The sequence below is a fragment of the Odocoileus virginianus genome, chromosome 9, assembly GCF_023699985.2.
Source record: "Odocoileus virginianus isolate 20LAN1187 ecotype Illinois chromosome 9, Ovbor_1.2, whole genome shotgun sequence".
NCBI lineage: Eukaryota > Metazoa > Chordata > Mammalia > Artiodactyla > Cervidae > Odocoileus > Odocoileus virginianus.
The window spans coordinates 68,323,638-68,467,090 of record NC_069682.1 but is presented as its reverse complement, the minus strand read 5'-3'; the positions used below and the strand labels follow the sequence as shown (position 1 = coordinate 68,467,090).

General features: G+C 47.7%; 2 protein-coding genes across 2 annotated transcripts; one reads left to right on the top strand and one right to left on the bottom strand.

Moving 5' to 3' along the window:
• The first annotated feature begins 52,145 nt into the window (after nt 1-52,145).
• Nucleotides 52,146-122,277, top strand: RIMS4 (regulating synaptic membrane exocytosis 4). Its single transcript, XM_020911476.2, has 6 exons — nt 52,146-52,473; nt 98,157-98,295; nt 111,425-111,537; nt 111,819-111,920; nt 112,532-112,671; nt 117,763-122,277. The coding sequence occupies exons 1-6, from the start codon at nt 52,377-52,379 to the stop codon at nt 117,979-117,981; spliced, it is 810 nt and encodes a 269-aa protein (XP_020767135.1). The 5' UTR covers nt 52,146-52,376; the 3' UTR covers nt 117,982-122,277.
• Nucleotides 122,278-123,370: 1,093 nt separating this feature from the next.
• KCNK15 (potassium two pore domain channel subfamily K member 15) lies at nt 123,371-128,774 on the bottom strand. Its single transcript, XM_020911407.2, has 2 exons — nt 128,492-128,774; nt 123,371-124,057 (listed from the first exon to the last, which is right to left on the bottom strand). The coding sequence occupies exons 1-2, from the start codon at nt 128,772-128,774 to the stop codon at nt 123,375-123,377; spliced, it is 966 nt and encodes a 321-aa protein (XP_020767066.2). The 3' UTR covers nt 123,371-123,374.
• Between the last annotated feature and the right edge of the window lie 14,679 nt (nt 128,775-143,453).

Genomic DNA, 143,453 nt, shown 5'->3' with positions numbered 1-143,453 from the left:
AGTTGTAACATGTAAAATCTTACCTGTGGCATGTAGGATCTAGTTCCCTGACCAGGGATTGAACCCAGGCTCCCTGCATTGGGTGCTCAGAGTCTTAGCCACTGGACCACCAGGGAAGTCCCTAATTTTATTGCCTTTTTTTCTCCCTCTCTTATTTTATTTATTTTTTTACCTTTGTGTGTTTGGGTCTGTTTTTCTGAGTAGTATCTTCCAACCTGTATTTAGTCAGAGCTCTGTGAAAGACTCAGGATCAGAAACCACTCTAGGTATTTTAAGCAGAAAGGAATTTAATATAGGGTTGAGGTTGATGAAATCAGGGAGATTTTTGTTTCAGAGTCTCCATAGCTGTGACTGAGAGGTTACCTTTGCTACTCCTGCTGTTGAGATTGTAACTTCCTGACCACAGGAAGCTGGGAACTGGGTACTGAATCAGGGAGTCTGATTACTGGCATTTGGTTCAAAAGTAAAGTTTAAAGACAAGAGGGTTTTTGTTTGGCTTGAATAAGAAGTTGAAATTGTGGGGTAGTCTATGACATGTCAACTCGCATGAAGACTTTGATGTCCATCCAGCCAGTTTTGGGCTTTCGTTTTAATGGAACAGAAGCTGAACTCCTGACTCAGAGAGTTGTAAGGTGTAATCAGAAACAGCTCTGATAGCTCTCACTCACTTTGCCAGACCAGAGTAGGCTGTGTCAAGGAGACCAGAGTTCTCCAAACTCACTGAATTGAATTTTGGTCACATAATCACTTTGGCTCTTTACTTACTTCATTCCAGTAAATGAAGTCACTGGAAAGGTAGGCATCATTATGGAAACAAATATGAATCTATATTTTGATTTCATGATAACTAGAAATAAGTTTCAAAATGTGTCTAGGTTTTGCAAATTTGTACCTGCTGAAGAAGTGGTGAGGCATTATCGCACTCTAGTACTTGCTTTAACCTTGGAAAGTTCATAGAACTACCCCCCTCCAGTCTTTCTTCAGAGTGCCAGCTGGGCAAAAAGAACCATTAATTTCTTGGGTGTTTGTCTGTGTATTTTAAGAATGATATTTTGTAGCGTTTAATTTTAAGTAAGCAAACACCTGCTGTATTCATTTTAACTCATGTATTTTTATTACCTGGTTATGCATGAATATATTTTCACTTATTTTAGTAAGAAAGCTAAAATATTAGAGATAAAAACTAAAGTCTGCTGTGATCCCCACCCCCAATGCCATTTCTCTTCCCCAGGAAGTAGTGAAAAGTCAGAGTGTTCATCGCTCAATTGTGTCTGACTCTTTGCGACCCCATGGACTGTAGCCCACAAGGCTCCTCTGTCCATGGAATTCTCTAGTAAGAATACTCAAGTGGGTAGCCATTCCCTTTTCCAGGGGATCTTCTCAAGCCGGGGACTGCAGGCGGATTCTTTATAGTCTGAGCCACAAGGGAAGCCCCAGAAACTAACCAAACATCAGTTATGTAGCAGCATGCATTTGTCAAGGGAGGTGAGGTTTTGCTGCAATAAAAAACATCCTCAAAATCTCAGTGCCTTACCACAACAAAGGTTTCTTTCTTGATCCTTACATGTTCATCATGTGTTGGCTTCAACTGTATCTCTGGACACAGATTGAGAAAGCAAGAAGGTTATAGTAATCTCAAAGCAGAGGGAAAAGAAACAGTGAGGAACTTCTGCCTGAAAGGCACATGTCATTTTCACCCACATTTCCTTGGTCAAAGCAAATTATATAGCCAAGTCTACTTCAGTGGGGATGTATAATCTTCCATAGAGAAGGGCAGTAAAAATTTTTCTGCAGTTATTTATAGAGTACATAAAACTATAGAAATGGGCATCATTTTATTTTTATTAAAAAAATTTTTTTTGGCCACAGCTTGCAGGATCTTACTTCCTTGGCAGTGAAAGCTCAGAGACCTATCCACTGGATTGCCAGGGAATGCCCAGGTGTCATTTTAATACAATTTATTACAATACTGAACTTTACTTTTTTCATGCAAAAATGTCTTAGAAGTTTTTCCATGTTATAGAAATAGACCCACTTTAAAATATATCTATATATTTATTTATTTACTTTATGTCTTAGTTGCAGCATGTAGAATCTAGTTCCCTGACCAGGGGTCAAACCTGGTCCCCTGCATTGCAAGTACGGTGTCTCAGACACTGGATCATGAGGATAGCAGATCCATTTCCTTTTTATTTGTTTATTTATTTTTTAAGCTTACTTTTTCTTTATTGTTGTATGGGTGCTGAGTCGTGTCCGACTCTTTGCGACCCCATGGACTGCAACACACCAAGCTTCTCTGTCCTTGAAATTTTTTTAAACAGTTGTATTAACATGCCATAATATGGATGCAGTATTGTTTAGTTAGCTATTTCCTTATCTGAAGACATTCAAATTGTTCCTAATGTGTTATTACTGCAAACACAATGTAGTAAATATCCTTAGACTTGCCCCGTGTGCACACATGCAAGTGTTTCTCTGGGATGGGTGCAGAGAAGTGGAATTGTTCGTGAATAGCTCATGAATAGTTCCAAAGGAACTGCCAATCCTCTCTCTGTATCCTAGTATGGCACACTCATCAGGAGAATTTCAGAGTTTGACACAAAGACTATTTCTGAAGAATAGTGTAGTATCCCAGGACTGAGAACGGTGAGGCTAGACCTGAAGGAACCAGAGAGCACTGAGGAGTCACGTGGAAAGGGAAGGGTGAAACCAGACCAATACGGCCCCGTGGGGAAGGGGAAAAGGCAGTGAATGTCTCAGATCACTCTTTTCCCTCTGGTCCCCTATGGGACTGACCTCAGCCAGATAACAGACAGCCAGGGAGTCTGTTTATCTAGCCCATCCTGGACTGCCTTCTGGAACATAGAAGAGGTAGAAAGGATAGAATGCCAATCTAAAGGAGCAAATAGAAGATACTCATCCATTCTCTTATCCATGGAACAGGAAATGACCTAATTGCTTGCCAATATTATAAGAAAAAATAAGGTACTTAAAAGTGCACTTTGAACTTGCATTGCCCTAATTGTGGTACTGGAGAGGATTCTTGAGAGTCCCTTGAACTGCAAGGAGATTAAACCAGTCAATCCAAAAGGAAATCAACCCAGAATATTCATTGGAAGGACTGATGCTGAAGCCAAAGCTCCAGTACTTTGGCCACCTGATGTGGAAAGCCAACTCATTGCGAAAGACCCTGATGCTGTAAAGATTGAGGGCAGGAGGAGAATGGAAAACACAGGATGAGATGGTTGGATGGCATCACTGACTCAATGAACATGAACTTGAGCAAATTCCAGGAGATAGTGAAGGATACTATTGGTGTGTTGCAGTCTATGGGGTCGCAAAGAGTCAGACACAACTTAGCAACTGAACAACAATTATTAGTGAGGACTTCTGTCTGTCTGCAGAGACCCAGACAAGCTAGGTTTAAATAATCTAACCCTAACTGCTACAGCAAGGTTCGCCAACCTCCAGGATCTAATGCTTGGTGAACTGAGGTGGAGCTGATGTAATGATAATAGAAATAAAGTGCACAATAAATGTAATGTGTTTGAATCGTCTGGAAACCACCCCCCCTGCCCCGCCCAACAGCCTGTGGAAAAATTATCTTCCCTGATGCCAAAAAGATTACAGACTCATGTGATACAGCATCCAACTATTGACAATTCATAGTGTTTACATTTAATTAGAAGCAAAGGGAGCTTGTTGTTACTGTTTGCAGAAACAATGGGGTTGATTTGGTGGTTTGTACCACCATGTCTTCTGGGACCTGGGCAACTTTAGTCTTTTTGCTTCATTTTATATTAATTGCTCATTTGGACCAAGATCACCTTATGGGTACAAAATGTCTGTTCCAACTCCTGCCATTGCATCTGCATCCAAACCAGAAGGAAAAAAGAGGAGGCCAGAAGGGGAAAGGTGGAGGTATTGGGTGCAACCCCACTGCCTCTTAATGGTTCTAGAATCTGCTATGTGATTACCTGATTTATATCTTATTGGACAGGACTCAGTTACATGGCCATACTTGGCTATAAGGAAAGTTGAGAAAATTAACATTTATTTGGGGAGATTATGTGCCTAGGCACGAGGAAGATGACCTGTAAATACTATTTTTAAAAGCCCAGGAACTGGACAGACATCCTTCTCTGGAAGGTGAGTGGGTCTCGCTTTCTAGGAGGAGTGTACCTGTCCTCTGACCTCCATAACCCCTGACTCTTTCCTTGGGGACACTCCTCCCTGTTCAGTATTCTTTTTTTTTTTTTTTTTTGTTCAGTATTCTTATGGCTAAATTTTAATAGATATGAGTGTTACTCTTTTGGGAACTGCACAGATACTATGCCCCTGTTTCCTGATAGTTTGGAGACCCTAGAGTTTCTCATTTCTTTGGGGAAGAAATAAAGGTAGAGATGTTTATTAGGGGACATTTAGTGGTCTCTTCCTCAGATGCTCAGAATAATGCCCAGCCTACTTTTTTCTGTGTTTTTAGCACGGGAGTCATCCTATATGGAGGCTAAGTTCTAAAGACAGTTCTTTTTTTTCTTTCTTTTAAAATATTATTTATTCATTTGTCTGCACTGGGTCTTAGTTGTGGCCCATGGGATCTTTGGCCTTCATTGTGGCATCTTTAGTTGTGTCATGTGGAATCTAGTTCTCTGACTAAGGATCAAACCCAGACCCCCTGATTTGAGCTAGTGTAATCTTAGCCATTGGACCATCAGGGAAGTCCCTAAAGACATTTCTTAAAGAAAAATCATACACAGTCAAACTTATTATTGATACATTGTTATCCTGCATGACTTTGTAAATGCGTATCAGTTAGCCAGGACTGCCTAACAAACCACTTTATTATTTTTTTTCAAACCAGTTTAAAAGTCAGTGATATAAAACAACAATGATTTACTTTCAGGTATGCTGTTGCACTCTGACTGATCCAGCAGCTAGGCACTCTCTGGTGTGGCAGAAGCACAGAGGGCAAGGCCAACCCTGCAAGCACATTTTAAGCCTTTGCTTGAGCCAATAACTGCTAACATCCCATTGGGAAAAACAAGTCAAACTTAAGGTCAGCGAGCAGGTGGAGAAGTATACAGGTACCTTATCCAGGTCAACATCCCCAACATCAAAATTTTGCTCTTCCTCTAGAAGTGGTGTGGGAGAGGAAGTAAAATGTTTTTAAACAATTTAAACTTGCCAGAAAATTGATTTTTAAATAAATCACTCAAATGCCTTAGTCAAGTTGTGGCCCTTGATTGTTCCATTGCTTATTTAAAGAGGACAAGGAATCTATCACCAACCACTTGCCCAGTTAGTTGAACATTGTGTAACATGAATGATGAAACAGTCAGCACTTGGGAATAGTCATCATTGTTAATGGCATGAAACCCATAAAATAATATATGTAGTATTTCTGTATGAATTGGTCAAAATACATCAGTTATTACAATTGGCAAGGCTTGGGTCACAGGTTCACTGAGTGGATGGCAAGCACAACAGTTTTCATTGTCTAAATCCCCCTTCCCCCTACCCATGACATTGACGTTTGTTACCTACCAGTCGTTCCCCCTCTTTGAACAGCAGTGCAGATGGAACAAGTTACGTGGGTTCTGTAGTGGATACAGTGACATGCTGCCCAGACCCCTCACTCTAGGACCGAAGTACTTATATTCCCCCAGGTGCTGGAAGCATAGTCTTCTGACAGCTCTCAATTGAATCCTTCTTGAGGATTTGCCCTTGGCTGAGGAAAGCAACCTAGTCCAAGTTCTATCCATCCAAAGACTGGATGAAGTAGGAGTTCCAAAGGCCAGCCTCCATGCCATCCTAGCTCCATACTTACCCCTTTGCATCAGCTGAGGCCTCTGGCGACTCTAACCCACAACAGGCTCTGAAGTCAGATGGAACTGGGTTCTGAGTTTTATCCCAAATATTCACAAGCTGTGTGGCCTTAGACATTATACAACCACCTTAGCCTCAAATTTTTAATCTCTGAAGGCAAAATATTAATAGCATATGCCTGTTATAGTTACGGTGAGGATGAAGAGAAATAATACATGTAAGTCACATGGTACCTGGCACATGTTAGATTGTGCTGAAATGTATTCCGTTTTTACTCAGATCTTTGCCGGATCTTCCAAAAGCCAGTGTCCGCATACTTCACCAAGGCAGAAATGGATCTGTTGTGCTAAGTTCTTTCCAGCAGATGACGCCAGTGGGTAAGGCTGCAGTCCTGTCCAGCTCAGTTACAATTCTCACTATTCACAGATTGACATGAGTTTCGTAGGGATTATCTCGTTCGAGTCTCTGTCATCAAGCATTTCTCAAGGGCTATTTCATCATTTATTCTTTCATCCCTTTCTCAATGCATGCTTACTGAGTCCTTATTCCAGCCAAAGAGCAACTTTAAATCCCTTCTAAAGCACCCCTTCTTTTTTTTTAAAGCATCCCTTCTTAAGCATTTGATTAAGACATAAAACAAAAGAGGGACTTCCCTGGTTTTCCACTGGTTAAGAATCCACTTTGTAATGCAGGGGATTTGGGTTTGCTCCCTGGAATCTGCATGACACAGCTAGAGAGAAGTCTGTGCGTGGCAACTAAGACCCAGCACAGCCATAAATAAATACATAAATAGTTTTTTTTCAAGAGAAGAAATAAAATTCCAAGACCCTGCTGGCAAGCTGGACTTTTACAGATAAAAAAGACAAGTTTTAGCCACTGATTTTGTCTGGTCCTGACTTGCTGCCAACTCGTGTTCTTGAAGGAGGCTGCTTTCAATAAAGCACTAAAGCCCAAGAAGCTTGATCTGAGTGAAACTGAGGCAGGAAGATGGTTCCTCTGCAGGGGCAGCTAAGGTGGCTCCCCAGAGACCATCCTCCGTCCTTCCCAAGGGCCATCGATTTGAGGGCACAGTACATGGTTCCTGGACTGGTTAAAATGGCCCAGTTGGAGAAAAAAAGAAAAAAAAATCTGTGAAGGAGATGATGCTGAAGGCTTGGGGGGAAGAGGAGTCAGCCAGCCTGAATGCAGGAGCTCCTGGGAGAAGCGACTTTGCAGAAGTTCTTCAGCTGTGCCTGCGGTTAGCCATCATCCCTGGGAGCCAGGAGACCAGGCCGGCTGAGGTCCTGGTGGGACAGCGGCACCCCCCCCCCTCAGCCTTCTCTCACCCACTCCACAGCTGTGGGGGAATGAACTCACCGGAAGGCCACCCCAGCAGTGCAGTTTAGGGTGCCAAGAAGGGCTTCTTCCACAGATGAAATCCCTCTCTCATCAACCAGGCTCTGGGCCCCAAATGCCACCATTAGTGCTTTATTGTCCCTTAAAATGAAAATTGTGAGAGTTAAGAACAGAAGAACAGAACTCCTCTGTATAGGTAGGGGTGTGTGTATGTGAGAAAGAGAGAGAGAAAGAGATTGTACTGATTTGGAGAAAAGTCTGTAAACGTGCATATCAGCTGTTAACATGGCTTGTCTTGAGCCAGAAGGTGTGGAGTAAATTAGAAAGATTAATGGAGGGATAGCAAAAGAAGATGAATAAGTGAGAAAAAAAATCACATTAAAAAGGATGTTCATGACTGAAAGAATTATTATTATTTTGCATAACAACCAATATGACTTTATTCCAGGAATATAAAGTTGATTTAACATTAGAAAATAAGGGACTTCCATGGTGATCCAGTGGCTAAGACTCCAAACTCCCAGTGCAAGGCGCCCAGGTTTGATCCCTGGTCAGAGAACTAGATCCTGCATGCCGCTACTAAAAGGTCCTGAGTGATGCAACTAATATCCAGGGCAGCCAAATAAGTAAAGTAAATTTAAAAAATATTAAAAAGAAAACAGACATTAGAAAATAAACTCATATAATTTACCACTTTAATAGAGTAAGGAGAAGTGTCATACAACCATCTCAGTAGATGCAAAGAAAGCATTTGATAATATAGAACACAAGTTTATGATTAAAAAAAAAAAAAGACCTTCAGAAATTAGCAATAGAAGGGAACTCCCTTAATGTGATAAAGGTTTTCTGCAAAGAACACATGGCATATTTAATGGAAAAATATTGAAAACTTTTCCACTGAGATCAAAAAAGAAACAAATTCCCAGTATGTCCATTTCTATTTATTATTGTATTTGAGATCCTAGTCAGTGGAAAAATAAAAGATATGAAAGGAAGAAAGTTGCAAACATGGTTACATATAAGGGAAAAATCCCAAATCTACCAGTAAGCTATTAGAATTAAAAGTAAATTTAGCAACATCACCATATACAAAGTCAGTATACAAAAGTCAATTGTATTTTTATTTATCACAAAAATGAAATTAAAATTTGTTTAATAACATTAGAAAGAAAAAATTACCATTTACTTGGTATCACAAAACCCCCAGATAGCTAGGAGTAAGTCTAAAGAAATATGTGCAAGACCTGTAAATTGAAAAGCTTAAAACATCACCAGGAGAAATGAAAGTTCTAAATAAATAGGTATTACTTGTTCATGGGTCAGAAGACTCAATATTGCCAAGGGGTCAGTTCCTTCCAAATGATTCTAAAGATTCAGTGCAATTTTTGTCTTTGAAAAAATAAGGAATATTTATTATTTGTTTCAATTTCTATAAAAGGTTACATCTGTTGCTCATGAGTATAAAGATATGCATGAAAGATACCCACTAAAATATTAACAGTAGCCCTATACCATGATGAGAATTTAAGGGATTTTATATTCTTCCTTGTAATTTTATATATTTAAATTTTTTTATAGAGAGCATTTAATTAGGAAAGTAGATTAAAAATAAAACAAGCCAAGAAAACTATTGCAAGCCACAGGGGAAAAGCAATGACAAAAGCTGAGACTTTAATATCAGAAAGGATTCAAATTCCAGCTCCTCCATCCCCAGGCTCTGTAACTCAAAGCAAACTGCTTAACCTCTCTGTGCCTCAGTTTCTTTCTCTTTAGAAGCAGGGGTTGAGTAGATAGCTCTTCTTTTTGCCTGCCCAGCCACTTGCCCCTTGATCTCCCTTTGGCAATCATCCCACCTAACTCCCACCACAATTCGCTTGATTTGTGCAAGACTGGTGAGCCCAGGCACCCACAGGGTCTAGTCTGCTGATGTAAGTGAGGGAAGTAGGCCAGATGTGAAGAAGGAACATGGGTGAAAGAAATATTTTACTTTCTTCTTTAATCCACTGTTTGAAAAAGATAAAAACCAGTATTGCAAGGTTGATGACAAATGGTTCTGATCTGAGGCTTCAGGGCTGAAACAAGGGCGCAGTGGGAACTGTGGAGAAATGGAGAGAACATACTCTGTCCAGAGGGGACCCTTGTCACAGAGTGAAGACGTGCACCCATGTTGTTGGATTTCCAAATTGTCAAGAGAAGCAGAAATCTGGATTTTTGTGTGAAATCTCTTGATGCTTCATTTTTGGCAATGAATGCAAAGAAAATTTTTAATTGCAATATGGGCCCAAATGTTGGAAGCCAAGCAAAGCAAGATTCTGAGTGCCACATCTGAGCCTGAGGGTCCACTGAGAGAGACAGATGGGTGGGGCATATGGGCAGTTTTGACACAGCTTGATGAGTGGAAAGGTGGAAAGACATGATGTCAGGGGGCAGAGAGAAAAGCCAGGGTGGGGAAGAGGTGGGTCTTTGAGAAGGAGATTGCACCTGAACTGTGTCCTAGAGGAGAACTCAGCAGGCCAAAAACTGGGGTGGAGCAGTCCAGGCACAGATAACAGTCCAGGGCAGTTCTGTGCTCAGGAACCCAGCAGATGGGCAGCTCAAGTTCAGATGGGGGTGGGGAACAAGGGGAGATGAGCCTGGGGAGACGGGCAGGGCCCTATGGAGGGTGGCCTTGACCACATCACGTGCATATGCAACCATTTCTTAATTTTCCCACATCGTAATTCTGCTCTTTTTGATAGAAAACTAGAGGTTGTTTCTATCCCCTGCCACGCAACCATTTCCTGTGATAATTAGCAGTCCTTTCGGCTCTCAAACTTGGCAAAGCTCCTCTCTCTCCTCCCCACACCCAACCGCTCTTAGGCTCACCCTCATGTGTATTTCTTTTTTTTTTTATTTATTGTTTGAATTGAAGAATAAGTGCTTTATAGAATTGTGTTGTTTTCTGTCAAGCCTCAACATGAATCAGCCATAGGTATACATCTCATGTGTATTTCACTTTCACCCCTGGGGTACCCAAGAAAATAAATACTCTTGACCTTTGTCAGAACACCTTGGACTTGCCAGCATAAAAGAAGCAAAATTTGCACAGGAGGAAATGTTTCAATTCCTCCCAAATGGATCTCTTTTCTCTTATGTCCAGAGGCAAATGCAGTTTTTTTTTTAATTAACTTATTTATTTATGGCTGTGCTGGGTCTTTGTTGCTGCACGTGGTCTTTCTCTAGTTGCAGCAAGTGGGGACTACTCTCTCGTTGCAATTCGTGGGCTTCACATAGCAGTGGCTTTATTTGTTTCAGAGCGTGGACTCCAGGGCATGAGGGCTTCAGTAACTATGGCACATGGATTTAGTTGCCCCGAGGCATGTGGAATCTTCCTGCACCAAGAATCGAACCCCTATCTCCTGCACTGGCCGGAGGATTCTTAACCACCAGGCCACCAGTTCAGTTCAGTTCAGTTGCTCAGTCGTGTCTGACTCTTTGCGACCCCATGGACCACCAGAGGAGTCCCCAAATGCAGTTTTGATTTTGAGGCCACAGGGAGGTTCCAAGCCTGTTCTCATACTGGTCTCATGGCCTGACTCCTCCAATAAGACCAAGCCACACATACCCCACTGGAGTATAAGCATGTATGTTGGATGTTCTCCTTGAGCCTGCTCCATCATGACTCAGGGCCCAAATCTCTTGCACACAGAGCCAGCGTGGACCTGATGTCAGTGATGGTGTGAAAAGTCCATTTAGCCAGCATATGATACGTGCCAGAAAGTGAAAGAAAGTGAGAGTCGCTCAGTCATGTCCGACTCTTTGCGACCCCATGAACTATACAGTCCATGGAATTCTCCAGGCCAGAATACTGGAGTGGGTCGCCGTTCCTTTCTCCAGGGGATCTTCCCAACCTAGGGATCAAACCCAGGTCTCCCACATTGCAGGAGGATTCTTTACCAGCTGAACCACAAGGAAAGCCCAAGAATACTGGAGTGGGTAGCCTATCTCTTCTCCAGCGGATCTTCCCGACCCAGAAATCGAACTGGGGTCTCCTGCATTGCAGGTGGATTCTTTACCAACTGAGCTATCAGGGAAGCCCAATATGTGCCAGGAGCTGTGCCAAACGCTCACCATACATGAGCTCATATAAGCCCATACGAGTCTCCCCCCATGTTATAGAAAAGGAAGCTGAAGTCCAGGGAAGCGTAATGATAGCGACTTGTCCAATGTGATGAAGCTTATACATCTGACCTCCAAGGCTATGCTGTTTGAAATGGAATGAGGTTGATTGCGATGATTCAGGTTTTTGTTTTTTGTTTTCTTACTGCAACACATGGGGTCTTAGTTCCCTGACCAGGAACTGAATCCACATCCCCTGCCTTGGAAGCACAGAGTCTTAGCCACTGGACTGCCAGGGAAGTCCTGTTGATTTCTATGTGTCAACTTGACTAAGCTAAGGGATGCCCAGATAGCTGGCAAAACATGATTTCTGGCTGTGTTTGTAAGGGTGTCTCTGGAAGAAATTAACATTTGAAGCAATAGACTGAGTAAAGACGGTCGTCCACTGCGTGGGTGGGCATCCTCCAATCCATTGAGAGCCTGATTAGTACAAAAATGTGGAGGAAGGGTGAATTCACTCTGTCTCCAGAGCTGGGTGGCGCTAGTGATAAAGAACCTGCCTGCCAATGCTGGAGACATAAGAGATGTGAGTTCAACCCCTGGGTCAGCAAGATCCCCTGGAGGAGAGCACGGCAACCCACTCCAGTATTCTTGCCTGGAGAATCCCATGGACAGAGGAGCCTGGTGGGCTACAGTCCATAGGGTTGCAAAGAGTTGGACACAACTAAAGCCACTTAGCACACACACACAGGAGTTCCTCTTCACCAGCCAGACACATATATGCTCCCACCTGCCGCCACTCCTGGCAGCATTCCATGTAGAAGAATTTCTGTCAGCCTGGGCCCCAGGAGAGCAGAGCAACCCCCACCCCTGCAATATTCAGTCGACATGTAATATGAGGAAGACCTAAGTCATCTTGTTCTAAGACTTTGAGAATTTGGGGGTTATTTGTTACTGCAGCATAACCAAACATATTCTGACTAATGCAGTTAATGTTATATTCTGTCCTGCAACTACAACCAACACTTTGTCCATACTTTAAAATGAACAGATTGCAATAAACATAAACTATTTCTATCCTGGCACATGTGAAAACATCTTTATTTGCCCTCACACTTGGTTATGTTTGCCTGGGAGTAGAATTGCATGTTAAAAATCTCTTCAGAACTTTCAACATACTGGGGTATTGGCCTCTGGCTTTTGGATTCTGGTGAGAAATCTGATACTGGACTGAGTATTTTCCCTTCATAAATGAATACTTTTAAAATCCAGGAGAAACTCAGAATCTTTAAAATATATTGCATCTGACACAATCTTTTAACCTTTTTCTCATGTTCTCTTTCTTGGTCTTTTCCACTTCTATTTCTTTGTTCTATGTTGGAGGAACTTTCTTCAACTTCAAGTTTCAGCCATCTATTAAAGTTTACATTTAGCAATAATGTACGTTTCAGAAATTTTAACAATATTTTTATCAGTATAACAAACAGAAAAACCCATGAATCGTAAGTGTACAAATAGATGAATTATCACAAAGTGAACACACTCAGATAAGGATACTCAAGTCAAGATATTGATTATTACCAGAGAGTAGCTGTCCTCTTGTGTTACCCCCAATCACTGCCCACCCCTTCTCCCCAAAGATCACCCATTTTCCTGTTCTAACTGTCAATGAGTTCCTCTTGCTTTTTGAAACTTAGTGGAATCACACAACAAATCATATATCCTCTTGAAGATTTAGTTTCCTCAGCTGTAAATTGGGAGTAAAAATATAACTAAAAGAATATGGCTAATGATAGTGCTTAGGACATGTTTGTTAAATTTGAGAATCTAGGGACTTCCCTGGTGGTCCAGTGGCTAAGACTCCATGCTCCCAATTGAGGGGACCGAGGTTCATTTCCTGGTTGGGGAGCTAGATTTCACATGCCACAACTTAAGATCCTGCATGCTGCAATGAAGATCAAAGATCCCGCAGGTTGCAACAAAGACCCAGTACAGCCAAATAAATAAATATTTTAAAAACACTGTGGTTCATTGTACCTTAAATCACTTGCACAAGTGGTGAACTCATGTCATTAAAAAGAGGTCATATAATCAGTGAACCAGAAAAACTGTACTCCTTGGATCTGGTGTGGGCAAACTAGGAGATGAAAAGCAGAGTAAGAAAGCAGCATTTTCTGTTGACAATGAACAAGAATTCCTCTTGCTTCACATCCTCACTAGCATTTGGTGTGGTCCATGTTCTGGAGTTTGGCCATTCTAAAGGGTGTATAGTTTTCTTTCTTTCTTTTTTTTTTTTTTTGTTGGTATATAGTTTTAATTTGCTTTTCCCTGATGACGTGTGATGTGGGACATGTTTTCTTATGCTTGCTTGCCGTGTATTTGTCTTCTTTGGTAAGGTGTCTGTTTAGATCTTTGACTCAATTTTTAATCAGTTTGCTTGTTTTCTTATTGTTGGGGTTTTAAAGAGTTTTTGTATATTTTGGATAAGTCCTTTATCAGATGTGTCATCTGCAAATATTTTCTCCCAGTCTGTAGCTTTCTCATTATCCTCACATTGTCTTTTGCAGGGTAGAATTTAATTTTAATGAAGTCCGGTTTAGCAAATTTTTTTCTTTTGTGGATCATGCCTTTGGTGTTATATCTAAAAAATTATTATTATACTCAAGGTTTTCTCCTGTAGAAGGTTTTCTTCTATAGCTTCTCTCCTGTACAAGGTTCTCCGGTAGAAGTTTGGTTTTCGTCTAACCTGTGGCTTTTGCCTCACATCCAACTGGTTTCTAACTGATGCCCTTGGCTCATTGTCTTCTGACAGTCATGGCAGTGTTAACATTCTATAACCCTCTCTTCCTTATCTTGCTAAGAAAGCAATTTCAGCCCAGCATTCAAAATCTCCAAGTACTTGTGTTCGTCAGATTACTTCCCCTCTCTTTACAAGTCTTCTTATCAGATCCAATTGCTACTTACACTATGGTAACCAAGATTCATTTGATTCTACACAGGCTTAGGAGCCGATGTCTTCTCTCAGAGGGGGAATTACATTTACCAAGCTCAGGAGACTGATGTGGAAAATCGGAATGTCAATGTATTCACCGATAACAAGAAATAGAATTGTTAAACAGACTGCAAACTTCTCATCAGTCTGACCAGCACAGTCTTTCTCGAAGACAGATTTAAGTGAAAAGCAAAATTATCTAAAATAAAGGAAAGAAGATGGCTTGGTGAGCGTTCTGCCCCTCAGCTCTATTGACTAAGAGCCTGTTACATGTCAAGCATTGTGCTGGACTCAAGGCGGGAGAGCAGCCAGTAGGAGAGATAGGACTCTAGGAGCTGTTCACAGCTCCTAGGCTACACAGAGAAGACAGGCCCAGAGCAGATAGTAAGGCTTCTAGATTAGAAAAAAAGACCATACACCTTAGCCTCTACTTCCTCTCTGAAACTACCAAAATAGAAGTACAGGGATTAAAAAAAAATTACAATGCCCCGAGAAGGGAGGATGGATAAATTGGGAGGCTGGGATTGACATATACACACAGCTGTATCTAAAACAGATAACTAGTAACAACTTACTGTCTAGAACAGGGCTCCCTATTCAATACTCAATGAGCTACATGGGAATAGACTCTAAAATAAAGTAGATGTATGTATATGTATAACTGACTCACTAGGCTATACAGCAGAAAATGACACAACATTGTAAGTCAACTATGCTTCAATAAAAATGAATTAAAAAAAAAATACAATGTCCTAAGACAGAGGGCAGCCAGCTATGGTCACACACCAAATCTAGCCTGCTCCCTGCTTATGTACAGCTTGTAATTGAAGACTAGTTTCACAGTCTCAAATGGTTGGGGAAAAAAATCAAAAGCAGATTAATATTTTATGACACATGAAAATGTTAGGAAATTTGGATTTTAGTGTTCCAAAATAAAGTTTTGTTGCAATTTAGCTGTGTGTTCCAATGCATGTTCCATGTATTGTTAATGGCTGTTTTGTGCTACATTGACATAGTTGAGTATTTGCAAAGGAGACCATGTGGTGTACAAAGCCAAAAATACTTACTGTCTGGCCCTTTACAGAAAAGATTTGCCAACTCTTGCTCTACAGTAGCTATATTCCTTAGAACTTTCTGCAGTGACAAGAAATGTCATGTGCTGTCTAATACAGTCACTAGCCACTAGCTCCATGTGGCTACTGAGTGTTTGAAATGTGAGTAGTGTGATTAAGGAATTGAAAGTTCATTTTATCTTGTGATAGTACTAAGTCACTTCAGCCGTGTCCAATTCTTTGCAATCCTATGGAGCATAGCCTGCCAGGCTCCTCTGTCCATGGGATTCTCCAGGCAAGAGTACTGGAGTGGGTTGTCGTTTCCTTCTCCAGGGGATCTTCCTGACCCAGGGATGGAATCTGTATCTCTTACATCTCCTGCATTGGTAGGCAGGTTCTTTACTACTAGTGCCACCTGGAAAGCCCATCAATTCAAGTTTAAATAGTTGTGGGAGACCAGAGGCTTCTGTGTTGGATAGTGCAGCTGTAGAGAGTAGCAGAAGGGGGTCTGAATTGGAAACACCATGTGCAGTGGTTGATGGGATGGCATCCTGAAAGCAGAGGGATGAAGTGAAAGTTTACACGTGGAAGACTAAGATGTTCTGCCCAAACTTCTTCCCTCCAGCTTCTTTCCCAATGCAGATTCCAGAATACTGACACGGAGGATATGTGCTTAGTCGCTCAGTTGTGTCTGACTCTTTGCAACCCCATGGACTGCAGCCCACCAGGGTCCTCTGTCCATGGGGATTCTCCAGACAAGAATACTGGAATGGGTTTCCATGCCCTCCTCCAGGGGATCTTCCCAACCCAGGGATCAAACCCAAGTCTCCCGCATTGCGGGCAGAGTCTTTACCATCTGAGCCACCAGGGAAACCCAAGGACTCGGAGGATAATAGTCTCCTAAAGAGAAGATATAAGAGTCTTCTCTGGAGAATTTGATCAGATCAGGAGGAAAACTCTAAAGAGACACACTGGGACATTGGGTGCTTCCTAACGAATGGGTAGTCTTTCCTTCTCCAAGGGATCTTCCCAACCCAGGGATCAAACCCAGGTCTCCCACATTATAGGCAGATTCTTTACCAGCTGAGCCGCAAGGGAAACCCAAGAATACTGGAGTGGGTAGCCTATCCCTTCTCCAGGGGATCTTCCCAACCCAGGACTCGAACTGGGGTCTCCTGCATTGCAGGTGGATTCTTTACCAACTGAGCTATCAAAGAAGCCCCCCTAAAGGACACTCACATCAAAGCTCATGGTTAACAATTAGGCCTCTTCATGTGCATTCAGTGTCCAATCAATACAGCCTAGGTCCTGTCCTATGTGAGCAGACAGCCAAAGCTCATCATACATTTAAGGAAAGATGCAAATGTGAAAGAGATCAAACATTCAGACTTAAGCAAAGGCCTGTGAGAGAATATAATCTATGAAAGTTGGAGGCCCATGAAGTTAGGTGAGAAAAATGGTCTTCATTTTCACTAAGTTCCACTGAAACTCAGCATTTCTTTCATTTACAAACATAAGCAACAAACCAGAGTAATATTAACAGTTCCTGTGACTTCACCCTCAGTGGAAAGCAGATATTTTCCTATCATAATGGTCTTGCTGAAGGTATCTCGAAATATTATTTCTGCTCATCATGACTTTGCAATTATCTTAGTTATTAGACACATGGCTAAATCTTCTAATACAGAAGCACATATGTTACTATATGTTTTTAAAATATTTTGATAACTGTATTTCAAAATAAAAGATTTCATCTGTAATCTTATGTATGGAAGTTTATTCATTTAAAAATATTATATTGAGAGAAATTTCCTGGTGGTTCAGTGGCTAGTACTCCATGCTTCCAATGCAAGGGGGTCCAGGTTTGATCCCTGGTCAGGGAACTAGATCCCACATGCTACAACTAAGACCTCGAGCAGCCAAATAAATAAATATTAAAATTTAAAAAATAATGTATAGAGAAGAGGTCCAGGGGCTTCATCAGACTTCAAAGGGATCTATGGCACAGAAGGAGTTAAGAATCCCTGTGTCTGTGTTCTCTTTAGAGGTATAAGTGGACAGGGAATGGAGGTAATAGCCATTAAGTACTATGTGCCAGATTTGAATCCTCATCACTCTAAGAGTAGTTGTTATTGGTAGTAGTAGTACTTGGAAACGCTCACTTTGTCATTTCAATGAGATGTTTGGAGGGAGAAAAGATGAATAGATGTGCTTAATCAGTGCTCTAGACCCAAATTTTAGTTTTATTTTATAAAAATAGTACACGCACAACATAAGTGAATTAGAGAAGTAAAAAAGAGACAGCAAAAATCACCTCCAACCTCACTTCCTTTTTGGTGAACATTGTTCTAGACAATGTGCGTATATACCAGGTGCGTATATACAAAAATACGCATACACATCCACACAAACTTACATAAAGATAAATATCGGTATAAAGATATATGTGTGCATGTGTCCATGCTATGTCGTGTCTGGCTCTTTGCAACCCCATGGACTGTAGCCCACCAGGCTCCTCAGTCGGTGAGATTACCCAGGCAAGAATACTGGAGTGGGTTGCCATTTCCTATTCCATGGGATCTTCCCAACCCAGGAATCAAATTCCCATTTCGTGTGTCTCCTGCTTTGGCAGGTGGATTCTTACTACTGCACCAGCTGGGAAGTCTTATAAAGATATATACATAGTTTTAAACAAAAATGGGATCTAACCACACATTTATTATTATTATTTTAATAATACATGTGTTTATCTTCCATAGCAATAATAAGAATTGAGGCAAGTTAATTATGTTCACCATACAGCTCAGGAAAAGGAGACGGATGAATCAAAGCCTTGTCAATGACCACACCTGATGAGAGAGGGAGAAATCTCCTGGTCATCCTGGAACTACTTACTCTTCAAGAAGCACATGTCTGTGAGAGAGTAAATCCTGTAGTTCAACTGAACTGAGAAAATTTCATCCTCTCAGCTGCAAACTTGTAACTTATGCTACTGGAAATCTTAGCAACTTCAGAGGATGCTAGCTCGGGTGCAGGTGACCCATATGCTGAATCCCAGCAGAGATCTATTGCTGAAAAACTTCATCTCTACGGTCAGAGTGCGCAGGCAGGAAGCTGGCGAATCCTGGGCTGCCTTCTTTATTTGGGCTCTGAGTCTTCACTGAAACAAACCGGAGGAAGTCTCTTGTCTCCTTACCCCCGCCATCCAGTGCTGTAACTCACCACTAGGTGTCTCCCTGGCGGCGCGCGCGGTAGTCCGTGGATGGAGTGCCACGCCCACAAAGATTGATCTCTTCATCCACCGTGGCTCCCAGGAAAACGTGAGGAAGATGAGAGAAAGTGGACTTCCTGAGCCTGGTCCCAGGGTTAATCTGAGGGATCCCAAAGCTTAGAATGGCTAAGGATCACCTAAGGAGCTTGTTGAAAGCAGGGATGCCAAGCTTTTGCTTCCAGATAAGTGGATATCAACCTTGGCTACACATTGGAATCACCAGGGAAGCCTTTAGGAAACAAAGTGTCGGCAAGTGTTACGGACTAAATGTTTGTGTCTTTTCCCAATTCACATGTTGAAACCTTCCCTTCCCCCAGTATGTGATGGTCTTAGGAGGTGGGGCCTTTGGGGGGTAATTAGGAGTAGATGTGATCGTGAGGGTGGAGCCCTCGTCAGTGGGATTAGTGCCCTTTAGAGTCACAAGAGAGCTTGCTTCCTCTTTCTGCTCTCTGCCATGAGAGGATACAACAGGAAGTAATAACTAGTCTGCAACCTGGAAGAGGACTTTCACCAGAACCTGATTATGCTGGCACCCTGATCTTGGACTTCTAGCCTCCAGAACTGTGAGGAATACATTTCTGTTGTCTATAAGCCACCCAGTTTATAGTTTTTATATTTCTGTTATTAGTAGCCCAATGGCTGCTAAGACAAGACACTCCAAGCTCCTCCATAGAAACATTGAAAAAAGAAGCAGAAATTGTCAGAAACAACTTTGTAAAAATTCTGGAAAACCATCAGCGCTTACATCAACCAAGTGAATGCTAAATCAAGAAAAAAAGGCAACTCAAAGATGGCTCAGTGCAAGCGGGTTGTAGGGTCTAAGGCTGAGTTGCAGACACCCTGGCTGAGAGTTGGGATGCCACACTGCAGAACCCAGCTGCAAAGACTGAGAGGTGTATTTTGTTGTGTTTGTTTTATGTTCAGTTCCTGATATTCAAAGAGATCTCTGTCAGGGTACTAGTTGAACATAAGCTGAAGAACAGACTTCAGTGACTACATATGACATGAAATACAGCCTTTGTAAAATAGTTTGGGATAATCACTATCTAAACGAATGACTGCAGTCTTCATCAATCACAATTAGCAACTCCTGGAGAAGGGGGAGAATCTGATTTCCAGTTACCACATTATGATAGTCAGATGTCCAATCTCGGGAAAAAAATTCACGAAGCATACAAAGAAACAGGAACGTATGGTCCAGTCAAAGGAACAAAGTTAATTGACAGAAATTGACTCTGAGGAAGCCCTGACATTGGACTGATTAGTCAAAGACTATTTTTTGTTTGTTTGTTTCATGTTTTGGCTTTTTCGGCCGCAAGGCACATGGGATCTGAGCTTCCAGTGCATGTGTACGTGCTCAGTCACTTCAGTCCTGTCTGACTCTTTGCGACCCTATCAGCTGTAGCCTGCCAAGCTCCTCTGGGTACCTTCCCCACCTAAGGATCGAACCCATGTCTCCTGTGTCTTCTGCAATGCAGGCAGATTCTTTGCCGCTGAGTCACTGGGGAAGCCCCTTAGCTCCCAGATCTGGGATCAAATCCGAATCCTCTCCATCGGAAGGGGAAGTCTTAACCACTGGACCACCGGGGAAGACCCCAGTCAAAGACTTTAAACCAACTGTCTTAAAAATGCTCGGAGGACTGAAGAAAACCATGGACAATAAAACTTTAAAGAACTAAAAAAAAAGTATGAACAAAATATGAATATCAATATTCTATCAAAAGAGATAGATATGATTAAAAGAAACTAAATAGAAATTCTGGAGCTGAAAAGTATAATAAGTGAAAGAAAGAATCTGATGCCCATGGTTCACCCTAGTCTGCATGCAAGCTCAGTTGCTTCAGTCATGTCCGACCCTTTGCGAAGCTATGGCTGCAGCCTTCCAGGCTCTTCTGTCCATGGGATTCACCAGTTAAGAATACTGGAGGGACTTCCCTGGTGGGCCAGTGGCTAAGACTCTGCGTTTGCCATCCATGGGGCCCAGGTTTGATCCCTGGTCAGGGAACGAGATCCCACATGCTGCAACTAAGACCAAGTGCAGCCAAATAAAATAAATAAAATATATTAAAAAAAAAAAAAAGAATACTGGAGTGGGTTGTCATGTCCTCCTCCAGGGGATTGTCCCACCCAGGGACTGAACCTGGGTCTCCTTCATTGCAGGCAGATTCTTTACCGCTGAGCCACCAGGGAACCCCAGTCTAACTGCATCCAGATCTCTGGGGTTGGGACTCCAGTGTACTTTCCAAACCTGCTAAGACTGTGAACCACTATCACAGAGATTCTGTTTTAGGAGGACCAGGGTTGGGAATCTCAGTCTCGGAGGTACATTAGCATCACCTGAAGAGCTTTAAAAATACTGATGGCCAGCCCACTCCCCCAAATCTCTGAGGGTAGGCACCAAGGACTGGCATTGTGAACAAACATTTCTTACAATTCTGATTACTGCTAACGTGTAGAAACCGTGAAAAATTCCATGTTGTCTAATCTTCATCTCTATGAAAGCTTTGTGTTCAACTGAAATATCAAAAGCCCCAATATCTAAAATGTAAGTTAATAACATTTGTTTATTCCTTTTTTTCCTGGCTGCACTGCAAAGATTTCAGTTTTCTGATCAGGGATTGAACTCAGGCTATAGCAAAGATAGTGCCAAATCCTAACCCCTGGACTACCAGGGAGCTCCCAACGCTTGTTTATTCTAAAGTCCTTTGATAAGGCAATGAGATTAGCATCATTCATTTACCCATGTATTTATTTATATAAATGCATTGAGGGGACATCCTTGGTGGTCCAGTGGCTAAGACTCTGAGCTCCCAATGCAGGGGGTCTATGTTCAATCCCTGGTAGGGGAACCAGATCTCGAATGCCACAAGTAAGACCAGGAGCAGCCAAATAAGTAAATTTTTTTTTTTAAATGTATTGAGGGCCCCTCTGTGTGCCGAGGAAGGCAGCAGTGCACAAAATAGCCAGCCCCTGCTGTCACCAAGCATTCATCCTAGCACAGAAGCCATAAATGAACAAAAAAATGATATGTGTGTCAAGCAATAAGAGAATTAAAGTGAGACAAAGAGGATAGAGGGGGATGAGAGCAGCTATTTTGGATAGAGTGGTCACAGTGTCCTTGAGTAGCTGACATCTGAGAAGTCTCCTGGAAGAAATGAGGGAGTGAGTTTGGTGCTGGAGAATGTCTGGGGAAGAGCTATCTGTTGAACAGAAATCTTTGAAATCTTGGTTTAAGGATGATACTCACAACTTCCCATCAGCCAGTTTCTTTCTTTCTTTTGTCTTGGGTGCCCTTGATTTAAGGGCTTCTTCCCTCCAGGCCCGTATCTGTGCTGTTTCAAGTGCTAAGTTTGTATTAATTTGTTACAGCAATGATAGGAAACTGACACAGTTCTCAATAAATGTTAGCTCTTGTCGTTAGGTATGACCATCAGGACGAGTAGTTAGTGTCCTCAACAAACCCCAACCACAATGATAATAACAAAGACTGGGGACTTCTCTGGTGGCTCAGTGGTAAAGAATCTGCCTGCCAATGTAACAGACACAGGTTCGATCCCCGGTCCAGGAGGATTCCACAGGCAACTAAGCCCGTGGGCCACAACTACCGAGCCTATGCTCTGGAGCCTGGGCTCTAGAGCCGGGAGCAGCTCCTGAAGCCCTTGCCCCCTAGAGCCCATGCTCTGCAACAAGAGATGCCGACTCAGTGAGAAGCCTGCACACCGCAACTAGAGAGGAGCCCTCTCTTGCTGCAAATGGAGAAAAGCCTGTGCAGCAACGAAGGTTGAGCACAGCCAAAATGAATAAACAAAAAACAGAACGACAACAACAAACAACAGCAACATGGACGAATTCACCAGAAGGGGCACACTGGAATGTTTCTTCCACTTCTAACTTTTGGCGTCCTAGGCGTCTGAAAGCACTTTGTCTACAGTTTAAAAAGAAGTAAACTTCTGTTTGTTTTATTTTGGGGACTTTGTGTGTTGTTGTTGTTGTCTCTGGCTGCACAGTGCAGGATGTGGGATCTTAATTCCTGGACCAGGGGTCAAACATGTGCCCCCTGCATTGGAACCACAGAATCTTAACCACTGGATTGCCAGGAAAATCCCCAGAAGTAAAATTCCAAACTAGCTTCCACTACTTACACCTAATTTCACACTTTGGGGAAAGTTAGTAATTGTACAACAGGAAGAAGTAGTGGTGAAGTAGAACACACTCCAGGTTGGACATCAGAAAGGCTGGGTCCCAGTCCTCATCCTGTCTCTTTCTGGCTGTGTGATTTAGGTTATCTTGCTTCCCATCTCTGGGCTTCATATTCACTGTTTAGAAAATGAAAAAATTAAATCAGAACTAACTGCCATTTTGTTGAATATCTACAACGGACAGTTTATACATATAGTCTTGTTCGAGTGCAAGATATCATTCCCATTTTTTATAGTTGAGAAAATTGAGAGGCCCAGAGAGGTTAAGTGATTTGCCTGAAGTCACAGAGTAAATACCTGGCAGAGCTGAGATTTTAAAAATTTTTTGCACATTTCAGAGTCCAAGACCATCTTTATTATTTTTATTTTATTTCTTTTATCTTTTGGCCAGGCCACGTGACATGTGAGATCTTAGTTCCCAACCAGGGGTCAAACACACGCCCCCTGAATTGGCAGTGTGGAGTTTTTTTTTTTTTTTTTTCACATCACAGATTTTTATTGGCCCCACTTATTACCAGCGTTTGAAGCATATGGTGGATGATAAGATTCATTCTCGTGCTCGGGAACCTATTCAGATTCTTAATAGACAACCGATAGAGGGTAGATCTCGGTAAGAGAGCTGCATCATCGATCTTTTTTTTTTTTTTCTTCAAATATTTTATTTTATTTTATTTTATTTTTATTAGTTGGAGGCTAATTACTTTACATCATTACAGTAGTTTTTGTTATACATTGAAATGAATTAGCCATTGATTTACATGTATTCCCCATCCCAGTCCCCTCTCCCACCTCCCTCTCCACCCGATCCCTCTGGGTCTTCCCAGTGGGCAGTGTGGAGTTTTAACCACTGGCCCACCAGGGAAGATCCCAAGGTTTCCTTGAAAGGATATATTGATGCTGCTTCCAGTTTTCTCTGTAGGTCATAATGTGGATGATTGGAGGGGCTGTGACCAGCCCTCAGGCCATTCTCCATCCTCTCTAACTTTCCACATCAGGGCTCTGGAAACTGATTCATCGCTTGCATTTCTCAGAAACTCTGACTCAACCCCTCAGAGGCTTCTCTCACAGTGATCCATTCCCCATCTCATTTTCTTCGACAGACACTACTAACTGCTTAACCAATATCTAATCTCTTTTTACTTAATAACAGAACCCCAACTTGGCTTGAATAAAAGGTGCCCAGTGAAAAATACCTCCCCATACACCCTTGCAGCTAGGGGTGATCTTCTCACCCAGGTCTGACTGACAAGATGTGAGCAGAGATTTGGGTAGAACTTCCTGGGAATCTCTTGTCTTCCTCATAAGAAAGGGTGGAGGAATTCAGCAGGCACATATTTTTTCCTCCTTGCTTTGACTTTCATTTCTGCCAGGAATATAGGTGAGGTTTTTGGAAGTGAAGCTGTCACCTTGTGACTGTGGGGGTGAGAGCCGCCTCATGAGGGTAACAGAGCAGGTAGATAGAAGGAGCTTCGGTCCCTAATGGCTTCTTTGAGCTTCTGTACCAGCCTGAACTGCCTGCCTTTTTGTTTGAAAAAGAAAGTTATTTGGGCAGATTTCTGTTGCATGCAACTCCGTGCAATTCTAACTGACAAGTTCTCCAAGAAAAGTCTCTCTTCTACCCTGGAGCCCTGATATGTGGCCTTAATAAGCATCTGTGGTGACCCAAAAATAGACCTGGGGGGAGGAGGAATTGGCCATGGATGTGATTCTGAATTTGCTGAGTCATCACCTGTTCCATCCATGCTCTGGAGAAGAGTGCTGTTAATTACACTCTCCCTGGCCAGTTGAGCACAGGAGACGCCTGTGTGTTCTCAGGGAAGCTCAAATATAGCCCAGGCTCCTCCACTGCTTTCGCTGAGTGTGCAACATCTTCATGTCTGGCAGCCTCACTGAAAAATGGGGAAGCTTCTCCTGGGAGGTTAGGGTCTGAAAAGATGCTAAATCCAGGGGATGCTGGCAAAGTCTGGCTCAAGAAAACAAGATCTCTATTTGTTCTGCCTCCTGCAAGTTGGGTGTTATTTCTCCTAGTTAAAAGGCGATGAAACTAGCTTGAGGTCCAGAGGGTAGAGGGACCATGTGTTATGTTATTTGACTGCATGAAACTACCTGGACTCTATAACTGGGAAAAAAAATAACTTGGGGGATGAATATAAGATGGCTCACAGAACTGCACATGAGACTGAAATTCCAACTTGGACACAAAGGCAAACAGAATTCGGGGGGTCTGGGTGGCACAGAATTCGGGGGGTTTGGGTGGCAGAAACAAGCATTGGGGTGACAGCTTGGGTCATGAGCTCATTCCATGGCTAAAGGAGGGCTGGACACCTTGACTGACAGTCTTTCTAAAGCTTATTGGGAAGAATATATTTTAAAGAAATTTATTTTATTGAAGTATAGTTGATTTACAATGCTATGTTAATTTCTACTGTATAGCAAAGTCATTCAGTTATATGTGTGTGTGTGTGTGTGTGTGTGTGTACATATATACATTCTTTTTCATGTTCTTTTCCACTATGGTTTATCACAGGATAATATATAGTGATATAGCTCCCTATGCTATACAGCGGGGCCTTGTTGTTTATTCATTCTATATGTAATAGTTTGCGTCTGCTAGTCCCAAACTCCCAATCCATCCCTCTCCCATCTTCCTCCTCCTTGGCAACCACAAATTTGTTGTCTATGCATATGAGTCTGTTTCTGTTTCACAGATGAGTTCATTTGTGTCATATTTTAGATTCCACATAAAACTGAGAGCAAATGGTACTTGTCTTTCTCTTTCTGACTTTATTTAGTATGATAATCTCTGTGTTCACCCATGTCACTGCAAATGGCATGATTTCATTCTTTTTCATGGCTCCATTGTATATATGTAGGAAAGAATGATTTTCCTGAAGCATCCCGAGGGTTCAAGTACCAGAAGATTGGCAAGAGGAAGTTGGGTGGTAAAAACAAAAAAAAGTCCCCTGCAGATAGTATAGGATTAGTCAATATCAAGGGTTTGGGGAGCTGGCTGACCTAAGTTAAAATCTTAGCTTTGCCCTTTACTATCTATCTTTGGTTAAGTCAGTTAACCTCTTTAAGCATCAGTTTTCTCATCCGTGCCTGATGGGAGTAAGACATGTTTGAACCCAGCAGGATGTAAACTCTTGATGGCCGAGATTTTTGTTTTGCCCCCACTGTTATTTCCCCAGCATCCATACTAGTGCATGAGTATTTGGGGGTGGGGGGGGCACAAGTCATGCCCCACTGTGATCTTAGTTCACAGATCAGGGATCGAACCTGTTCGCCTTGCAGTGGAAGCTCAGAGTCCTAACCACTGGACCACCAGGAAATTCCCTAGTGCACAGTTTGTAGCTGATGCTCCATGCATATCTATAGGATGAGTGAATGAACTTTACATTTGTCCCAAAGTACTTGTTAGATAGTGAGATATTTTACTGGAAATATAATGCAATAGAGGTACTTGGAGTGGAAAATGAGCAGCCCCTCCTGCCTCATCACCCCACTCTGGGGAGGGAGAAAGAAGAGCTGCAGGCAGCCACTGAGATGGATATAAAGATGTCCACTCTGTAGGCTCTTCCCTTGAGATGCTCCGCACCAGCATGCTGACCTGCGTCCTCCCATCACAGTCATCAGCCTTCATCCTCACAAGCAAGGCTCTTCTGCTGCAAACAACAGGGTGTGTCAAGGGCAGGATGGATCTGGCCCAGCAATCTCCAGGGCTCCGGTATAATGTTGGCGTGTACTACTTGGCTTCTAGGTCTGACGGGTTAAGACGTCTGAAGTCACCACGACCCCACACTTCACAGTGAACCGTGGCATACAATGGCAAATAGAATAAATTACAGCCCTGCAGAACATGTGCCTTGTTTTAAAGAGCATACACAGTGGGACTTCCCTGGTGAACTGACGTCAACTCTCTCAATCCTGTTTTCATCCAGAGCTTGACGAGCTACTAAGCTGGTTCCTAACTCAGGAGCATGGCAGAAATACAAAGCATAAAGAGAGGCAAACCTGGAAGAAATTGGGATTTTTGGTATCCTTGTGTGCGTGCATGCTAAGTCATGTCTGACTCTTTGTGACCCTCTGGACCATAGCCTGCCAGGCTCCTCTTTGTCCATGGGATTTTCCAGGCAAGAATACTGAAGGGTTGCCATGCCCTCCTCCAGGGGATCTTCCCAATCCAGGGATCAAACCCTTGTCTCCTGTGGCTCCTGCATTGCAGGCAGATTCTTTACTGCTGGGCCACGGGGGAAGCCCTTAGATATCTTTAGCCCCTGCAATAACCAGGACCTTTGCCATGTTCCTCACTACTCTCAGAAGCATGACCATCAGCATACCCCTGATGACCACTACCGCCACCATTTTCCACGACTGGTACTCCACCAATATTATCACCATCACCACCGTGTCACAATTACCATCAATACTACTACCACCAACCCAACCAAGCCCAACACTCAGCAAAACCATATTCTCCATTTCCAGCATCTCCATCTCCCTCATCTTCACTATAAAAATTGTCATCAGCATTGTTATCATACATAATACATGATACTGGGGTCCCACACGGGGGGTTTGACCAGGTTGGTACACTCATCCCCCAGCTGCTGGGACAGTTGCTTGCTCACAGGTTACAGCTACTCCCTTCTCCTGAGAATTCCCCCTCAGTCAATGGAACTTCTGTGCCAGGAAATGCCCAGAAAGTTACACCCCTGAAGGCAGCGTGCACCCAATGACTGACTGGCATGTACAAGTGCCCTGCCCTCTTGCCTCAAGCTGGGACAAATCTGTGGTGGTACAGAGCTTCCTCAACTTATGGTGGGGATATGACCCAAGAAACTCATCATAAGCTGAAAACATTGTAAGCTGAAAATGCATTTAGTACACCTAAACTGCTGGACATTCTAGCTTAGTCTAACCCACTTTAAGTGTGCTCAGAACACTTATATTAACCTACAGTTGGGTAAAATAATCTAACATGAATACTCCATTATAGTAAAGTACTGAATGTCTTTATGGAACACTGTACTGAAAGAGCAGAGAATGCTTGTCTGAGTACAGAGTGGTTGTACATGTATTGGTTTTTCACCTTTGTGATCACATGGGTGACTGGGAGCTGCGGTTTGCCACCACTGTCCAGCGTCACAAGTGTCTTGTACCACGTATTGCTAGCCTGGGAAAAGATCAAAATTCAAAGTACAGTTTCTACTGAATGAATATCACTTTCGCACCGTCAAGTTGAAACATCCTAAGTCCTACCATCGTAAGTCATGTCTGACTGTATATGTGCCCTCAAAGCTCTCTATGGGATCAGCCTAGAGAGGCTAGACTTCAGATGAGCCCACATTTTTAGCCTAGCTTTCTCCATCCTCCCATCTGCTTCCTTCATCTCCTGGTAGAATTCACCTAAGTCCCTTGATTAATTGTACAAGAATCACAGAGACTTCCCTGGTGGTCCAGTGGTTAAAAGTCCACCTTCCAATGTGGAGGACACAGGTTCAAGCCCTGGTCAGGGAACTAAAGATCCCCCATGCTGTGGGGTGACTGAGCCCACACGCCATAACTGCTGAGCCCTCTGGAGCCCATGCTCTGCAACAAGAGAAGCCCCTGCCTACCACAACTAGAGAAAGCATGCACGCTGCCACAAAGACCCAGCACAGCCAAAAATAAAATTAACTAATTAAAAAAAGAGAGAATGCCATTTCAGACTTTACTTTGAGAAACCCAATGCAAGACACACTATTACCACTTTCATGACGGTCCTAGTGGACACATTTTGGACTGCCTTCCCTGCCCACACCCCTCTTGGAGGGAATTCTGCCTGCACAGAGGGCTTTGCTGGAGCTGACCAGCTCGAGCTCATGAAAGTCAGTCACCCACATTCTTCCCAACTCTGTGTTCAGAGACATCACACGGATATCTTGAAATCAGCCATGGTGGGAGAACTTGCACTGTGGAAACTGGCAGAAACATTTTCCTGCTTTCATTTTGTGCTCTGGAATGCTGGTTGTTAAATATTTACCAGAATACCACCTAGCATAGGTTGCCCATACAATTCCGAACAATTCCAAACCTTGGTTGGAAAAGATCAAGATTCAAAGTACAGTTTCTATTGAATGAATGTCACTTTCGCACCACCGTCAAGTTGAAAATCCTAAGTTGTAATTTAAGGAGCTGAGAGAGACTCCTGCCCCTGGAGAGACTTATCCGTAAGCTACCAGTGACATATGAATTATGTGGCCTGGGGAGAAAAAATGGCTTAGACCAGCAGATGTCTCATGGAACTGGCAAATCAATAAATTACGGTCAGTTGGCAAGTAGAGTTGAATAAAAATAATCATCATAGCTACTTGCAAGCTAAGCAAAAGTTGTGATGCACTGAGCACTTTGCATGCATTATCTTGTGTAATTCTCATAACATCCAATGCAGGATACGATCATCCCCTTTCTTCAGGTGGCGCAAGTTCAAGGAAGTGAAGTCCTTGCCCAAGACCACACAATTTGGTGGAGGAAGTAAGATTCAGTTCAGTCCACTGTCTCTCTGCCTCCAGAATCTGCATTCATAATCACCTATGAATCAATGCTAGGGGCTTAGATAGGCAAAAAGCACAGACATGGTAATGTTACGAGGGAGTAAAAACTAGAGTAAGTAGAATGGATTCAGCAGGATGCTTTATTTTCAAGTTATAGAAATCAATCTTGAACTAAATTCAATGAAAGAGTTCTTCACTGGTTCAAATCCATCCCTAAGATGAGTGTTATTGGGGCCCTTAAGGCTGACTCAAAGAAGAGTCTGAAATCCAAAATGAAGCAATTTCTCTCTTCCCCTCTCTCTCCCTCTCTCTGTCCCTCTGTCTACCATTTCCCCCTGTATCTTTCTTTGTTTCTGTCTGCATTTCTAGCATCCTACAAGGAGGGGCTAAGCGAACAATGTCCCAGCCATCCTGGGCCCCCAGCCTCATCTGATTGCAGATGGTAGTTGTTCAAGGCATCCAGAAGGTCACGGGATCAGGAACCAGGGGATACACGCCCAAGAGATTCTCTGATCAATGAGGACACAGCTCATTAAGACTATGAGGAATCTTATGGATAGGGGACAGTTGCCAAAGTTCATCATCTTTCCCCACAATTGAAATTTTCACCCACAGTTCTTCCTGGGCAGCATGTGCTGTGAGGTCTGATGTCACAGAGTCCTAGGTTCAGAGTGGCAATCCCATGCACACCCAGAGCACTATCTGAGTGATATGTGATGGTTAACTGACTTTGGGTAAGTCACCTCCCTTTTCTGAGTCTCAGTCTCCCCATCTCTAAAATGAAGGTGACCACTGTATTTAGCTAGAAGACTTGTGAAGATTCAATGAATGAGGTGAAGCACCAGGAACACAGATGGGGCTTAGTCAATGTTCATTTCCATCCTCAGTTGCTTTTCCAGTGGAATCAGCTTTCTTCTGTTCTGTCATTTCCAGTTGGGCTAGTGGAGTGGCCTCTATCCTTACCCAGGACTGTAGGGTAAAGGGAAATATATTAAAAATATCTAGATGAGGCCCTAATTCTTTGCTAGCAGTTACATAAATTCTAAAGTCGTTCCATCTTTCTCTGCCCTGGCTAGCCTCCAGAGCAATTAAACATTGATGTTGTAGCTATACTTATCTCCTTTTCCCTCTTCCAGCCTAGGACATCAATTCCTTATCAAATGAAAAATTTAACCCTCACATTTGTGGACATCTTCGGTTTATGAAGCACTTTCAGATTCATGGTTTTCACATACTTATTATAGGAATTAAAGCAAACGGAAAAGTACAAGGAAGAAAGTTGAAAGAAATCAAGAGATCAAGGTCAACATCACCAATGATGCGTCATATTGTGATCATGTATCGCTGATAGGATGTCATGAGAAAAACACATAACTTCCGTGGTCTTCTTCCCTCAAACCTACAGTTTCAGTCTAATCATGAGAAAACATCAGATAAGCCAAAATTAAGGGATGTTCTACCAAATGTCTGATCACCCTAATGGCAGAAAGCAAAGAGGAACTAAAGAACCTCTTGTTGAGAGTGAAAGAGGAGAGTGAAAAAGCTGGCTTGAAACTCAGCATTCCAAAAACTAAGATCATGGCATTCAATCCCACCACTTCATGGCAAACAGAAAAGGAAAAAGTGGAAGCAGTGACAGATTTTATTTTCTTAGACTCCAAAATCACTGCAGACGGTGACTGCAGCCATGAAAATAAAAGATACTTGCTCCTTGAAGGGAAAGCTCTGACAAAGCTAGACAATGTATTAAAAAACAGAGACATCACTTTGCCAACAAAGATCCATATAGTCAAAGCGATGGTTTTTCCAGTAGTCATGTACAAATGTAAGAGTTGGACCATGAAGAAGGCTAAGTGCCAAAGAATTGATGTTTTTGAATTGTGGTACTGGAGTAGACTCAAGAGTCCCTTGGACTGCCAGTCAATCCTAAAAGAAATCAACCTTGAATATTCATTAGAAGGACTGATGCTGAAGCTGAAGCTCCAATACTTCGGCCACCTGACGCAAAGAGCCAACTCACTGGAAAAGACCCTGATGCTGGGAAAGATCGAAGGCGAAAGGAGAAGGGGGCAGCAGAGGATGAGATGGTTAGTTAGCATCACCGACTCAATGGACATGAATTTGAGCAAATTCTGGGAGATAGTGGAGGACAGAGGAAGCTGGTATGCTGCAGTCCATGGGGTTGCAAAGAATTGAACATGACTTAGCAATTAAGCGACAACAACAAAATGCTTAGAAAGTGTCATGGCTGTGAGAGACAAGGAAAGACTGAGAAACTTTCAAAGGCTACTGGAGATAAAGAAGACAAGGCATCTAAATGCAACATGGTTTGAAAACTGGGACCAAAAAAGGACATCAGTGGAAAAATCTAAATAAAGTCTTCAGTGTAGCTAGTAGTATCATAGGGCTTCCCTGGTAGCTCTGTGGTAAAGAACCTGCCTGCCAGTGCAGGACAGGCCAGTTAGAACCCTGGGTTGAGAATATCCCCTGGAGAAGGAAATGGCAACCCATTCCAGTATTCTTGCCTGGGGAATCTCATGGATAGAGGAGTCTGGCAGGCTACAGTCCACGGGGTGACAAAGGAGTCAGACATGACTTAGCTATTAAACACCAACAATAGTATCATACCGATTACCAAGTTAATTTCTTCTTGTGAAAATATTTACTTATTTAGCAGCACCAGGTCTTTAGCTGTGGCATGAAGGATCTTCCCTGTGAGTCACGGCTCTCCAGCTGTGGGCCTCAGGCTCAGAAGTTGCGGTGTGAGGGCTCCTCAGGACATGTGTGTGCTCCTCAGGACATGGGATACCAGTTCCCAAACCAGGGATCACACCCACATCCCCTGCATTGCAAGGTGATTCCCAACCACTGGACCACTAGGGAAGTCCCCCAAGTTAATGTCTTAATTTTGGTAAATGTACCATGCTTATGTAAGATGTGAACATTAAAAGAAGTTGGGTGAAGAGCAAATGGAAAAATACTTTCTGTACTCTGCAACTCTGCCCTGCATCTACAATCATTTCCAAATTAAAGGTTAAAAAAAGTCTGAAACTTGCATAATTCAAATGAGATGAACATCATGTCAAATATTGTTCAATGCATGTATGGAGACAGATCATCAGAAATAATTGTTTAAAAATTGTTTCACATAATACTCTTCTTAAATTTTGAAAGATGTCTTATTTTACTTGGATGTAACAGTAAAGATGAAATAATTTCTGAACTTTAGATAGCTATTTTTCTACATCAGAAGAGATATTAGTTCCCCAAAGAAGCCTCTGGAAAACATCAAGACATTGCAATCATCATCATTTTCAGCCATATATTTCAATTTTAGATGGTGACCACCTGCAGTGAAACATTGGCACTGTTACACTTTTCCTCAAATGTCCTGTTTTGTATTAGTTATTATTTTTATATTGTTGGGCAAATCAGTTATAGATTGCCTTTAGTAATGAAACCTGAGCAGAAAATCTGAGCAGACAGAGCTTAAATAAACAAACAATGAAGAGTCAGGCAGTTGCTGTTACTGGTTCAATGCCTCAAGGATGTCAGGACTGAGTTCTCTGCAGTTCTTCTGGGATTTTCCTCATGATTGCAAAGCAGCTGTTGTAGCTCCAGCCATCACAATTTTCTTCCACTAAGGAGGGAGAGAAGACTCCTTCAAGAAAGGAGAACTTTCTACAATTTCCTAATCTATACCTCATCAGCCATCACTGTGTTACATGCCACCCCTACCTACAACAAAGGCTAGGAAATATTGAGTTTTATTTACTAGGAATATGTGATGGCCCCAGTAAAATTAGTATTTCTTAGTAAGGAAGAAAGGAAGAGATGCTAATTCTCAATTATTTTTTCTTATTCTATATTTAAGCATATTACTTACAATATTAAATAATTATGATTTTATAAGCCAAAGCTTCTTTATATCCGAATTCTTTATTTCGATTCATCTCTTGGTTGGCAGGATTTCATTGCCACAGGTGATCTCATGAAGTCCCCACAGAAACCTGCCTTGCAGTACCCTAATTTCTTTACTGGCCTGGAATCAAAGCTCTAAACAGAAAGAGTCACAGTGGTCCATACCTGGCCCCCTTATCTAGGCAGAATCTGTCCCTTTGAAACAGAGTGACAACTTACTGCTGCCAGAAAGACTTTTGATTGACAGCCAGTGGGCTCCCTGGAGGCCTGATGTCATCACCAGTGAACAACAAGGCATCTAACTGGCAGGGCAATGATGAGCTGTTGCTGTGACTGGTATGGGAGCAAGAGTGCAGTACCCATCCAGCAAGATTTTAAAGCTGGGGGGTCAATACCACCCTGAAAGCACCCGATCTCATCTGATTTTAAAGCTGATGGGATTTGTCTTCAGGGTATTTCTTCTCGTCCATCCCTGGCTCTTCAGGGCTTGTCCCTCAGCTTTAACCACCAAGCCAGGCCGGATGCTGGGCTTCTCTCTTCTGTTCTGTCTTTGGAAGCTGGGCATCCTGCCTGCAAGACCAGACTCAGGAGGGTGCCCAGGACTGGAAACCCTTGAAGAGTTCTGTCCACTCCAAGAATCCCAGGTCTGAACCTCAAATGGTTTTCATATGCATGTCCTTTCCCCCTACTCCTCTCCAAGGATAAACTGGGTATTATTTTTTTTTCTGGTTATGAATGTAATACAGGTTTATTATTTTTTTAAAGAAGAAAGGAAAAAAAGAATAGTATAAAGAACAAAATGAGGGAATTCCCTGGTGGACTAGTGGTTAGGACTCTGTGCTTCCACTGCTAAGGGAGCAGGTTCAAACCCTGGTCAGGGAACTAAGATCCCACAAGCTGTGTGTGTGGCAAGGCCAAAGAAATTTTTAAAAGGAGAATAAAAGGAAAATTAGCAACAATCACTGCTAACATTTTTCTGTTCTTTCCCTTCAGGATTTTTTCTATGCATTTATGCATTGTTCTTTCTTTTTAGTGAGATAGGATGTATAAACTTTCATAAAGCACACGTTTTAACTATACACTGAATTTTTATGCATAAATACACCAAGTTGACCACAATGCAGCTCAAATTCTAGAACATCCCCAGTGCTCTCAGCCTGCTTCTCAACTGATAATCCCCCTCAAATCTTGATCACCATGGACTAGTCTTTCCTATTTTTGAACTTCATAAAAATGAAATGGATCTTAAAAATGAAAATGGGACATAACTGTTTTACCTCTTTTTTTCACTTAGTATATGCCATTTCTATTTCCCCATGTCCTCATTTTCTCACAACTTATTTTTAATGGCTAAGTATTTTATCATACGATTCCACATGATTTATGTAAGTACCCCCCAATTCCTTCACAATAAAGTGATTTCTGAATTTTTGCTATTTTAAAAGAGTACCAGGCAGAGCATCATTTTTCTACATAGTTTTTCAGAGGGTGTATAGCAAGGTGGTTCAGAGCATGGTTTTCGGGGTTAGAGATCAGGGTCCATCCCCCAATCTATCATTTACCAGTTGCGTGAACTTGAACAACTTACTACACCTCTTTGAGCCTCAGTTTTCCCACCTGAAAAATAGACACAATAATACTAATCATATGTTGCTGTAAAGGCTAAGTGAGTAAAGTGTCAAGTTCTTAGCATATTGCCTGGCACAGAGCAAGCACCAAGTAAATGCTAAACTGCTATTATTCATCCTGTGTTCGTTTCTAATTATTTCCGTAGGAAAAATTCCTAGAAGTAGAAGTGCTGGATCAAAAAACATGCTTGTCTGTAGGTTTTGAGTCCAGTCTGCCAAATTGCCCTCCAGATAAGCTGTGCCAATTCACAGAACTACCAGCTGTGTGTGAGAGTGCCCTTTCCCTGGTCTCTCCACGATGAGTATCATCATTAAAAAAGAAAGTGAGAAACAACAAGAAGCAAGAGGAAGGAAAAATAAGAAGGAAACCTTGCCAATCAGATGGGGGGAAAATCCCTTATTTTTGTTTTGCTTTCTAGTAAAGTTGAAAAAATTTTTTTTGTATTAGCCATTTGTTTTTCTTCATCTGGAAATTTGCCTGGTCAGGTCTTTTGCCTTTTTTTTTTTTTTTTTTCCTGCTGGGGAACATGATGGTGTTTCCATTCAAGAGGTCTTATTCCATCCTGATGAGCTGCAGTCCCTGTAAGAGGACTTTGGCCTCGGTCCCTATTCCCAAGTTTCCATCTGGGTGGTCTACCTGATTTCTTGGTTCTTCTATGTATAAGCTTCTGCTTCATACTTGCTAGGACCCCCAGATATATGGTGATCCCTTTTCCCCCACTCCTTGGCAGCCTGCAATGTGTAGTGCCCAGAGCAACCAATCATTCAGTGTCTATTTTTTTCTTTAAATATGTGTTTAGTCAAGGTTTGTTTAGAAATGAGAGTGTTGCATGAAGGAAGAGCTGAGATGAAAGACTCCATGTGGTGACAAGCAATTCAGTTCTGGCCCCAAATTTGCATATCTCTTAATGAAACTAGCACCCTGCATTTAAGCACACACATCCACATCTTCCTTAGAAGGCAGTTTAGTGGTTCAAAGCATCTCTTTCCCCCAACACCCCAAGTAGTTTTTGAAAGCATCACCTTCCAATAGGTATAGTGTCACACCTGAGAAATTCAGGTCAATGTAATACTGTAAACCTCATTTCATATCTTGAGGTGATAAGCATCCCCAGGGATGCTTAGCACCTTCTATAGATTGATGCTCTTGGCAATTTCCCATTTAACTGGGGCATTACTGATTTTGCTTAGTCCCTATAGGGCCCTGGGTTTCCAGGATGTTTGATGTTGTTCCTTGCCAATGAGGCGATCCAGGATACAAGGTTATAAAGGGAAGTGTATAGAAAAACTTGGATCCCCTGAAAGAAGATACCATTCCCACTTATTAGATCACAGAGTATTTTTTTAGAAAAAGAGAAAGTGAATTATCTAGAATTTAATTTAGTCAAGCCAGGTAAAACCTACAAAAGGAGATTTTTATCTCCTGGATCAATGGAGAAATATACTATGTGTGTGGAAAGAAGGCATAGTATTGTAATGGTATCAATTCATGGAATTCTCACTAATATTTGAGAGAGAGGAACTGAATAAGCCAATTTGAAAATGTGCACAGAAAAATAAATTTTCACAAATAGCTAAGACAAGTCATCTCAAAAATAAAAGCACAGGGAACTCTGCTCAATGTTATGCGGCAGCCTGGGTGGGAAAGGGGTTTAGGGGAGAAAGGCTAAGTCTCTGCTGCCCACCTGAAACTATCAGTTCAGTTCTGTTCAGTCACTCAGTCGTGTCCGACTCTGCGACCCCATGAACCGCAGCACGCCAGACCTCCCTGTCCATCACCAACTCCCGGAGTCCACCCAAACCCATGTCCATCGAGTCAATGACGCCATCCAACCATCTCATCCTCTGTCGTCCCCTTCTCCTCCTGCCCTCAGTCTTTCCCAGCATCAGGGTCTCTGTTAATCAGCTATACTCCAATATAAAATAAAAAATTAAAAAAATAAGCTCAAAGGCGGGAAACTTCCCCTGCTGCTGCTGCTGCTAAGTCACTTCAGTCATGTCTGACTCTGTGCCACCCCATAATAAATTCTAATTTTCAAAGCGTGCTATTAACGCTAGACCAATGGGACGGAAGAACCCAGAAGCAGACTCACATATATGGATATTTGGTATGCAGTAGAGGTGGCAACAAAAGTCAGTAGGGGAAAGGGTGCATTATTTTCATGGTATTGGGGAAAGTGGATCCACTGTATGGAATAAACAAAATTATATCCTATCTCATACCACATACGGAAAAACCTCAGATGGTTTAAGCCAGCTATAAAAAATTCAAGGCAAATCATTATGATATGGAGTGAAGAAAGTATTTCTTAAATAAAACACATAAAGAAAATGATTGATTTCTGTTCAATAAATGACATCACAAAGTTAACAAATGAGTAACAGATTGGGAAAAGGTATCTGCAGCCTATTTGCAACAACAATCATTAAAGAATGAAAATCTAAGCTGCACAAGAAACTCAAGAAAAAAGTCTAGCAACCAACAGAAAAATAGGCAAACGCACTTTCTGAGGAAATCAAGTAGTGAATAAACAGATGAAGAGAAACTCAACTTAGTAACTAGAGAAGGAAAAATTAAAACAACAATGACATACTGCTTTACATTCATCAGACTGGCAAAAAAAAAAAAGATAATTTCAAGTGCTGAGTAGGATGTAGAGAAAAAAACCTAATGCCTTGTAAATTAGCATAGCTATTCTGAAGAGTAATTTCAAAGCATGTAGTGAGACAAAGACATTTTAATCTATTATTTTTCAAATTGTGAGTCATGGCCCATTAATATGCTAAATAATCTGTTTAGTAGGTTGTGATCAAAATAGAATAAAATAGACTTAACTAGAATAAAACACATCAGAATGCTTTTCTCATGATAAAGATAGGTATTATTTTACGAAATTTTTGTTTTACTTGTGTGTGTGTGTGTGTAGGCGGCCTTACCAGATTATGATATAAAATGTATTTCTCATTGTGAGTCACAGTCAAGTAAGTTTGCAAGACCCTTCAACCCTACCATCCAGGAATACCTCCTCTGCTTAGACACTCTAGCAAAGACAAAAAGACAGGCATTGGGTTGGCCAAAAAGTTCATTTGGGTTTTTCCATAAGCCTTGATGGAAAATCCTGAATGAACTTTTTGGCCAACTCAATATAAATATATCCATCACAGCATTGCTTATAACAGTAAAGTGATGGCAAACACATCAGTCTGAAAATGAATTTATAAAAAAATGAAGACAAACATTAAACAGTAGTTCCATAAATTAAGAGTTAACACAGATCTCAAATACCGTATTGCTTGAACAAAATGGGACAATAGAATATATGACATGATAGAACTTACATGAAGTTTAAAAAATGCCCTCCCAAAGCAATACTGTATATTACTTGTGGATACACATACATGTAAAGAAAGGTTTTGAGGGTGGATTGTTCAAGTTTATACATGTGACACATCAGAGTGGGTGGGTGTCTGGTGATGGTGGGAGCTGTGAAATCATGGCATTGTTATGGCAAACAACAGCGACAACAAAACCACAAAGACGAACTGGTTTGAGGGAGTGAGGAATACTGTACGTGTTCCTGGCGAGAGTAAAGAATGTTCCAATTCTGTCAATGTTTATTAAAAGCTTTGAAAACATGCATCCTTTTGACCCAGAGGTTCCACTTCAAGTGAACCCACTATGGATGTGTCACCAGTTTAACTGGGAGAGTTGTTCTTTCTTTCTTTGCCACACCAAGCAGCTCATGGGATTTTTTTCCCCTACCATGGATCAAATCCTTACCCCCGCTCCGCACTGGAAGCACAGAATCTTAACCATTGGACCGAAGTCCAGGGAAGTCCGAGGTATATTTATTGCTGTGGGAAAATGTTTACAACAGAAAGTTAGGTGGGAAAAAAAAAAACAAACACAGGCCATGAAACTACTTAGGGTATAAGAGCATTGAAATGCACTTAGATAGGAAAAAAAAGGGAAGAAAACAGATTTTAAAAATAGCTATCTCTGGGTAGTATATTTTTTCATTTTTCCTTTGTGCTGATTTTTCCCCTAAATTTCATATCATGGGCAAGGGTGTGTGCGGGTTCTCTGTGCCTGGGTATGAATCCAGGAGGCAATATCATCTTAGAGTCAGCCCATCATAAACGATAACTTAGAGAAGACAAGTCAAAGCAAGATGATCTGAGACTAAAGAGTGCAATGGGGATCCCTGGTGGTAGGGTGATCAATCATCCTGGTTTGTTTAGAACTGTCCCAATTATGAAAATACATGTGTGTGTGTGTGTGTGTGTGTGTGTGTGTGTGCGCGCGCGCGCGCATTAGTCACTCAGTCATGTCTGACTCTTTGTGACCCCATGGACTGTATAGCCTGCTAGGCTCCTCTGTCCATGGAATTTTCCAGGCAAGAATACTGGAGTGGGTTGCCATTTCCTTCTCCGGGGGATCTTCCCCACCCAGGGATCCAATCCATTTCTCTTGCATCTCCTGCACTGGTAGGCGGGTTCTTTACCAGCTGAGCCACAGGGAAGCCCTTAATTATGAAAGTACATCCTGGGAAACCTCAGTCCTAGGGAAACCAGAACTGTTGGTCACCCTGCCTGGCAGAACACAAAATGATTTTAGGTGGCCTCCATTTTACTGAGAAAGTCTTCTTTCTGTGCTACTGTGTCTCTTCACTTCTTTAGGTTGTCAATCAGCCTTTTATCAAAGAGATTGCTGACTTCAGACTCAAGCCTTCTGCAAGTCACAGTTGTTGTTCAGTTGCCAGGTTGTGTCCAACTCTCTGTGACCCCATGGACTGCAGCATGCCAGTCTTCCCTGTCCTTCACTATCTCCTAGAGTTTACTCAAACTCATGTCCATTGAGTCCGGTGATGCCATCCAACCATCTCATCCTCTGTAGCCCCCTTCTCCTTCTGCCCTCAATCTTTCCCAGCATCAGGATCTTTTCCAATGAGTCGGCTCTTTGCATCAGGTGGCCAAAGTATTGGAGCTTCAGCTTCAGCATCAGTCCTTCTAGTGAATATTCAGGGCTGATTTCCTTTAGGATTGACTGGTTGGATCTCCTTGCAGACCACAGTATCTCCCTATAATTTAATACTGTTTCAGTTTTGTCCTATTTATTTATTTGGTCACCTTCTATTTATGGCAAGTGATACTGGTTGTTATTCTATAGCAGTAGTATAAAATTTTCCCCTCAAATAAATGTACCTAAACAAAAATTAAGTCAATTTAAGGACTAGAATAAAATAGTAATATTTGTGGCTTACACCTATTGCACAAACCAAGGATGCCTAGACCATCTTCTCACTCCTCTCCATCATTGCCTCTCTGACCACATGTTGTACCACCTTCCCTTTCATTCATCCACATTGGACTCCTTTCCTTTTCTCTAACACACCAGGCACTCTCCCACCTCAGGGCCTTTGCACTTGCTGTTGCGTTTGCCTGTTAACACTCTTTCTCTGGTTATCTGCTTGAGTTACCTCTTCAGGTCTTGCTCAAACATTACTCTCTCATGACGCTTCTTTGGCCATCCTGCATAACATTATAAATCTGTCTCCAAACACTCCCAATCCTCCTTCTCTACTTTATATACTTTATTTTCAACATCACTTTCTACCATCTAAACACCATATGTGCATGCTAAGTCACTTTAGTCCTGCCCAACTCTTTGTGACGCCATGGACTGTAGCCCACCAGGCTCCTCTGTCCATGGGCTTCTCCAGGGAAGAGTACTGGAGTGGCTTGCCATGCCCTCCTCCAACAGATCTTCTCCACCCAGGGATAGAACCCATGTCTCCTGTGGCTACTGCATTGCAGGCGAATTCTATACCACTGAGCCGCTGGGGAAGACCCTAAACACTATACAAAGTTTTTTGTTTTTTTTTTTAACTTATTTCTCTTCTTCATCTCCTGTTTTTCCCCACAGAATATCACCTTCATGAGGACGCAAATTTACTATCGATTTGGGCCTTGTTTTCTGCACTTCCTAGGACCTAGAACAGTGCCTGGCTCAAAGGAAGTGCATGGTAAATACTCACTATTCAAGGGCTCTCTGATGTGTGAGTGAGTCAACCTGGTTTGGCAGTACAAGACTGGGGAAATGGCTACCATTACCTTCCTCCTCTTCCACCTATTTCTCCCATGGTCCAGAAGAGACTTGCACCCAACTTTCCTCCCTCCTTCTTGCTCCTTTCTTCCCTGGATCAGAAACAAAGACACCTGCATTAAAACCCACATTTGGAAGTGTCTTAGCGTCTCAGCTCTGGCTGAGTCTGGGGTTACTTGGTTTCAAGAAAGAAGACATGGAGAGGGTTTTAGTGCAGGGACACAGGGCAAAGTCAAAGACACCGGCAGAAAATACAGGCAGGTAAGTGTATCCGCTGGGATGCTGTTGGTGACTGAAAACAAAATCAACAGGCCCCAAGCCATATGTATTAAGCAGTAATGAAATGTACATGCTAACAATTACACTAAGCCACTAAGTAGGGCAGCTGCAAGGTTGGTTAATTCAGGGGCTCAGTGACATCATGAAGGATCTGGGTTCTTTCCTTTACCTGCTCTGCCACCCAATTTTTCAGGTCTGTCCTAATTTAGCTTCCCTCCTGGTTTCAGTGAGTATATGCCCAGTAATGGAAAAGGCAGTGTTTCTTTCTAAGGTGTTTATTTTTGAAGAGTGAAGGAAGGGGCTTCCCTGGCGGTCCCGTGGCTAAGACTCCACACTCTGAATGCAGGGGACTCCGGTTTGACCTCTGGTCAGGGGACTAGAGCCCACGTACTGTAGCTGAGTTCACAGGCTGGAAGTGAAGGTCCCACGTACCACAACTAAGACCCGGCGCTGTCAAATAAATAAATATTTTTAAAAAATCGAGTGAGGGAAGCTTTCCAAGGAGCTGCTGGTCCCTAAAATTTCACTCACATCACATTGGTCAGAACTGCATCATATGCATAAACCAAAGACTGGCAGGAGGAATGACTGTGTAGTGGAGGGTGAATTATCCAGATAAAAACAGAGAAAGATATAGGAAGATGGCTTTGGGCAAGCAACCCAATATGCGTGTTTCAGTCTCACAAATTAATGAAACTGAGGACTGCAAAAACAAAAAACAAAAAAAACCCCACAACAAACCATGCACCAAGGTTGCCCGCTCCCTATTTCCACAGCTTGATTTTCTTTTCATTTCTTTTAGAGCTCTTTTTTAGTCTCCTGCTGCCCTAGGAAGTCTGGCTTTCCTTGTCCGCCATGGCTCATGGCCCAGACAAGGCTCCTTTGGCCTCAACTTAATTTCACATCCCAACTGAAGTACAAGACCCACTAGTGAATATATTAGGCAGGCTAGACTAATGGCTGCAACAAAGAAGTCTAAAATCTCAGTGACTTCAGACCATCTAGCTCCCTGTGCTATAATAGCGGGGCTTCTCAGGTGGTGCCGGTGGTAAAGAAGCCGTCTGTTAAAGTAAGAGACAGAAAAGACATGGACTCGATCCCTGGGTGGGGAAGATCCCCTGGAGGAGGCAGTGGCAGCCCTCTTCAGTATTCTTGCCTGGGAAATCCCATGGACAGAGAAGCCTGGTGGGCCACAGTTCCTGGGGTCCCAAAGAGTCAGATACCACTGATTGACTAACACTGCTATGCAGTAGGATTTTATTGTTATTCATTCCATGTTTACTAACTAGTTTGCCTCTGCTAACCCTATTCCCCGTCCATCCTTCCCCATCTCTTCTCCCCCTTGGCAACCACAAGTCTTTTCCCTATGTCTGTGAGCCTGTCTTTGTTTTGTAGATAAATTCATTTGGGTCACATTTCAGCTTCCATGTCTAAGTGATAGGCTATGGTACCTTTCTCTGAGCTTCATTTCACTTAGTATGGTAACCTCTAGTTCCATCCATGTTGCTGCAAAAGGCATTATTTCCTTCTTTTTATGACTGAGTAATATTCCATTGTATGCATGTACCACATATTCTTTAGATGATGGTTAGTATTTATTGAGCTACTATATCTGCCAACTATCCTCTGAGGTATATTATTTTTTCTGATGAAAGTGAAAGAGGAGAGTGAAAAAATTGGCTTAAAACTCAACATTCAGAAAACGAAGATCATGGCATCTGGTCCCATCACTTCATGGCAAATAGATGGGGAAACAATGAAAACAGTGACAGACTTTATTTTGGGGGGCTCCAAAATCACTGCAGATGGTGACTGCAGCCATGAAATTAAAAGACGCTTGCTCCTTGGAAGAAGACCTATGACCAACCTAGACAGCATACTAAAATGCAGACACATTACTTTGCCAGCAAAGGTCCATCTAGTCAAAGCTATGGTTTTTCCAGTAGTCATGTACAGATGTGAGAGTTCGACTACAAAGAAAGCTGAGCATCGAAGAATTGATGCTTTTGAACTGTAGTGCTGGAGAAGACTCTTGAGAGTCCCTTGGATTGCAAGATCAAACCAGTCAATCTTAAAGGAAATCAGTCCTGAATATTCATTGGAAGGACTGATATTGAAGCTGAAACTCCAATACTTTGGCCACCTGGTGTGAAGAACTGACTCATTGGAAAAGACCCTGATGCTGGAAAAGATTGAAGGCAGGAGGAGAAGGGGATGACAGGGGCTGAGATGTTTGGATGGCATCACAGACTCGATGGACATGAGTTTGAGCAAGCTTCGGGTGTTGGTGAAGGACAGGGAAGCCTGGCGTGCTGCAGTCCATGGGGTCGAAAAGAGTCAGACACGACTGAGCGACTGAACTGAACTGAACTGAAACTAAAGTTCAGAGAGGAAAGCAAGTTACCCAATATTACATAGCTAGTGACTCTCAGAAGCCAGTTATTTTCGGTTACTCATCTAAGAAAAATTTTTTTTAATTTATGTTTGGCTGTGCTGGGTCTTTGTTGCTGCATACAGGCTTCCTCCAGTTTCACCAAGAAGGGCCATTCTTCATTATGGTGCTCCAGCTTCTCATTGCAGTGGCTTCTCTTATTGCAGAGCATGGGCTGTAGGTTTGCGGGCTTCAGTACTTGCAGCTTGGAGGCTCAGTAGTTGTGATTTGTGGGCTCTAGATGCAGGCTCAGTGGTTGTAGCACACAGGCTTAGTTGCTGTACATTATGTGGGATCTTCCCACACTAGGGATCGAACCTGTGACTCCTGCATTGGCAGGGGTCTTAACCCCTGGATCACCAGGGAAGTCCGTTACTCAGTTTTGAACTCAAGACTATCCAACCTGAGGGGGTAATTCAACAGAAGTGGAAGGAACATCCAAACCAAATTAGACCCAACAAGACGTCAGAGCTGGGAGGCCTCTCAGTGGTCATGTTGTGCCACTTCCCTTTTGACAAGTGAGCCCTAGAGAGAGGGAAGGTCTTCCCTCTTGTGAGGTCTTTCCACTTGTGACAGGAAATCTTCATCTTCCTCTAGGCTTCTAGACCCCAGCCGGCTCCTTCTTTTGATCTGGATGCCATCAAAGGAGAGCTTCAGATGCTGAGGTTTCCTGGTGTGAGAAAGGGTACCAAAGGAAAAGGTTCTGGGTCCTGAAGAGAGGAATCCACCATTCACACCCAGACAGGGCCTTCCTTGGCTTGGGAGAGCAGGTGATGGCTTGGGACATGACAGGTGGTTATTTTGGGCAGCTAAGCTTACTTCCTCATTCCCAGGAGCTGGATATGGAAGCATGCTCTCACTTGATCTAGTTGCTAGTGACAGAGTTAGCAGACAGTAAAAGAGTTAGTGTGCAGCCTTGGCCCAAGTAACACACTGACACCTCAATTATTTACAAATAGTTACTAATCACCCCTTATTAGGTGAAAAATGTACTTTTTTTTTCTTTTGCCGCACCATGCAGCATATGGGATCTTAAGTACCCCAACCAAGGATCGACCCATGCTCCCTGCAGGTGAAGCATGAAGTCTTAACCACTGGACCACGAGAGAAATCCCTGTACTTAAATTTTTTTAATTTGGAAAAATACATATTCATTGTAAAAAAACTGAAGCTCCAGCTCCAATATTTTGGCCACCTGATGTGAAGAGCTGACTGATTAGAAAAGACCCTGATTCTGGGAAAGATTGAAGGCAGGAGGAGAAGGGGACAACAGAGGATGAGATGGTTGGATGGCATCACCGACTCAATGGACATGAGTTTGAGCAAACTCTGGGAGATGGTGAAGGACAGGGAAGCCTGGTGTGCTGCAGCCCATGGGATCAGAGAGAGTCAGACATGACTGAGCAACTGAACAATAAAAGAGGAGGGCATAGAGCAAAAGATACTGACTCCTGCCTGAAAGTTTTCTGTCTTGCTTCCCAAAGGAAACCACAGTTAATAGCTTCCTTCCTGTATATTGCTCCTGAGATTTGCATGTCTATTCAAAGACATATATTTAAGTATGAATATATATTTATATGTATATAGGTATATACACACATATGTATATAAACACACACAGATGGGATCATACTATATATACTATTCAGATTTTGCTTTTTTATTTGTGTATCTAGGATATCAGTGCATATGGAGACCTACATTGTTCTTTAAAGTGACTGTAGAATTCCTTGTATGGATGTACCATAGTTTATTTAATGGGCATGCAGCTTGTTCTTAGTCTCTTGCTATTATAACAATGCTACAACATTCTTATTTTATATATGTGCGTATGTGCAGGTATACCTATAGAATAAATGCATAGAAGCAGAATTGCTGAGTTAAATGGCAAATTTCTAAATGAAATGATTTGTAGATTTGAAAATTTAATAGGTGCCAACAAATTAGTCTCCAAAGCATGAGTGCTTACTCACTAAATTATGTCCAACTCTTTGTGTCCCCATGGACTGTAGCCTGCCAGGTTCCTCTGTCCATGGGGTTTTCCAGCCAAGAATACTGAAGTGGGTTGCCATTTCCTACCCCAGAAGATCTTGACTCAGGGATCAAACCTGTGTCTCTGGTGTCTCCTGCACTGACAGGCAGATTCTTTACCACTGAGCGACCTGGGAAGCCCATAATCTTCGAAGAGTTTCCATCAATATATACTCCCAAAACTTTGTATCTTTGTCTATTTCCCCATTCCCTCTCCCTACAATTAATTGTCGAGCAATTTCTTCTTTATTAGACTGGTAGGTCAAAAAAGGTGACTCACTTTTGTTTTAATTAACATTCCCTTAATTGTGAGAGACACAATAATATTTTGCTGTTTACATGACATTTATCCATGTTACGTGCTGAGAATCACATAACATAGATAAATCCTCCTGACCCAGGATCAAACCAGAGTCTCTTGCATCTCCTGTATTGGCAGGTGAATTCTTTATCACAATGCCACCTGGGAAACCATGCCATTTATAAATTATATGTCTGAGAACTGTCTGATCATGACTTTTCTCTATTTCTTATTGGAGCAATGCCTTTCCAGATTGTTTTGTAAAAACTCTTCATATATTATATATATTAAGGAAATTTTTTTTTATCCTTTGAAAAACTTACTGTAGTTTTGGGCTTCCCTGACGGCTCATTGATAAAGAATCCACCTGCCAATGCAGGGGTTCGATCCCTGATCCAGGAAGATCCCATGTGCTGTGGAGCAACTAAGCCCGTGTGCCCCAGCTACTGAGTCTGTGCTCTAGGGCCCTGGTGATGCAACTACTGACCTCGCCTTCTGCAACTACTGGAGCCCCATGCACCCTAGCACCTGTGCTCTATGACAAGAGAAGCCACTTCAGTGAGAAGCCTGCTCTCCACAACTAGAGGGTGACCCCCACTCTCCACAACTAAAGAAAAGCCCACACAGCAACAAAGACCCAGCAAGCCAAACATAAGTAAATAAAATTATATTAAAAAACCTTACTGTAGTTTTATAGTGTTTTACCATCAGATAGGGCTCGTTATCTTTTATTCTTCCCTACTCTTCCCAACTTATTTTCCTGACAATTTTTACATGCTTATTTTTCCTATGAACTGTAAAATCAGCTTGTCTAGTTCTCAAGGTTCTTTTCCATTTTTTCTCCATTATTTCTAAAACTCTTTTACTGCATCATCCCATTTAGCCTTGAAGTCACTGAACGAGGTTTGAAGTTTATTTTCCAAATGATTCACAGTGGCTTAGCACTGCCTAAGGTCACACAGGAGGTTTCTTATGGCCAGGATCTGCCCCTACCTCAAGTCCCTGCCTCCTCCTCCACCTGCTGCTCTGTGAGTATGTGTGTGCATGTGTGAGTTGGTGTGAATGTGTGTGTGGGTGAGTGTGTGTGTATGTGTTCGTTGAGGATGACCCAAGAAGTGCAGCAGCGCCTGATGCAAGGGCTACTGCAGTAAGTCTTGCTTTGGAGAAGCTCAAACCAGGTGTGCGGTAAAGCCTGACCTCATTCCTTCTGCCTTCCCATCTCTACCTCTCTCTCCCCTCGCTTGTTTCTGTCTCTGCCTCTTTGTTCTCTGCCTCTTGCGTCTCTATTACTATGTCCCTGTCTCTTGTCTAGTCTCTGTCTCTTTCTACCCTTTGCTTCTTTCTTTCTCTCTCTCTTGTCCTAAAGGGTGGTTTTGGGGGGCAGAAATCACACCCCCTACCCAATTCCTGTATTATTTTTCTTTCTTTTTTTTAGCCATAAGGCCCCTCACCAAATAGTAAGTGAAGATGCTCTTCCTGGATCAGAATGTGTGTTCCTGCCCCTCTTTGCTCCCTGCTCCCCAACATGCTCGTCTCCTGTCATGAGAGACTATCAGATGCTTCCCCAGAGGGAAAACAGGCCAGCAGGGGTTGGGAGGAAGCAGCGGCCTGAACCCCACAGTGAAAATGGGTCCTGGCTTTGTTCCAGCTCTGCCTGACTCTCCAGATGACCCAGGACGGGCCCCTGTCATTCTTAGGCTTGGAAGGGGAAGGGTCCCCAGCCTGCTCCATAACTGTGCATAACTGCTCTTTGCAGTTTTTGAAAGTCAGGTGCACTAAGAATTTCCATAACAGAGGTGAGGCAAGTGTGCTCTATCTATTGTATGGTCCAGAGCGGGCATAAGCTTTATCCAAGGTCACACCAGAAGGTGGTGGCAGAGGCACTTAATGGTTTCTGCTAAAGTAGGGCCCCACCAGCCTCTAGCTCAGGGCTGGCCTGTAGTAAAGTGCTGATGAGAATTTGCTGAAATATACTGGCTGCCACAATGATGATGATAATTGTTAATGTAGAAAGCACTTACTATGCACTATGCCATGTGGTTACTGTTTCATAAGCAATATCTCACTTAACTCCCACACCCCTACTTCCAGATCTATCGGGTATCATTCCCATTTCATAGATGAGAAAACAGAGACATAGAGAGATAAAGTCATTTATCATTCTCATTTCATAGATGAGAAAACAGAGACATAGAGAGATAAAGTCATTTGTCTAAGAGATAACTATGTAGCTAGTAAGTGTCACTTATTATGTAGCTAGTAAGTATCAGTGCAAAGGGATGATATGGTGAGATGAAAGGGTGGGAGGGTGGATAGTTGGGTGGATGACTGAATGGATGGTTGGAAGCATAAATGAATGGTTGAGACACTTGTCTAAGGGACTCGGAATTAATAAAAGATCTTAATATCTATATCCCCATCAGCTCAGTCTTGTGTTAGCCAATTAAATGCAAAAATTAATCCAAGAAGATGAGTCCCCTTTCAAGCTATCAGCTTACATGGACAAGTTCACAGACAGCAGCCTTCACACACAGTCAAATTCTCACTACCAGGATTTAAGGGGACAGATACATACACACATGGACAAGAACAGACATCTGACATTGATACCCAAATAAAACCAATACAGCCTAGTTACACACACACACACACACAGATCCTGATACACTAAGAGGTAAAACAGATGCTGAGAAGCACACACTATCAGTAGGAGACACCAGCCCACTCAAGCAGATACAGACCCACACAGACTGGGACACGTGACGCGGGTCACACACATAGAGAATGGACAAGTGCTCTCTTGTGTGTCTCTCTTGTGTCTCTGTCACACACACACACATGCACACACACACTCACACACACTCACACACACACACACACACTCACACACACCAGTGCATACAAAGACCAGGATGTATGTTGCATTTAAAGCCAGATTGGATTCACTGAACACAAAGACATGCATCTTCCAAGGTCATATTCAGAGACAAGGTCATTCACAGACAAGGACACAGGTATGCAGAAGTGCCCATCTATTCAGAGACACACCCACAGAGATGTTTATGTTCACACACACACATATCCACACACCCCTACCCCAGCAGGCAGAACACAAACAGGATGAGTCTTTTTCTTATCAGCAGCAACCAGGGCTCTCTTGGGTTCAGCTACCTTCCAGCTGCCTCTCCCTTCCTCTAGAAAGGTGCTCACCTGAGTCTTGCTACACACAGAACATTTCGGAGCCACTTCGCTGCGCGCTTCGTCTTAGAGGACGGATGCTGAAGAGGAGGAGTTTCATCCATCTGTGCCGTTTTCTCTTGATGCTGCAAAGCTTGGCAGCCTCGCTCTCCCCTTCCCTTCCCGATCCTCACCCATCCAGCCTGCCTCTTAATCCTGCCCAAGGTTGTCTCAGCAACTTTCTCAGGCTCAGCCCTTCCTGCCCTCTCCCCAGCCTTGGCCCTTGCTGCCTCCCACCCCGGGCCCACAGCCTCCCATCTGGCCTCGGGACCCACGGTCCCCCCACCTCCTCCATTTCACCTTCCCACGGGACATTCTTTCTCAGCCTCCCCTGCCATTTGCGTTTTAGAAACAATCAGTGGCTTTTGGGTTCAAATCAGGATTTATCTGAAGAGAAGAGGGGGAAGCAACCCTCTAAATTCACTCCAATCTATTCCTCCCAGAGCAGTCCCAGAGATGATTTTTAAATGCAAATGTGAGGGCAGTGGCTTTATTTCATTTGCTGGTATTTATATCCCCAGGGCCAAGAACAGTGCCAGGCACATAGCATTTTCAGCTTAAATGTCACCTCTCCAAAGAAGCCTTCTTAGATCCCCTCGGGCTGGGTGAGATACCCTCACACACACGCATGCAGGTGCAAATACATGAACACACAGGCACTATAAATTACATACATACATATATATCTTACAAGTGATATATGATATATACACAATATGCCATACATATATATGTGTGTCTATCTATATTATTGCTGTTGTTTAGCTGCTAAGTCAAGTCTGACTCTATTGTGACCCCATGGACTGAAGCCTGCCAGGCTCCTCTGTCCATGGGATTTCCAAGAATACTGGAGTGGGTTGCCATGCCCTCCTCCAAGGGATCTTCTCCACCCAGGGATGGAACCTGCGTTTCCTGCATTGCAGGCGGATTCTTTGCTGCTGAGCGACCAGAGAAGCCTGTCTCTCTCTCTCTATTAATATATATACACACAGGCATGTATATTCTTAATCTAATCACACAAGCACTTTAATAGCAGAGCTTTCTCAGTCCAGGAAGTAGAAGGGAGGTGAGAGAGTTGCTAAGGAGGAGAAGTGTTCAACATCCTAATAACGATCTTGAAGATGAAGAGGCCATGTGCAAGGACCACAGACCTGCTTCTAGGAATGGCAAGTGACTTCTGGCTAAGAGCCAGAAAGGAAATGGGACCCTCAGTTCTACAGCTCCGAGGAACCAAATACTGCCAACAGCCTGAATGAGCTTGGAAGCCAATTCTTTTCAAGAGCCTCCAGATAAGATCCCAGTCTGGCCAATACCTTGTGAAGTCCTAGGCAAAGAACCCAGTCAAGCCTGCTCAGACCTCTGAGAGAATGGTAAACTAATAAATGGGTGTGTTTTTTTTAAGTCTCTTTGTTATACAACAACCAAAAACTAGTACATGTTATCTTACTTAATCCTCACCACCATCCAAAAGTGGGGCGGGGGTTGAATCCCCCTTGTACAGATGGAAAAAAGGCAGGTGAAGGGTAGCATCACAGTCTGGATTGAAACTGCTCTTCTTGCCATCTCAGCAGGCTGCTTCCTGAAGCAGATGTAGGAACAGCTGGGAAAAGTTAGACATCTGGGCCCAACTATGTAGGGACCTAGGTCTTGGGTCAAGGCCAGGGAATGGAGTGCAGGTTTTGAGTTATGAATGTGTTCACCTAGGGGGCTCTGCATTATCTGAGTGTGTGTGTGTGTGTGAGGGAGAGGGAGAGGGAGAGGGAGAGAGAGAGAGAGGAGAGGGAGAGAGAGAGAGAGAGGGAGAGGGAGAGGGAGAGAGAGTCCCTGGGGGTTTATACGTGGGTGTGTCTCGGTGAACATGTGAGTCTGGTGGAGTGTTTCTCAGTTAGCCTGTATGAGTCTGCGGGTGTCTATGCATCAGAATGTATCCATCACCAGGAGTGACTAAGTCTGTGCGACTGTGTCTGGGTGTGAACCTGTGTGTGCCCACTGAGGTGTGTCTGAGTCTGAGGGTGACTGTGTGAGTCCGATGGTGTTTGCCAGGGTATTTCTGGGTGTGCCCGAACCCCTGTGAGAGAGGTCAGTGTTGGAGGGGCACTGGCGTTTCTATGTGAAGGCCTGGTCACTATGAGTGTGTCACTGAGTAGGCGTGTCTGTGAGTGTGGATTCTCTGGATACGGTGGGATCATGATAGTGTGTGTGTCCATCTGAACTTCTCAGTTCGTGTGGGTTCCGAGGGTCTCCTGTGTGGCCATGGGTGTGCCTATTTGTTGCTCAGGCTGTGTCTGCAGGTCTCTTGGTGTGAATCCGTGTGTGTCCGTGATGTACCTACCTGCGGGGGTCTTAGGGGGTTCTGGCGCTTGGTTCTCCAAGTGTCGCTATGAGTGAGCCTGGGTGAGTCTCTCTGGGTGTGTAAATCTGAGGGTGTCCGTGGTGTATCTTGCACAAGTGGATGCAGTCGTGGGGGTGCCTGTTTGAGCTGCTCTGCGGGTTCACGTGTGAACCTGAGGGTCTCCAGCGCCGGTCACCGTGACTGTGTCCTTTTCGAGTGCGTTTCTGTCCCTGGGGTTGGCCAGTCTCAGGTGGGGACCGGACGCCTGGAATTCGAGGCGTCTGGGGGGTTCAGTGTGGGGGTGGGGACAGCGTGGGGCCGCACCCCAGGACTGGGGGCGCAGCAGTCGGGCGCGCTCGTCGCTCGGGGCGCGCACAACCTGCGGGCCCGGGAGGCGAGGAGGGGCCCCGCCCGCGTCCTCCGGCTCCCACGCCCCGCGCGCGGCGCCCCCTCCCCCGGGCGGCGCCGATTGGCTGCGGCGGCGGCTGGAGCCCGCCCCGCGCGGCCGGCTGGGGGCGCCGCGGGCCAGAGCGAGCTGCGCCGCCGCCGCCGCCGCCACCGCTGCCGCCGCCGCCGGGAGCACCGCGCGCCTCGGGCTCCGCGCGCCGCCAGCTCCCGGCCCGCCTGCCCACCCGCCGGCCCCGCCGCGCCCGCCCACCCCGCCGCGGAGTCCCGGCCCGTCCCCGGGCCGCCGCCACCACGCCGCGCGCCGTACTCCGCGTCAAGAATGGGGCGGCCAAGCTGCCCAAGCCGGCCGCCGCCGCCGCCGCCGCGGCCGAGGCGCCGGGCGCCGGCGCGGGCATGGAGCGCTCGCAGAGCCGCCTCAGCCTGTCCGCCTCCTTCGAGGCGCTCGCCATCTACTTCCCGTGCATGAACTCCTTCGACGATGAGGACGCGGGTAAGCGGGCTGCCCGCCCCCAACCCCCTGGGGGCGTCCCGGGAGCCGGATCCCGGGGCCCCGTCCCCGACCCAATGCGCCCTAAGAGGTGGCCACTCTTTCCTCCCCACCCCCAATCCCAACCACCCTCGGGGATGCGCCCCCAGGGTCTAATTTCCCACCCACGGGGCCTCCCGCCGCCCCCAGGGACCTGGATCCTGTGCATTCACCCCTTTTCCGCAGGTGGGCCCTTTGGGTCTCCTGGACTTAGCTATCCCTACTCACCTGCGCCTACTGAATGCTCCCATTCTTGTCCCTGGGTCCGACCTGCCGCCCTCCCCTAGCCTCCTGTAAGTGCCTCCTCCTCAGACCCCGGGGCTCTGGCCGCCTCACCCGCGGGGCTCCGACGCGCCCCCCGCCATTGGAGGTGGCGCGCAACCTTCCTGCTCCATCTTTGTCTTCGCTGCATCCTGAGACTCCCTGGGCCAGACACCTGCCCCGCGCCCAGGGCCTTGAGCGCCCCCCGGTTGTCTCTCCTTGTCCTCCCCCAGGGGCGGGGGTTTCGGGCTCCAGGACTGGGGTGGACCTTGAGGGGACCGGCCGGGGGACGGCCTTTCCTCTCGGTTCCTCCCGGCTGGTCCCGGAGGGAGGCTAGGGCGGCGCCGACTCTACACCTGCGCGCCCTGATCAGAGTATGCCCCTGATCCCGGGTGCTCTTGGGCCTGGAGTGGCCTTTCTGGGTGGGCTGGACCGGGCCATCATTCATCGACCCGAACCTCAGGCTCCCAGGCCTGCGCGCAACCTCAGCCAGAGCCCAAGGGGCGGGGAAATGTGGAGAAACCGGCTCCTGGCGGCCCTGGGACCAGACAGAGGAAACAGAAGGGCTTCGGATACGCTTTTGCGGTGAGGAAGCGAATCCACCAACAGGTGGGGTAGCTAGAGGGCTTTGGGTGAGAGTTCCCCAGAGTGCCAGAGAGGGAGTCGGAATCAGGTTCCGGTCTTGGGCTTGCTTATCTCCTTACTAGTCGTGACCTTGGGCGAGTCTTGCCGCCCCTAGCCTCCATATACTGATCTGTAAAATGGGATGACGGTACCTCCGACACAAGGTTAAGTTAAAAGTGTTTTGTACTCTGATCTGAGAGTATTTTAGTTCAGTGAGGGGATGAAAGGGGAGGGGAGTGTGTGGTGGGGAGGAGCAAAATGGTTTCCTAGACGTTTTGAGGAACTTGATGACAATGCGGATGAGTTCTCCCCCAAATACATACACGCACCATCCAAACATTTTTGTCCATAGTTTTAGGGAGTTCAAGGGCCCTGCTTAAAACTCTCTGCCTGCAGGGACGCTTATTCTAGTCAGCCAGTTATCTGATAAGCCTAGGATGGAGCGGTGGGTGATGGGTGCTCACCTCTTCCTGTTGGATCAGAGGCAAGTGGGGAGAAAGTTCTACAGCAGAATGTGTTGGCTAAGTGGATGAATGGGGGAGTGTGAGGCTGACCCCTGACACAGCTGTCTTGCTGTTGACCTGAAGAGGGGGTGGAGTGAAATGGTTACTGCAGAGCCAATTTACAGAATCACAGTTTTACAGAAAGAATAACTGAGGCTTCGCTTCCCCCTTGATGCAGCTGAGGGAGGGTAGTATTATTATTATTATGGACAAGGTAAGGTGAAGAGGGGTGGAGGGGTTCTCCTAACCCAGTGGCCTCCCCTGGAGCAAAATCAGAGAGAGGAAATCTGGCTCAACTCAGGGCTTGGGGCCAGAGCCCCACCTGCCTCGGTGGGCAGGCTCCCCTATCCCTCCCTTGATGTTCAAGGACAATCCTAAAGTTCAGCAGGCCACTTGGGTCTCAAAAGCCAACTGTCGCTGTGGTAGGGACAGTTGGTGTTTCTCCAGAGTCATGCTCCTTGTCATGATTCAGATGCTTTGGTTATTATCGTTGGTTGCAGGCGACTTACTCTGGTTTCACTTGAGTTACAATAGGTAACTTCATGCAATATTAGAGATTTTTAAAGGTCCACCTGATTTTTCCCCCCAGCAGATTTCTTCAAATTCTTAACTTTTTTTTCACTTGGGGGACCTCGAAATCGTCTTGTCCAACATCTCTTTGCCCCCAAATGGATGTGTGTGTGTTTGTGTGTGAGATTGAAGTCCCTGTGTGTGTGTGTATAACCCAAGGTCACCCAGTGAGTCGGGCATAGAGCCGAGACTAAAATCAGGTTTCCGGTTCTCTTTCCAGTAAAGCACTAGTCCTGTCTCTGAAGGATGATTTTTTTTTTTTTAAAGTCAGATCTCGCTGTATAGAAAATGGTTCCCAGGTGAAGAGGCCCCAGGGAGCAGCCAACAGCCAAGAGTTTGGTTTCGGCGTCTTGTGCTCAACTGCTCATCTTAAGGGATGCTTCAAATTTGGGAGGGGGAGGAAGAAAGTGAAGTTTCATTTCCGGAAGGCTAATGAACGTCTGGTGAGAATCAGAAGTAGGGAACGTCGGCTTGGTTCTTAATTTTTCTTGTTCTTCTCAAAGTCATTAATTTCCTCCTTTAGAAAAGAAGCCTTTTAGATTTATTCTTTTAGAGCGGCGCTGCACTGAACTAATTTCAAAAAGCAGTTTGAATATGTCTCAGTTAGTGGACAGAGACTGCTCTAGTTGGAGGGCTGTCAGAACTGACCTGACTCTACCTTTCTCTTTTCTGTTCCCTCACCTGGCCGGTTTCATGCCCCTCTCTGTTCCCGGTGGCCCAGAAGGGCCCCTGATGGTCCTCTGGCTTATCTAGGGTCCTCCCTTTGTTGCTGCTTCCACCTCCTATCCACTGCATCTTTTTCATCAACTCGATTGACTCAGAGCCATCTTCAGAGCTTGTATGCTACCCTTCAGCTGGTTTCCTGAGAAACTGTGAGGAGGAGACTTTCATTAGCCTTAACTGGGCCAGAGCACTTTCCTCCCTTGAGCTTGGGAGCCTTGGACATTTTGTCAGCAAAGGAAGCTGCCCCTTCCTCCCCTTTCTAGCCATCCTGGGGCTCAGGAGGCTTGTCACTGTGGGTTCCTAGAATTCTTCCCAAGAAGCATCTCTTCCCCTGTGCACTCTGAAACCACTTCTTAACACTGCTTTGCCCCTTTTTATAAAGATATTGGGGCTTTAAGCCCAGGTTGGATGCATGAGACAAGTGCTTGGGGCTGGTGCACTGGGAAGACCCAGAGGGATGGGATGGGGAGGGAGGTGGGAGGGGGGATCAGGATGGGGAACACATGTAAATCCATGGCTGACTCCTGTCAATGTATTGCAAAAACCACTACAATGTTGTAAAGTAATTAGCCTCCAACTAATAAAAATAAATGAAAAAAAAAGCAGGCAAAAAATAAATAAATAGATAATTATTATTAATTAAAAAAAAGATATTGGGGCTTTAGAGAGGCATGCTTTTGGGAGGCATTTTTCATGCTTGTGTCTTCATGGCTCAACCTGACTCGTTCTGGCTTTGTAATTGAGGAGGGGTGGGGCAGCGGGGAGTTAGACATGTGACCTCTGCTTTCTTATCTATGTCAGGAAGAAAATAAGAGTATGGACCACAGAGGGTAAACATTTTTTAAATGATTCCTTCTGCTAAGTATTCTCCTGGGCACTTTCAATATTGCTTTCTTTCCTCACAGCAAGTCTATAAAATTAACATTTGACAGTCCCCATTTTCAAATGGGAAAATTGAGACACAATTCATGTTAACATCCCCATTTTTCAGAGGAGAAAACTGAGACACAGAGAGAGTATTCACTCAAGGTCACTGGACCAGGAAATGAGGGAGGTAGGATCTGAACTTGAGCAGTCTGCCTCAAGCATCTATGCTGTTGATTGTTACGCTGTGTGTGCAGAGGGCAGAGTACAGCGCCTGACACTAGATGGGCTCTCAGTAGCTGTTAGCTATTAATCTTTCTTTTTGCCAAGAAGTAAGGCTTGTTTCTGAGCAAGATTGTAAAAAGGAATCTGTGGGTTTGAGGCAGGGGGGAAGCCTGGTTCTCAAAACGTTAGCTTATAAGCTAATTTTATTACATTATTACAGCTATTAAGGCAGAATTGGGCCCTCCTTCTTGGGAGGGGTTTAAAGAAGGGGATTTGGGGTACTTACATGTGGAACAAGAGGGTGGGGAGCACCCAGCTCCCCATGTCCCTGTTCTCTTCAACAGTTCGTTTTTATCACATCTACAGTCCCAGACCTGCCAGTCTGCCTTGGGGCATGGCTGGGGAGTGTGTCTGGAGAGTGTCTCCAGTTTCCAGCAAATGCCAAAGGGGGTTGCTCCATCAGGGTCTGAAATTGAGGATGGTGTCCCTGAGTCTGACCAAGTGGTTTTGGCGTCCAGTTCTCCCCCACCCGCTCGGGAGAGGGGCGGAGAAGATGGAGCAGCCAGCTCCGATTTGCCCATAGGATGCTTCGATCCAGTGCAGGGAGGAAGTTGCCATGGCAACACCGGCCGGCTACCGGTCCCTCTCCTAGCAGTTCGGGCCACATCTCTGAGCTGGAAAGCCCTTCATGGTACCGCCTTCTTCCGATCAGGCCAAATCTGGTGGGTGGGGTGGCCTGGTGGCTGGGACCTACCAACTAGTGCCGAAACCCACTCCCCTTATTTTTGGACGGAGGGAAGATGGAGGGGGCTGTCTGCGTTACCTCTCCTGGCTGGTGGGGAGGAGATAACTCAGGTCTCGCCAGACAGATCTCTGCAGGGGGACCGAGAGCTCCAAATCCCGCCCCCACCCCAGGCACCTGGAATGACCTGCCCTGGACTCCCCCTCCCTTCCCCAATTTTCTCCTCTTGGCAGAGTTTTCTTTCCCAGCCCCAGTGCTAACTTTTGTCCTTGAAATTTGACCTGAGCTTTTTCTGGGAAACAAAATGTCCTGCTGAACCACCCCTTCCACCCTGAGGTGGTGGGAACAGAGGACTTCGGCCCTAAAGGGGGGCTGGGGCTGGGTGGATGAGGGGGAATGGTGAGGGGAGGAGCCTGAAAATATCCTTCAGGATCGGGGCCGCTGGAGGGCGCAAGGTGGAGGTTCGGAAGCCTCCATTCCCACCTTCATCCCTGGGGCACGCCACTTCCTGTCCCCCCCTCTGCTGCTTTCCCTAAGTTACCACCAAGTGCTGTAATCTCCTTTATGGGCTGGGAATTGGGCAGAACTCTTCTGGATTTGGATAACTGAGGCACAGTAAAGAATGGAACCAGCTCTTCTCATAGTTCAGGCTGTGGGTGGGGTGAGAGTGTGGACCCCAAACTCCGCTGTCTTGAATGACCCTGAAAGATGCATCTCAGAAAAATAGCATGCACAGGAATCATCCTTTCCCCCAGTGCACAGCTCACTGGCCTCCAGATCTGTTCTGATGCTGTTAGAGCTCTTGCGGAAAATTCTCTCCTCCCTCTCTGGCGCCCCCTCTTCCTTGTCCCCAGGCTGCCAGACTCATGGCTGCAGCTTCCTCGGCGTTTGCAGCTATCAGAGAGGCTCCCTGCTTGTGTTGGTGGGAAGGGAAAAGGAGGGACCCGTTGCCTTGTCTCCCTTTGAGAACTCTGCGCTGCCTTCCTCCTTACCCACCTCCATCCAGAGGTGAGCCTGTTCCGACTGAGGGCTGGGAGAGTGCAGGGCGGAGAGGTGGAGACCAGATGCGAGCCATCTGACCCTCTCTCTCATCTCAGGGCCCTTCTCCTCTCTGCTTCCCCTAACATCTCTTCACGGTGGCCTTAACAACCATCGCTTCAGCATGTCTTTTAAGAATTGTTGGAAAGGCACCAGTTTTGGAGAATGTGCTCAGAAGGGTGTAGACGCCCCCCCCCACACGCTGTCATCTGTGTACCCCTTCCCCCCACCTTGGCAGTCAAGCCCGCTGTCTTCCTGTCGAAGCTCCAGTTCCCACCCTCACCCCCAGTCCTCTGGAATGACCAATGGGAATTTCCTCCCGGTCCCTCCCCTCCCCATTTACTCGATGGGGCGTGGATTTGACTCTACTTTGGTGTTAGGGCCTCAGGCAAATCCCAGGCCTCAGTTTCCCTCTCTTGAAAAAGGGGTTAATCATCCCTGTCTGCGCATGTATCAGGATTGTAAAAATAAAAATGGTTGAAGGGCTTGTTCTCTTGTGCTCAGTGCCTTCCTTAGTCTCCCTGAATCTTACAGCAGCCAGAAGGGGTAGCTACTGTGTCGATGTACCCATTTTGCAGATGAGGAAAAGCCAGGCAGCTTGGTGTAGTTTTGTGACTTTCTTGGGTTGCACAGTAGTGATTTAAACCCAGGCGTGTTTGACTCCAGAGACCATCCTCTGCCTCCTGGCCTGAAATGAGATTTCAGGGGGGAAAGGGCAGTGTCAGGCCTGGCGGCTGTGCTTGGGCTGGCAAAACAGCCACTGACAAAGGCAAGGGTGTGTGGGCCTGTTCAGCTTCAGATGTGCCCCTCTGGGATCTGCCAGCACACTCCATTCCACCCCAACTCACTAGAGTGCCTTCCTGCCCATCGGTTCCTGGATGATCCCCGTCACGGGGCTGCCTGGCCTCCTTGAAGAATCCAGTTGTCTGCCCCAGCCCTGGGGGCCGATCTATCACCTGCCTCTCCAGACCGATGTAGGCCAATGCTGGATTATATTTAACGCTGTGCTATTTCCACTTGACAGCTCCGGAGCACCGTCCCCCCTCCCCTTTTCTCCTTCCTCCCCCCTCCCCTTCTGATTCACTCGGAAACTGACAAGGCTGATGTCAGCGCCTTATTCTTAGCCCCCGTAATTGTAACTGCATTTAGCAGTGCGCACTTCATTAACAGTTTCTGCGACGGGGGAGTGAGATGAGTGCGTGGCTGGGCAGGGATGCGGGTGGGGGTGGGGAGGGGGCAGCTGCTGCAGAGACCCTGGCCAGGTGCCTCTTCTGGATGGACCAGCTGGGCGGCTTCCAGGCCTGGCTTTCCAAGACTAGCAATCTTGGAAGGCCCCTTGGAGAGCATCTAGTCCACGCTCTTCATTAGGCAAGGAGGGAAACTGAGGCTCTGAGAGGCAGAGCACCTTGCCAGGGTCGCATGTTAAGGATCCAGGGCTCTGGACTTTGAGTCTAGGTTTTCTTCTTTGGTGTTATTATTTCTTCAACTCATATTTAATTAGCTGCTCAGTGCCAAACATCTCTTTAGGTGCTGGGGCTATATCTGGGGAACAAGTCAGGCAGTTTCTGCTCTTATGGAGCTATGTTCTGGAGTGGAGGAGACAGATAATAAACAGGGAAGCAATTAAGCAATAAATAATTTCAGACTGTGTTAAGTGAAATGAAGACAGGTTAATGGGATAGGACATGAAGTAAGGTAGTCAGGAAAGGCTCACTGAGGAGGTGACAGGTGAGTTGAGGCTCTACATGACAAAGAGCCAGCCATGGGAGTATGAAGTGCGAAAGGGACTTAGGTGTAGGGAACAGGTGGTGCAAAGGCCCTGAGGTCAGCATGAATGTGGGTGTTTAGGGAACAGACAGCAGACCACTGTGATTAAGCTGCATGAGGGGAGGCAAGGTCAGAGAAGTAAGCTGGGGGCACAGGTGAGCCTTGTAGACAGGAACAAGGAATATGAGTGTGGGTAACTGAGGTTCAGAGTGGGAAGGAGAAAGACCCTCAGCTGGGTAAAGTCAGAAGCCAAGAACTCCCGCCTCCTGAATCCCAGTCTTTTGAGTTCCTTAGACACAGGTGACTTTAAATGCGTCATGTGGCTTCTTTTCCCATTGTAGCTGGAAGGTAGTGTGGAGTCTGGGCTGCTTCTGCCCCGGCAGGCTCTCCCTGCCTGCCCCGCCTCTCCTCCTCAGCTCTCATCTGACCCAGCTGTATCGCTTCTCAGGCTGATATAGCTGGGAAACTCTGGGGAGCTTCCAGGGTGGGACAGAAAGAACGTAGCTTTGGAATCCAACACACCTGCATTTTTATCTCACCTCTGCCATTTCTAAATTGTGTGACCTTGGGCCAGTGGCTTCAGCTCTCTGGGACTCAGTTTCTTCTTCTGTAAAATGGGGGCATAATAATGGTAAGTTCTTGGACTTCCCTGGCTCTCCCATTAGTGATTAAGTCTCTGCGTTTCCACTGAAGGGGGCATGGGTTCGCTCCTTGGTTGAGGAGCTATGATCCCACATGCTGTGTGATGTGGCCAAAAAAAAAAAAAAGTAAGTTCTTTAAAAGGTTATTGTAGGGAGTAAATTGACATAATGCACAAAACACACCTACCTCAGAGCTGGGCATGTGGTCCTCAGTTGTAAGGACCAATGAGATTATGGGTTTAGTCCTGTGCACATAGTGGGTGCTCAGTTAGAGGTGACCACTGTCATTGTGGTTGTTCCTGTTGAGTCAGAATCCTCAAGTTGACTTGTTGAAACATAGATTGCTGGGCCTCTCTCCAAGTTTCTCCTTTAATCTGGGTTGGGACCTAAAAATCGTATTTATTTAAAAAAATTTTTTGGATGCACCACACAGCATGTGGGATCTTCGTTCCCCAACTAGGAATCAAACCCACTCCCCTTGTGGTGGGACCTCAGAGTCTTAACTGCGGGATTGCCAAGGAAGTTCCTGAAAAATCTCATTGCTAACAAGTTCCCAGGTGATGCTGATACTGGTCCAGACCTACTTGGAGAATCACTGGGCTAGAGAAAAAAGCTGGAGAAAAAAGCTGGAGAGGAATGAAGGGTTCTTCTGAACTTGGGATGTTTCCTTAGATGTCTTAGATGCTTGGGACATTGGGTACCAGATTCGGTACCCGGGTGTAGTCTTCAGGCACACCTGTTTCCATCACAAGGTCTCAGATCAGATGAGTCTCAGCTGCTGCCCTGCTTTGCACCAGGTTTAATGTGAAGGACCCCATCAATCCTTTTGGAAGCCATCGGTATAAATGATAAATGAGTCGACATGAATAACACATCAACCCATAATATCCTTTTGTGACATATTGGCCTCAGACAGCTCTGGAGATTCTGAGGGGCCCAGGCCTAGCTCCTTTTACCAAAAGGAATAGGATGCCACCCCTTTCTTGCATTGAGGAAAGGCAGAACTATGTGTTAAAACCAGGAGGTTCACTTGAGGACAGGTCTCCACTGGGAAGAAGTAAATTAAAGGAGCCATCAATGTAAAACGGTAAAAAGTAGGGAAATTCTACCGAGGGACTTTACTGAGTCAGTTTATTTAGATGTTTCTAAGAAAGGGGTCGCTGGTAATTTCTTAGGGAAGGTTGAGGTTTAGCTCAGATTCGAGGCGTGGCGGGGACAAACTTTTTGATAAGAATCTTATCCAGTCCGACAAAATTCAGAGTCTGAAGACAAAGGCATTCACCAATACATTCCAGTTGTGATTTGTCCTCAACTGATGGGAAGGACTCTTCCAAGAGGGGTGGCTCAGGATTGCAAAAGAGCATGGACTTTCGAAGCCCCCAAACCCAGGTTTGAATCTCTGCTGCATCCTAGCTATGTCTCTCGACGTGTCACTCTTCTGGACCTCAGCCTCATCGTTTGTCAGCTGGAGTGAGTAACTCTACCTTGTGAGAATGAGGGAAAATGCTAGTGTGGCGCATAGAAGGCGTCTGGGCTGCTGCAGCGCTGCCTTTCCTGCTGTTGGAGACATCCTGGGTGCAGGAGGGGCAGGATGGTGGGAGTGCATTCCCTGCGGTTGGGACTCCTGGCTCGGGTCCCGAACACAAACACAGTTGGTATTTACTGTGTGCCTGGTGGAGCCTGAGAAGCTGCATTAGGAGTCAGGAGAAGAGGTCTCCATTCAGCCACTGGATCGCAGCATCTCCTGAAGCCACTTCGCATTTTCTTTTGGGCCTCTGAATCCCCGTTTTCAGAGCGAGGTGTCTAGTGGGCTTGGTTTATGTACAACTGGAGTCTCCCAACCCTGCATCTCCTCCTCGGTGTTCTTCCCCTACCTGTTTCTCTCTAGTTGATTCTTGGCTGATGGGTCATTGAATACCATTATTTTTAAATGAGTCTTCCCTGTAGCTCAGACTGTAAAGAATCTGCCTGCACTGCAGGAGAGCTGGGTTAGATCTCTGGGTCGGGAAGATCCTTTGGAGAAGGAAATGGCAACCCACTCCAGCATTCTTGCCTGGAGACTCCCCTGGACAGAGGAGCCTGGCGGGCCACAGTCCATGGGATCACAGTTGGACACGACTGAGCGACTAACGCTACTACTACTTAAAATTCAAAAAAATTTTTTCTTTTGGCTGCACTGGGTCTTCGTTGCTGTGGGCAGGCTTTCTCTGCTTGCGGTGAGCAGGGACTCCTCTGGAGTGGCAGTGTGGAGGCTTCTCTTGTTGCGAACAGGCTCCAGGCACGTGGGCTCAGGAATTGTGGCTCACAAGCTTTGTTGCCCCGTGACATGCAGGATCTTCCTGAAGCAGGGATCAAACCCGTGTCCCCTGCGTTGGCGGGCGGATTGTTAGCCACTGGACACCGGGGAAGTCCCTGGACACTTTTTAAAAGAATGAGTATTATTTGGATTAAGTAATATATGCAGATGGTACATTTTAGAAGCACAAAAATTACCCAGCTTAAAAGGGCCCCAGGCACCTCCGTCTGCTGGGTCTCCTGTCCCCTCCCCTGGACAAACACTGTTTCCGGCTCTCACAACCCTTTATGCTGCCCTTACTGACTGCAGCTTGTTATGTGGTGAAAAGCCAAACAGCATCAAAGGACACCCAGGGAACCGTCAGTCTCCCTCACACCTCAGCTACCTTGTCCCACTCCCATAACCCACCATCTTGCTCATTTAGGTTACCAGTTTTTTTCTTTATATTCCAGTTAGCAAATTCCTATTAAGTTGTTATGCTGGTGCCAGGTTCGATCCCTGGGTTGGGAGGGTCCCCTGAAGAAGGGAATGGCTACCCAGTCCAGGATTCTTGCCTGGAGAATTCCATGGACAGAAGAGCCTGGCAGGCTACAGTCCATGGAGTTGCAAAGAGTTGGACACGACTGAGAGGAGACTCTGGCGGTGCCCAGTCCTGTGAGGATTCCAGAGTTGTCAGGTGATACCCACTACGGATCACCAGAGCGGTGGTTATGGTACACACTCCATAGCCGGATCTCCTGGGTTTGAAGCCTGGCTTTGCCACTTAATGCTGCGTGATCTTGAGCAAGTTACTTCATTGAGCCGCAGTTTCCTCAGCTGCGAAAAGGGCTAGTAATTGCTCCTTCCTGCCTTGAAGGTGTCGGGAAGATGAGTGCATATTTGTGACATGCTTTGTGGAGAGCCCGCCCGCAGTAAGGGTGTATTCAGAGTATTAGCTATTACTGTCTCAGAACCTTTAAGTCTCTTGAAGTCCTCTCACCGAGGCCCAGACGGGGGTTGTGAGGTTTGTCCAAAGCCTCGCAGCAGGTCTCTGGCAAAACCAGGGGCAGAACGGATGTCTCTGGATGCCAGCCAGGGCCTCCTTCTCTCCCAGGTGACCCAAGTGGCCAACCTGGACCCTATCGGCTCCCGAGGCTTCCAGTCCATTTCCTGCATTTCCAGACCTCGGGGTCCCTGAGAAATGCCGCTTGGTAGTCGCCTTGGGAGCAGGTGGGAGGACGTGTCCTTAATTGGGGCCTGGAATGGAAATTCATTAGTTCCTCAGCAAATGCCCCAAGAAACATCTCTCATCTGCCTGGGCCCAACACCAAGACTGGACCAGGGGCCTCAGGGGCCCACCCAGACTCAGCCAACCCACCCTTCAGCCATCTGGCCCCTGGAAGCTGCAGCCACTTCTGCTTAGCTTCTTTTGGTTGTGCTGAGTCTGGGGAGAGGGACCCCTAGGCTGGGGAGCCTGGTCCTGATGGGAATCAGGTGGGTGCTGCGAGGGAGGGAGAAATGAACACATCCGGTGTTCTTAGACTCCTCTCGGTGGCCTTCAAATTGAAAAGATTATAAAAGATGGGAGAATGCCCTCCTGCTCCCACGGTCTTGGGCTGAGACGTAGCTTCCTGTGCAGGTGACACGCAGTGATCTCAGCTGAGACCAGGATGCAAGATGAGCAGGAAAAGAAGCAGTTGGGGACGTCCCTGGTGGTCCAGTGGTTAAGACTTCACCTTCCAGTGCAGGGGTTACGGTTCAGTCCCTGATTCGCGAGCTCAAATCCCACATGACTTGTGGCCAAAAAAATCAAAACATAAAACAGAAACAATATAGTAGCAAATTTAATAAAGACTTTTAAAGTGGTCCACATCAAATAAATAAATAAAAGCAGCTAGTAATGGTCACTGTCCTCCAGGCCAGCCTCAGCCTGACCCAGGGAAAGCTCTGGAGGGCAGACGGCATCAGAAGGTTGATCAGCCTTCTGTCCTACCGTATCAGACAGTCATGGGCTGTGGACAGCCCCACCTGTGGAGGTTGGGGACATAACTGGGCAAGGCAGCTCAGATCTGTTCAGAGAAGTTCTCCAAGGAAGGGGCAGCTGGGAGTCAGGATGGCAGAAATTCACAGCAGCTGTGGGATAGGTGTCCTTGGAGGGGCTCTGGCTGGGCGGGTCCACCCATCCACTGTCTGGGAACTTCTGGCGACAGAGTGGGGAGAACAGGTGTGGCCAGCTCTGTGCTGGGCAGTGTCCACCCCTGTTACAGGTCACCTTCTCTACAATCCTGCAAGGTGTGCATGGTCATAGGGCTAGGTGGGGCTGGAAGAATCAAGTGTCTAGATGGATTCCTGGCTTGGCCACGGTCAGGCTAGTGAAGGGTAGGACAGGGCTTCAATCCCAGTGTGTATGAGTGTGTGCGCTCAGTTGGGTCCGATTCTTTGCAGCCCCATGGACTGTAACCTGCCAGGCTCCTCTAAAATATTGGAGCAGGTTGCCATTTCCTACCCAGGAGATCTTCCTGACCCAGGGATCGAACCCCAGTCTCTGGCATCCCCGCATTGGCAGGGGGATTCTTTACCACTGCACCAGGCCTGCCTCCAACACTTCTGATCTTTACAACACTCTGTACTAGACCTCCCTGGTGGTCCAGTGGTTGAGAATCCGCCTTCCAGTTCAGGGGACGTCGGTTCAATCCTGGGTTGGGGAGCTAAAATCCCATGTGCTGCACGGGACAGCCTGAAAACTAAGAAAATAAAAACAGTCTGTGTTGCAGTTGATTCTGTTCATGACTATAGATGTATATTTTGTGCTTCCCAGTGGGTTTCTTTCCAGGTACCCCTTTGAAAGGTGTCTGTCTTGGTTTTCTCTTTTGCACCTTGCAAAGATAAAAACCTTTTGGGCCTGACAGAGCATGTTTGCCTGTTTGATCTCAGCTGAGCCTCATGGAAAATCGGTTTGGTTTCCAGAGAGGTGGGCGGGGGCCCTGACAGGCTGCTTGAGGTGAAAGACTAAGGGGTAGCTGATTTGTCAGGGAATGAGCCAGGAATTTGTCATAAGAAAACCTAGGCTTGAAACCTCATTTTTCCCCATTTGCCAGCCGAGTGAACCTGGGTAGGTCTCTTTGAGCCCTGCTTTCCTCTTTAGGTGAAACAAGTCCCTGACTGTAAGCCTTGGGTAGCCTGGCAGGTGTTCTAAGGACATTGCATGTAGCAATTACCTGGCAAGGCTTTGACTGGGGGTGGGGACAAGGAGTCCAAAACCCAGAGCAGACCTCTGCTGTGTGTGTGCAGAAACAAGAGTCAGATCAGGGCGTGCCTGTGAAGTGGGCTCAGTGACGCTCGTCTTGCTGTCCTAGCTTGTGTTTCCCATGAAACAAGCATTTGAGTACAAGTATTAGGTTGGGATCTTCCCTGGTCATCCAGTGGCTAAGACTCCATGCTCCCAATGCAGGAGGCCCGGGTTCCATCCGCGGTCAGGGAACTAGATCCCACATGCTGTAACTAAAATATCCTGTGCGTCACAGCTGAGACCCGATGCAGCCAAATAGATAAATATTTTTTAAATTATTACGTTGAACCATAGGAAACTGCCATTTGTGGGAGTCGAAACAGTCGAATAGCAGTTGTATGTGGTTTATGTGGTTCCTGACGGTGATGGATGAATCTCTGGGAGGGGAGTGAGAAAGGCAGTCAGTATTATCAGCCATGTTACCCCTGGCCAAGGGCAACCGAGTCAGGTTGTAGCAGGGGCTGTGGGAGGTGATATAACAGGGCTCAGCAAACTTCTGTAAAAGACCAGACCCTGGATGTTTTAGTCTTTATGAGTCACAAGGTCCCTGTCTCAGCTGCTCAATTACACAGTTGGAATGCAGCCAAAGACAGTATATAAATGGGTGTGTGGGGCTGTGTTCTAATAAAACTTTATTTACAAAAATGGGCAGTGAGCTGGATTAGCCCATGGGCCTTAGTGTGCAGACTCCTGGAGTAGAACATGTACCTCTGTTATCTCACCCAGGAGTGAGGGAGCTGGGGTGTTTTATACAACCCCCATCGGGCACTGGTTGAGGGGTGGGGATAGGGTGGGTGCCAGGGCTTGTCTGAAACCCTCAGCCAAGAAAAACAAGGGCTGGCCCCAGGAGGTCAGGCCAGCGGTCACTGAAGTGGGAAACGGTGGATGGGGTAGGGGACAATGACTCTTGCCAGCTCTAAGGCCTGACTGTGTTTGGAGAGTGTATCAGAGAGAAAGTGGCAAGATGAACAGGAAAATGAATTTCTAGGAGGGCCAGATGATTTAACTTTGTATTTCTAGCCTTTTCAGCCAGTTGTTACTTCCAGGCAAAAATCGGCTCCTCCATTCTTGGCAGTCCTGTTAGCATTTTCTACCTCCCGTGCCTCTGCTTCGGAATTTCATCTTCCAAGGTGCCCTTCCCTTCCCTTTCAGGGCTCCAGTGTCACCTCCTCCAGGAAGCACACCTCTCTTGTCTCAGGTGGAGTTGATTGTTCCTCCTGGGTGTTCACCTGAGCGTGTTTTCTCTCTCTCTGGCAGTTACAAAGTCTGGCTGATACCAGTTTTCACTGCCACCCTGAGAGTCCTTCCAGGTCAGGGACTGTGTGATTCTCAGCCACACTCCAGTGGGGGCACTGATTTGGGAAGGGTGGAAATGAACCTTCCCCTGCCTGCCTCCCACCCTCCCTCCATCCTCTCCCCTCCGTGTCTCCCTGTTCTCCAGTAGTTGCTGATGGCCAGGCCCTGTCCTAGGTGCTGATGAATCAAGACAAGCCCAGTCTTTGCCTTCATGGAGTTTACAGTCTGGTGGGGGTAGGAGTGGGGTTAGACATTCGAGAACCCAAAGGAACAATGAATAATTTGATCATTACTGTGCTAAGTGCCATACATGTCAAGTGCAGGGTGCGGGGGGATCGTGGAGCTGGAAGAAATGACCTGGAGGAGGGGCAGGAAGGAGGCAGCTAAGCTGAGACTTAAGGCATGAGTGGAGTTGGCCAGATGAAATCAGGGGAGGGGAGGGAAATGAGACAGAATGACTTGGGAGTCAGTTATGGGAGTTGGGGGTATCGAATCCTGGATTCTGTCAGTCTGTGTGGCTGTCTCCCCCACCCCCGAATCTGTCTCTCTCCCTCCTCTTTCTCTCTAACATGCACACATACACACCTGCATAGGGGAGGAAATACTAACTGTAATTGCTGAATTATGGACAGTTTTTGTTTTATAGTTTGCACTTCCTTGGTATTTTCCACAGTGGATGTGTCATGGCAATAAATGAAGTCTTCAGCATCCAGAGACCACACTCCCACTGGTAGTTGTGTGACCTTGACCATGCTGTCTAATCACTCCTGCTTCTGTCTCTTGCTCTATAAGATGAAGACAGTGATGATTAACACATGGTTCCCATCACATCACATCCTGACACTTCACCTCCCTTAACTCCTAAGAGCCTCAGCTACTCTGTGAAGCAGGTACTGTCACCGTCCCTATTTTTTAGATGAGGAAACAGGCTTGGAGAGGTGAAGCATGTTGCTCAAGAGGACACCATTAGAAAGCGTCAGAAGCGGCATTGAAACCCAGATGTCTGACTCCAGAGTCTGAGCTTATCCACGTGACTCTGCCACCTGCCTCACGGAGTAGGGATGAGAATCCGTGAAAGGACACCTTTCAAGCCCTTAGCACAGTGCTCGGCACACAGTTAATGTGCTGTAGATATTAGTGCATTATTATTATTAGCAGCTGTGCCAAGGCCCTGGGGTAGGAGGGGCATATGGTTTCAGAGGCACATGTGCTTAGTGAAGTACCAGGACTGGATCATGCTAGGTCTTTAAAGTCAAGAATCTTGGCCTTAAACTTCAGGACAATTGAACACCTGTTGGGTTTTTGTAGCAGAGAGATGACAGACTCAGATCTGGGGCTTAAAAAGACCTCCGTGGCTGCAGATTGGAAGGATGGAGCCAAGAGGCCCAGAGAGGCTCCCTTTAGTGATAATGACACTCCTCAAGTGGGTCGGACCATCCCAGCGTGGACTCCTCAGACCCTAGCTGTGATGACGTCCGGCTGACCAGGCTGGCCGTGTGGGTCAGAGCACACGCCAGGAAGTCAGGAGCGTGTCACCAGGCTGGTCTGGTGATGCGGGGCGGCTGGGAAGTGCCAGTTTGAAGGCAGGAACAAATTACTCTCCTGGAGACGAGGCCGGGCCAGTTCCTGTCGTGTTGCATTATTAAATTTGTAATCTTCATTCTAATACTTCCCAGCAGTGAATAAGAACCAAATTTAAAATGCCGGCTTTACATTTCTGGAATGAAGCCCTTTGTCAGGGACTCTTGAAACCCATAATTTCTCTCCAGAGGTGAATGTCTACATCCTTAAAAAAATTAAAAAAAATAATAAAGGAAAACCACCCTTTAGTTAAAGGTTGGGTTTTAAGGGTTGTCTGCAACCCTGGCCCTGGCAAGAGTTGAGAGTGGGGTGTGTTATGTTTCCAGCCCTAGAGAAGCCTCGGAGTAGGACGGGGCCTACAGGTGCCCTGGGCCTCCCAGGATATTTAAACCCCTAAATCTGGGCCTTGCTAGGAAAGAAAAGTGGGAGAAGCCGCGTGCCCACCTCAGCCCTAAACCTGTGGGTTTGTGAAAGGGTTTGGTTAAACGCTGGACTTTAGTCTTTAGGAGGACTGACCTGTGTCAGGCTCTGACGTGTTTTCTCGTGACCACTTTGGTGGGTGCTCAACCTGACTGCTAGTTGAACCATGGGCTGCGTTGTTCCTGCCTTTGATCCTGGTGAGAAGGGCTCTGATCTGGGGTCCCCAGCGCTGTTGGGTCTGTCTCCAGCCCTCCTCACTGGGTGAGGAATCTCTGGGGCAGTGGGTTCATGCCCACCTGGACCCCTCTTTCCAGGCCACATTCCAGCTATGTGGGACCCTGGAATTCCCCATCCAGATGGCCCTGAGTCAGCATCTGGGGTGCCTGCCCAGACCCCTCCCCTAGGCCCGTCCTCTGTCCCTGGTGTCCTGACACGTGGCCCCGAAGTAGCTGTGTGTGGAGGTGAGAAGAGCACAGGTGTAGAGAGGGGGCCTCCGGATTCACGGGAGGGGATGAAGGGAAGGGGGGCAGTGCTGAAGGGCCCATCGTGTTCACCCCTCTCTCCATATTCAGCCGTGGAACTCTGAGGCGTCTAAATCTGACCCTGTCCTGGCCTTCAAGGTCGTTATGAAGGCATACTTGTCAGCCTGGAAGGATAGAACATGTTTTACTTAAGAGCTTGCTTTATAACTTTTAGGTGTTAGAATAAGTGTGACCTACCGTCCTTTCGCCCTGGGCCCCACACTGTTGGGTGGTGACTTGCGTCATCCTTTGAGCTGAGGCTGAGAGCTGCCCAGGGGTGGCGCATCCCCTCCTGGTGCCATGCGTGGGCCCGGGTGCACAGACATGGTTTGCACAGCATGCTTGTACCAGGTAGACAAAGACACCGCCACCCCCCATTCCAGGTGATTGAATTTAACATAGTACTGCCTCCTGTGACTTCCCTGGTGGTCCAGTGGCTCAGGCTCCTAATGCAGAGGTCCTGGAGTTGATCGCTGGTCAGGGAACTAGATCCTACACGCCACAGAGAAAATTGAAGATCCCAAGTGCCTCAACTGAGACATCGAGCAACCAAAATACAAAAAAAATAGTGCCTCCTGTAGGACGGGCTCCCCAACCTCTGGGATCTAAGGCCTGATAATCTGAGGTGGAGCTGATGTAGTAATAGAAGTAAAGTGCATAATAAATATAATGCACTTGAATCATCCTGAAACCATCCCTTCTACCCTGGTCTGTGGAAAATTGTATTCCATGAAACCAGTTCCTGGTGCCAAAAAAGTTGGACTGCTGCTGTAGGAGGATGAATTAGAAGAAGGCTTCCCCTTCTCCAGCGCCTGTGGGGTGTGCTGCCTGGCCACTGAAAACAGGCTGTATTTCTGCCCACCTCAATTGGGCACCTTTGTGCAGGAGCACCTTGTTCAGTGGTCCAAAGTGCTCCCTGGACCTGAACCAGAGAGGGTCCCAGAGCAAGACCAGAAGGGAAACTGCTGAGACTCCAAGGTCCCAAGGTAGTCATTTTACATTTTCAATAATCGTCCTCATCCTGATAGCAAATGTTTACTTTGTGTTTCTTACATGCCAAGTATTCTAAGCTCTTTATCTGCATTAGCCTATTGAAACCCCCTCCAGGATATGAAGTGGGGCGGGGGGGAGATACAGTTGTCATGCCCATTGTACAGATGAGGAAACTGAGGCTCTGAGAAGAGAGGCTTATCTTTGGCCCAGGGTCGTTCAACAGTAAGGTGAAATGCAGGTCTGCCTGACCCGTGAATCTGTAGGCCTAAACCACTGCTCTGCCCTGCCCTTTCTTGTTTTAAAAAGCGTGATTTATGCACTCAGCATATTTACTGACCCCCCGCTCCGATGTGGTGGGTGTGGAGGTAGATGCCGAGTAAGACGGGGGCCTCCCTCAGCCAAAGAGGAGAGACAAGCAGAGCAGGTAACTGGGTGACCCCGTTGAGCAGGGGGTGCTCAGTAGAGCCTAGAAGGGTGAGGAGCTGTTTGCCAGGGTGGAGTGGGGGGCGGGGGGGTGCTATAGGCCACTGGGGGTCCTGTGTGGTCAGGAAGGAGCACCCTGAGCTTTATTGGTACCTTGTGGGTGTGTGCATTAAGAGATAGGTGTGGGTCTACAGAACAGACATAGAAGGGCTCCCTGGTTGGCTCCTGCCAGTGCAGGAGACATGGGTTCGATCCCTGGTCTGGGAAGATCCCACGTGCCTCAGAGCAACTAAGCCCGTACACCACAACTATTGAGCCTGTGCTCTAGATCTCAGGAGCTGCAACTACTGAATTCTGCCCGCCCTAGAGCCTGTGCTCCAAAACAAGAGAAGCCCCCGCAATGAGAAGCCCGCAGACTGCAACCAGAGAGTATCCTCCACTTGCCACAACTAGAGAAAAGCCCGCGCAGCAACAAAAACGCACTGCAGCCAAAAATAGATAAATAAATTATTTTTAAAAAAAAGAAAAGAAATAGAATCCAAGCTGTAGAAAACAAACATGGTTACTGGGAGGTCGGGGGAGAGGGATAAATTAGAAGATTAGGGTTGACATATATACACTATTTTATACGTAAAGTGGGTAGGACTCACTGGATAGCACGGGCTTCCCTGCTCTCTCAGAGAGTAAAGAATCTGCCTGCAGTGCTGGAGACCTGGGTTCCATCCCTGGGTGGGGAAGATCCCCGGGAGGAGGGCATGGGAACCTACTCCAGGATTCTTGTCTGGCGAATCCCCATGGACAGAGGAGCCTGGCGGGCTACAATCCATGGGGTCGCAAAGAGTTGGACACGACTGAGTGACTAAGCGCACAGCACTGTATCACACAGGGAACTCTGCTCAATACTCTGTGATGACCTATATGGGAAAAGAATCTAAAAAAGAATGGATGTGTGGATATGTGTAACTGACTCACTTTGCTGACACAGTTAGCAAACTGACACACCTGAAACTAACACAACCTTGTAAATCAAGTCTATTCCAATAAAAATTTAGAAAAAGAGAAGTGTGGGGAAGAGGTGGGGCCAGGAAAGAGGGGTGGGCAGGTCGGGAAAGGCTCTGGAGCTGTGTCCAGGACCCGGCCCTTCTTGAAGACCAGAGCTGTGTCATCATCCTCTTGGGCCCCTGCCTAGAGGGGTGGTACTTACCATCCACCCGTCAGCACCATCCTTTTCAACGTCAGAAAAGTGAGATTGAAAGGAGAGGGAAGGGTCCTTTTGTGCATTTCCTGCCAGTTGGGTTTGGGACCCAGGCCTCCGGGTATCCCCTCCCCTGGCTGTAGTCTAGTCCCTTCACGAGCTGCAAGAGTCACTCCCTGTCATTTTGGTTTCTTAAAACCATCTTGCACTTTCACAAGTTACAAATGCTGCTTATAGAGTCATTCTAGCTTGTGTTTTCTGAGCACACGCCATGTTCCCAGCGCTGTGCTAAGACTTCATGCATGTTATTTTGGACAGTGCTCAGAATGAACCTTTGCAGGGGGGTCCTGTTGTTATTCCCATGTTACAGATGACTAAATGAAGGACCTCTCCTAGGGTCACCCGGCTCGCAAACGGCAGAACCAGTTTCCTCGAGCCCAACCTCCTCAGTCTATGCTCTGTGTACCCAAACTTTGGGAAAATGCAGAGAAAGCACACAGAAAGAAAATTAAAATGACTCCAGTTCTATAATCCAAGAGCAGAATGTTTAACCATTGGGGCTTGTTTCTCTCCAGTTGTGTGTGTGTGTATATGCGTGAGCATGCATACAATGAGTGTGTGCAGAAATGCGTGTTTAAACCAAGGCAGGGTCATGCTTGTGATACTGTTTTGTAAACCAAAGCCACTATTTAACAATCACCTTAAAAGCACCTTCACAGGCTGGTCTCTACAGGGGCACTGATTTCGAGGATCAGGTCTAAAACTACATCAGGCTTGCCAAGGAAGGACCCGAGACAGCAGCAGGCACCTCACCCTAATAGCCCTGGTTCATTTTTGTCCCTGCTTTCCAGCTCCTGTTCTTGTTAAAATAAAATAAATTTAAAAACTGACAGACCTACCCAGGATTTTATTCCATGCCTGGCCCGGCATTTAAATGCGAGAAGCAGAAGGCTTGCGAGCTATAAATAGACCGGGCTGCTTCTGAACAGTGGCAGGGAGAATTTGCAGGTCCTGTTCCCTCCGAACCTGGTGACCTGGATTACTTCCTTCCTGCAGTGGTTACTTCCCTCGCTGCCTCCTCTGCCCCATCCTTTGTGGAACAGAGCAGGTCCCTCTCTGCAGATGCTTGGTGAGCGTCTACACTGGACCTAGGTCCTGGGCACATGGACTTGAGCGAGCCACCACCAGCCCCATCACAGCCTGGGGTGGTGGGGGTGGATGTGAACACACATGTCTGCAAATGAAAATCTGGTGATGGGAAAAGCCCAGAGCGGTGGGGGGGGGGTGGTGGTCCCTAGTTCTGGGAATCAGGGGAGGCTTCCTGGAGGAGGGGCCGCTGAAGCTGGAAAAGGGAAAGAGGAGATGGGAACCTGGAGAGGGGGCGCCTAGGAGAAGGAGTCTGTGGACCTATGGGTGTGGTGGTTGGCACAGAGCAAGGTTCTGTCATCAGTGATCGCACGCTTCTGGAGAGCATATGATGGGTTTCTTCGGTGGCTCCCGTGGCTTCTAGGATCCTTCTGGGTAAAGAGGCTGCTCAGCGTTTCCCTGGCCCAGTGATTCCTCACCTGCTCTGCCCATGTGCTTCCATCTGGAACTAAGATCCTGAGCCACTCAATTAAAAACCTCAATGGAACCTGGAAATCTACTGTTTCACGAGCTCCCCAGATGATTCTGTTGTTTGACAACATTTAAGGTTCGTGGTGCTGACCCAGGCTCCCATCTGGAGACCAAAGCCTTAGAGCTCCCAGTCCAGTCTCCCTCAGGTGATGGTGAAGGGAGCTCACACCCTCTCAGAGCAGTTCCTTGCATTGACAGACAGACAGCCTGACTATAGGAAGGTCCTCTCCCCTTGTGCCCTGAGTCACTGTCACCATTAATCCTAACATGGCGATGACACTGAAAATCAAATTTGTACAGTCCTTTGTTGTCTGCAAAACGCTTATTGAATTTGAGATGCAATAGATTTTAAATTCAGACAGACCTGCATTTAAACCCTATCCCCCTCTTTTGTTCTGCTCTCTTGGCTGTGTCCTTAAATGAATGACTTAACCTCTCCATGTCTCAGTGTCCTTATTTTTTTTTTTTTTTAAGATTTTTGCTGTTGTTGTTGATGTGGACCATGTTTAATGTCTTCTTTGAATTTGTTATGGTATTGCTTCTGTTTTATGTTTTGGTTTTTTGGCCACGAAGCATGTGGCTCCCTGACCAGGGATCAAACCTGCACCCCTTGCACTGGAACACAAAGTCTTCACCGCTGGACCACAAGGGAAGTCTTCTCCAGTGTTCTTACCACTTAAATAGAGATAATAATGATGCTTACCCCTCAGGTCAGTGGGAGAATTGACTAACATGCATTCTACAGGCTCACGACAGTAGTAAGGCACTCACTCCTTAATAATTTATTATGATGATTATTACTGCTATTACTGTTACGTAAAATGTTTACATGGTACATTCAACATCCACGAGATTTTCATTGAGTGCTGAATATGGGCCCTACTGTCGGTGATGAGCTACATTGTTTAAAACGTTCTCACTAATTGGCAGTCGTCATTATCAGTATCATTAGGGTGATTTGGGGACTTTGCTGGTGGCTCAGTAGGTGTGGCAACCCACTCCAGTGTTCTTGCCTGGAGAATTCTGTGGACAGAGGAGCCTGGCTGCCAACCGTCCGTGGGGTTGCAAAGAGTCGAACACTACTAAGCGCCTAACAGACATGCAGGGTGATTTGAGCCTTGCAGAGTTGCTGGAGAAGGTGGTAAAGTCGCCCACTTTTTATTGATAGGAAGTTGAAGCTCAGAGGGGTTGCGCGAGTGGTAAAAGAACCAGCGCTAGTGCCAGTGCAGGAGACATAAGAGACACAGGTTCAATGCCTGGGTTGGGAAGATCCCCTGGAGAAGGAAATGGCAACCCACTCCAGTATTCTTGCCTGGAAAATCCTGTGGACAGAGGAGCCTGGCGGACTGTAGTCCATAGGGGCAGCAGGAGACCGACAACGGCTGAAGTGACTTGGTGCAAGGGGTTTCTAAAGCCCACTCAGCTGCTGAGAGGTGGGATGAGAATTTAATCCATGTCTTCCATCTAATCCTTCTCCAGGGGATCTTCCTGACCCAGGGATGGAACCTGGGTCTCTGCATCACAGGCAGATTCTTTACCATCTGAGCCACCAGGGAAGCCTGTGGCTAGCAGAAGGTCCCTGTAATTAGACATACAGGTGGGTTCCTTGCTGGCAAGGTGGGTCCCCAGCCCATGGTTCCCATGTCTTTTATTCTGTACAAGATGTTGACTTAAGCTTCCCTCGTTCAAGCCTTTCTGAGCTTGCTGTCTCCCTTGCATAACTTTAGCTGCCCTGTTCCTGTCTCTACTTCCATCCATTTCATTGATCAGGCAAATCTAATTTCTAACAGCCTCTGACAGTGGGGAAACACTGGGCCGAGGGTCAAGAGACCAAGTTCTAGATCGGTGCTGTCCGATAAGAGATTTCTGCCATGGAAAGTTCTGTTTTTGCATTGTCCAAAACAGCCCTGGCCAGATGTGGCCGTTCAGCACTGTAACTGTGGTTAGTGCAACTGTGGGATCAAATTCTGAATTTTTTAAAGTTGTAATTAAGTGGTCACATGTGGCTCGTGGCTGCTGTATTGAGCAATATAGATCAAGACCCAGCTCTGAATATGTTGAACTCTGACACCTGGAGCACATTTCTTGCCCTCTCTGGGAAGATGAGGTGTGCAGTTCAGGAAGCCAGAAAGAGGCTGTCTGGAATAGAGACTGAGGTCTGGGGTCAGCTACATCTGGAGTAGATTCCAGTTTTGCCCAATTCCAGCTGTGTGATCTTGGTCAAGTCATTAACTTCTCTGTGCTTCAGTGTCCCCATTTGTAAAGTGGGCTTACTAATCATCACCTCACAGGGCTAAATGAACTACAACTCTCTAAGTGCCTTACTCCTGGTAGACTCTTGACAAACTGTAGTATTTTTAACTAGTCTTATAGGAACCCAGGTTCCCCTCCTGCCTCTTTGGAAAGCTCTGACAATTCTTGCTTTTGCTACAAATGTTTGTAAAGGGTTTCCTTTGGGGGCCAGAAGTCATCACGTTGATTTTTTGAAATCATGTACAAGTTGTGTTGTTATGCATCTGTGTTTTTTTTTTTCTTATAGAAAACCAGAATTTTTTTTTAAATGGAGATATACAGCTTTCAAATGATTTTTAAAGGAGTCCAAAGGTTTAAGAACTCAGGGAGGGAAGGAAAGTGTAAGTCACAGAGTCTGTGCAACAGGGCTGGTTTGATCAGAAGATAGTAGACTCTGGCCCCAGATGGCCAGCATTCCAGTTCTAGCCCCGCCACCTCTCAGCTGCATAAATCTTGTTGAACTTCAGCTTCTCCATCTGTAAAATGGGGTAATAACGGAGCAGTTTCAATTACAGAATTCAATATACGAGTCCCTGTTAATCGGGTAGCATAGCGCCCAGCACATGCCCAGCAGAAGCCAGCTGCTTGTATCATCACCGTCGTCATCATGGTGGTCTTCATCATCATCACCATTGTTGTCATGCACTGTATGCCACGCTTGATGTCTGTTTCCCCAAGTCTGTCCTTCCTCACTTGCTGCATCATCTCAGACTTCGTCTCAAACCACTCCCCTCGCTCATTCTGCTCCGGCTGCTCTGGCCTCCTTGTTTGCCAGATGTAAGTCCACCCTGGGGTCTGTATGTTTGTGTCCTCTGTGTTGGGAGCACTTACCCCTGAGATAGCCACATGACTCATTTCTTTACCCGCTTCGTGTATCATGGGGAGCCCCACCCCCTGACCTCTGTCTAAAGCTGAAACACTCACCCCTCCACACACCACCTCCTGACACCCGCTCTGTCTTCATGTATTTGTGGGCTTTGGTGTTCGCTTGCCTCTCCTGGATCGGAGCTTCAGGAGGACAGATGGTTTCCCTTATTTTTATTCCCTGCTTTAGCTCCAGTGCCTAGAACAGTACTTGACATATAGAAGGTGCTCAGAGAAATGCTTGGTGAGAGAGTGAATGAGCCAATGGATCTCATTTAGTCTGAGACAGGCACCCGTAGGATCCTCAAACTCCAGGCGATGTCACCGATGTAACGTTGTTCGGTTGCTAAGTTGTGTCTGATTCTTTTGTGACCCCATGGACTGCAGCATGCCAGGCTTCCCTGTCCTCCACTCTCTCCGGGAGTTTGCTCAAATTCATGTCACCCTGCTTGTTTAACACATGCAGAGAACATCATGTGAAATGCCGGGCTGGATGAATCACAAACCTATGTAATATGTGCAATCAATAAATCGCTCCTCTGTGCCAGGTTAAGTCTCAGGTTCTAGGCATAGGAAGATGAAGCACATCTCGGCTCTTGAGAGCTCATGGGCCTGGGAGTGGGGGTGGGGTGGCCACAGCCATGCTCTCTTCCAAGCACTTACTGCAGTTGTAACCACCGAACTGTCCTGCCATCCTGTTCTGTCCTCCACCCTAGACTGGAGGGCACAGTGGACAAGGACCCCCATCTCTCCGGCTTGACACTGTCCTCAGCACTGGGACAAGGCCAGCACTGGATGTATGAATGGACAGGACACAGTGGTGGTGCGGTAGGGACTGGCTAGGGTCTGTGGCCTGCAGGGCCATGGAAGAGTTCACACGGGAGGCGAGGAACGCTCCCCTGTCCCTTGGCGGCTTGCCTTGACTCTCACTTGGCCAGTGATGGAGCAACTTGGTGATGATGGGAGGGCGGGGGCTTCCCCTCCCTCAGGAGGCTGGGTGGCCCACTGCAGCCCTTCTGTATTTCAGTTCCTGCTTGCGTCTCTGTCCTTGGAGTTAAAAATAACCAAAGATGGGAGCGCAAGGACACACTGTCCTTCTCTGCCATGAAGCCAGAATTCTGCTACCTCCTCTCAAAGGGGGCTGCAGGAGAGCAGGTTGAGAAGCCAGCAGCTTAAAGAATTATCCCTTCCTGCCCCCTTGAGGACAAGCACAGACCTCACTTTCCCCAATCTGGGGTGACTCTAAATGAGTTATGGATTGTTGCAGCTGGAAGGGGCTCTCCAGTGTAGGCTAGTTACCTGGCAGGAAGCCCATAGCCCTCCAGGCCTCGGACCTTGGCAAACATTACCAATCAATTAAGGCCCCCCCCCCCCACCTTCCTGGGACTGTGGCAGGCATCACCAATCAATCACAGCACCCTTTCTGCCAAATCTAGACACAGTCTAAGAATTCTTAACAATGAATATTTTAGGTAACAGCTATCAGAGTTGGCAAAAAAAGAAAAAACCTATTTATCATCACAGTCTAGTCCAGTCCCCTCATGGTGGGGAAACTGAAGCTCAGAGGGGGACAGAAGCTTAGCAGATTTTACACAGGAGTCCATAATGGAGCTGGGACCAGACCCAGGACTCCTAACTCTGCTGGGACTTTTTTCCGTCTGTCCTCTAACATATATATATCCTCTTTTCCATGAGAACTAAGGTTTGTCCAAAAGAAGGGTTTTTTTAACCCATGGACTGCAAGCCTGAAAATGTTATGCAGTGTTCTGTGTGTATGTGCTGAGAGGTGCTTTTCTAAGGAAAAGGAGAATAGCTTCCATCAGCTTCTCAAGAGGAGCCTTGTACAACCTAAGAAAGGCAAAGCAGTCAGAAAAGAGAGGAACGGATTAATGTCTTGCTACTCAAAGTGTGGACCACAAATCAGCAGCATCAGCCTCACCTAGGAGTTGATAGAAATGGAGATTCTCAGGCCCCACCCGCACCTACCGAATCAGAATCTCCATTTTAACCAAATCTCCAGTTGGTTCAATTGCACTTTAAAGTTTGAGAAGCATAGGTCTGGAATTGGAAAGTGTTGCCTTTGGTTTCTTGAAGGTGTATGGAGTACTTCCTGAGGTCTAGACACCCTTGCTGGTCTACAGGAGGGCCATGATCCTTGCTGTCATTTGAGGGAGTGGGAAGAAACCTAGGCCCCTTCTCCAAGATGGGTCCCAGCTATTCTGTGACTCTATTTAGGCCAGATCAAAGGAGGGATTTGCTTAAAAGGAGGGATTTGTTTAAACAGACCAGATCAAAGGAGAGACTTGTTGAAAGGAAAAGGATAGAACTTCCATCCAGCGAATAGGAGACCCCAGCATGCACCGAGTGACTGTGTAGGGAGGTTCTCACCTGGAAAGCCTTAGGAAGGTGCTGGGTTAGCTGCCCTCCTGTGCGGTGGTGCCTGGTTTGTTGTTCAGTTGCTAAGTTGTGTCCGGCTCTTTGCAACCCCATGGACTGTAGTACACCAGGCTTCCCTGTCCTTCACTATCTCCAGGAGTTTGCTCAAACTCATTGAGTCAGTGATTCCATCCAACCATCTCATCCTCTGTCTCCTGCTTCTCCTCCTGCCTTCAATCTTCCCCAGCATCATGGTCTTTTCCAGTGAGTTGGGTCTTGGCAACAGGTGGCCAGAGTATTGCAGCTTCAGCTTCAGCATCAGCCCTTCCAATGAATATTCAGGGTTGATTTTCTTTAGGATGGACTGGTTTGATCCCCTTACAGTCCAAGGGACTGTCAAAAGTCTTCTCCAGCACCACCATTTGAAAGCGTCAGTTCTTCAGCACTCAGCTTTCTTTATAGTCCAACTCTCACATCCATACATCACTACTGGAAATTCCAAAGCTATAGTTATAGCTTTGACTATATGGACTTTTGTCGGCAAAGTGATGTCTCTGCTTTTTAATACAATGTCTATGTTGGTCATAGTTTTTCTTCCAAGTAGCAAGCATCTTTTAATTTCATGGCTGCAGTCACCATCTGCAGTGATTTTGGAGCCCAAGAAAATAAAGTCTGTCACTGGAGGGACTGGTTTTTAAGCACTCATGGGATTTGGTTGAGTTGAGTGGGAGCAGAGCTGAAGAATTGATGCTTTTGAAATGTGGTGTTAGAGAAGACTCTTGAGAGTCCCTTGGACTGCAAGGAGTTCAAACCAGTCCATCCTAAAGGAAATCAGTCCTGAATATTTATTGGAAACACTGATACTGAAACTGAAGCTCCAACACTTTGGCAACCTGCTGCGAAGAACTGACTTATTTGAAAAGACCCTGATGCTGGGACAGATTGAAGGCGGGAGGAGAAGGGGATGACAGAGGATGAGATGGTTGGATGGCATCACCGACTCAATGAACATGAGCTTGATCAAGCTCCAGGAGTTGGTGATGGACAGGGAAGCCTGGCGTGCTGCCGTCCATGCGGTTGCAAAGAGTTGGATACAACTGAGTGACTGAACTGAACTGAGAGAGACTGCAATGTTTGAGGCCAGCTTCTCCAGCAGCCTCTGGTGCTGAGAGCCACTCATCTAAGTTGGCTTTGTACTGATGAGTACTTGTGCCAGGTGGTTCCAGCTGGTACCAGTGGGTATCAAGTGATCCTGGCTAGTTTTTTTGGGTCTGATGGGCTCTGAGGGAAGCTGACGCTGCGTAGACCAAAGAAGGTGGTATTGGGAGTGGGGCACAGAAGGAGGTTTGCTGTGGTGGGGCTGTCATTAAGGCATTCAACCCCTGTCCTCCATGTGATCACTGCATGCTTCTTCCATGTGCCACGATGGAGATCCGAGTCCATGTGTGTGCTTTGAGGTCCAAACCGCACAGCCCAGGATCCATCTGGCCTTTGCGACAGGCTTTGTGTTCTGGCCTCTTGCTTATCTGGAGTCCTCTCTTGCTCCTGGCAAAGTTCAGTGATGACCTGAAAAGCCTACTCACCCTGACACTGCCAGCCACCTGATTGTCTGGGGTCAGTATAGACTAGGGGTTAACAACAGGGCCTGGGAAACCACACCACACACACACTTGCACATAGACACACACAGAGCTTTACTGAGATCATTCACATACCATACAATTCACCTATTTAAAGTATAGAATTTGGTGGGTTTTGCTACATTTGCAGAGGTATGCTATGCAATCATCACCACAGTCAGTTGTAGAGCGTTTTCCTCACCCCCGAAAGAAACGTGTACCCATTAGTTGTCACACTCTCGTCCCCCCTCAACCCAGCCCCTAGCAACGACTAGTCTGTGTTTCTATTTCTGTGGATTTGCCTCCTCTTGGACACTTCATATAGTCACATCAATGGAATATGTGTTGTTTTGTGACTTGCTTCTTCCATTTTGCATGTTTTCAAGGTTCATCTTTTGTAGCATTAATCAGTAATTCATTCCTTTTTATGGCTGAATAATATTCCAATAGCTGAATATATATTTGGCTTATGTAGTCGTCCATCGATGGACCTTTGGGTTGTTTCAGTTTTTGACAATGGTGAATAATGCTGCTGTGAACACGGTGTTGGGCTCCAGGCGTGGATAGGACGGCTTTGTTTTGCACTGTCCCTCCATCACTCACCTGCTGTGGGACCTTGGGCAAACTGCTTCAGTTCTCAGAGGCTCAGTTTTCTGAGAATTTCTGGGGATGGGGGTTGCTGTTGTCTATTTCAGAGTATTATACTGTAGTGGGTAGCCTTTCCCTTCTCCAGGGGATCTTCCTAACACAGGGATCAAACCCAGGTCTCCCGCGTTGCAGGCAGATTCTTTACCAGCTGAGCCACAAGGGAAGCCCAAGAATACTGGGGTGGGTAGCCTGTCCCTTCTCCAGCAGGTCTTTTGCATTGCAGGCAGATTCTTTACCAACTGAGTTATCAGGGAAGCCATTATTGATAACAGTGGCTATCATTTACTGAGTGCCTCTATCTTTTGTTTGTTTGGTCACATTGTGCAGCTTGGGGATCATAGTTCCCTGACCAGGGACTGAACCTGGGTCCCTGGCAGTGAGAGTGCTGAGTCCTAACCACTGGATTGCCAGGGAATTCCCGTGAGAGCCTTTCTCTTACCATGACAGACACTGTACATGTGCTACATTCTAGAGTTCAGCCCCACGAGGGGCATGAGGAGATTTATTTCACAGTTAATGTGAAATAATGGGCTTGTGCTGTAATGGGCTAAACATGCTGCCTCGTTACAGCAAATCATTTGGTAGCTTGATGAGGTCTCCTTTCAATGTTTGTGCCTAGAGAGAGAACTTCCTTAGCTCCCCTGTACCTTTGGCCTTTTCACATTATTGGGAGGCATGTTTTTATCTTTACTTTTATATATTAAAATAAAAAAATAAGCCTAGAGAAATATACATAGAGAAGGGGTGACAGAGGATGAGATGGTTAGATGGCATCACTGGTTCAATGGACATGAGTTTGAGCAAACTCCGGGAGAGAGTAAAGGACAGGGAAGCCCGGCACACTGCAGTCCATGGGGTCACAAAGAATCAGATAGGACTTAGCGACTAAACAGCAACAATAGAGAAAAATGCAGTAACTCGAAGAGCTGTCTCATGGTTCCATCATTTCTGTTTTCTCTCTGCCATGAGAAGAGCATGTCCTAGGTAGGACTTGCTCTTCCTTCTTCATCCTGCATTCCAGAAGAATTCATGGAGTAGGGCCATACCTAACTCATAGAGGACATTTAATATGAGGAAGAACTAAACCATGGTTCTATAAGCCACTGAGATTTGGGGGTCATTTGTTACTGCAGCACATCCTACTGAGGATTGACCAATACATTTAATCCTTACAGCAATGTAAGACGGGTTCTATGACTATTTCAGTTTTTTGAGGGAACCGAGGCTCAGAGAGGTTCAGTAACTTCCTTTAGTTTACTCAGATAGTAGTGGAGGGGCGCTTCAAGTCCCAAGACCGGTTATTCAGGCTCCAGAGCCTATGCTCTTAAGACGGAAGTATGTGGGCTGTTTGGTGAGTGATGAGTAATCGGTGTGGAACACCTGGCATTTGCGTGACGTCAGACCTGTAGTATAGGTTTGGGGCAGATCCTGGAAGCCTGGAAAGCTGTGTGGATTGTGAAGCTTCCTAGTGCCAGATGGAACCATAGACTCTACCTTTTGCTCACAGCACAACTCTCCCAAAGCTTGCTCAGCTTGTCCCAAGAACTGGTGGGAATGGCTTCCTGTGGAAACTTGTGGGATTTGTAAATGATCTTCCTTCCAGTAATTGCTGAGATGCCCCCTCTACAGGAAATCTTCCCAGTCTGGAATCTTCCCACGCTTGCAATAGACTGGAAGCTTGAGGAGAGTGAATGGCTTTTCCCTGGCCATCCCAGCTAAGTTACATGACCTTCCCCTTCCCCAAATGCATTTCCTCTGCTTTCAGAGCTCTTTGCCTCAGTGTATATTTTGGTTTCACATTTTGCCTTCCGTCTACATGTTTTCCATTTGTCGGTATAGCCTTTGGTTGTAGTCTCCCAAAAGGTAGCACTTCTGTCAGCAATAAAATCTTAGGATTTTATTTGCAGTCAAGTATAACAGCATCTAAGTAATGCTTACAACCCAAACCCTGCCTCTATTTCCAGTGCTGTATTAATTACTCTTTTCCTCAATTCTTGTAATATGGTGTGTATCTCTGCCCTTGAACTACACTATGTTGTAATTATAATGGCTTGTGTTAAAAATTGCCGCTTTACTTGGCTGACTCCTGGTAGACTGGGAGTTTCAGGCAGGTCTTGGTTTAGTTCACCTGCGTTAGGAGTCTTCAGCACAGGCTCTGGCATGGAAAAGGCATTTAGTAAGAGTCTTTGAATAAATGATCGATATTTCTGTTTCATCTCCCCTCCCTGTCTGTTAACTGTAAGTCCCTTAAGGGCAAGGACTGTGTCTTAGAATCTGCAAGACCAGGGCCTTCTCTGGTGGTCAGTGGCTTAGACGCCACACTCCTAGTACAGGGGGCCCAGGTTTGACTCCTGGCCAGGGAACTAGATCCCATGTGCTGCAACTAAGAATTCTCATGCTGCACCTAAGACCTGGCACAGGCAAATAAATAAAAATAAGTATTAAAAAAGAATCTGCAAGACCAAGAAAAGCTTGGTATAGAAAATGAGCTCAATAAATATATACTTCATTGGATAAGTGAGAATGACATTTCTTTCTGGGAACAGAACCCTTTAGAGTCACAAAGCTCATTATCTAGTTGATCCTCTCGAAATCTTCAAATTCTGCCTCTCTAGTGTTCTCAAATCCTTCTCGTGTGCTCTTTGCCTCTCTTGCTCCTACCTGTTCCCTCTGTGCATCTTCATGATTTCTCCCTCTTTCCCCTTCAGATCCTCTTGGAAAAAAGTCTGTGGGACTCTGCCCCCTCTTGCCCAGTGAAAAGTGGTCTAAAGGGCAAAAATTACACTCTGGTCTACCCTGAACCAGGATCATGCTTCCATGTAACAGCTTTGCCATCTTGGGTAGATGCACTAACCTCCCTGAGTCAGTTTTCTCTTCTGAAAATGGAGACAATAGTGGTTGTGTGGCTTGGAGGAAGTAATGGATACTGAGCGCTTATCATAGGCTCTGTTTGAGCCGAGTAAGTAGAAGATCCTGTCTTTACATGGAAGGGTGGAATTTGAGACATCAACAAGCCTGTGGGAAGTGACTGTGGTTCTGAAACAAACAGGGGATAGGGTTCCTTGGTTCTGAGGTCTCCCCTCCTTGTGAGCCTCTGCCCTAGGTAAGCCCAGAACCCCCGCCCCAGTCAGCACCACGGACAGTTCCACCTGCACTTGGCTGTCAGGCTAATTACGTCACAAATTTTATTTTTTGTACCACCAAGAGAGATTTAAAAAAAAATGTCAGAATTTAACTCTGACATGCTCAGTTGTCATTCACATCTTAGTTTCATAGATGTTGGAAAATGTGTCTTAGAATCAATGAAGTAATGACACCTTTGTGAGACGTCGTATCCGTGGGCTTCCCAGGTGGCTTATTGGTAAAGAATCTGCCTGCTGATACAGGAGACTCAGGTCCAACCCCTGAGTCCAGAAGATCCCCTGGAGAAGGGCATGGCAATGCACTCCAGTATTCTTGGCTGGAAAATCCCATGGACAGAGGAGCCTGGCAGGCTACAGTCCATGGGGTCACAAAGAGTGGGACACAACTAAGTATGCATGTGTAGTATCAGTGGGCTATTGACCCCCGACCCTTGAAGAGGTTAATTATAATCCCCAGCTTTTTTTGAAAGCCTACTGTGTCTCAGGCCTTTTCCACTTCTCCTTCTCTTGTCCTGATGCTCTCTGCCCTCTGTACATCCACTTAACAAACACTACATTTGAGAAATATAAATGTAAGTTAGAAAGACATTTAACAGTTTTCTCAGTATTGCTCCCAAAATAATCTAGCCCTGAGCCTCATTTCTTCAGAGTATTGCTTCTTGCTGAAGGATAATCTAATGTGTTAAGCTTTCCAGTCCACATCATGCTTAACCCATTTAAAGACCATGTCAGATGCATACCCTGTGACCCAGTAATTTCATTCCTAGGTATGTGCCAGAAGAAGTGTACACAGATGGTCACCAAAAGACACGCACAAGATTGTATCTGGCAGAGCTATTTGTAATATCTCCAAACTGGAAGCTACCCAAATGCTCATCGACTGTAGAAAGAATAAAAATAATTTGGATATATTCATACAATGTTAGACAATGAAGCCATGAGAATAAATGAACTGCAATGAAGCAATCAGCGTGGATGAATCTCACAAACGTAATGTTAAGTGGAAGAAGTCGGACACTGAAGAGTATTTACTAGGTGACTCTGTATATATGGAAGTACAAAACAAATGAAGCCGATTTGGGTTGTTAGAAGCCAGGATAATGCTACTCTTGGCGGGGAAGTAACTGCTACTCATGAGGTGTTTCTGGAACATTGATAATCCTCTCTTTCTTGGTCTCGGTTCTGGTTCTGTAATTGAGTGCACTTTGTAATGTTCATCCAGCTGTGCGCTTAGAGTTGTACACTGTGTAATTGTACACTTATGTATATTATACATCAACAAGCAGTGGTTTTTAAAAGCATCTTTCTCCAGAGAGGAGAATGCTGAGAATTTCCTATGTGAGATGATAGGTAAGACATTTGGGGGTAGTTGGTCATGTGGACTGTTTGGAGTTAACTGAATTATTCAGTGCGAATGGAATGCAGAGCCCACTGGGGAAAGAGAGGAAATGTAGTTTGGGACCAAGTCGGAAAGGCAGTGTGTGTTAATGCTATTGGGATTTATTCTGCAAGCAGTGGAGTACCATTGGGGACTTTAAATTGAAGAGATGACATATTCAGTATTGAGTTTTAGAAAGTTCATGCAGGCCACCGAGTGGAAAACTGACAGGAAAGGACGTTTCTCAGCTGGCAACACCAGTTAGAGTAAGGGTGATCTCCTGACCAAGCATTTGAGTTATCCAGAGATTTCCAAAAACTGCAGATTTGTGGTTCCCACCCTAGGCCTACTGAACCAGAATCTCCAGAAGAGAAGACCAAGGAATCTGTTTTAACTAAGTTCTCAACAAATTCACACTGGCCTCTATGCAGGTGCTTGGGAGCCTCTGAGTTAATTGACTCTAGCAGTCATCCAGGCCAGGGTAAGTGGGGATGTGAGCTGTGACCTTGGTGATGCAGAGCAGACTCAAATTTGTATCCCCCAAAAGGAGGCATGGAGACAGTTTCAGTTCACTTCAGTCATTCAGTTGTGTCTGACTCTTTGTGACCCCATGGACTGCAGCATGCCAGGCTTCCCTGTCCATCATTAACTCCCAGAGTTTACTCAAACCCATGTCCATCAGGTCAGTGGTGCCATTCAACCATCTCATCCTCTGTCATCCCTTTCTCCTCCTGCCTTCAATCATTCCCAGCATCAGGGTCTTTTCTAAGGAGTCAGTTCTTTGCATCAGGTGGCCAGGGTACTGGAGCTTCAGCTTCAGCATCAGTCCTTCCAATGAATATTCAGGACTGATTTCCTTTAGGATGGATTGGTTTGATCTCCTTGCAGTCCTCAGGACTCTCAAGAATCTTCTCCAGCACCACAGTTCAAAAGCATCAATTCTTCGGCGCTCAGCTTTCTTTAGAGTCCAACTCTCACATCCATACATGACTACTGGAAAAACCATAGCTTTGACTAGATGGACCTTTGTTGGCAAAGTAATGTCTCTGCTTTTTAATATGCTGTCTAGGTTGGGCATAGCTTTTCTTCTAAGAAGCAGGTGTCTTTTAATTTCATGGCTGCAGTCACCATCTACAGTGATTTTGGAGCCCAAGAAAATAGTCTCTCATTGTTTTCCATATCTATTTGCCATGAAGTGATGGGACTGGATGCCATGATCTTCATTTTTTGAATGTTGAGTTTTAAACCAACTTTTTACTCTCCTCTTTCACTTTTTTTGAGAGGCTTTTTAGTTCCTCATCACTTTCTGCCATAGGGGTGGTGTCATCTGCATATCTGAGGTTATTGATATTTCTCCCAGCGATCTTGATTCCAGCTTGTGCTTCTTCCAGCCCAGTGTTTCTCATGATGTACTCTGGTATAAGTTAAATAGGCAGGGTGACAATATACAGCCTTGACGTACTCCTTTCCCATTTTGGAACCAGTCCATTGTTTCTTGTCCTGTTTTAACTGTTGCTTCCTGACCTGCATACAGATTTCTCAGGAGGCAGGTCAAGTGGTCTGGTATTCCCATCTCTTTCAGAATTTTCCAGTTTGTTGTGATCTACACAGTCGAAGGCTTTGGTGTAGTCAATAAAGCAGAAGTAGATGTTTTTCTGGAACTCTCTTGTTTTTTCTAGACAGTTAATTGATTGATACATATTTGTGTGTCATATACTACATAGTGCTTACTATGTGCCAGGCCTTATTCTAAGTACTTAAGAGAAAAATGCTAACTAATTTAATCCTCATAGACATCCTACGAGGCATGTACTATTATATTCTTCATTTTTTTAAGAGGAGAAAACTGAGATACAGGTTAAATAATTTGCCCAAGATTGCACTACTAATAATGTGACTGGGGCCAGCTATACAACCCAAGCCATCAGGCTCCATTGTCCATACTTTGATTTTTTTTCTTTTTTGGTTGCACCACGTAGCATGTAGGATCTCAGTTCCCAGCCAGAGATTGAACCTGGGCCCACAGCAGTGGAAGCGCGGTCTTAACCACTGGACCACCCGGGAAGTTCCATCTATTGTCCGTGCTTTTAACCACTATGCTTTGCTGCCCCTTGAAAATGCTTCAGAAATAGTCATGATTGGCTGTTTACTGTGATAAGGAGCTGCGAGGCTGGTAATTAGGAGTCCATGCATGCTAAGTCACTTCAGTCATGTCCGACTCTTAGTGACCCTATGGACCATAGCCCACCAGGTTCCTCTGTCCATGGGATTCTCTAGGCAAGAATACTGGAGTGGGTTGCCATGCCCTCCTCCAGGGGATCTTCCCCACCCAGGGATCGAACTCATGTCTCTTACATCTAGCATCACCTGAGACCTGAATCCTAATGCCAACATGACCATTGCCCCATGTCCTTCCTGGGCCTCAGTAGCCCTTCTGCGCAAGGAAGGCATTGTTGTGGATGACCACTAAGTTCCACCCAAAAGAAATTTTCTCTGATTTTAAGGGAAGGCAGATGTTGCCAGTTCTGGAGAGAAGAGGGGGAAGGGAAAGGGTTCTTACTGAGGGTTTGTGGTTCCTTGACCTGCCCTTGGAGACACAGCCAGAAGCAGCATCAGGGCTGTGGAGGCCCGAGTTCCTGCATGTCAGCTCAGTCCTTGGTTTTCAGATGAGTTTTAGGACCTGGGCAGGGGGAGACATGAGACTTGAAGTCATTGGGAATGGCTAGGCCAGGAAGAGACTGACCATGGAAACTCTAGGGTATTTATCTCAAAGGGACAGGAGCTGTGGGAAGGGAGAGCAGTGAGCCCCAAGGGATTATCCTAGTTTGAAGTAACCTTCTGACCCAGAGTTCTCTATATGGAGGACTTCACAGTCTATCATATGGACTGAGGGAGGACCACTCACAGACATGGGATTATACTGTGGACAGTGACATGGTTAGGGGTTTTAGAGCCTGGGGACCTGCATCAAGTCATATAACCTATCTCAGGTTTGGGCTTCTCATCTAGAAAACAAAGCTGTAAAGATCCATCTTGGATAAATTGTCAAAGTGGAGAATGGTCATGTTCTTTCCCTCCTCTTCCTCCCGTTACCACATCACTGCAGTCTTAAGTGCTTAAGAATATATGATCTTACAGAGATCTGGATTTAAAGCCTAGCTCTGTCTTGTCTTCTGTAACCTTGGGCCAGTTGCTGAACTGTCTTGAGCTTGGCTCCTTTTTGTAAAATTAGGATAATGATACTTGACTCTCAGAGTTATGGCTAAATTTTACATGTACACACAGATATAAGAACATATATAAGTAAATAAATATATATTTATAAATTTATAATTTGTATATTGGGCTTTCCAGGTGGTGCTAGTGATAAAGATCTTGCCTGCCAATGTAGGAGACATGAGATAGAGGTTTGATCCCTGGGTCGGGAATATCCCCTGAGAAGGAAATGGCAACATACTCCAGTGTTTTTGCCTGGAGACTCCCATGAACAGAGGAGTCTGGCAGTCTGTGGTCCATGGGGTCACAAAGAGTCAGGCATGAATGAAGCGACCTGGCATACACACACATGCACAATTTGTATATTATAATTTATATTAATTTAACATATATAAGGGCTTCCCTGGTAGTTCATTCGGTAAAGAATCTGCCTGCAATACGGGAGACCTGGGTTCCATCCCTGGGTTGGGAAGATCCCCTGGAGGAGGGCATGGCAACCCACTCCAATATTTTTGCCTGGAGAATCCCTGAGGACAGAGGAGCCTGGTGGGCTCCCATCCATGGGGTCGCAAAGAGTTGGACATGACTGAGTGACTAAGCACAACACATGTAAAATACCATGTGTGTGTGTGTGTGTGTATATATATATATATATATATATAAACAGTGTCTGCTAAAGAGTAAGTGCCAGAAATAATGTCAACTAATAATTTATTGTCATTTTGTTATCCTGTTTCTTCATGAATACTTGCTTTTGAGAGGAGGTACAGTAACACATTCATACTCAGTATGGACAACTGAATGAGACTTACTTGTTTTCTTTACTGGAGGATTTACACATTTCTTGAGGATGTTCTAAAAATAAAAGCAATTCAATTAAACACACTGTTAGTGGGATGGGCAGTGCTGGGTGCTGTCCATGGTTCTGAAGGGAAGTGAAGGCGGAATGAGCTTACACAGTAGACAGGATATCAAGTAGGTTGACCAAGGACTGTATTTCAAGGTGCAGTGGAATAGATACCCAATAAAAGTGAAGATGAAGTGCCCCCTGGGACTCAGAGAGTTTGATCAGAGAAGGTTTTATGGAAGAGATGGCATTTGAATTCTGTGATAGAGCATAGTGAGTTTAGTGGTTCATTAAAAACATGAGTCAGAAAGACATGGGCTTGAATTCCGGTTCTGCCCTTGGTAGCTGTGTGTGTCCTTGGGACGGTTACTTAATCTTATTTATCCTCATTTTCTTACCCTCTAAAATGGGATAGTAGTTATCTCACAACTTATTGTGAGAATTAAAATGAGAAGATGCCTATGTAAAACACTAGGCATAGCATCTGGCACAGTGGTGATACTAATAGTTTTTTGCTAATACTAATGTTAGTAATAGTCATCTCGTTGAGTGCTTACTGTGTGCCACAGCCCACCTAGGATGTCCAGAGGATTAAATGTCATTATTTTATTACATTACCTTATTATATTTAATCCTCATAACAGCCCTAAGAGTTTGGTGAGTTCCTGATAAACTGTTATTGAAAGCTTAACTCTGAAGTATGGTTAGAATTTTGATAGGGAAGATGAGGATGGCAGGAAAGTAAAGGAGAGAGAATGGGGATGAGGAAGCTATTGAGGATGTACCTGGAGCAAAGAGGTGCTCAGCTGGGCTGGAGTGCAGAGATGGAGAGGAAACCAGGAGCAGATGGAGGGGAATCAGGTAATGGAGAGTTGTGAATACTGGGTGTGAAGGGGGTACCTCATTTGAGGGGCAGTGGGGAGCCATTCTAAAGTTTTAAATAGGATCATGGCATGAGGTTATGATTTATTTATAAATTTATATTTTACCTTCATTTCCATTCTAGAATTCATACACTTAACTATAAAACTTTGAAAAGATACCACAGCCTACAAAAGAGAAATAAAATATCCCCACTGGGCTGATTGGAGTATAAATTGGTACAGCTCCTTTGGAAAATCATTTGGCAGCATCTGCTAAAGCTGAACAGATGCTTGCCCTATGACCCAACAGTTCCACCCTTAGGTATATTTCTGAGATACACAGGTACAAATATTCAGCAAAGGCCATGCACTAAAGTAATCACAGCAGGATTATTTCTAATAGCCCCAGCCTATCAACAGTACAATGGATAAGTAGGTTGTGCTACAGAATATTCATAGAGTCAAAGACTGTATAGCAGTGATGATAAACAGTCTACAGGTATGGGCAATAATGCAGGTGCATCTCATATAGTCAATATAATGTTGAGCAGAAGAAGCCAGCCCCGTCCTCCCAAAGACCATGCTCTGTGTATAAAGTTTAAAAACAGGCAAAACTAATATCCGATGTTTGAGATCAGGATAGTGGCTGCCCTCATGGAGCAATATAGCCTAGAAGACTGGGCACTGTGGACCTCAGGGGTCCTGGCAACGCTGTTTCTTCATCTGGCTGCTGGTTACATGGCTGTTTACTTTGCGAAAACCCATCAAGCTGTACACTAAAGGTTTGTTCACATTTCTGTCTGTATCGTATACTTAGATGAAAAAGTCACGAAAGGACTTCCCTGGTGGTTCAGTGGTTAATCATCTGCCTGCCAATGCAGGGGACATGGTTCGGTCCCTGGTCTAGGGAGGTTCCATGTGCCACGGAACAGCCAAGCCTACTAAAGCCCGAATGCCCTAAGCCCATATTCTAAAGAGAAGCTTCCGCAATGAGAAACCCGTGCCCTGCAACCAGAGTGGCCATTGCTCTCGGCGATTAGAGAAAATGCAGCAACGAAGACCCAGTGCAGCCAAAGATTAATGAATTTTTAAAAAGTTACCAGAAAAACAATCTTCTCGCATACCCTCTAGTGATCTTTCTTCCTATCGTTATTCCCCATTAACAGTTTGGGTCATATCCTCCCAGGTTTTTCTGTGTCTGTGCATAAAGAGAAAGAGAAAGCTACACTATCTATAGCTTTACAAAAATGGTCTTCTGTTTTACATACCGTCCTGCAGCATGCTTTTTTAACTCCACAGTATGCTGAGGCAGTCTTTCTATGTCACTGTAGATGTAGGTCTTGATGATTCTTTCTAACATTTGCAGTGTTTTATTGTGGGGATGTGCCATTTAGTAAAGCCATCCCCATTGACAGACCTTTAATTCCAGCATTTCATTGATGTAAACGATACTGTGGGGAAGTCTCTTCTTGCATAGCTTGGTGTACTTGTCTGTTTGTGAATTTATGAATTACTAGGAAGGGAATTTCTTGGTCTGAAGTGGTATTTTAAGATTGTTAATCTGTTAATGACTTGCTGAGTGGGTGGGTTGGAAGCAGGGAGACTAGTTAGGAGGTTGTTAAAATAATTTAGACTTGGGGTAATTAGGGTGGTTGGCAGCGAAAATGGACAGAAAAGGAGAGAGCTAAGAGATATTAAGGGCAAAAAATTTGATACAACCTGGCATCTAATGAGAAAGGGGGAAAGGTCAGAGATGTGCCTGGGGGTTCTGAGTCTGGGTGGCTGGGAAAATTGGGAACAGAAGTCAAGAAGAATTGTTTGGGGGGAGTGGGGTGGGTCAAGCTGCATTCAGGGAGCCAGTTACCATCCAGGTAGTGATGTCCAAAATGCAGTTGGAAGAGTTGCTCTCTTTTGATGTATAATTTTATTTATTTATGGCTGTGCTGGGTCTTTGCTGCTGCAAGGGCTTTTCTCTAGTTTCAGTAAGCAGGGGCTACTCTCTAGTTGTGGTGTCTGAGCTTCTCATTGTTTTTTGGGGGGGGACATGTGGCGCAGTTTGTGGGATCTTAGTTCTGCACCAGGGATCGAACCTGTGCCCCCCTGCATTGGAAGCCTGGAGTCTTAATCACTGGACCGCCAGAGAAGTCCCACGGTGGCTTCTCTTGTTGCAGAGTATGGGCTCTGGGGCATGTGGGTTTCAGTAGTTATAGCTCCTGAGCCCTAGAGCACAGGCTCAGTAGTTGTGGTTGCTTGTGGGGTCTTCCCAGACCAGGTATCGAACCCAGGTCTCCTGCACTGACAGCCAGATTCTTTACCACTGAGCCACCACAGAAACCCCAAAGTATTGCTCTTGATAGAGTTAAGGGCCACAGATTGAGGCGTAGGATTCCTTTGCTTAGGGTGGTGCTCATGGGGGAGGGGAATGAAATCAGCAAGGAGAGCCTCTAAAGAGAAAGAAAACCTAAGGACTGGGTAGCCAGGGTCTCATGCATAGGTGCTGGCAATGCTCAGGTGCAGGAGGGATCTACTAGAATCCACCGTCACGGAGGCCAAGGGACGGATCTGAAGTTACTGTCATTCAAACGATGAAGTAATCAGTCGCCTGCATTAGTCTCCCTCCTATTACCCTCCCCTGGCGAGTGCTGTCATTACATCTTTTTCTTGCTCCGAGAAACCCCTTACATACTTGTGATTCATCAGCGTGATCCTGTGCTTAATGTCCACCTCCACCTCTGAACTGTGAGTTCCAGGGAGGCAGGAACCCCTTCCTTCTTGTTCCCTCTTCCGTCCGCATCAGGTGTGTGTTTAGCACGTAGTCGTGTTGGTACCCGGAAAGTTGCTGCTGGGCTTTGATGGGACTCTGGCCGTGCACACACACCCTCTGCCTGCTGCCTTCCCCCACCCCCAGCTACACACACACAAACACACACACATTCACTCCACACAGGTTGGGAGAGGAGGGACTTCAGACCCACAGGGTACAGCAGGCGGGAGTGGGTCGCCAAAAATAGGTCATCCACACTCCATTTACTCGTGCATCACAGTGGCCAGCTTGAGGGCAGCCTCACAGCTGAAACCCAAAGGGTACAGGACTCAAACCCGGGGTCTCTTCAGTGGAGCCTTCTGATGACCACGGACGACAGAACCTCTCATCTGACCCCGTTAACCATCCCCTCGGAACTTCATGCCTTCATCTTTGTGCAGCTGCTCTTTTTATCACTGGTTTTCTTGGAGGGAATGGTGTTTCCATTGTGATGTTGGAACCCACCTGTGCAATGATGTTTGAACCTTAACTTCCTTCGGATAACAGCTTGGCCAGGTGTCTTAGGTCAAGGTTCCCCAAGAGGACCTAGAGATGAGATTTGTGTGTAGGTGTGTATCCCCGGTGTAGGGAGGGTGTTGTCCTTGGACATGACTGTGCGTGCGTGTGTGTGTGTGAGTGGAGGGATGTTTCTCTGTGCCTGTGAGTCTGTGAACACGTGTGTGTTTCTGAATCTTTCTGTGCCCCTGACCCTGCTATACACAGAGAAAGGAGAGAGGGACTTCAGATACAAGTGAGGGAACGAGCAAGGGGTGGGATGACAGGAACAGACACAGGGAGACAGAGCTTCCCCCGTAAGGACAAGAAACAGCAGAGTGACACACGCAGACACACAGACACACACACACGCACGCTCTGTCAGTTTCTTGGTGGGCTTTCTTGAGTGGGTTGCTGTACACTTCTTACAGCGATGCATCTGTGTGTGATGGGCACACGCCCAGACACCTGCCCATTGAGCCTCAGAAGTAGAACGGCAGGTGTGCAGAGACCCAGGGGTGCGTGCGTGCTAAGTCACTTCAGTTGTGTCCGACTCGACACGACCTTATAGACCACAGTTCCCCAGGCTCCTCGGTGCGTGGGATTCTCCAGGTGAGAAGGCTGGGGTGAATTGCCACGCTCTCCTCCAGGGCCGAGACCCATGGCAAGACACAAATGTGGACACTTAGACGTAGGTTAACAAACTGCATCTTTGCAGGTATATTCCTCCACGTGTATGTGTGTGATTTTCTGAGTACGTGGGCATCTGTGTGCCTGAATTACGCAGATGTGTGTAGGAGAGAAACATGTGGGTACACCCTCTGAGAAGCACACACAGAGCACCTGTATCTCTGTGTGTGTATGCACATGTCTGTCTGCCTGCAGGTCGGGGAGGAAGGGGGCACCATCGTTGAGTTGGGAGGAGGAAGACAGGGAGAAGTCCAGCAGGAGGTGCCCCAGCCTCACCCTCTCTCCTCACACAGACCCAGCTCCCCATCCTCTTACTCAGCAGGATGATGGGGTTTGGGTGGGTCCATTTGCGAGCACTGCTGAAGGCCCTGAGGTCTATCAGCTCATCCCAGACTCTGGGGAGGCAGGGAAGTTCCCACTAAAGATCCACCTCCACCCCTGGAACCCACACCCCTCCAGGGTGGTGGGGGATGTAAAGCTTGCCTTGATCACTAGGCTGTGGAGCGTGGAGCAAAGAGACCCCTTTGGGGTCAAATCCTCACCCCCATGCCTCCACTTCCACCTTAGGGCCCTAGGGCATGGACCAGCCCCTTAACTGCATGTCCTCGGTGCTAAATACGGAGGAAGCAGGAGCAACTGCTTCCTGGGTGACTGAGGATTAACCCCACTCCCAGGGCGGATACCCCTTCATCTAGCAGTTACTACTTGAGCACTTCAAAGGCTAGGCGCTTCCCTGATAGCTCAGTTGGTAAAGAATCGCCTGCAATGTTGGAGACCCTGGTTTGATTCCTGAGTTGGGAAGATCCACTGGAGAAGGGATAGGTTACCCATTCCAGTTTTCTTGGGCTTACCTGGTGGCTCAGCTGGTAAAGAATCTGTCTGCAGTGCACAGTGCAGGAGACCTGGGTTCGCTGCCTGGGTTGGGAAGATTCCCCGGAGAAGGGAAAGGCTACCTACTCCAGTATTCTGGCCCGGAGAATTCTGTGTACTGTATAGTCCGTGGATTTGCAAAGAGTAGGACACGAGCGACTTTCACTTTCACTTTCCAATGGTTAGACTGTTCTTGGCCCTGGGGCTTCAACATTCGACACAGTGAAATTCGCTGTCTTCACGGGGTTTACCTTCCATGTGGAGGAAGCTAGTCAGTAAACCGACGGTGTAGAACACGTCAGAGGTGGTGAGCATCAGGAAGAAAACCACGGCAGGGCACGGGGCAGAGAGAGGATCAAGGACAGCTTGGATAGGATGATGTTTGCTCACAGTGGAAGCGAAAGTGAGAGCTGCCGGATGGGGAGAGGATGGTTAGAGGCAGGGAGTAGAAGGGCAGAGGATCGGACTTCCTTGGCTGGCCAGTGGTTAGGACTTCATACTTCCCCTACAGGGGACATGGGTTCAATCCCTGGTCGGGGAACTAGGACCCTATATGCCATATGGTGCAGCCAAAAAATTGAAAAGAAGGGCAGAGGACCATGTTGTTCTCCCATTTTACAGTGGAGGAAATGGAGGCACAAGGAGGTTAGTAATTTGCCCAGAGTCTCACCGTCAGTGACAAGGAGACCCAGGACTTAAACCTGGGGCGGTGTGGTTTGCCAGTGATCTAATTGGGTGATCCTCGACCAAGGGTGATTTTTGTTCCCACTCCAGGGGATGTTTGGCCATGTCTGGAGACATTTTTGGCTGCCACGACTGACCTGGAAGGAGGACTAGCATCTATGGGCAGAGGCCAGGGAGACGGGTTAGACCTCCCACAGTGCACAGGACAGCCTGACCACTAAACAATAATGCGTCCCCTTGCCAACTGTGCTGAGGTAGAGAAACCCTGGTTTAAATCCATGAAAAGCGCTTGACAGAGAATGTGATACATCGTAGGTACTTGATAAATAGTAACTGAAGAGGAGGAGGGAAATGGTTTGGAGAAGATTGCAGGGCAGAAATGAATTCAAGAAACAGTACATGTTGGATGAACCTAGAGAATATTACACTTAGTGAAGTAAGTCAGACAGAGAAAGATAAATACTATACGATAACCCCTATATGTGGAATCTGGAAATAATACAAATGAATCTATATACAAAGCAAAAACAGATTCATAAACATAGAAAAGAAACTTGTGATTACCAAAGGGAGAGAGGGAGAGATTGGGAGTATGGGATTAACAGATTCAAGCTACTGTACATAAAATAAATAAGCAACAAAGATGCACTGTACAATAGAGGGAATTAATTATAGGACTTCCCTGGTAGTTCAGTTGGTAAAGAATCCGCCTACCATGCAGGAGACCTGGGTTCGATTTCTGGGTTGGGAAGATCCCCTGGAGAAGGGAATAGCTACCCACTCCAGTGGAATTGCCTGGATAATTCCACGGACAGAGGAGCATGGCAGGCTGCAGTCCATGGGGTTGCAAAGAGTCAGACATGACTGAGTGACTTTCACTTCACTTCACTTCTTCACAGGGAATTATATTCGATATCTTATAATAACCTATAATGGAATTTAATTTAAAAAGAAAAAAAAAACTGAATCATGTTGCTATACACCTAAAACTAACACAATGTTGTAAATCAACTATACTTCAATTTTTTTAAAAAAAGTACATGTAAATGAATCTGCCAGTTAATAGAACTCATGTGATGCTGTTTGATGGGTGAGTATTTGGGCAAGCTACCCCTGGGAGGGTGCGTGCAGGTGAGGCTGGTGGTTGGAGGAGGTTGATGAACCAGGCGGGGCGTGAAAACCCACGCTGGGCAGCCATCAGCCTCTAAAAGACTAACCAGAGGACTGGTCTCTCTGTTCTCTCCCACCCCGTGTCTCTCTCCCCGTCTCTCTGGACCACTCTGCCCGGAAGGGGACAGCCGGAGGTTGAAGGGGGCCATCCAGAGGAGCACGGAGACCGGCCTGGCTGTGGAGATGCCCAGCCGGACCCTGCGCCAGGCCAGCCACGAGTCCATTGAGGACAGCATGAACAGCTACGGCTCCGAGGGCAAGTGAGTGCGGGGCCCGCAGTCGTCTCGGGTGTGGGGTGGGTGGGAGGGATGCAGCAGTGCCCTCTAGGAGCCCTGGGTCAGCCTCAGGCCAGGAGGGGTGCTCACTCTGGGCTCCTGGGTCATCCTCAGCCTTGGAAGGGAGGTGATGAAAGGCAACGATTCTCCGAGGAGGTGTGAGTGGGACATGGATCTGGTACCCAACTATCTGGGTCTCAACCCTAGCTCCACTGCTCACTGATGGTGTGATCCTGGGCAGGTCACCTCTCTGGGCCTCAGTTTTCTCATCTATAGCATGGAGACAGTAGTACCAACCTCATAGGGGGTGGTAGGAGGGTTAAATGGGTTAATATTTATAAAACACCTGGCACAATGGCTGCCACAGCAGAGGTTAATGAAAAAAGGGGATTGAGAGGGGTTTTGTTGGGATGGTGGTTATTTCCTCTTTAACTCTCTTAGTTGCCTTAAATCCCAATTGGTTTTTAAAAATATGTACTACTGCCTGATAAGGAGTTTCACACACATCAAGTCATAGCACATGAGGTCCAGCTGGCTCCTCGCCTGTTTCTCTCCCCCGGCTGTACATCAGAATTGCCGGGAACTTGTTACAAATACCAATCTTGGGACCCTGAATCCAAGCCACTGACTCAGACTCCATGAGGGTGGAGCTTGGGAGTTCCAATTTTAAAAGACTCCCTGGGACAAGATCAGTCTCGACTGGGGCTCTCACTGTCCGGCTTCCATGGTGGCACAGGCTGTAAAGAATCTGCCTGCAATGCGGGAGACCCGGGCTGAATCCCTGGGTGGGGAAGATCCCCTGGAGAAGGCAGTGGCTACCCACTCTAGTATTCTTGCCTGGAAAGTCGGATGGACAGAGGCGCCTGGTGGGCTGCAATTCATGGGGTCGCAAAGAGTCGGACACGACTGAAGCGACTGACATTGCACTTTCACTTTGAGAATTTTGGGAAAGCTTGGAGCCTGCTTTCCCCTGATAAATACGCAGATGTGCACCCTAACACACACACACCACACACACTCATTCTCATATGCGTGGTCACACAGACGCATTTCATTTTAACTGTAGGGGGCTCCCAGATTCCCCTAAACCCCCCTGCCAAAGAAACTGTGATCCACTGTGACTTCTTCATTGTACAGACCAGGGCATTCAGAGAGGTTGAGGGGCTTGGCCTGGATCCCACAACACGTTCATAGGTCTGGAACCCAGGCATCCAGACTCTTAGTGGGGCTTGTATCACAGTACCCCATTGCTTCATTGTCTCAGCCTTCCTCAGCCAGGGAGGACAGGGGTATCATGACCCTTCTCAAGCACACGAGACTGGGGCGTGGAAAAGTTAAGCCCCCTGCTGTCCAGTATGGTAGACCCCAGGCGCATGTGACTAAGTGTAAGTGAATGAAGATGAAATATTCTGTTCCTCTGTCGCTCTCACCGTATTTCAAGTGCTCAGTGGCAGCCTGTGTTCAGCACCCACCGTATTGGACTGTGCAGGCGCTGGACATTTCCATCAGTGCAGAAAGTTCCACTGGATGGCTCTGGCTGAGTGGCTCGTCCATGGGCAGACACCCTCCAGTTTCTGCCCTGCCTTGCAGCTGGGGGCCCTGCCGCCTGAAAGCCTTCCCGCCCCCAGCCCCTCCTAAACTGGGCATCTCCGGTCTCTCTGAATGGCCTTGCCTTGGCAGATGCTGCTGGTCCGCCCACCTCCTAGGGAGACTTTCCGGAGGGCGAGAAGAGGAGGAGGACATGTGGAAGGCAGAGGGAGAAGAGGAGGATGAAGGGAACAAATGTTTGCTTTAACCTGAGAAACTCGGCAAGACAGCGAAACGTGGAGGGAGGCAGTCTAGGTGTCAGGGTAGCAGTGGGTCCCTGCTGAGTTTCAGGGGATTGGGAGATTTGGATCCTGGTCCTGGCCTGGCTGCTGACCCCGAGTGGCCTTGGGCATGTCCCTAGTCCTCTTTAAGCTTTAAGGAGGCTGATACACGTCTCGTCTGTTAGCCTCATGGGCAGGTCAGAGGCCCAGGTTGAGGAGGTGGTATCACGGTGCAGGGAACAGCAGCAGGGGGTCAAACCTACATTCCAGTTTTCCAGAAGAGGAGCTGAAGGCTCAGAGAGGCCACAGGACTTGTCCACGGGGATCAGCGTAGGAGGGTGTCGTGAGGAAGAAAGGAAATGATGCTTGCACGTGACAGGTGCTTGGGACGTGGCTCTTGTCGTTTGCTGTCACCTGCTTTAAGGGCCCAGAGAGTCAGATTATATTACAAACATGTTCAAAGTCAGGACTCTGGAGTCAGACAGTACTGATTGGGCCTCATTTCTGCTTCTTCAGAGCTGTGTGACTTTGGGGAAAGTTACTTTACCTCTCTGAGCCCAGTTTCTTCATCTATAGAAAGAGGTCCAGAATAGTACAGACCATTAATAGAGTTGTTGTGGGGATTCAATGAACTAACATATGTCAAAGCACTTAGAACAGTGGCTGGCACATTGCAAGCATTTTTGTTACTATAGCTATTACCGTTGTTTGTCAATTCAGCCACTGTTATTTGGGCATTTTGCTCCTTGTTATAACTGTGTCTATAATGTGCTTAGTACAAGGTAAGCATGGAATAAATGTTGGCGGTAATGATTATGATTTTTAAAAAATTTCTTTCTTTACTTGGCTGTGCCAAGTCCTAGTCGAGGCATGCAGGATCTTTAGTTGTGGCATGTGGGTTCTAGTTCCCTGATCAGGGATGGAACCTGCGCCCCCTGCATTGGGAGCACAGAGTCTTAGCCACTGGACCACCAGGGAAGTCTCCTGTGATGATTATTATGATTGTTAAAAGGTTTGTGGTGGGTGTCTTGAGATAGTTGAGGAGGGATCAGGTGGGTTTGAGGGTCCTCTGTCCCGCAGAGGGGAGAGTCTTGCCCTCCTGAGAGGGACCAGGTCTTGGTGGAGCCCAGCCAGGTGCTGCTACCCACCCCCAACACGCACCTGGCTGAGGAAGGGAGGTTGAAGGGATGGGGGGACAGGTGGGGACACTGAGTGGTAGTTGGCCTCCTCTTTGTTTTGAAGGTATTTTGGGCACTAGCAGGACCCAGATGCCAGGCTGTGAAACAGGAGGGGGTGTGACCGTCCTCCCCCTGGGCTTCTGCCAGCCCAGCTGAGGCTTACAGAGAGCCAGTGCCTTTGTGCAGCCCCCACCAGCCTGCAGCCCCTGGCGCTGCAGGGCATGTGTATTCCTGCAAGTGGGCCCAGGGATGCTACCATGTGGTTTTCATTCAGCACCTACAGTATGCCAGACAGTCAGACCGAGCACCTCGGAGACCCTGCCTTCCACTGACCACTCAACTAGTAGTGTAGTGAGAGCTTCAAAGGACAGGCACAGAGAACTTTGGAAATGCTGTGTCCTCACTAGACTCAGGGCTGGGGAAGGGGTTCACATTGGGGTGGGCCATTCTGCCAGTGATGATCGTTGGGCTCCAGGTTACACAGTACCAGTTACAGTGGGTTTAGCCCTTGCTGCTCAAAGTGTGATTCTCAGCCCAGCAGCAGCACCATCCCCTGGGACCTTGTTGGAAGTGTAGCATCTCTTGGTACTTCCCTGGCAGTCGAGTGGTTAAGACTCCACAGTTCCACTGCAGGGGGGAGGGGTTCCATTCCTGGTGCAGGAACTAGGAGCCTAAGATCCCGCCTACCATGTGGCACATCCAAAAAAAAGAAGAAAGGAAAATAAATGCATCATCTCAGCCTTCTAACAAGATCCCCAGGTGTTTCATGGGTTAAGGTTGAGAAGCTCTGGCTTAAGGGTACTTATGTTCTAGAGCGAACACTTTATAAGAGCACTTGCTATGGGCAAACACTGTGCTAACTGTTTTTACATTTATTGACTCATTTAATTCTCCCAGTAACCTGCTAACCCTGGAACTGTTAGTATCCTCATGTTACAAATGAGGAAATGAAAGCCAAGAGAGGTTAATTAAATTGCCCAAGGTCACATAGCCAGAGTGGCTTCCCTGGTGGCTCAGACGGGAAAGAATCTGCCTGCAATGCAGGAGACCCAGGTTCGATCCCAGGGTTAGAAAGATCCCCTGGAGGAGGGCATGGCAACCCACTCCAGTATTCTTGCCTGGAGAATTCCATGGATGGAGGAGCCTGGTGGGCTACAGTCTGTGGGGTTGCAAAGAGTCAGACATGACTGAGCAACTAACAGTTTCATACAGCCAGTGAGTGACATCAATTTTGGGGATTCAAATCTAGCATTTGGAGTCTGCCCTTAACCATTCTACTCGACTCCCTCCCTCATTTAATGACTGTGTCTATCAGGATTTCCAGAGGTGGATGCTTCCAGCATGGTTTGGTGGCTCAGTGGTCTCTCCATCTTTTACCCTCTGCAGACTTCAGCATGGTGGACCAGTCATGGTTTATCCCTGGGGACTGGGGAATAGTTTTCCTTCCCAGTGCCCCCCTTTCTGCCTGATGGAAAAGTTAGTTCTGCATGTTAAGGATGGAAGGGAACAGCTATGAGTTGGGCAACCAGCCAAGCTCCCACTCCCCACCTCTCTGAGCATCTCCCCAGATAAAGGGCAAGGATTCAGTACTCCTGAGGAAGGGCCAGGAGAATGGTACCTCCCCAGACCCCTCATCCATCCTGAGATACTCCCTGGTGACCATCTGCTTCAGTTTGGATTTCCCAAAACCAGACGCAAGACATGGATTTGAGGGCAAGCATTTCACTTGGAAGGTGATTCTGGAAAACATGGTGGAGGAACCCATAAGAGAGACAGGGCAAGGGAGGCATCCAGTAACGTGTGTTGAGAAGCCAGCTGCCACTGTGTGTATCCAGAGCTTAACCTTGATGGGGTCTCAGAACCAGCCTGACACAGGTGCCTGAGAGTCACTCCCTGGGAGGCCAGGGAGCTGGGGTATTTATATTTCCACTCTTACTAGTTACTGGTTGACGGCTGCTCACGGTTAAGTCTCCTGCCCTTCCTTTGGAAATGAGGGCTCCGGAGACCAGAGAAATTCCTTGTGGGCCAGAGAAACGTAGCTAGAGGGATGCAGGTGCCAACAGTTAGAAGTCTGTGAGCACCGACATGGTGGGAGTCAGAGGATGTGGGGGATGACAGCAGAATCTAGTACCTTCTCTGAATGCACAGCACCACTGTCTTCCAGCTGCCCACACCAGAAGGCTCTCCCAGACGCCTCTCGCTCTCTGTCACTCCGTATCCAACTCTTGACTGGGCTCTACCGTTTCACTCCCAATTGTGCTTGACTCCATCCATCCCCCCTTTCCCCCAGCCATGAGGCCACTCACCACTCTTGTCTGGATACCTGCAAGTCTCCTTTGTGGTCCGAACTGGGTGGTCTGTCACTCAGCACTTATTTTCTCTGGATTCTGCCAGCCTCCCCCCTTTCCCCCACAAGCTGTGTGCCCCAGCTCCATCACTGAACCTCTTGCCCTGCCCTCCATCTCACCTCCTGGTCTTTGCGTACATTGCTCCCTCCCCCTGACACTCTCTTTCCTACCCCTCCTCCCTCTTAGCCCCCTGACTCATTCCTCCTCCAGATCTCAGCTAAGAACATGAGTTTTATCCCATGTGCCACCTCCATCTGAGTGATTGTGGCTCCCTGAAGTGCTGTGTTGGAAGGGTTCTGAAGTCCAGTCCAGGCTTGGTGGGAGCGTTGGGGTTGATTGATAGTGTCCGTCCTGGGAGTGGGCAGGGGAAATCCGCCACTCCTCTACCTCCATCCGCAGCTTCCACAGCCGAGTCTTCCCCCACCACAGCGCCCAGCAGTTCTGCTGTACTTGTTACACATGTCTGTCTGTCCAGGCACTTGAGTCTGGTGCCTATTCAGTCTGGGGCCTGGCCCGCAGTGGGTGCTGCAAATCTGGATGAGTGATGGGTTGGGACTGTGTACCCACATATGCATGCACGCATGCACTCACATGCACACACACGCATGCCTCTCCTTCCCTCCCCTCCACAGCCTCCTGCATCCTACATCCGCCCTGTAAACCCACAGCTCTCCACACTGGCTGCCGGAGGCCCTCCTCCCTCCCTCTGCCCCTCGTGGTCCTGTGGTGTTTGGGTCATCGGCACATGGCTCCCTGGGTGTCCGGGTCACGGTGCCCACAGCCCTGGAGAGCAGAGTGTGAGCTGACGGCAGGGCCACTGCAACCAGCCTCAGGGAGGCTTCTGGTCAAGGCTGTCTGCTTCATCACCGAAGGCCCGGGAGTTCGGGTCGGTGGTCAGAACCTCCTTCCCCTTCGCCCCTTCTGTTGTTTTGCAGACATCATGCCCAAAGGACAAACCGGCACCGGATGTGGCTAGCGGCTAGGAGATGGGGATTTGTTTGCTTCTGTTTTATAAGCACTGGTATTGGCTGAGTACTTGACTACACCGGAAGCAGTTCTAAGGCGTTCATCTCACGTAATCCTTACAGTCGCACCAAGGGTGTGGTACCGCTGTTCACTCCCGCTTCTCTGAAAAGCAGACCCAGGGTCTAGGCAGCAAAGGCTGTGTCTGTACGACCAGTGAGTCGGGGGAATCAGGGCTCATATCCAGGCCTGCCTGACCACAGAGCCAAGACTGCAGATCCCTATCTGTCCCGGGGAAGCCTGAGGTCCCCCTGGGACATGGAGACAGTGTAGCAGGTTGAGATGAACCCCGGAACCAGACTCCCAGGTTCAGATCCCAGATCAGCCACTTACCAGCCGTGTGATCTTGGTCAGGTTACTTAACATTTCTGTGACTTGGTTTCCCCTTCCGGAAAATGGGTATTCATATAGGAAGTATCTAGCTTGCACAGAGTTGTTAAATGAGTTAATATTGATAACTTAGTACTATCAGCACTTGGCTCATGGCAAGCTTTTGATCAATAAAAAATAAATCAAATCCTTGGCTTCACGCTCAGGAGCTACATTCTCTTGGCCCAGGACGGGTGGGAGCGGGAGGCAGGTTTGGGAATGTCCTGAAAGCTTGAGAAGCTGGAGTCAGGGTTGGCTGATGCTGTATATCCTGGCACATGGTCAGTTCTGCTACAGTGCTTGTTTTGAAAACGCAAATCTGTTCCAGCATAATTCAAGTATTCTGGAATAATTGGAGCACAATATAAATTTTGCCTTTGCTCAGGTGTGATTTCATCCGTGAGAAACAAAAGGGGAACTCAGGAAACTACACCCGTAAGGGGCTGCATGAAACACAGCCCTCGCATCTGCCTGCTCCCTCAGCCCCCCACCCCCTACACCGGGTGTTACAAGTTCCCACCCGTCCATTTGGAGAGCCCTCCATCACCACTTCGCAGTAACTCACACTGCAGACCTGCTGACACTCATTTCCACAAGCAAATGTCAAACTGCCTTCAAGGTAGAGCACCATGTTTATTGCAGTATCTACGCATTTATTTCATTTTTAAAAGGCTTCTTTTTTTACATTGGATGCTTAGATAGTGTCACCGACTCAATGGACATGAATCTGAGTAAACGCCAGGGGATAGTGGAGGGCAGAGGAGCCTGGCATGCTGCAGTCCTTGGGGTCGCAAAGAGTCAGACGTGACTTAGTGACTGAACAACAGCATAGCCGATTAACAGTGTTGTGATAGTTTCAGCAAAGGGACTTAGCCATAAATAAACACATGTATCCCTTGTACCCCAATCTATTCTATGCATTTCTTAACCATTTTACAGGTGTAAGACTGTGCTACTATTTTTATTATGTCTTTTATTGTTGATAAACTTTTGGGGTGTTGTGCCCCTAACCATATTTTCCCCATACTCTCTGTGATTTTGACTGCAGGGCTTTGCCCTGCACTGTAGTGTTTAGGAATGTATATTTCATGTTACAGCAGAACTGGCTGTATTGCACCCTCTGTGAGGCTGTGGGAGGGGGGACAGATGGGCGATGGAAAGGTAGGGGTAGGCAGTGAATGGATAACAGAGAACCCGTGAACCTTTCAGGACCACATAACCCATGCTCATCATGAGGGCTGGGCTGCCTTGTAATTTCCGATGAGTTGAGACAGGCGATCCATCTGGAAAACAGAGTGGACGTCAAATAACCCAATTATTTCTTTAACCGTGGAAAACAGGAAAATCCAGGGGCCAAACCGGGCTCAAAGGTTAATAATAAAAGACAATGGGTTTCAGCCTCACAAACCAAACTAACAGGATTTGAGAGGCAGGAAATCTCATTTCACCATTAACACAAAATAAAAGGCCAGCAGAACACAAGGTTTAATCCCGTTTCGGGTCTCTGCCTCTGCCCGCGTGACATGCATCCCTTGGAAGAATCAGCTACTGTAGCCGCGCCCCCGACCCTACCCCCAGATGACCTGTGCTTCATCTCAGGCACCCAGGTACTGCACTTCCTACTAGGTTTGAAATCAGAAGTACCATGAAAACACCACAGAGAGGGAGAAGAGGCTCTCCCAGGCCAGGCAGCAGAGACCCGCTGGCCACAGCGTCCCAGTCCTTTATTCATCCAGCCAATGCTGTGTACATTTGCTAAGCACCTTGCCTGTAGTATCCTACTGACTCTCTCCAACTTAGTTGGGTGATTTTATACATGCAGCTCAGAGAGGTTACCAAACTTACCCCAGGTTGCACAGCATTGGAATCCAAGGTCTATATGATACCAAAGTTCAGTCTCAGCCAGTAGGCTGGAAAGCTTCCACTTTCCACTTCCGGGCCAGCCCATGAGATGTGGGTTCAATCCCTGGGCCGGGAAGATCCCCTGGAGCAGGGCATGGCAACTCATTCCAGTGTTCCTACTCGGGGAATCCCGCGGACAGAGGAGCCTGGTGCACTACAGTGCATGAGGTCACAAAGAGTCAGACATGACTGAAGCGACTTAGCACACAAAGGTTTGGCAGTAAAAGCAACGAAGACCCAGAAGAGCCAAAAATTTAAAAAATAATAATAAAAAAACGTGTATTGAGTTCCTACTCTGGAAGGCCTGGTCTCAGTAGTAGCAAGTATGTGGCACTTAATAGTAATTCAGCATGCTCTTTCCCGTTGGGAATGGAGCCTCTGAGTAGAGATTTTCAAATCATTGAAAACTGGTATAGTGCAGGCAGCCAGCAAAGGAAAGAAGGGCTGTACCCAGTCCCACGGTCGGTGTGGGCACATCTGCAGATAAGATTCAAGGGCAGAGACACCAACAGCTGGCCAGACATCACACAGCAAGCACTTGACCAACGAGGAGTTAGAGCAGCCCTGACTCTGTGGCTTCTGCCTTCTGTCCTTCTCCCGGGAAGACCCCCAAGTTGGAGCAGGGTCTCTGATGCAGTTGGTCTTCTGGCCAGCAGGGACCTGTCACCACTTGATTCTTCCTCCCTCTAGCCCTGTGGAGGAGGGGATAACCCATTCAAGGTTTCTGGGGCGTCAGCCTGGTTCCTTGGCAGCCAGCGAGGCACCCTGGGATGGGAAATCAGGCAGCCGCCCAGATATTATAAACAATTACCGCTAATTACCAGGCCTGCCAGTTCCCTATTGTCTGCTCACAATCCCACCAGACACTGAGGAGCAGACAGTGACGATGTTGGAGGAAACTTTCAATTTCAGGCTCTAGAAGGCCTTTCTCTGCCTGGGAGGTGGGCCCCTTTGGTGCCTTAGAACCCATGAGGCACTGCCGTTTCTTGGGCTTCAGGAGCCCAGACCCTCCTCACAGAATGGACTCCTGACCTTCAGGAGGCTGAGCTGGAAAAGAAACCAGCGTGGAGGAAAGGCCAGATCACCCGCTGTGAGAGTCTTGGGGTTCTGTGAGAGGGCAGGCCATTCGCAGGGCTCAGTTCTTGTGACTGTTTGTCTTCAGGATTCTCAATTTCCCAGAGTCTTTGTTTCACTGAATTTGGATCAGCTGTCTCACCCTGGATCTATCAGCTCTGATCAGGGGACAAGGTACTGCCTTAGTTTAAGTCAAACCAGTCTCTTCAGTCAATGACCTCTGAGTTAATAACAATGACTTAATACAAACATTTATTTTTTGTTCATGCAAACTTCAGCACAGGTGTTCTGGTCATTGCACCTAGCCAAACTCCTTTATTCTTTTTTAAAATAATCCAGTGAGTGCTTATGATTCCTCTGCTCTCAGATATTTAGAGAATTTCCATTTTCACTCTTATAAATCATCCATGGGTAAATACAGTCCTTTTCTCCTCAACATCCAAAGGCCCACAACAATTGGTTTCCCTCTTTTTTTTCCTGAGACTGTCCTTTGCTGTGTTCTGTGACATTGTATGAACCTGCAACATTGACCTTCTCCAAGGTCCTGAACTAGACTCTCTTGCCCCTGCCTTGTCTCCATCACCCTCTTGGGAGAGAAGCACTTTCTCCTGCTCCTTACTGGGCTCCCTCACCCTTGTGGTGTCACCGTCCTGAGGCCCTCAGGACCCCCTGCTGATGACTCTGCTCAGTGTAGAGAGAAGATAGTGTGTGGGAAGTGACCTCCTTTCCTCTCGCCTTGTTACTGGGCCCTGGGTATCCTTCGGCCCCCCAGGTCAAATTCTCCTTTCCTGGTCCATTCTGGGCCACTGCATTCTGCAGTGATTCCTCTCTTCTGATGACCTCTGAGCTCTCACAACCCAAGGTGAGCAGGTAGGGGACTGGTGGTCTCGTAAGAAGACAGTCGTCCTCTTTAGTTGTTTCTTTGGGGGCAGCACATTTGTTTGCCCAGCAGAACGGTAAGTTCTTTGTGCATGGAGTCTTCTCTTGTTTGTTCCTGCAGCTTGCTTGGAATTTTATACGTAAAGATGCAGATACTCTTGGGTGCCGTGAATTGGGCAGTGGCCTGGTAGAGCAGCAGGCACTGCCATTTTCTAGTCCTCAGGCAGCTGTCTTTCTCACTCTAGGCCTCAGTCTTCCAATCTGTGAAATTGGGTCAGAGGACACTTTTCCTGGAGCTATTTGCAGAGCTGGAGAGTGAATCTTTTGCCAACTGTGAGGATTTGTGATTTAGCAGCGAGGTATAAAGGCAGACAGCTGTGGTTCAAACACCAGGGAGCATGTCTAGGGTGTGAAAAGCTGGGTACAGCCATAGAAGACCGTAAATGAGTCATTCTCTCTGAAGAACTGGAGCAAAGGTGGACAGAGTGGTTCGGAAGCAGAAGGGAACATCCTCGGGGTGAAACCAGATACCCCTCTGGCTCCTTCAAGGCTGACAGCCCAGCAGGTTCCCCTGGAAGGAAGCTGGGGACAGGGTGGGGGGCTGCTCTTAGGGCAGGAAACGAAGCATGCAGTGCCTTCAGTCGAAGCCTGAGGTAGTTGCCCCTTCCTCCTAAAAGACCCTGTGACAGGCTGCTGTGAAATCTGGCACAGGATGTGCTTGTTCAAAGTTAACTGTGATTCTTGGAACATGCCCAAGTGGAAGGTCACCCAGGGTTGGCCTTAAAGGTGTTGTATCCATGTGCTGACTTTGCCCTGTGAATTCTGGCTTCAGACTGGGCCGAATCTGCCTCTTTACATGAATAATACTGATAAAGGTTAAAAAAAACAAAAAATGAAAAAAACCTCAACCTCCTTTAGCTGTGGCGAGGATCCTAAGACAAAATGGGTTACAAGTGCTTTACTTCTGAAGATAATAGGTACATCAAGCTTGGTGTTTAGTGCCTGATCTCACTAAGTTTTTTCAGTAGTCATGTATGGATGTGAGAGTTGGACCATAAAGAAGGCTGAGTGCTGAAGAATTGATGCTTTCAAGCTGTGGTGTTGGAGAAGACTCTTGAGAGTCCCTTCGACAGCAGGGAGATCAAACCAGTCAATCCTAAAGGAAATCAACCCTGAATATTCACTAGAAGGACTGATGCTGAAGCTGAAGCTCCAGTACTTTGCCCACCTGATGCAGAGAGCTGACTCATTGGAAAAGACCCTGATGCTGGGAAAGATTGAAGGCGGGAGGAGAAGAGGACGACAGAGGGTGAGATGGGTGGATGGCGTCACTGACCCAATGGACATGAGTTTGAGCAAGCTGCAGGAGATGGTGAAGGACAGGGAATCCTGGTGTGCTGCAGTCCATGGGGTCGCAGAGTCGGACGTGACTGAGTGACCGAACGACAACAATAACTCATTAACTACTTATCAGACCTAGGAGACGGGAGTGTTATTATTCCCATTTCAGAGATGGGAAAGAAAAACCTAAAATTGGCTTTAGCAAAATAATAATAGTTGTTGTTGACTTACATAACCAGAAAGAAAAAGAAGTATCTCTTGCTTCAGGTAGAGTTTGATCCAGGAGCTTATGCAGTGCTGCCTGTGTGATGGCCTCCTTCATGGGCTGCTGATGGCAACGAGAACAGCAAGAGGCTCCAGGCTTCTGTCTTAGGTGCAGATCTCATGAGAAAATAGAGTCTCTCACTTCCTACAGTTCAAAGAAAGCTTCCTAGGCCGATTCTTGTGGGCTTGGGCGAGACGCCCAACTCTCAACCAGTCACTGGCCAAGGAAGGAATGGCCTGCTTGGCCAGGCTGAGCCCATGTGAGCCTCTGAAGCTGGGTCTGCTCTGCTCCGCGGGAATCAATGTCTTGAGGAGGGGGCTCCCCAAAGGAGATTTAAAATCTGGTTCCCAGAGGAAGGGGGTGGATATTTGGCAGCCCCACGGCAAGGACAAGCGTGGACCTCCGGGACTGAGCCACTGGTGTACTTTTTTTAACTGTCCAGTGCAAACCAGTCCTCTGGGGCTCATGTTAAAAGGCAGTTTCTGATTCACCAGCTGGGGAGTGGAGTGGACCACCATTTCCGTTCTAATTAGCTCCCGGGCAGTGCTGCTGGTCCCTGGACCACACTCTGAGTATCAGCCCTAACCCATAGAGCCAGACATGGACAAGCATCACCTCCTGAGAGTCCTACCTGGAAAGGCAAGTGACATCATGCCCATTTCATGGAAGAAGAACCTGACACTTGGCAAGGAGAGGTCAGACAGGACATAGAAACTAAGCCCTAGAATTTTGGAGTCAGAGCGGAGATTTTAGGGCCATTAAAGTAGAAAGGAAGAAGCTGAGAGCACACTGGCCTGCCTGAGACTGGGAGATGGATGTGGATAGAATCGCTGTGGAATTAGGGAGGTTCTGGAGCTGACTGCCTGAGTCATCGAGTCCTCAGTTGGCCCCCGGGAACGTCTGTTTTTGTCTCATTCTTTCTTGCAGCCTTAACTATGGGGGAGTTTGCCTGGCATCAGATGCCCAGTTCAGTGACTTCCTGGGCAGCATGGGACCGGCACAGTTTGTGGGCCGCCAGACCCTGGCCACCACGCCGATGGGTGAGTGTCCCAAGACCTGTTCCAAAGTGGGTGGGGGTCCCCACCAGAAGCCCTGTGTCTCTCCTCTGCCTGGGTTACATCCACTGAGCACTCGGCCTGGAGCCCAGGTTGCATCTGCCAGGCGCTCTGCAGAGCCCGGGCACTCGGCATGGGTTTGGTTCTGGTTGGTTTGTGGCTGGGAGCAGGGGAAGGGAATTGCATCCTCAACAGAGAGGAGGAGCTGAGTCCTTGATGGAGCTTCCAAGCCGCTTCCCAGTCTCAGCTCTTGGGGCCTGTTGCAGGGGACGTGGAGATCGGCTTGCAGGAGCGGAACGGTCAGCTGGAAGTGGACATCATCCAGGCTCGGGGTCTGACGGCCAAGCCAGGCTCCAAGACACTGCCAGGTGTGGGGGCTGCCCACCCGTCTGCAAGGCGGGGGTGGAGGTCTGGGAGGATGTCCCGAGGGGTAGCTGGGTCTAGAGGAGAGAAGATGGTGTCCAACTGGGGGTCTCCTTCCCCCTAAAGCTAGTGACTCCTGTGTCACTGGCAGTTTAGAATTTATTCTGGAGACCCAGTTGAAATTGTCCATTGACCTTGTCCACCTCCTTGACTGCACTGAGCTCCTGGAGGTTCAGAGACCATCTTTGGTTTTTTTTTTGTGTGTGTGTGGTTCTACCATTTGTGATTCTACCCTAGCACCTGGTAGGGTGCATGGAATGCCTTGAGTGTTCAGCAAACATCGGAGTGAGTGGGTCAGCCATGAGTGTGTAAGCCCAGGAACGGTGGGCAGGCCAGGGACTGAGAGAGGGAAAGGGTGGGCAAAGGGACAGGCAGGCAGGACCCCTCAAGAGGGTAGTGTAGACCCCAGCCAACCCTGACTGCACCCCACCCCTGTTGCCTCGTCCCTGGACTCCCTGGAGGCACCCCGATCCCCAGCAGTGGGTCTCTTTGCTGCACCCTTTGCCCACCATTGGAGGCCCAAGCTACAGCTCACCCTGCTGACCTCTGTCCTTAGCGGCCTACATCAAGGCCTACCTGCTGGAGAACGGCGTCTGCATTGCCAAGAAGAAGACCAAAGTCGCTCGCAAGTCGCTGGACCCGCTGTATAATCAGGTGCTGCTGTTTCCTGAGAGTCCCCAGGGCAAAGTCCTGCAGGTGAGGGGCCAGGGGCGGGCAGGGGGGTGCCCTCTGCAGGGCCTCACCTGGAGAAAGCAGGGCACTCTGGTGGATCTGAGCGCCACCATTTGTGGTGTGACTTGGAGCAAGTTCCTTTCTGAGCCTCAGCTTCTTTATCTGTAAAATGGGGATGGTAACAGTAGCCACTGGTAGTTACCAGCGGAATGCGTGCTTCGTGCGAAAAGGTATTTGCAAGTTTGGCCTGTAGTAATGATGATCACCATCATCACCAGCCTCTGGAGGCCAGGGGCTTAGCATGGAGTGCAGTGCTAATAGACTGAAAGCCTTTTGAGGATCCAGAGATCTTTGGCTCCCTGACTTTTAGGAAGATCCTAGTGGTCACCTTGGAGAAGGCAATGGCACCCCACTCCAGTACTCTTGACTGGAGAATCCCATAGACGGAGGAGCCTGGTAGGCTGCAGTCCATGGGGTCGCTAAGAGTCGGACATGACTGAGCAACTTCACTTTCACATTTCACTTTCATGCATTGGAGAAGGAGATGGCAACCCACTCCAGTGTTCTTGCCTGGAGAATCCCAGGGACGGGGGAGCCTGGTGAGCTGCCGTCTATGGGGTCGCACAGAGTCGGACACGACTGAAGCGACTTAGCAGCAGCAGCAGTGGTCACCTAGGGCTTCCTTGGTAGTTCAGCAGAAAAGAATCCATTTGCTAATGCAGGAGACATAGGTTTGAAGAAGGAAATGGCAATATACTCTAGTACTCTTGCCTGGGAAATCTCATGGACAGAGGAACTTGACAGGTTACAGTCCATGGGGTCAGAAGCAACTCAGCAACTAAACAAAAAACAACAAAAGATGTTTGCTGAAACTAGCGATAGCTGCCCATCGTGGGGTCGGCAGGGCCCAGGCTGGATGCCTTAGGAGCCACATGCCTACTCTCTTTGAGCTGCCGTTTGTTTTTGTTTGTTTGTCTTTGTTTTTGAAAATACTTATTTTTTTGGCCACTCTAGGTCCCAGTGCAGCACGTGGACTCTTAGTTGTGGCATGTGGGATCTAGTTCCCTAGTTGACCAGGAATCACACTCGGACGCCCTGCATTGAGAGTGTGGAGTCTTAGCCACTTGACCACCAGGGAGGTCCCTCAGAGCTGCTATTTGGGCATCTCTAGTTTACACCTCAGTCTCTTTCTCGTAACCTGAACAGGCAGAACACACAAGGGTAGGGCCAAGGTGTTACACGTCTCCAAGACAGTGGGCTTTTGGCAAACTGAAAAGTCCAAGTCCTGTCTAGGACACAGTCTTTCAATTTGTAGGTTGTGACCCATCAGCAATTTATGAACTTGGTTTAGTGGTTGTTTTGTTTTTTTTAATGGAATGGAATAGGAAATAGGAAAGAAATGGAAAATAGGACTAGGAAAGAAAACATTTCTCATTCTTAGTAAGGCAAGTCTTATTTGGTGGAACCACGTGCTTCAGTTGTGAATCTCACGTGTTCATTGGATGATGATTTAAATGTCTATCTTGCTGTATATATCAGTCAGAATAAAGTTTGGAAAAATCTTTCTGATCTAGAGGTAGTCAAAGACAATTTAAAACAACCAGAAGACCATCTGGGGGCCACACCTGTGTTTTCCGGCCTGAGCATCTTTGTAGAAGCTCCAGAGCACAACCTGTCTGGGATGCAGAAAGATAGAGAAATAAAAATATGGCATGTGGGTTCTTGCTGCTGAGCCTTCTGACTAATGTCAGGGCAAGACAGACCCACAACAATTGAGTGATGCCAGCTGTGTTCATCTGCTAAAGCTGCCATAACAAAATACCATAGACCTGGGGTCTTAGATAACAGAAGTTTACTTCTTACAGTTCTGGAGGCTAGAAGTCCAAGATCAAAGTGTCACAAGTTATGTTTCTTCTGAGGCCTCTCTCCTTGGCTTGTAGATGGCCACCTTCTTGCTGTGAACTCATACGGTTCTTTTTCTACACCCAGGCATTCCTGGTGTCTGACTGTGTGTCCTAATCTTCTGTTCTTATGACAACACCAGTTAAAATCACATGCGACACTAATGGCCCGTTTTAATGTAATCACCTTAAAGGACCAGTCTCCAAATACAGTCACGTTCTGGAGTTAGGGCTTCAATATGAAATTGAGGGGCATGCAGTTAAGCCCATAACACCGATGATAACAGATCCATTCACACACTCAGACTTGGGCTGCTTTTTTTTTTTTTAATTGAGGATATAGTTGCCGTACAATGTTCTGTTCGTTTCTGCTGTATACGGAGTGACTCAGCCTTCTGTGTACATATATCCCCTCCCTCCGGGGCCTCCCTCCCACTCCCCAGCCCCCTAGGTGACCACCGAGCACCACGCTGGGCTCCCTGTGCTCCACAGCAGCTCCCACTAGCTCACAGTTTTACACATGGTGTCCGATCAGTTACCAAGGGGGCATTGACAGCTTATTAGTTGAGTGACCTCGGGCAAATGATTTAACCTCCCTGAGCCCCAGTTTAAACAGCTGTGAAATCAGAATCCTGTTTTATAGTGTTGTTGGGAAGACTGAATCTAGGGCTGGTTTAGCCTTAGAACAGTTCCTGACATGCAGTAACCAATAGCCGTGGCCCGTGTTGTTTGCCTATCTCTCTGCATGCTTGAGGAACGGCTTACAGCTTACAGTGAGCCTCCACATTTATTATCTCCTGTGATCCTCACCCGCCAGGTAAGCTGAGTGTGGATGATTCCATTTACAAACAAGAACCCTGAGTCTCGGTGAGGCTCAGTGACTTGGCCCAAAACGACCTAGACAAGACTGGAACTTGACCCTACATATGTCTGACCCTGAAGTATGTGCGTCAAGACAGTAGGTCTTGTGAGCGATAAGCCAGCCCACGTTTAGAGAGGGGCATTAGAACCTGAGGAGAGCAAATGAGGGTCCGACAGCCACAGAGAGCACCTGTCTGGCCGCTCTAAGAGGAAGGTAGAATGAGGAGTGGGGAAGGTGCTGCACAGATGAGTCTGTTGGAAAAGCAGAAGGAGGCTAGTATGTGTGTTCTACATGTGGCAGCCACTTTTAAAAAACTGAAGTATAATTGATTTACAATGTTGTGTTACTTTCCAATGTGCACCAAAGTGATTCACTTTGTTTTTTCAGATTTTATTCTACTATAGGTTATTCCAAGATACTGAGTATACTCCCCTATATGTTTGTGTGCACGCTTAGTTGCTCAGTTGTGTCCAGCTCTTTGCAACCCCATGGACTGTAGCCCACCAGGCTCCTCTGTCCATGTGGATTCTCCAGGCAAGAATACTGGAGTGGGTTGCCATGCCCTCCTCCGGGGGATTTTCCCAACCCAGGGATCAAACCCAGGTCTCCCACATTGCAGGTGGATTCTTTACCATCTGAACCAGCAGGGAAGCCCATAGTCCCCTATGCTATACAGTAAATCCTTGTTGCTTTTCTATTTTATATATGGTACTTTGTTGATCCCATGCTCCTAATTTGTCCCTCCCTTCCTTTCCTTCCCTTCCCCTTTGGTAACCATAACTTGTTCTCTGTGTCTGTGAGTCTATTTCAGTTTTGTATATACATTCATTTGTGTTATTTTTCTAGATTCCACATTTAAGTGATATCATATAGTATTTGTCTTTCTCTGTCTGACTTCTTCACCAACTATAATATATTCTAGGTCTATTCACCTTGCTGCAAATGGCAGTATTTCATTGTTTTTAAAGCTGAGTAATATTCCATTTTGTGTGTGTGTGTGTGTGTGTGTGTGTATACATATCATATCTTCTTAAGCCAGTGGTCTGTTGATGAGCACTTGGATGGTTTCCATGTCTTGACTGTTGTAAATAGTGCTGCTGTGAACATTGGGGTACATGTATGTTTTCAAATTAGAATTTTCATCTTTTTCCAGATATATGCCCAGGAGTGGGATTGCTGGATCATATGGTAGCTCTAGTTTAAACTTTTTAAGGACCCTCCATAGTGGCTGTACCAATTTACATTCTCATGAAGAGCAGAGGAGGATTCCCTTTTCTCCCTGTCCTCTCCAGCATTTATTGTGTGTAGACGTTTTGATGATGGCCGTATTGTCTGGTGTGAGGTGATACCTCATTGTGGTTTTTGATTTGCATTTTTCTAACAGTGATGTTGAGCATCTCTTCATGTGCCCATTGGCCATCTGTATGTCTTCTTTGGAAAAAGATCTGTTTAGGTCATCTGCCCATTTTTTAATTGTTTTTCCCCCAATATTGAGTTGTATGAGTTGTTTATCCATTTTGGATATTAACCCTTTGTCAGTCTTACTATCTGCAAGTATTTTCTCCCATTCCTGTCACTTGTCTTTATGTTTTTTGATGGTTTCCTTTGTTGTGGAAAAGTTTTTTCTACGTTTGATTAGGTCCCACTTGTTTATTTTTGCTTTTCTCTCTTTCGCCTTGGGCAAGCGATCTATGAAAATATTGCTACTGTTTATGTCAGAGAATGTTTTGCCTAAGTTCTTTTCTGGGAGTTTGATGGTGTCATGTTTTAGGTGTTTAAACCATTTTGAGTTTACTTTTGTATATGCTGTGAGAGAGTGTTCTAATTGTATTGATTTACATGTGGCTGCTCTACTAACCACTTTTATTTTTTAAAATTATTTAAAGTTTTTAAAAAATCTTATTTATTTTCTTTATTTGTCTGTGCCAGGTCTTAGTTGGGGCATGTGGGATCCAGTTCCCCAACCAGGGACCAGCTCAGGCCCTGCATTGGGAGAGTGGAGTCTTAGCCACTGGACTACTAGAGAAGTCTCAACTACTAACCCCTTTTAAAACCTTTATTTCTGAGGATCTGGAAGCAGAGGGCAGATGGATGAGGGGGGTAGGTAGGACACTCACAGTGTAGGGTCAGCCATCAAGTCTGTGCCTCAAAGATGGGGTAGGTGGAAAGAAAGAGCAAGATTGGAGGCAAGCAGCCCATCATCCAGGAGCGTCTGGTGGGACCTGAGCCATTTTAGGGTGGTGGACTCCCGGGCCTCGGAGACGAATAAGGCACGCGGTGACCCCAGGTTCCGTTTCTGGGCCTGTGAGCGGCGTTGGCAGGATCCGAACCACGGTGTCTCTTGCCCCGCAGGTGATCGTGTGGGGCAACTACGGGCGGATGGAGCGGAAGCAGTTCATGGGCGTGGCCCGCGTGCTGCTGGAGGAGCTGGACTTGACCACCCTGGCCGTGGGCTGGTACAAGCTCTTCCCCACCTCCTCCATGGTGGACCCAGCCACGGGCCCCCTGCTCCGGCAGGCATCCCAGCTGTCCCTCGAGAGCACCGTGGGGCCCTGCGGCGAGCGATCTTAGTGCCGGGGAGGGGGAGGGGCTCCCCGAGATGGTCCGGAGACCGCCCAGCCCCGACCTGGGACCCCAGGCCCCGGGGCATATTGAACAGAGGAGGCCGGGGTTCTCCCCCACCCAGTGGGGAAGCTGAATGGGGAGACCTGACCCCCCAGGGCCCCTCCTCACCCCTTCTTTGCCTCCTATTCCCCGAGACCTTCCCTCTCCCGATGGGATTGGCTGCACTTTTGACTTGGCCGGTTCTTGACCTGGTGGATGTGTCTGCAGTCCGGAGAACGGAAAGATCGAGGCGGCAGGGCACACCATCCTCCTGCCCCCGACTCTGTCCGACCGCACCCTCTTTTTGCCTCCTTGGAAGCTCGCTGCCCGGAGTCACGTCCAGAACCCAGCGGTCATCTCCATGGTGCCAATTACCAGCAAGTGTCTTTCCTGCGGCACCGGGTTCAGGCAGCTACTCCTGCCCCCCGAGCCTACGGGGCAGCTTTGCAAGGATCCGGCGCCAGCTCCGGGGGCCCCGCGTCCCCGACTTGAAGAGGAGCTCGGGCCTCCCTCCGCCTGCCCATGGAAGGAGCTCTGCCGCCGACTGTTTGAGTCCATCTGTCCGTCCCGGCTCTAGGACACGGGGTCCAGCAGGGACCAGGGGAAAGGAAGGGGCTGCCCGGGGACTGGCAGGGACCCCCAGAGCACTGGCTCAGTGGGGTTGTAAGAAGCTAGTTTGCACACTGTGGGCGGACTGGAAAGAACTCTGTTGGCTGTGTTTCGACCGAGGAGCTGCGGGACCCTGATTTTCGAGAACCCCAGCCCCAGAGAGCTCACCAGTCTCTGAATTTGGGGGATGCTGGTTTGGAGAGGGATTCTGAAGAAAGCTGGGATTGGGACTGATGGTGCCAAGGCAAGGAATTCCCAGGTAGGAGAATCCCTCCTTGTGGAATGAGGTCAAAGGTCATCTTGTCTGGCCCTCTGCCTCCAGGCTAAGGGCCTGGGGAGGCACCCGAGCCCCCCAGTTTTAGTCTTTTTAAACCAACCATCCTGTACTAAGGGCAGAACCCACTGCTCCGGCCTCAGTGACCTTGGCTCAAGGAGAGAAAGACAGTGAGGCGAGACAGGAGTGTGAGAAAGGGGAGATTCCTTCTTGAGCAGGCCCAGGGGGCTGCCTTCCCGGCCCTGCCCGGCCCGGTCCTCCCCGGAGCCTTCGGAAGCCCTTTTGCATGCGGGGAGGACGCAGGCTGGTCCCTTCTGTAGAAGCACATTTCTGCCACCTCCCCTGGGAGGCACCCAGCCACCCACACCCCACACCCCTCCCATCATTCCCTAGTCCTGCTGTGTAGGACGTAGTCTTGGTTAGCCGGGTAGGCTTAGAGTGCCTGGCCCTGGGCCTGGTCTTAGCTTCACATAGAGTCCTTACAGAGGGGATGGAGAAAATTCCAGGAGGCAGCCTTCTCCCTGCCGGCCTGGCCTGGGTCCAAGCCTGGACCTGGTTCAGGGGAGGCTGGCCCCTCCTCCTTCTCCTCCTCCTCTCTTTCCTCCCCCTCCTCATGTAGGGTTGTAGCCAGAGCCGCCCCTGACACTCAGATGTTCTGATTTATTACCCTTGGGACTGATTTTATTTAGGAAGCGCTTCTGAGGATGTGGGCCTTGGCAGAGGGGGCCTGGGCTCCATCAGAGGAGGTGGCTTTCCACTGAGGATTGCCCGACTATGTTCTGTCCCACCTTGTCCCCACTCCCCACCCCACCCCCCCCTTTAGGCTGTGGACCAGGTGAGTCCTTCCACCTGGAACTCCCTTCTCCCCTGGCCTGTTCCCAGCCCTGGGCATCCTTTGAAGTCCTGGTTGAGTTATAGCGCCCCCGCTGCATGGGCATGGGGAGATGGAGGCGCTCCCTCCTTGGTTCAGGAGGCCTTCTGAAACTGAAATCCCAAGGCTGGGGCGGAGGCAGCGGGGTTCAGAATTGGCCCCTCCCCTGTGCTTTTTTTTTTTTTTAAAAAAAACCAGTGTGATTTCTCTGCCGTTTGTTTATTACTCACCATTCGGAATATTTTGAGCCAGGAGAGCGCCTTCTCTCTCCAGCTGTCATTGCTCTGGTAGTTCAGGGGTAGCATTTCAAAGCCGGGGTGGGGCCTGGCTGTCCCAACCTGAGGACAGGGGGGGCACAGCCTTGCTCCCCAACCTGAGCCCGCCCTGGTGGGGGGTGGGCCTGCACAGCCTTTATAAAGAGAGAAGGCGCTCCAAAGCAATAACATCCTGAGGGTGGTCACCGAGGGCCCCCCTCAATGACTTTCTGTTCGTTCTGTGGTTTCTCAGCTCACCTCCCGGAGGGGTGGCATGGCATGGGGGCTGGAGCCCTCTTTCTTTGTATCATCGTTGTGAGCACATGGCCGCCTTCCAAGGGGCTCCGACCATTGAGTGTAGGGACCCCCCCTCCCCGCCCCATCTGTCCTCACCCAGGGATGGGGGCTTGGGGAGGGAGTGGCTGGGGAACCTTCCGGCCCGCTCCTGTCTGATCCTTTGCCAGCTCAAACTCCCCCATTCGGAGAGGAGCTGAGAGGGTGGCACTGGGGGAATTAGGGGTGTTGGGGGACCTGGGGGTCTCTAGGGGATGGTGGTTCTTTTTTCAGTCTCTGGGCCAAAGGTCACATGCTGGAGTACAGTGGGAGGGAGTCATCTCCACTTTTCTTCTCTGGAATCTGCCTGTCACACTAAAAGGAAAGGGGCTTTGGGACCATCAGTGAAATGATTTCTATCTTAACAAAGAGATCACAGGCCCCTGGGGTCACCTGTGAGTTCACAACACTGGCCATCTGGGCCTCCTCAACCTCCCAGAGGCTGAGCTGGAGCCAGGGCAGGACTAAGTGGGGCCACCATCTCCCCCCGCCCCCAATATTTCCTCTGCCCTTCTCTCCGTGGCCTTCTCCCAGGGGCCTTGAAAAGATGGGCAGTGCCGATTGTTGTCCATCTGACAGGGCAGGAAACCGAAGCTCAGCATCAGTAAGTGGCTTGCCCAAGACAAGACCCCTCAGCAATGAGGCCAGAGCAGAAGCCGCTCTGTCCTTACTCCAGGGGACAGCAGACCATTGCTCCTGGGCACATCTGCCATAAGGACCTGTGATCTTTAGACCCTGCTTGCTTGCATCTCAGTGGGCCAGTAGCTTTTCTGGGCCTTGGGTTTGGGGGGAAGGGTTGCCATAGAGACCTTGTTCTCTTGGGTGGGGGTTGGGGGGTCTGCCTTGACTGATGTGAGGCTGTGCAGGCCGTGGTCCTGGTCTTGATCTTAAGTGGGGACTCCCCCCCACTCCAGAGACCACAACCCCTCTGGGACCATTCTGAGGGAGGGGCCAGACACCACTTCCTGGGGGTGTGTGGGAGTGAGGGGGGGCGGTGGTACTCACCTTAAGGCATTTCCCCCCCAAACCTTCAGATGGAATAACAACGGAACTTCTCAGAGTGCTTTTCATACCTTTTTGTTTTCAAAGTGCTTTAATCTCCCGTGTACTCTCACAAGAGCTCCTGGGCAGTCAGTGGGGGCCTGGGTGAGTTATCAGCCCCATTTTACAGAAGAAGCTGAGGCCCGGGGAGGGGAAGGTGCTCGCTAAGATCCCACTGTGAGTTGATGGCTGAGCCCAGATCTCCAGCGGTTCAGATCTCTTTTCTTCAGTGCGGGGCAAAGCAGAGTTGAGGTCATGCACTTGACAAGCTGATCCACAGTCCAGCTCCTTACATCTGGAGCTCATGGGCACATCTCAGCGGTGAGAGGCACCGCTGAGCCCCGCTGCCCTTGGAGCACAGCTGTTGCGTTAGGCAAGGCCACCTGCATTTATTTATTGAGCAGCAGCCCTGTGCCAGACCCAGGGGACGGGGTGCCCCGACTCCATCTCCCACTGTCCTGTAACGACTTGTCTGGGCTCCAGGAAGCCCATGTCTGTATAGCGGCACCTCTGAGTGGACGGAAAGCTTTCGGGTCCATGAGCTCATCTGACTCACAAACCCCACCCGGGAGGCGCTGACTGTGCCCGTTTGACTCATAGCTTCTGTGAGGGCAAAGTGGAGACTTGAACCGGGGCCTTGGAATCAACTCTGAGCCCTTTCACCCCACCACTGCCTCCTGAGGGGGTGGCAGGAAGGCAGACCCCTGGTCCTCAGGCCCATTCTCCATTCACCTTTCCCCTCTTCCCTCTCCAGGAGCAGGAGCCCCTCAGGCTTTGGGGGAGGGAGGGTTTCTGGGGCCCCTGGGTTGGAGCAGGTCACGTTGCATTGTGTTCATGACCATGTAGCTCATGTTGAAAATTAAAGTTTTTGGCTTTTCTAACCCAGCCTGCTCTGTTTTGTGTTGATGCAGTTCTCTCTGGGATGCTGAGGGCCGTTAATTTTAATGACCTGAGTGCTGTGGGATGTCAGCTTTGTTAGTGTCCGTTTATGGGTCTGGGGCCCATCCCGGGACCACTTCCAGAGATGCACAGGAGGAAATGGCACTGGGTGAACCCATTTTACAGATGTGGAAACTAAGGCCCAGGGAGGGGATGAGAATTCCCTGAAGTCCCATTGTGGGTGATTGGCAATAAACAGACCTCACAGTTCCCAGAAGAGACTGTGGCCCAGGGACTGCCCTGGCAGTCCAGTGGTTGACTCCACACTTAAGAGAGTAAAGATTTGATCCCTAGTCAGGGAACTAAGATCCCACATACTGTGCAGAGCGGCCAGGGGTTGGGGTGGAGGAGAAGACTGGTCCAGGTAGTCCCAGTGACATGGTGGGTGTCCGCAAGAGCCCCTTCCCCCATCCGAAACGGGCTGGCCAAGGACCAAGAACATGAGATTCGGGGCTGGGGCCAGTTTCACTCTACATGCCCAGTAAGAGAATGAGTAGTATTTAAATAGTGCACAATTTGCCCAGTGGTCCACGCTGGATGGTAAATGTTTCTCTTGGTCCATCTGATCCCCGTGCTTCTCATAGTGGGAGCCGCTGACCTCACTGGTTAGGATTCCAGTGTGGGAAGCCGCGCATTTCCCCCACAACACGGAAAGCCCAAGTCACACAACAGAAAAACGGGCCTGTGGAGAATGCGTGTGGCCACGCCTTCCTAGAACAATTTGGACCACATGGGACTTGCACCTATGGGGCAACTTAAGAGTCGTGCTTTTGCTTATGATGCGACTTTTAATGTATTTTTGGAGAGGAGGGCGGGGCTCGCGCCACAGAAGGGAGTGAGAAACTGCTCGTGGCAGAGGACGGCATTGAGGCCACGGCCCCTCAGCCCTTCTACAAGCTCTGGGGAGGGTGCGCGGACAGGTGAATCCAGACCAGGTTCTAGGATCCAGGTTCTAGGCTCGACCCCCCGGATGAGTGCTGTGGGATTTCTGGGGCCCATCCCAGGACCACTTCCAGAGACGCACAGGAGGGAAGGGCTATCAGATGGACTTCCGCCGGGCCGGGGGCCTGCCGGCTCTGCCGCCGCCCCCAGCCCCGGGGCTGGCGGGGGGTGAGAAGCCGGGATTGTCGCGGGCGCACAGCTCCAGCGGGTGCAGGCGGCAGGAGACGGAGATGCGGCCGGCGCGTTGCGCCGGGGCTCGGCTCTCGGGCGCCCCCCGGCGGAGCGGGCGGGCAGCGCGCTCAGGCGCGTCCGCGCCGGCCTCCAGGAAGCGCAGGACCACGAGGTTGAGGAAGGCGCCGATGACCGTGAGCCCCAGGAGGATGTACAGGAAGCTGAAGGCCACGTAGGGCGGCTTCCTCTGCAGCGCCTCGTCGTTCTGCAGCGCCACAAAGTCGCCGAAGCCGATGGTGGTGAGGGTGATGAAGCAGTAATAGTAGGCGTGGAAGAAGGTCCAGCCCTCGAAGTGCGCGAAGGCGGCGGCCCCGAGCGCCAGGGTGGCAGCGCACACCAGCAGCCCGGCCACCGCCATGTTCTCGGGGGACACGCGCGGCCGCCGCAGGCCCAGGCAGCGCTTGGCAGCCAGCAGGAGGCGCCGCACCAGCGCGTTCAGCCGCTCGCCTAGGCTCTGGAAGGTGACCAGGGTCAGGGGGATGCCCAGGAGCGCGTAGAACATGCAGAAGACCTTGCCCGAGTCCGTGCCCGGCGCGGCGTGGCCGTACCCTGGAGCAGGAAGGAAGGGGAAGGCTGACGCGTGTCCATGTCCCTCTCACACACTCTCACACACAGGTCTTCCTGCCAGGTCTCTCTCCCCATCCTCCAGAGCCCGCAGAGCATGTTGAAATGCTAGTTCGAACTAGGTCATTCCCTCAGCTTTAAAACCTTGTGTGACTACCCATAATCGGCCCAACTTGTAAACAACCTAGAATGTCCCTCACCTGGGGAATGGATAAACAACCTGTGGTATGTCCATACAACGAAGTAATTCTTTTCAGCCACAGGAAGGAAGGAACTGCTATTTCCCCAGCAACAGAGGATGGATCTCAAATGTTTTATGCTGAGTGAAAGGAGCCAAGTTCAAAAAGCTACATATTGCTTGGTTCCATTTAAAGGACATTCTATAAGATAACTGGCAAAACTTCTGTGGCAAAACTGTAGGATCAGAGAACAGACCTGTGGTTGCCAGTCCTTGGAGCTGAGGAAGGGGAGTTAATGAACTACAAACAGGCACGATGGAATTTTGGGGAGTGATAGAAATGTTCTGCCTTGAAATCATGGCTGCAGTTACACGACAGGTTTTCATTTGGCAAAACCCACACGAGTGTACACTGAAAAAGAGTGAATTTGAATGTCTGTAAATTGTGCCCTTGATAGAAAAAAAAAAAATCTGTTGTGGCTCCCCAGTACCCACAGGGTAAAGTCCTTGTTCTCAGCTAATCATGATCTGAGCTCCCTCCCGCCTCCAGCCTCACGCCATGTTTCCCCACCGCCCTGTCCTTTTCTCGTGACTTCCCTCCCCTCAGTGATCTTTTCCCCCTGCCCGCATCCATGTCGCCCTTCCCAGTTCCTGTGCCAGGCCAGCTCTTATGAAACACCTCTTCAGTCTGGTGGAGTCCCTCACTGAGTCCCCTGAACTGTGTAGGGAACGTAAACATGAGTGGGCTTCCTTGATTCTGGGCACACAGAACAATCATTGTGGGATTAGTGGCTGTGTTCTCTCTTCCAGGACCCAAGGAGTGAAAGCTTTCATGGTATTCTCATAGGGCCCCACAACCCAGGAAAAGTCAGGTGTCCCTTCCCCCATAGAATATGCCTCTTCTAGCAAATTGGCCCCATCTGCCGAACGATAAATACACCTTTGGCCCGTGCTGCTCCCCAGTGAGGAAAGTTGTCCCCTAAAACATACACACGTGCACAGTGATGTGTGCACATGCGCTGTCGTTGCCACACTGTTGGTGACAGCAAAAATAAGACACAGCCTAAATGTCCACCAAAAAGAGCCTGGTGAAACCAGCCATGGTGCCATCCCACGATGGTTGTGGTTCCAACTGAGGGCGATTTAGCCCCTGAGAGGACCATTGGCCATGTCTGGAGACAGTGTCGGTTGTCACACGTGGGAGCTATCAGCATCTGGTGGGTACAGGCACAGGACAGTCCCCACAGTCAGAATTTGTTGTTATTTTTCAGTTGCTAAGCCATGTCCGACTCTCTGCGACCCCATGGACTGTAGCCTGCCAGGCTCCTCTGTCCATGGGATTTCCCAGGCCAGGATACTGGAGAGGGTTGCCACTTCCTTCTTCAGGGGCTCTTTATGATCCAGGGATCAAACCTGCGCTTCCTGCATTGGCAGGTGAATTCTTTACCACTGAGTTACCAAGGAAGCCCACCAGAATGGCCAGTCCAAAATGTCAACAGTGCCAAGGTGGAGAAGTCCTGCTAATCAGCCATGAAAAAGAGGACACAGTTCTTCAGGGACTGATGTAAAGAAATAACCAAAATATACGAAGTGAAAAAAGGAAGAGACAAAAAGGCATGTATAACATAATGTCTCTATCACGTATAAAAGTGAAAGTGACTCAGTCGTGTCCGACTCTTTGCAACCCCATGGACTCTATACAGTCCATGGAATTCCCCAGGCCAGAATACTGGAGTGGGTAGCCCTTCCCTTCTCCAGGGGATCTTCCCAGCCCAGGGATCGAACCCAGGTCTCCCGCATTGCAGGCAGATTCTTTACCAGCTGAACCACCAGGAAAGCCCAAGAATACTGGAGTGGGTAGCCTATCCCTTCTCCAAGCAGCTCTTTTTGACCCAGGAATCGAACTGGGTTCTCCTGCATTGCAGATGGATTCTTTACCAACTGAGCTACCTGTGTGTGTTATAAAGGAATATATAGGCAGAGAAGATACTTGGAAGGATACTCAAAAACAGATAACTGCATTTGATCCAGAGAAAGGAATTTATAGGTTGACAGATGCGGAGAAAGGGAGACTTCCTTTTCATCCTATACCTTTTGTACCATGTGAAGTGTGTGCATATGTAACATTTGAAATATCAACACTATATACATATATATATTTAAAGATCTATGACTCCATGTTCATGTTTCTACGTCATGGCCCTATTAGTCTGCCTCTATCTATTTGAGGAGCAGGGACCCTGCTGCCACTAAACTGTGAGGTCCTTGAGGCCAGAGACCAGTCTAGTCATTTATTGTGTACCTGATCACCAGTGCCCTGCACAGACTAAGAACTCAATGAAAGTTTAATAACTAATAATAATAATACTCAGACCAGATTGAAGGAGGTACAGAGTGCAAGACGGAGGAGCGTCTTTAGAAATAAAAGGCCAGGCAGTGCTGTTTCTAGTCGTTTGTCTGGTTTTGACAGAGAGGAAGATGAATAATGATAATAACTAAGCACGCTAGGTACTCTACATGGATTATTTTATTTAATCGTCCCAATGACTGTATGAGATTACTATCCCCATCTTACTGATAAGGAAACTAGGCTCAGAGGGAGAAAGCTGCCCAAAGGTCACAGGGTTGAGCTATTAACCACTATCCTCCATAGCTTCTCGGTGGCTCTTTTCTGTTCGTGCAACACTCAACCCCTGGGTTCTGTCGCGTGGCCCTGTGCAAGGCTAGCTTCTGCAGCCTGGACCACACAACCATACTGGCGCCCCCAGGTGGTCCAAAGCGGTAAAACTGCTATTTCCTCAGTCGCTTTCCGCACCCTGGTCCCTACTCCCTCCCTATCCCAGGTGCAGGTCAGAGGCCAGCAGTCAGAAGTGGAGGCCGCCTCCAGCTGGGAGGCCTCCAAAATGTGGGGGAAGGCAGAGAAGGTAGACAGGGTCCCACACCACTGGGTGCAGTGACAGGGAGGGTCTTCGGCTGAGCCCAGATAGAGAAGCAGGGGTGCCCAGGCTGACAGGAGGGGTCAGAAGGGCTAACAGGAGCTGGGCCCACAGTTGGCAAATAACGAATTGTCATTATTATTAATTATCAGTCCCTACTGAGCCTCCGGACTGTGCTATGCATTTTACCCGCTTGGCCTCACTTAAACCTGGCAATCACTCAGTGAGATGGCAACATTTGCACGTTGTAGTTGAGGAAACCAGGGCTCAGAGAGGTACAATCAATTGCCAGAGAAGGCAGGAGGCAACAGAGATGAAAACCAGAACTCTGGCCTATGTAATTTCGGAATTCAGGCTTTCAACTTCACTGCTAAACCCACAAACTCACACTGACTTGCAGGAGCATTAAGGAGGAACTTTCTCCGCAGCACCGGTTTCCAGGGTGGTGGTCCAGGCCCAAAGAGACACTGGGACCTCCAGAGCCAGCCTGGGGGAGTGGCTGGCACCCAGCATGGAGCCCAGAGAGCCTGCTCCTTCCCGTTTCTGCTTCCCCAGGCTTGGGCTCCGCTGGTATCAACCAGTCGGTAGCCATGGCAACGGTTGGCGGTCCAGATGCTGCAGAGAAAGTGCTCTGAATCCCCGAGGGTGAGGTCCAGAGCTGGTGATAATCAGTCATTCCTTTAACAAATATTTATTGAGTGTCTACTACAGGCTAGGCACTGACCATATTGCAGGAACTAAGACAGATTAGGCTTCTGTTCTCTTTTTTGTTATAATACAAAAATCAATCCCCCCCCCCCCCTTTTTTTAGTGCTTTCTGCTTGTCAGGCCCTGTGCTAAAACTTTCTACATATATTATCTCCTTAATGAAAACTGTCTCACTACAGCCTTGAGATACGGCCTATTAGCAACCCTCTTTTACAGAGGAGAAAACCTAAGGCTCAGAGAGGTTAAGCAACTGGTCTGAGGTCACACAGCTAACGTGATGCGCCGCCCCCCCCCCCCCGCCCCCCGCAGACAAGGAAGCAACTCCAGCCACTTGGGCTTCCGACTCCACTTTATCAGTCTCGCAGCCCCTGCCACTGCCTCTTGGCAACGGGGACCTACTGGCTCCTCCCAGCCGGGCCGGCGTGGAACCACAGACAGCCCATTCGACAGAGGGAGGCAAGTGAGGCTCGGCGAGCTGAAATGACTGCTCCAAAGTCACCCCGCCTGGCGGAGGCAGAGGTGGGATTGAAACCCCGGGACGCCGCGGACTCCTGGGGATGGAGCGAGCGTGGAGGGGAGGTGCCGGGGGCCGCTCACCGATGGTGGTGATGACGGTGATGGCGAAGTAGAAGGAGCCGGCGAACTTCCACTGGCTGCCGGCGCGGTGCGGCTCGGCTTGCCGCGCCAGGCGCTCCAGCTCGCGGTAGTCCTCGGCCGAGAAGCCGTACTTCCTCCGCAACTCGCTCCGCTTCTGGGCCAGCAGCCGCTTGCGGCCGCTTTCCGCCTCGGACTCGAGCGCGTCGAAGACGGCGGCGCCCACCAGGAGGTAGGAGAGGATGCACAGGACCAGGGCGGCGGTGCGCGCGCTCTGCTTCCTCATCGCAGAGCCCCGGGGCCCCGCTCCCCGGCCCCGCGCCGCGCTCGCCGCCGCCCCGTCCATGCGCCCCGACGGTCGCCCCGCGCCCCGCTCGCGGCAGGAGTCGGGGCTGCGGGCGGCTGGGGAGTGGCACCCCGGGGCGGCGCCTCGGCGGGGCGGGGCGGGGCGAGGGGGCGACGAGGACCCGGAGGGCTCCTGCGGCTGCCACCTGCCTGCGCCTCCCCTGCCTTTGTTTCCCCGGGGGCGCCCCGGGGCTGTAGCGTCTGCAGGTCTTGACGGCGGGACCGAAGCGCCCAAAGCCCAGCTCTGCAGGAGCCCTATCTCCACCGCACTCCTCGTCCGCTGACCTTGGGCAAGTCATTCATTCCTTCGTTCGGTCTGTCATCCAGCAAATATTTACCAAGCACCTACTGGTACACACAATCTATTACATTCCTGGTGTAAATAGAGCTGATATCCTCGGATAGAGGGTCGGATGGAAGTCAAACAAAAAGATAATGTAAGAAAAGTGTGAGGGTCTTCTCTGGCGGTCCAGCGGTTAAGACTCCGCGCCTCCGCTGCCAGGGGCGCGGGTTGGATCCCTGGTCGGGGAACTAAGATCCCACAGGCCAAAAATTTTAAAAAAAAAGAAAAAAGCGTGAGAAGGAAAACATCCTGTCCTGCAAGGCGGGTGGAGGCTGGGAGTGGCAGGGGCACTTACAGCTGAGATGGTGGAGAAAGCGTCCTTGGGGAGCGACTGGAAGCAGTGCAGGTCCTTTAAGCAGAGAGACCAGGGTGTCTGGAGTCACAGTGACTGGGGTGGGGGTCGGGGTGGGGGTGGGGATTAAAAGGAAGACAGAGTCCACTTCACAGGGGGTTTTACAGGCCCTCTGAAAAGTTCCCTGGTGGTTCAGACCGTAAAGGGTCTGCCCGCAGTGTGGGAGACCTGGGTTCGATCCCTGTGCCGGGAAGATCCCCTGGAGAAGGAAATGGCAACCCACTCCAGTACTCTGGCCTGGAGAATCCCATGGACAGATGAACCTAGTGGGTTACAGTCCATGGGGTCACGAAGACCTGGACACGACTGAGTGACTTGACTTCACTTCACTTCTTCAGTACAATAGAAGACCCTGGAAAGGCTGTAGGCAGGAAGACAAACACCAGCGATCTAATTGACATTTTTTTAAAAAACAGCATTCTGGCTATCTTGTGGGAGAGAGATGGTGGTCCAGAGTGAAGGCCAGTTAGAGGACTCTTGTCCTCCAAACCTGTGCTGAGGGTGCGATGGAGATGGTGATGAGTGGGTGGGTCTGAAATGCTGGGGAGGAGGAGCCAGGCGCACTCGGCCAGCCGCACGCTCACATGATGATGGAGTGAGGGCAGGAGTGACCGGTGTCCCATCCAGGCCTGGTCCGTAAACCTGCCCCACGTGCCAGGCCCCCACCGTTCTTCCCAACAGCAGACAATGCGGGCACCAACCAGCCCATTCCAAAGGAAATCAACCCTGACTGTTCACTGGAAGGACTGAGGCTGAGGCTGAAGCTCCAATACTTTGGGCCCCTGATGCGAAGAGCCAACTCATTGGAAAAGACCCTGATGCTGGGAAAGATGAAGGAGGGAGGAGAAGGGGACGATAGAGAATGAGGTGGTTGGATGGCATCACCGACTCGATGGACATGAGTTCGAGCAAATTCCAGGAGATGGTGAAGGACAGGGAAGCCTGGTGTGCTGCCGTCCATGGGGTCGCAAAGAGTCAGACACGACTGGGGACTAAACAAGTCTTTAGGCGAGGACAGAGCCCCAGGGTGGGGGGAGCTGGGGAGCTATGACACACTGCAGAAGATCCCCCCAAAGAACACCTACTTTGAACTTCGATGGCATTGAGCCCCTGACGTCTGGAGTCCATCTGTTATTGCAGCTAGTGTTACCCAGATGCGCAGAGCAAAGGACATGCTGATGGGTTAGATGTGGAGGGTGAAGAGGACTTAAGGATGATCCTGGGGTCCCTGGCCTGAATAGCTGGGCACTTGGGGCACCTTCCACTGGCCGCACTCCCTGAGGAATCTACCCCTTCCCACCAGCACCAATGTGATGCTCATGTCAGAGTCCTGGGTGGGCCAGCATGGGTGGGCAGAGTGCTGGGCAGCCTCTCCTGCAGCTGTCTGGACCCCCACCCTCCCAGCTCTCTGCTGCAGCTTAAAAAAAAATCATTTATTCCTTTGGCTGCGACAGGTCTTAGTTGTAGCATGTGGGATTTTCCGTCTTCTCCCAGGATCTTCGATCTTCTTGCAGGATCTTGGGTCTTCTCACGGGATCTTGGATCTCCCTTGTGGCACATGGAATCTAGTTCCCTGACCAGATCGAACCCCGGCCCCCTGCACTGGGAACCCAGAGCCTTAGCCATTGGACCATCAGAAAAGTCCCTCTGCTGCGTCTTTGACACGCATCACTGTCCCCTGTGATCGTTCCAGCCCCTCTCCCCACAGCCCCTTTGCTTTTTTCTTGGCTCCGTCTACATTAAACTTTCAGTTCCTTCTGCAACCCCTTGCTCTGCTTGGAACAGCCTTCTCCCCAGCCCACTCAACAGCCAACATTTATTGAATGCCTGCTAGGAGTACGGCGTTGGTTGAAGAACCTTACATGTGTTAAGGCATTTAATCCTCACAGCTTCTTTAGTAGAGGCAGCTGCCTGACGCTCTCTCTGTCCTGTACCCCTCCCTTCATGGGACATCTTCCCTGACTCCTCGGGTGTCCCTCCTCTGGGCTCCTCGGAGGCTTCCGGCTCCTGCCATCTTGCATTCCTCCCACTGAGTTCCCTATGTGTGTCCTGCTGAGGACAGGGATCCCATCTGGGTCACCAGTCTGTCCCCAGCACCCAGCTATGACACAGAGCACATATCCAATGACGTGGACGAACAAGCAGCAGAAGTACAAAGAAGTTCAGAGCGGGGACTCTGCACCCCCAGTGCCTGGGGTCATAGCCTACTTTTGCTTACCAGTTGTATGAACTTGGGATGCTTCAGTCTCCCTAGTTTCTAGGGGGGTTAGAAAAGTTCCAGTCTCAGAAGATGCTGTGGTCAGCAAAATAATGCTCCCCTCCGCCAAAGATACCTAGCCATGCCGTCACTTCAGTCGTGTCCGACTCTGCAGTCTTATGGACTGTAGCCCACCAGGCTCCTCTGTCCATGGGATTCTCCAGGCAAGAATACTGGAGTGGGTTGCCATGCCCTCCTCCAGGGGATCTTCCCAACCCAGGGATCGAACCCACACCTCTTATGTCTCCTGCATTGGCACTCGGGTTCTTTACCACTAGTGCCACCTGGGGACCCCCCAAAGACGTGCACATCCTATTCCTGAGCCCTGTGACTATGTTAGGTTATGAGACAAAGGGGAATTGAGGTTGCAGGTGGAATTAAGGTAGCGAATCAGCTGACCCTGAAATGGGCGATCATCCTGATGCTCTGGGTGGGCCCAGTGTGATCAAGGGTCCTCAGAGTTGGAAGAGGGAGGTGGAAGAGAGGGAACCAAGGAGAGGAGGACTTGGCCTGATGTTGCTGGCTTTGAAGATGGGAAAAGGGAGCCCTACGCAAAGGACAGCAGTCTACTTCTAGAATCTGGAAAAGGCAAGGAAACAAAAACAGTTTTGCCAGTGTCTTGATTTTAGCCCAGTGTGACCTGTGTAGACCACCATCCCACAGAACTGGAAAGTAATACAGTTGTGTTGTTCAAGCTGCGTTGTTGTTTAATCGCTAAGTCATGTCTGACTCTTTTGCAACCCCATGGACTGTAGCCCACTGGGCTCCTCTGTCCATGACATTTCCTAGTCAAGAATACTGGAGTGGGTTGCCATTTCCTCCTCCAGGGAATCTTCCTGACCCAGGGATCCAACCCGTCTTCTGCATTGGCAGGCGGATCCTTTACCACTGAGCCACTTGGGAAGCCCATTCGAGGCACTAAGTGTGTGATCATTTGTTACGGCAGCAACAGGGCTCTAGTACAGTGGTTACAAGGACTAAACGAGCCGCTAGGTGTGCCGCCCTGAGAGCAGCGCCTGGCCTGAGGACCCACGTAGCAGTGTTAGCCTGTGTTGCTAGTATCACAACAGAGCAAAAGCCCAGGTCTGCACAAGGCTAGACTCAGCTCCTGCCCTGACTCAGTTCTCAGGCAGAATTGGGGTCCAGTGCTTAGGAGAGGGGCATTGGATGCCCCCACCTTCTGAGAAGCTGGAGGGGGCAGCTCAGTGGCCCAGAAGCGAGGGAGCTGGTGCTGCTGTGTCAGCCTTATTTTTGCTCATGGCATCAGCAAGTTTGATTTTCTGATTCCTGCTCAGACTTCAGAGGATCAGAAACCTGGCTACAGTCTCAGACTGGGGTGGGGTGGGGCCACCAAGGACCTACAGCCTGAGAAGGGCCTGGGAAGAGCTTGTGGGGACAGCGTGGGGGTATAGGAATGGTTGCTCCTAGGAGAAGGGCCAGGTCCATCCTAGGGGACAGTTAATGAGTCCTGGTCCTGGACACAGCTGGAGTCAACATGGCCTGGGTTTAGATACTTTCTACCTGAGTATCTGTGGATAGAAGACTTTCCTGTCTGTGTTCCTTGGTTTTCCCATCTGAAAAATGGGAGTAATGTCCGCCTCCTAGGACCACATCCAACATTAGAAAAGACACCGCACGTTGCTTTCCGGGTGCTCAGAAGCCTCTTTTCATCCCTTTTTACAACTATCTGCCTGCAGATGTCCTGAATTCTTTTTCCAGAAGTGGGGGCAAAGCTAAGACTGTGGAACGCTGTGTCTGCACTAGGCATATTCACAGATGTTGCTAAGGGGGTCCTCACTTCCCAGTGCAGGAAGCTGGGGGGCGGGAGAGAAGAGACCCCACAGGCCAAGTCCTCAGGGTCGGGCAGCGGCTGAGTCAGAACTTGAACTTGGGGCTGACTGGCCCCCAAGGTCACAGTCCTTCCGAGACAGGGTGCCACCTCATCAGGCAAGAGGCTGGGGGCTTTATCACCCTCCGGGGGCCTCTCTGGACCTCACTTTCCCCATCTCAAAGCTGGATCTTGGGGGGAGCTGGGAGGCTGCCCGCCCCCACTCTTGTGACCATCTTATGAGATGCAGCTGAAAGGTGCTTTGCCAAATGGGCCCTCTGGGGGGGATGGGTATTACTGGGGCCACAGGGAGCTGTCTGGCCCTGCAAGGCAGGTGACTCTGCCCTGTACTTGGCATTTTCGGTTCAGCACCTCTATTTTAAGCATGAAGAGGTTGGAGTTTGTTATGTGTGTTTCTCAGCTTGGAGGGCCGTCAGCTGAGCAGTCACCAAAAACAGCAACACCCCATGGCACCCCCTGCGGCTCCTGCTCCCTCTGCCTCCCCCTGCTTTTTCTCGTGGGAGCTTGAGCGGACCTAGTGATTTTCCTCCGTCCCTCCAGGCTAGAGTTGCACCCGGGACCCATCAACGAGGCCTTGGATCGTCTTCTTCCAGAGCTGCAAGGTTGCCCACCTTGAGGACAATGAAGAGAGGTGGTTCCAGTCCCCAGATGAGTCCTCGATGCCTTTCAAAGCACTTCTCATCCCTATATGAGTCAGGATCTTTCTGGAAGCTGTATGGGCCAGGCAGGCCTTGTCATTCCCACGTCAGAGAGAGAAATGGGCATAGACAGAGAGAAAAGGCTGCTGTCTAAGGCAGCACATGGTAGGACAGGCGTTAATAAAGAGCACGAGCTTCTGAGTCAGATGTCGGTTTCGTCTTGGGCAAGTGACCACATCTTTCTGAGCCTCAGTTTCCTCATCTGTGACATGGGGATAAAAGAATCTGCTCAGGGGCTTCCCTGAGCAGTGGTCCAGCGGCTAAGACTCCACACTTCCAATGCAGGGGGCACAGGTTTGATTCCTGCTTAGGGAGCTAAATCCTGCATGCTGACACTAAGATCTAGCACAGTCAAATAAATAAATAATAAATATAAACATTTTTTTAAAAAATATCTGCCTACCAGTGTTCCTGGGAGGATTCAATGAATGCATGAAGGAGCACTCAGCACAGATAAGGTACCAAGCAAATGTTAGCACCCCCCTCCACCCAATTAATTTCTTCTTTCTCTTTTCTACACTGGTTATTCCCTAGACCTACTGAGATCTTAAGGGATTGATTTTTATAGTTAGGATATAGTTCAGTAATTTTCTAGATGTTCAGAAGCCCTGAGCATTTTCCCTGATAAAATCTCTGGTCTCTCTCCTAAAAGAATGGATTATTTTGGCCTCAGGGGAGGATAGGTATCGGCTCCTTCGAGATGGCAGCTGTGACTTTTCTGTAACCTGAGCGCCACTTAGGGATCTGGGCTGCAAGAAATTAAAAGCTGCAGCAGGCTAGCCAGTGCGGTCCATTCCATGTGAGCACAACACTCCTGCCCCAGGCATAATGCATGCTCATAGCTAGGAGGCCACTCCTGGCATCCTTGCTCCTTTCTGCTCTCTCTCCCTTAGAATGGTGTTTGGGGCTGAAAGTCTGTATTTCCCCCCAAATTCATACATTGAAATCCTAACGCGGGCTTCCCTGGTGGCTCAGTGGTAAAGAATCCACCTGCCGATGCAGGAGACACGGGTTCAATCCCTGGCCAGGAAGATCCCACGTGCTGCGGAGCAACTAAGCCTGCACACCACAGCTATTGAGCCTGTGCTCTCGAGCCTGGGAACTGAAACAAGCGAGGCTCACGTGCCCTAGAGCCCCTGCTCAGCAACCAGAGAAGCCACTGCAATGAGAAGTCCTAGCACGCTGGGCAACTAGAGGCGAGCCCGCCCAGCATCGAAGACCCAGCACAGCCAAAATATAAACAAATAAATTTAAAAGATATTAAAAAAAAAAAAAAGAAATCCTAACCCCCCAGTGTGATGGTATTAGGAGGTGAGGCTTTGGGGAGGTAATTAGGTTATGAGGGTGAAGCCCTTATGGATGGGATTAGTGACCTCTGAGGAAGAGATATGAGAGAGCTTGCTTCTTTTTCTGGTCTCTGCCAGGTGAAGATGCTGCAAGAAGATATCTACCCATGAGAAGGCAAAGAACAATCTCCCAATGACTAAGCAAATGGCCACAAACAGCTGTTAGGAATTCTCTGAGCAGCCCTGGTGCATCCCAACAGCTAGAGACAGGGTCACGCTCAGATGGCTGTCATAATACTGTCGCCAGCCTGGTAACAGTGGTGTCTCCCACACAGGTGTGGCTATGAGCTGATTAAACAGACGTTGATTAAAAAAATGATAAAAAAAATAAATAAATAGACAGACGTTGACAAAGAGAGCTTCTTTGCCTCACTGACCCTGTCAAAGACTGTAGTGTAAGACTTGGAGGATGAGCTTATGGTTGGGGGGAAGGTTGGAGGGAAGGGATAGTTAGGGAATTGGGGATGGATAGGTACACACAGCTATATTTAAAATGGATAACCAGTAAGAACCTATAGTATAGCACATGGAACTCTTCTCAACGTTATGTGGCAGCCTGGATGGGAGGGGAGTTTGAGAGAGAATGGATATATGGCTGAGTCCCTTCGCTGTTCACCTGAATATCACAGTATTGTTTATTAACCAGCTCTGTGCTGTGCTTCATCGCTCAGTCGTGCCCGACTCTTTGTGACCCTGTGGAATGTAGCCTGCCAGGCTCCTTTGTCCATGGGGATTCTCCAGGCAAGCATACTGGAGTGGGTTGCCACGCCCTCTTCCAGGGGACCTTCTTAACCCAGGGGTCGAACCCAGGTCTCCCACAATGCAGGCGGATACTTTACCGTCTGAACCCAATACAAAATAAAAAGTTAAAAAAAAAAAAAAAAAACTGTAGTGTAGAGTTGTCTCTGGAAAACACTTGTCCAGCCAGAGACTACATTTCCCAGCCTCCCACCCCACTGGAGTGAGCATGGGGTTACTTCCAGGTGGGACCTTTAGGAAGCAGGTGAGCCTCTCCATCACTGCCTGCGCTTTAGAAGCAGCAGGCTCCGAAGCCCAGCAGCTGCTGGAGCTGTGATATGTGAGTCACCTGGCTCATCACGTGAAGGAAAGCTGCCCTCCCGCCAGGAGCACCTGCCTTGGAATATTAGGTGGGTAAGAAGTGAACTTCTATTGTCTTCAGCCACTGAATGTGGGGGTTCGCTTGTTATAGCAGCTACAACAACGCGAACTCTAATGAATAAACTTCCTTTATGGGGCCAGTGTGAGGATTAAATTAGAGGATACCCATGCAAGAAACTCTTTTCTAAAAACTTGTATTCATCCATTCCTGTGTTTATCTCCGATGGTGCTGAGTCTCCGTTGCGGCGCAGGGCTTTCTCCGGTTGTGGAGGCGGGTGGGCTGCTCCCTCGTTGCGGGGACGGGCTTCTCGTGGCGGTGGACTCTCCTGCCGCAGGGCGCCAGGGCTCAGGAGCTGTGGCGCACGAGCTTCGTTGCCCCGCAGCACGTGGAATCTTCCTGGACCAGGGATCAAACCTCTGTCCCTCACATTGGCGGGTGGATACTTAACCCCTGGACCACCAGGGGAGTCCTCACAGACTCGTAAATGGGACTTTCCAGTGAGAGCCCCAACGCTGGGACGCGGGGTTCTGAACACCCCCATATTCCGGAAACCACAAGACACAGCCCGTGGGACTTTTTTAGGGGTGTCATCCCAGCTTTTCTCCCACTCTGTCCCCACCCCCTCAGCCTCCATGACCGAATTTGAGAACGGGGAGAAAGGATCAACCTTTTCTGCTCCTTTGGGCGAAGAAAGGAACCCCCATCCCATCCTGAGAGGTCCCACTGGTAGAGATTTGGGGCTCCTGCCAGCAGTGGTGAGAGGCAGCTGACTCTCTGATGCTCACGAGGCAGGCTTGCAGGTCCACCCTCACTGCCTGTTGGAGCAGGAAGATGGCAGAACAACAGTCATCCTGTACGCCCACCACTTGGCCGAGCAAGAATGAGTGAGCTCCCCGTGAGCTGAGTGGGTGCCAGGCCACCTGACCAGGCTCCGGCTCCAAAGCAATGATTCTTGTGCTTCCCAAAACCTGGCAGAAAGAGGCTGGGATGTGCACTTTTGGGGACAGGGTCTGAGAGAGGTCAGGGGGTTCAGATCTCCTCCAAGTCAGGAGACTATAGGGCCCCCTGAATAAGCTGGTCATATGGTCCAGGAACACTAGGCTTTAAACCCTTGCCACTGAAAAGGAATCCATCTCCTGGAGGGGACTTGAAGGCAGAGGGGACCAACTACATTTTTTCCTTCTTGCCTCCACTGATCTTTCCAAGAGTCATAAACAGGAGAAGCTAGAACTCAGAAGGAGAGGATGGAAAAGGGTTTTAGAGACCCTCATACTCTCTCTGCATAGGACTGTAATCAGAGATTCAGGGTGAGTTTCTGGAACCAGGCAGCCTGGATTTGAATTCTATGTCTCTGCCTCACTAGCTGTGTGACCTTGGGCAAGTTACCTCACCTCTCTGGGCCATAAATAATAGTATGTACTTCATAACCTCATAGCATTGTAAGGTGTGCATAACTAGGCTATTTAGTAGTTTGTTAAATAACAATGCATTCTTGGGGTGAAAGGTCAGGCTCGGTTTAGAGGACGTTTTAAATAGTTTATCATTAGATGTTCAATCTGGACTGAAAGGCATGGAGCAAGGAAAGATTCGAATGGATGTGGTCAAAGGTTGAAGAAAAACCAGATCCATTTGTGTGTGTCCCTCACCAAGTTCAGATTCCTCAATAAGCCAGTTACACGTGTGAAGTGTTTAGGTCAGTTTGGGACACACTGAAGCCCTCAAAACATGGGAATTATTAATATTATTCAAACTTGCGCCAGGTCAGAAATTGAATCCCTTCAAAGGTTTATTAGTTTTGAGGGATAATAAGAATGGCTATTTTTGTGGTGGCATAAAGCACTGATTCTTATAATTTTGGAGCTTCATAAAACCACCCAGTTGCATAAAATGTTTGTGAATCCAGATCACATTGCCAACTCTATTTGCAAAGTAAAAACAATGGGGGGAATGCACAAGTACTATATTTATACTCCTCGTTTTATAAAGGAATGAATTCCATTACCCTTCAAATGAGGAAGGTCGTAAGTTCAGAGTAAAACACGGTCTTACAGATGGAATCCATTTCACTTGATGAGATTTCACTGTGTGGTTCTTATTTTTAGTACCAGTTGAATGGCTGGAGCTTGAAGACCTCACATATAAATTCCCATAGAGTTTGCACACATCCAGAGCTGTTCTCCCCTTTCATTCTCACGACTTCCCTGTAAGACTGGGACCATGGTCTACATTTTCTTTTGAGTATATGGAGGTTCGGGGCTTCCCCTATGGTTCAGCTGGTAAAGAATCCGCCTGCAATGCGAGATACCTGGGTTCAATCTCTGGGTTGGGAAGATCCCCTGGAGAAGCAAAAGGCTACCCACTCCAGTATTCTGGCCTGGAGAATTCCATGGACAGTCCATGGGGTTGCAAAGAGTTGGCATGACTGAGCCACTTTCATTTTCACTTTCATATGGAGGTTCAGAGGTTAGCTGGCTCATTCAGGGTCACCCAGCTAGAACAAAGCCTGGCTTCAGACTCTCAATCTTCCTGGTAAAATATGGTCTTTCCCTCCGGTTTGAATACACGTTGCAGGGGCCTCTGCTCTATGTGGTCATCCAGGCACGAAGCCTCCTTCTCTTTTGTGACTCTGTCCTGTCCTAATGCAGATATTCTTTTCCCAGAGACAATACCCAAGGGATCTGGAGCAAAATTCAAGGTTCCTGAATTTGAAAGGGAAAATAATTGCATCTTTTCACTGACCTCTAATGCTAGCTAACACCTAGCATTTCCTTTGATTACTAATGGAGAAAACAAAGTAATATTATGAATACCTATTTGCCACTAATAGAAATCACTAATATTTTCATATCACAAAGTAGTTATTGTAGATATTGCAAAATACTGTTTATACTATTGCCACTTCGCAATTATGGTAATTATGTAAGTATCTCACATTTTTGTTTTGGTTACCATATTTCAATAACTTGTGTCCTCTGTAATCCCACATATTTGATTTTATGTGTTTAATACAATGAGTCTGAGAAGGACACTCATAGACTTTGCCAGTTGCCCAAGGAGTCCTAGGTTCATAAAGAAAGGTTAAGAACAATGTTCTAGAGCCTTGAAGTCCTCCATTGGGTCCTCTGCATGTGAGCAGCAGATGTGGGCAGAGAGGGAGGGTGGAGAGGGGCGTTATGGTCTGGGTCTGGAGTTATCCATCTCCCAGGGCTGGGAGATGTGGTCTCTCTCTGGGTGCCCAGAAGGGGAACAACTAGCCAGCTGCTGCATCATTATCATGTCGTTTGCAATGGTTCAAGTTCAAGGAGAGGCTGGGGCCGCTTGTCTCGGGGATTTCTAGGGGGGAAGGCATGTGAAGTAGGTGCTGGACACCAGGCTCCATCTTGCTGATCTCATCCGCAGGGGCGACAAGGCTAGTGTTGCTCAGAGGCGGCACCGGGGGCAGTTAGCATCGCTCTGCTCAGCTCATCTGCTCCAACAGGCTGCCTGCTGTGTGCCCCGAGGACCCACAGACAACAGGAGGTTGAGGAAATTAGGATAAAAATGTACATTCTTGAACATATAATTGTGGCTCCCGTGTGTGCAGAGTACTAGAGTTTGCTAAGCATGTTAGTAAGCCTTGGGTTTCCCTGGTGCCTCAGCTAGTAAAGAATCTGCCTGCAATGCGGTAGACTTGGGTTCGATCCCTGGGTTGGGAAGATCCCCTGGAGAAAGGAAAGGCTGCCCACTCCAGAATTCTGGCCTGGAGAACTCCAAGCCTGGGCTCACCTGTCCTCACTGCAGCCCTCCCAGAAGGCAGGGCCAAGAGAATCATCTCTGCTGTGCAGAGTCGGAAAACGAGTTCACAGGGGAGAATTAGATGCTCAAGGTCACAAATTAGAGGCACAATCAGAGCTAGAACCCAGGCCTCCCGTCACCATTCAGCAGGTGCATATTAAATACCTACGGCACTGCCTCACCCTGAGGCCCTGGCTAAGGATCCTCCCTGCCGGTGGCCTCTGACCGGCTCGTTCACCGAAACGCCACCAGGGGGCATCAGTACATCATCGTTTTCTATTCTCCTAGGAAGCCGCGCTGTTAATCTTACCCAGATTTTAAGGAGGCGGAGGGCTTGTTAAAATACAGATTTCCGGGCCTCACTTCCAGAGTTTCTGTGGATCTGGCATGAGACACAAGATATTTGCAATGCTAGTCATGTGTGGATGTGAGAGTTGGGCTCTAAAGAAAGCTGAGCGCCAAAGAAGTGATGCTTTTGAACTGTGGTGATGGAGAAGACCCTTGAGAGTCCGTTGCACTGCAAGGAGATCCAACCAGTCCATCCTAAAGGAGATCAATCCTGGATGTTCATTGGAAGGACTGATGCTGAAGCTGAAACTCCAGTACTTTGACCACCTGATGCGAAGAAGTGACTCATTGGAAAAGACCCTGATGCTGGGAGGGATTGGGGGCAGGAGGAGAAGGGGACGACAGAGGATGAGATGGTTGGATGGCATCATTGACTCAATGGACATGAGTTTGAGTAAACTCTGGGAGTTGGTGATGGACAGGGAGGCCTGGCGTGCTGCAGTCCATGGGGTCGCAAAGAGTCGGACATGACTGAGTGACTGAACTGAACTGAATGGAACCAGTTCCCAGGCTACGATGATGCTTCCAGTCTGGGGACCCCACTTTGAGAACTAGCAAGGTTGAGGATTGGGAGCGAGGGTCCAGTGTGACCTCTGACCCTCACAGACAGGGCCACTGGGAAATCATTGTGAAACAGGCAGCCACTCCCCTTGGTCAGCTGCATATTGACTTTTCTAAGCTCCATTAAATACCTTTTTAAAAAGCAAGATATATTTCACTCCTTCAATGATGACTGGGCTTGGTCTATTCCGAGCACAGTTCTAGGTCCTGGGAATCCATCAGTGAATGAAACAGACAAGTTAATTCCCACCACTTGTGGAGTCTGGCAACAAACTGTAAATGTCATAAATAAGTAGGTTACCTAGTATGTTAAAAGGGGCTATGTGCATCTGGCGTATTGAAAGATATATGATGTTTCTCAGTGAAATGGTGACTTGTGAGTCAAACTTGAAAGAGACCAATTCACCATGGGTGTCTGGGGGAAGATGATGTCAGGCAGAGAGGAAACAGCCTGTGCAAAGGTCCTGGGGTGCGAGCAAGTCTAGCATGTTTGAGGAAAAAGAAGGAAGCCAATAAGGTCAGAGCAGTGTGAACAGGGAGAGAATAATTGAGGATAAGGACACAGCGGTCACAGGAGCAAGGGGGGAGGGGCTTGTAGATCTTGCAGAGGCTTTTCTTTATTAAAATTGTTATTTTTTAATTTATTTTTGAGTGTACTGGGTCTTCACTGATGCCCCACAGGGTTTCTCTAGTTGCGGCAAGCAGGGGCTACTTTCACAGGGCTTGAGCTCTTGGGTGCCGGCTCAGTAGTCGTGATGTATGGGCTTAGTTGCCCCAAGGCAGGTGAAATCTTTCCGGACCAGGGATTGAACTTGTGTCCCCTGCATTGGCAGGCAGATTCTCAACCAGGGAAGCCTGTGCAAAGGCTTTTCTTGGAGTGAAAAAGAGTGGCGTGATCTGACATGTTCTAACAGAATCCTTCTGGCACCCTCTGTAAGGAGCAAGAGTGAAGCCAGGAGAACAGAAGGCTCCCTAGTTATCTGGGCAGAGATGATGGTGGCCCAGTCAGGGGGGAGCAGTGGGGCTGGAGAGCCTGCTAAAAGGTTATACACACCAACACACACACACACACACACACACACACACACACCCCTGCATGCTGTTTCATAACGAAACCAACTGGTCAGTCTAATTATCCACTCCTCTCCTCTGTCCAGGTGACCCACATTCTCAACCTGAACTCTCCTCTCTATGTCCAGATCTGTCTCATCTTTCATCTCCAACTGCCCTAGCCACACTGCCCTGGGATGACTGCTGCTTCCTCAAACTCAAAACATCTAGGACACCCCCTCCTATCTGCCACCCATGCAGGCTCACTGTTCTTCTCAGTTTCTGGTGATGGACCCCCATTCTCCCCATCCTCCAGCAGAAAGCCCAGGGATGTGTTTAGCATCTTACTTCCCCTGGTCCTCACATCCATCCTTCCAGCAAGATCTCATAGGCATGGTCAGGCCCTGCTGGATTCTCTCATCTGCTCCTGCTCCTTCTTTCCCGCTCCTGCGGGCCTTACCTCTGAACCCTGCGTGACTGCATTGGGGGTAGCCTGGTGGCTGAGACAAGGGTTTGGGAGCAGGACTCTCTGGGTTTGAATCCTGGCTTTGCCAACTTTGAACTATGTGAATGTGGACTGTTTCTTGAATTTCTCTGTACCTCAGTTTCTCCATCTATGAAATGGGTATAATTACACTTACTTCAAAGAGTTATTGTGAGAGTTAAGTGAACTGTTACATAGAAGACGCTGGTATGTGCTTAGCACATAATAAATGTTAGCTTTTATTTTTATTCTTTTAGCAATAAGTCTTTATTGAGTGTCTATTATGCGTAGAGACCTCCTTCATGCTCAAAGGTAATCTGACCCAGGAGAAAGAGCATAGGCCTTGAGTCAGCAATTCTATTCCTAGATGCGTACCCAACAGAAATGTTGACCAATATCCACCAGAAAACATGTCCTAGAATGTTCACAATGCCTTAT

Excerpts from the sequence above, each read along its gene's own strand:
- RIMS4 (XM_020911476.2), top strand. The coding sequence starts at position 52,377 with ATGGAGCGCTCGCAGAGCCGCCTCAGCCTGTCCGCCTCCTTCGAGGCG. Across the intron at positions 52,474-98,156 it reads CTTCGACGATGAGGACGCGG|GGGACAGCCGGAGGTTGAAG; the intron begins GTAAGCGGGCTG and ends TCTGCCCGGAAG. Across the intron at positions 111,921-112,531 it reads AGGCTCCAAGACACTGCCAG|CGGCCTACATCAAGGCCTAC; the intron begins GTGTGGGGGCTG and ends CTCTGTCCTTAG.
- KCNK15 (XM_020911407.2), bottom strand. The coding sequence starts at position 128,774 with ATGAGGAAGCAGAGCGCGCGCACCGCCGCCCTGGTCCTGTGCATCCTC. Across the intron at positions 124,058-128,491 it reads CACCGTCATCACCACCATCG|GGTACGGCCACGCCGCGCCG; the intron begins GTGAGCGGCCCC and ends TTCCTGCTCCAG.